This window comes from Camellia sinensis, chromosome 11 (assembly GCF_055761805.1).
Source record: "Camellia sinensis isolate YWXY chromosome 11, ASM5576180v1, whole genome shotgun sequence".
In the NCBI taxonomy this organism is placed as follows: domain Eukaryota; kingdom Viridiplantae; phylum Streptophyta; class Magnoliopsida; order Ericales; family Theaceae; genus Camellia; species Camellia sinensis.
The window spans coordinates 72,791,130-72,935,308 of NC_138971.1; the positions used below are offsets into that span (position 1 = coordinate 72,791,130).

Consider the following 144,179-nt stretch of genomic DNA (forward strand, 5'->3'; position numbering starts at 1 on the left):
TGTCTTTCACGTGTCCATGCTTCGTGAGTATCTTAGAGATCCATTTCATGTGATTGACCACCATCGTGTTGTGTTAGATGAGAATATGATTTATGAAGAATGGCCCGTGCAAATTATTGACTGACAAGTAAAGCAATTGAGAAACAAACTTATCCCTATGGTGAAGTTCGAGTGGAAATACCATTATGGAAAAGAGGCCACTTGGGAAAAAGAGGATGAGATGTGGCAACGATATTCGCATTTGTTTCTGTTTGAAGGTAACTTAAGTTTGGAGGATCAAACTTTCTAAAGGGGAGAGATTGTGATGACCTCGACCACCGTGCTGTCATATTATATCGATTCAATAAGTTTAATTACATGATTGTGTGATTACATGCTTAATTTTGTAGTTATCTGTTATTACTTGGAATATATGTTCACTTATCGACTTAGAATCAAAAATTGAAAGCCTGAACGGCTTCAGAAACTAAAATTGACTAGCCCAATAGACTAATTAGAATATTTAGAATTTTATGGAAACTTTTGTCAAAATTTGATTCGGACCAAAATAATTAAATAAACTGATTGAACTTAGTTAGAAATGAGCCTAATTAACTAACCTTAATGAACTTTGATTAGGCTAAGTTAATTACACCCTATAAGAGCTTAGCACATGTTTTGAACTCACTTATACAAACACATGGGCTGAGATTTTGAGAGAGGAGGAAGCTAAGCTCTACATTTAGAGAGAGAAAGGGGAATCTAAAGGAAATTGTGGAAGATTTGAAGAATTGAGCTAGACAACACTTGAATTCACATCCTAGCTATGGAATTCCTCCTTAAATCTTGAAAATAAAACATGTAGGCCATGAATTCAAGAAGTTATGAGTCTAGTTGCATGTAAGTAGAAAGGGTTGCCTTGATTATGGAAGAATTGAGTATAATTACATACGTGAATGCATAATCCTTCATCTTAGAGTTTAATTTTCTATGAATTCTTACATGCATGGGACTTCTACACATTTATTTGGAGAGTTCTTCATGTTTTTACACTTGTCATGCCATTTGATCAAGTCTTTAAAGGATTTGAAAAGAAATGGGGGCAATACATGATATGCATGGTTCCAACTTCATGATTTAAGTTTGATTTTGAGAATTGGGTCCGTGATTTTGAGCAATTGGTTTCAAATTGACTACATTTCCAAGTTCTAAAATGTTTTTCCATGTTTTTGTACCAAAAATACAAGTTTTGGACCTTTGTATATCAAATTTGAACTACAAACACAGTTCTGGAAATTCCAGAATTTGGCCTATTCGCTCGAGCGAAGAAAGTGTCACTTGAGTGTAAAAATTGAGCTCCTAGAAGTTTTACAAAATTTTGCAGATCACTCGAGCGAAGGCATTTTTTGCTTAGTCTTCCGCTTGAGCGACCATTAAGCATCCATCGAGCAAAAAATACATGCAACCAGTACTTTTATAGACCGCTCGAGCGACAGAAGTTGTGCTCGAGTGACCACCCTTATTTTTGAACCCCCGCTCAAGCAGAGGAAGCTACGCTCGAGCGGAGACCTTGTTTTTAGCAAAGTTTGACTGTAGCGACCCCAGTTTTGCCACTTCGGTGAATATGTCAAGGATCGAGCTGCCCAGTCAGCTCGCGGGGGTCTAGGGGGTAGCGCCCCTTGGTGGGTCCTAGGGCAGTGCCCTGGCGGGGTTGAAGGGCAACACCCCAAAGCAAAAATACAAAATGCATTAGAAGTTGCTTGTTCGCTCGAGCGGCCGTTTATGCGCTCGAGCGGAGAATGTTTGGTTCCAGAAGTTTGACCTGTCTGCAAAAGTACTGGGAAAGTGTATTTGACACTCAAGCAGGGCTTTCCACGCTCGAGCGGACCATGTTATATCAGTTCGTGAATCTGATATTTCAGATCACTTTTGAGAAACAAGTTTTCATGAAATGGTTTTGGGGTAAATTCGTTGGTAAGTCTTGATAGGTGGTGTAGATGATATTAAATAAGTTGGCCTGAGAGTCCGGGGTGAAAGACTGAAAACCCACGCGGAATAGGTGTTGAGCCTTTCGATTAATACCGGTAAAAATGATAAATTGGTAGTACTTGTATAGTCTACTTGCAGACAACGACCTAGGGATTACCAGAGTCGTATTTACCGCTCTTGAAATAAATTGTTAAGTTTTGAACAATTGAAATTGCATGATATCATCGAGCATGATGATTTTCAAAAGATGAAAATGTGATTTATCTTCAAAAAATGCATAGCATGTCATGCGCATTTCATCTCTTGAGACTTGTATAAAATGTATATACTTTATTAAGAATTACTTACTAGGCTTTATGCTCACCCTATGGGATTTTTGTGCAGGAAAAGATGTGGTGATCCCACCCAACTAGGGACATGGAAGTATGTGTGTTGGGAGTACAATGCTCTCATTTTGCTGTGACTCTGTGTGTAAGCCAAGGGCTGTGTTTGTGTGGGTTTGAATAACCATTTTGTGTAACCAGCCTTGGAAACTTGTAAACCTTTGGGGGTACTTATTTGTTTATTTACTTGTTGTTGGATTAATGTATTGTTGCATGAAGAACTATTGTATCATGTAATATAAGTTTGGAGATTTATATTCGGTTTTCCTTGAAAGAGCCATGAATGTTGTCTTATCATTTGGGCTAGAAATTTGGGGCGTTACATTGTCTAACTCTTTTAAGTGCATACTTGCATCCTCATGTTATTTCAAGTACTCTTAGGCACCAATTGAGCTCACATAAACATGGAATGAGTTATAAGCACATGAGAAAATTTTAATTAAAGCAGCATGGTTATCAAACGGTACTCCAATTGCATTTTTGTTATGTGTTTTGTATAGGTGGACATTCGAGGCCTAGTGATAATGTAACCCACTGTGAGTAATAACTCTATAAAGATATGTCCGAGTTATATTTATTTTTGAAAATGTTATTGTTATCAAAATTGATATATGAATGATTGAATGGCTTATTGAAATGAATGGTTTATTGAAATGTCATGATGATTGATCAAACCTATTATTGTTCATCGAATGGTTTCTTGAAACCTTAGTTTCTTATGAATGAATGAAGTTCCCTTTTGAAAACGTATTCGTGGCATTCTTTAGTGAGGTCCTCGCCTGGGGGATATAATACAATGGCCCATTGCTTAATAGGCCCTCGTCTGGGGGATATAATACCATGACCCATTGATAAAGAGGCCCTTGCATGGGGGAAATAAATACCATGGCTCATTGGCCCTTGCCCAGGGGAAACAATATCGTGGCCTATTGGATAATTGAAATACAGAGATCTCTACAGTTAGACCTTAATGGTCACATTGGATAAGATATATTGATCGACCCATTGCGGTCCCACTGATCGACCCTTGAGGTCCCATTGTTATTGATACATTGTTACTCTATTAGATGTTCCACGTAAATTGTCATTGAGTGTGTAATGCTACTTAGATAACATGAATTATTGACAATTGTATTGAAATCGAAATTTTATTGAAAATGCTATTGAACAATGGTTCTGTTATTGCAAAGGATTGATATGATGGCTAATCTAATTAATATTTGTACTGGTGTGGAACTTTATTCATATGACCTCTTTATTATGTTATTACTCATTGGGCACTAGCTCACTATTTATGTATATATATATATATACATATGTAGGTGAGCAAGTTGAGCATCAATAGAGATCACTTCGGAGTCACCCCATTGTAGACACCCCATTTTTGACCATCCTCAAGACTTGGACGTCACCGTTGGAACACTCGGTGATCATCTGTGCTTGTGTTCGTCTCGAGTTCCCGGAGGTCTTGGCTACGCGCCTCGCCTCAGGATCTCTCGACTCGACTTCTCGGTGTCTGGTTTTGCACCAAACACTTGTGTTTTTGACTTGAAAGGCAGGGAATGGCTTGTTGCCCATTCCCACACCCCACCGACTGTCCCCTCACATCACCGGCCGTTTATTGGTGCCACCGGCAGTGGATTCTTAAAACCAATGGCCGGTCGGCACTATATTTTGCCGACCGGCACTTTGTTCTGGCCGGTGACCTTTTTTTGCTGGCCGGTGTGAATCTATTGCACGCTTCAGACTTGGTGCATGCCAGCTGTGCCAGCTGGCATGCACCAACACTCCTCCCCGTGCATGTAGTGGCTGTTTTGCCCCTTTTGCCCCCTTTTGGTCAAAGCTTCTTGAGGAAGCTTGACCCTTTTGTCAAAGCTTCCTCAAGAAGCTTGGCCAGCTGTCTTAGCTTCCCCAAGAAGCCTTGACTCCTTTGCCCCCTTTGCCCCTTTCATTTAGCTTCTTTGAGAAGCTTAAATCATTTCCCTTTGCCTATTTAAGCACCTCTCTTCTTCCATTGTTGGGGTTAGAGTTTTGAACATAAAAAAAAACCAGAGCTTATATACATATACATCTCATACACACACTCTCTCTCTATATTTCCCTCTCTCTCCTCCCTTGTGTGTGTTTTCTTGGCCTAAAAGTGCATTTTGACCTTACTTTTGCACTAATACACACACCATTACACCTTGCTCCGAGATTGAGAGGCATTGAGGGTTGTTTTTTGAGATTTTGGACTGATTTTGCTCAGAAGAGTGTGGCTGGACCAACTGTTCTTGAAGTGTTCTTCAAGGGTAAGATTTTCACTTTAGTTTCCCCAATCTTGCATTGGCATTTGACTTGTCTTGCATATTGATTCAGATTTGAGTATAACATAAAAAAGTCTTATATTTTCCTGCTTAAGAACTTTCATTAAGGGTGTTTTGGCATTGGGGGTCGAACTCACCCTCTTAGGCCTTGTTTGGCCCTTTTGGTGCTTCCATTGTTAGGCTTTATTTGCTTGAGTGTTTGGTTCTTTTCACCACTGAAATCCAGTGGATTTTCAGTGGTAAAGAAGAGGGTTTGAAGTCTTGCATAGGGGAGGGACACCCCTCTCCCTTGGCCTCTCTCTTGTTTGCATATTTGGCTCAATGTGGTAGCATGCATGTCTAATCTTGTTTAGCTTCATTTCAGGGCTTATTTGGTGTTTATACAACATGTTTTACCTCTGTCTCATGTGGGTTTGTTGATCTCTTTCATGCATGTTATACTTGCTTTATATCTCCTCAAGGTTGCCTAGAGGTATGCCATACATTAAGGCCATGATTCTCGCATGATCTAGCCTAATATTATGAAGGTATTAGCATCACTTTGCCATGTTCAAGATCTGTTGGCCACTGTTTCAGTCATGCTTGCCATGTTTGGTGTCACCTCTTTGCATTTTGGCTTGAGAGCCTTAAGGGTATGGGTCATGAACACGCATTGGTTAGGCTATTTCGGTGATTTGGAATCACTTAGCATGTCATTTCAGTCCCTAAACCATGCTTGTATACTTGCATTCATCGCTCCTCTCATGCTTTGAGGTTGCACCCTCTTATGCCTTGAAACATGCATTGTGTATGCCTAGGTGTTTGTTTCATTTGGGATGCCATATGTGTGGGTTTTGGGGCTCTTTTTGCATGCCAAAATTCTGTTTTTGGTTGTATAGTTCATGCCATGTTTGTTTGGGTTAGTGGTGGTAGAATGCCCTTTGTTATGCCTTAGCTTTGGCCTCTCTTTTGGCTTGCATGTTTGTAGTGCATTTTGTCCATCACTTGAGGCACTTTTAGCCACTGTTTTGGGGGGGTGTTTGAGGCCTCCCATTTCAGTCTAAGTCCCTCCTTGGACATGGTTATATGTTTGACTTGTTGCCTCTAATTGCATGCGTGCATTGTACCATATTAGCATTGCCTGTTAGGAACATTGCATGCTTGCCATGATATGTTGCATTACATTTGGCATGCTTTGCATTTTAGTAATATGTTGCATTTTCGAGCCATGTTTGCATAACATGCATTGCATTGCTTGGTTTGGGGTGTCAAACCAAGTGCGAGGGGGGAGGATTGTTCATACTATAAGTGATGTAATGCGTCTCAACTCTCGGTCACCGAGGCCCTTGACTTTGGCATGATAGGGTCTTGGTCTTCATTTATATGTTGCATGCATTTTCATTGAATTGCAACCTTGGCTCCTTAGGCCATCACGCATCAAAATGCACGGTTGATGGCCCGAGGGTCGAGGGTCATGCTCCCTTGAGTCCCTTGCATGATAGGGAGTGTGCCCGCGCATACATTTGCTTGAAATCCCATGCCATACACTGTCTGTCCTTGTTGCTGTCAAAAACAGTTTCTGCAGGGAGTTTCTGCCGACCGGCACTGTAGAGTGCCGACCGACCATGGATTGGTGGCCGATAATGTGAAACCCCAGCCGATGGGTAAGTTCCATGGCCGGTGGGTATTCCCTTCAGCCGATGGTGTCCTATAGGGTTCAGGGAACCTGTCCCAGGATTTTGGCAGTTTTCAGAGAAGCAGGGCAGTGTAAACAGAGGCAGCAGTGGTATGGTACGGGCTTTCGGGGCAAGATAAATCCGAGCATGCATCATTCACGCATCCCGAGGTGGAGGGTTGCGGCCATCTTCTCTTTGCATTTAATTTGTTAATTAGATTAGAAATTTTGTAATATTTAATTTAGTATTATTCATTCGGACTGTAATATTTATTCGGACCCTCCGAGCGAGGGCAATTGTGTAATAAGTGTGCGTGAGTGTGTGTATGTCTTCCAATCCCATGTCTTTCTTCCCTTTTATTTACTAGCTTTCAATGGTTAGTTTAGGGCATGTTTCAATTAGCATACAGTATGATAGCATGTTTGCATCCATTCATTCGTTTTGCATGCACCATTCTCGGTACATCATGCTAACTGCACTCGTATTTCAATTCCAAATTGAGTATTTGTTAGTTGCAGCATTTCACATGCCATGTTTAGGATAGCCGAGCCTGTTTGGATTGCGTCTTTGCATGTGTTGCATTAGCCACTTCAAATATGAACTAGGATCATGCATGTGATTACTAGCTGGTTTCTGTTTTGGCTTTGAGTACTAGGTGAGCTTTTATGCTTTAGCATGCCGCATGCGTGTGAGTATTGCCATAATTGCATGACTACCATGAGGCTAGCTGCTTATGTGATATAACTGCTTGAATGCCTGTGGATGGAGGTCGAATTGCTTAAATTGGGATAACGCATTAAAATTGTGAATTTTAAGCCCACTTGAGGGTGGCAAAACCTGCATTTTAGCCTACTTGCGAGTAGCGAACCATTTTCAAAACAAACATGAAACGTTTTGTCCTAATTTAGGCGATTTGGTCTATACTTGTTTGCTGTGCGCATAACGTAGTAATTCTAGGCTAATAACTGGAATAAGAACACATAACGTTTTCAAAATTGGATATCATGGTTAGTAGAGGCCGATCTTCGGATCGGGCGAGAGTGGGTGCTCATAGCTGACCTTCCCCAATCGTACCCAAGTTCCCGAGCCGAGGTAACTTTGGTGATGACGGACACGTGGCCTTTGGCACCGAGTCAGGGTTTCCTAAATTTCCCTAAAATAAAATATTTAGGTGGCTACTCTGTATCTGGCAAAGCAGTCCATGTTTGGCACTTCTTTCAAAAAAATCTGTTTTCTCAAAACGATTTGCCAGATTTGGACTCTTTGGTTCAGATTAAGAACCGTGACATAAATCGAGTCCGAACTGTAGCGAGGCCCACGGGCGCGTCTACACCCGTGGTCAGCCTTTTGTGGAGCTCCCAAGATGGAGCCAACTTGGACTCGTGAGTAGCCAAGCAAAGTCTGAACCCCCTTTTTGTTATGAACTCTTAGTTGATTTTTGGTATAGGGGTTTTTGTGTATGTAAGACTTGACAAGTTTGAATTTGTGGGTTGAACGTTGTTTTTGAAAACTTTTGTGATGTATGCACTTACCTTTGGAATGGTTGTACAGTGTTAATGTGAACTCTTTTCATACATGCACAGCTCGATGGACTATTTCTATATTTTAATTTGCTTCCGCTAAGCCCCATAATTCATGTCAATTTGATTTTGTTAATAGAGGCAGATTACTGGCCGGTCATGACTCTAAACCTATAGAGGCGAGTTTGGGTCGTGACAAAAACAGAACAGCTTATGAACCAGACCATCCCAACATATTATGTAGCAAACCACTGAGAGCTGTTGCTGCTCTCCATGGACAAAGTTGCTCTTACTAACTCAAGCACTTTCTAACCTGTTGCAGATTATGTACCAGGTCATTAATAGAATAAGCCAGAGAAGAAACTGAGAACTTAACCCATAAGGCAATACTCACCTTAATGGTTTCATATAAAACCTCAAAATTAGGTTGCACTCCATTAAACACACAATCATTCCTCTGTTTCCAAATGAACCAGAAAATAGCAAATGTGATTACATCCATAACTTCCTTTCCATCTTCCTCTGTCTACTAGCCAGACCACAAATTTAGTAAACTCTGAACTGTTCCTGGTGAAACCTATTGCAGCCCCCACCACTTGACAAAGTAAGACCAGATCAGCCACACAAAAGGACAGAGTAGTAACACATGGCTTATAGTTTCCTCCACTTCTTTGCAGAAAGCACAACAAACATCAACATTAACATTAACATTTAGGATACCAATCATTCTTAAGAAACTAGCTGAATTTATTCTACCCCTCCAAACCAACCATCCAAAGAATTGTGTTCTAGGTGGTGTAACAGTCTTCTACAATGATCTAGAGACCATGCAAATAGGACAACAACCCAATTCAAACCAATGATAGGAAGATGAAACATTGAAAATACCAGATGGCCCTGCATTCCAACTCAAATAGTCAGCAACATTAGCTCTGAGCAATGGGGTGCTACTGAGATGCACCAGCAATATACTCAACTCCTCTTCCTCCCAAGCAAAAAGGGGTCTTCTAAAATTAAAGACCCAATTCCCATAAGCATCTCTTCTGGTGTGAAACATAAACACAGATCCTACTTTCTCATTAGATAAAGAGTAGAGTCTAAGAAACTTATCTCTAAGGTTAACACCATTTGACCAGCAGTCAGACCAAAATCTTGTTCTTTTACCATCCCCAATCTTGTCAATAGCATTACTCCTAAAAAATTGAAGAAGTTCTGCCCCAGTAGCCACAGTGTTAATTATATCACCCCAAATCTTGGACATCCTGCTAACGCTCTCAGTTGATGGGAACCATTCCCTACCTTGCTCTATATACTTTCTATATATTACATCCTTCCAGAGGGAAATATCTTATGCTCCAAACCTCCACCACCACTTCAGTAAAGGGCATACATTCATAAATCTAATTCTCCTAACACCCAGCCCTCCTACAGTAGAATATAATATTAACTAGCATATGACCCGTACCATGCATGGGATAAAATAATATATTATTTTTTTAATAAAATACATATTATTTACATTTAATCTTTTTTTTATTTTATTTTACTGTTCGTAAGTAAAAAATTAAATATAAATTTATGAGTTGTATATTAACTTCCTCTCCCCACCCAAACAAATTTAGTTGTTAATCAATGTGTTTTTAATTTAATTTTTTTTAAATATAATAATAAACAATTTAGTTTATTAGTTTTCTCTCCCCCAACCCATACATTCAATATTTTTTTCCTTTAAAATATATAAATAATATTTGCAATTTACTAAAATAAAATAAAAAAGTACAAATAATTTTATGAAATGCATTCATTCTATTTAAAAATAAAAAATATTAATATAAAAGATCACAATTAACTGAAATTTTAAGATTAATAGTTAAGAACTCTAACAAAATAATAGTATAAGACATTTCTTTTTAAATTTTATTGGTAAGGATTTCTATTATGAAAATTTTAAGTTACAAATCTTTGGCATTGAATGGCCTAAACAACAGATTTTTTTAGAAAAGTTTTGTAGTTTGAGACCTTAAAACTCTGAAAGCATCTTTGTTAAAAAAAAATAAATAAATAAAAATAAAAAATAAAAAATAAAAAATAAAAAAATCATTTACAATACTACATATTAAAGAGTTCGATTATCTCATTTTACTTTTTTGTTTAGCATATTGCATTTTTTTTAGTTTTGTAATGGTTAAATAAGTCATATTGTTTAGTAATTTTGTTAGTTTTCTTAACTTTATTTATTTATTTTTATAACTTTCATTTAGGAAGACTTTGTTTTTTAAAACTAATTTTCATTTTTAATGATTTTTTTTTCAAAAAAAGGGAAAGAAACTGAATGAAAATTTTAATTTTAATTTTGTGTAACTTAGACTATGTATTTAAAAAAATAAAAAATAAATAGATTTTGAAAAAAATTCAACATGATGAATTAAGTCTGGGAGTAAAAGGAATATGTTTTTCTTTTTGAGTGGAGACTAAACTGTGACAATTTTTAAAATTTTCACTGTTTAGCTTGTTTTATAAAATAAGGGTTTTTTTTATTTTTTTATTTATTTTTTTCTTCCTTAACTAAAACAGAACTAAAAAAATTACTTTAAAAACCTTAGGCATAGGAGGCCTTAATTACATACTTGGTGGGCTAATTTTCAATGTTCAAAAAAAGTACTCATAGTTTTATTCAAAATATATAGTATATGATTCAAATTGTAATGTGAATAACTTATTCTAGATCAAATTCTAAGTATTAATATGTATGTATCAATTCCAGCAAAATTCATTACTAAAGCTATTCCAATTTTTAAACCCTAAACTAAATTCTAAATTAATTTTACATACTTGTAATCCTCTTTGGTATGAATAGAGTTTTTCATTAAAAGTATATGAATAACATTTCTTTCTTTGAGTGCACCTTCAATGAACAAACAAAATAAAAATAAAAATGAAATGTAAAAATGTGAAAATAATACCACTGTAAAAATATTAAATTACTCTATACCTATAAACAAATCATACACTTTAACAAAGTTTTATTGAGCAAATCATATACTCCAATGGCGTTTGATTGGACATCACTATAAATACATTAAATTTAATTATTCTAAATTAATAAACATATCACACATTCTAATAGAGTTTAATTGAGCATCGCTGTAATATATTAACTATAATGAACGAAAGCATGTAATAGAGTTATAGATTAATTGTATACCTAATATAAGCTTTAAGTTTAGGTGAAGAAGAAAGTTTTGGTTGAGAGATATACCAAAATTTGAAGTTTTTACAATTTTTTTTTTCTCAAGTTGACATTTGCCGAAAGTTCGTGTGGAGAGGCATAAAGTAAGATGATACATTACACACACACACACACACACACACATATATATATATATATATATGTAAAGAAGCTAATACTTATCTCATATCACTACAAGAAAACACACCTTTGGCGACTAAATTTTAAATTGCCAAAAGTCCTTTTTTAGTCGCCAAAAGTGGAATTTTCACTTTCCCCGACTAAATATTTTAGTCGTCGGTTTGTCGCGAATACACGGTCGCGAATACCTTTGGCGACTAAAAAAGTGTTAGTCAGCAATATGCAGGTCTTCAGCGACCAAAGAATTTGTCGCCAATAGTCAATTCCATTTTTGGAAATTATACATTTAGCGACTAAACTTTTAGTCGCCAATAGTGAATTTTTTTTATTTATACATTTGCCGAATATTTTTTTTATCGCCAATAGTCAATCTTTTGGCGACCACAGAGTTTAGTCGCCAAAAGCATATTTGGAAAAAAAAAAAAATTACCCTCTGTTGTTCCCAGGTTTCGAACTTGAGACCTCCCACATTCGAAACATTTACCACACTACAAGAAAATGCATTTTTACCGACCATTTTTTGCTACCAAAAACAATTTAGTCGCCAAAAGTCACGGAATTAGCTACCAAAAATAATATTAGTCGGCAAAAGTCAACTTTTTAGCTAATAATTTTTTTTAGTAGGGGAATGTTGATTATTGGCGACTAAAAAAAATTTAGTAGCTAAAAATATTACAATTGGCGACTAAAAAAATTTTTAGTAGCTAAACATATCACAATTGGCGACTAAATGAAAATTTAGTAGCCGTAGAGGTACCTTTAGCTACTAAATTTTTTGGTAGCCGAATGAAAATAAAAAAATTAATTTTTAATCTTTGTCGACCAAAATTTTGGTCGCCAAATGTTAAGTTTCGGCGACAAAACTCTGTTTAGTCGCTGTAGACCTACTTTTGGCTACTAAATTTTTTGGTAGCCGAATGAAAATAAAAAAATTAATTTTTAATCTTTGCCGACCAAAATTTTGGTCGCCAAATGTTAAGTTTCGGCGACAAAACTCCTTTTAGTCGCTGTAGACCTACTTTTGGCTACTAAATTTTTTGGTAGCCGAATGAAAATAAAAAAATTAATTTTTAATCTTTGCCGACCAAAATTTTGGTCGCCAAATGTTAAGTTTCGGGGACAAAATTCCTTTTAGTCGCTGTAGACCTACTTTTGGCTACTAAATTTTTTGGTAGCCGAATGAAAATAAAAAAATAACAAAATAGTTATTTTATTTTATTAACAACAATACCATTAGTCTCCACTTGAAAATTTGACTAAACAAAATAGTTATTTTTTTTATTTTTATTTTTATTTTTATTTTTATTTTTATTTTTATTTTTATGAAGAGGTTGTACACCCACCATCCAAAAATATTAATATCTTATTTTATTTTTTATTATCTCAAAATATTAATTTTTAAAAAAAATTAATTATTAAAATAATATGAATTTCTTATTTTGTCCTTTTTTTAAATCTATTAATAATACAAAAAGTACAATTATGAGAATTGATATTTCTAAAAAAAATACTATCAAAAGGTAATTTTGAAAAATTAATATTTTTAAAATATAATAATTGTATTATAAAAAGAAATTAAATTCTAAAAATAGACTATTATTTTGAGATGGAAGAAGTAGTCGGCTTTCATTTGATGGGTTGAACACATCTTTTAATAATCACTACAAGAAAAGTGGGTTTATGAGACGGAACTATTTGTGACGGCACACTTGCCATCTCAAAAAGTCACTTTTTGTGACGGCAGAAAATGTCGTCTCAAAAAAGCAGAGTATTTGCGATGGCACCATTTGTCGTCTCAAAAAAGCAGAGCATTTGCGACGGCACTATTTGCCGTCTCAAAAAATGAGAGTATTTGCGACGGCATTTTCTGCCGTCGCAAAAAGTGACTTTCGTGTTTTTATTTTTATTTTTATTGAATATTTTTAAAATTTTAAATATTTTTTTAAGATGCACCTTACTTAGATGTATTTAAAAAATAAAAAAAAAATTATGAAAAAATATTTTTAAAAATTAATAAATACATAAAAATACAAAAAAAAATGTACTGAATTATTGTATTTTTTTTTGGTATTTAATAAATTTTTAAAAGATTTTTTTTTACAACTTTTTTAATTTTTAGGTGTATTTATGTTAGATGTATCTAAACATTAAAAAAAATACTTAAAATATTAAAAAAATTCAGTAAAAACAATATAACACGGAAAACAAGAAAGTATAATTTTCTCAAAAGAGTTTTTTGAAAACTCTAACCTAGCATAGTGATTGTGGTTTTGAGATAGCTTCATATATATACAGTCACAAAATGGTTTGAATAAATTCAATGGTATTTTTCTGTCGCAAAAAAAATAAAAAAAAAATAATATCGTCTTACTCTTTTAATATAGCATTTCTCTTTTCCTTCATTTTTTCATCTTTCTGTCTCTCTGTCTCTATCTCTCTCTCTTCTCTTTATCTTTTTCACTCATCACTTTTCTTTCTCTGTCTGTCTGTTTCTCTCTCTCATTTTCTCTCTGTGTCTCTCGCATATCTCTCTTCTCTCTATCACTCTTATCTGTTTTCTTTCTTTGTCTCTCTCGTTTATCTCTCTTCTCTCTATCTCTCTCATTTCTTTTCTCTCTCTCTCGCTCATCCCTTTTCGCTTTATTTCTCTCTTTTTTTGTCTATCTCTCGCTTATCTCTTGTTTCTCTCTTTTTTTTATCTCTCCCTCTACCTCTCTTTCTCTCTCTATCTCTTTTTTTGTCTCTCTCTCTCTCTCCCTGTCTCTCTCTCACTCATCACTCTTCTCTCTCTCTGTCTACTTGTCTATTTGTCTATTTATCCCTCACTATGTTCGCCTTTCTCACTCTCTTACTCCCATCTTCTCTATTTATCGAGCTCTTTCTCGATTTATCAATCCACTATAAGAAAATACACTTTTAGCAACCACTTGTCTCTTTCTCTCTCGCCCATCACTCTATCTATGTCTCTCTCTCTATCTCTCTTCTTTATCTGTCTCTCACAAAATTAAAATATTTTAAAAATATTTAAATATTTTAAATATTTAAAAATTTGATTTGAATTAAGCTTTGAAAAGAGTTTTAAATTATGTATTTGGTTATGAGTTTTGAAAAGTAATGATTATATTTTGAATTGAGTTTTGAAAAATGGATGTTGAATTATGATTTGAAAGCTCAAAACAAACACCATACTTAAATTAATGGGTGGAACTATGACCACTACCACTACCACTCTCTCTGTCTTTTTTTGTTTTTTTTGTCTCTCTCGTTAATCTCTTTTCACTTTCTTTCTCTATCTTTTAGTTTATCTCTTGCTCATCTCTTGTCTCACTCTCTTTTTGTCTATCTCTCTCTCTCTGTCTCCCTCTCTCTCTCACTCATCACGCTTCTCTCTTTCTGTCTGCCTGTCTATCTCTCTCTCTCTCTCCCTCCCACTGTGTTCGCCTTGCTCACTCTCTCCCTCATCTCTTATTTATTTATTGAGCTACCTTTCGATTTATCGATCCATTATAAGAAAATGCACTTTTAGCGACCACTTTGTCTCTTTCTCGCTCATCACTCTATCCCTCTATCTCTTTTCTCTATTCGTCTCTCACTCATCTCTCTCTCTCACCACCCATATTCTTTACCACATTTACCACTACTGCAAATGCCATTCAACTACCACCATTCTTCTATTTCTCTCTTTCACTCATCACTCTTCTTTCTTTGTTTGTTTGTCTATCTGTCTGTGTGTCTTTCGTTCATCTTTCTTCTCTCTATCCTTCCCATTTGTCTTCTCTCTCTCTCTGTCTCTCTCGCTCATCTCTCTTCTCTCTATCTCTCTCATCTCTTTTCTCTTTCTGTCTCTCTCGCTCATCTCTTTTTTTTCTGTCTCTCTCGCTTATCTCTCTTCTCTCTATCTTTCTATTTTTCTATTCTCTCTCTTGTTCATATTTTTTCGCTCTTTATCTCTCTTTTTGTATCGCTCATCTCTTGTTTCTTTCTCTTTTTCTGTCTCTCTCTCTATCTCTTTCTCTCTTTGTTGATTTGTTTCTCTCTCTTTCTCTCCGTCTCTCTCTCTCACTCATCACTCTTAATAGAAAGTATTTTTCATTAAAATATTATCCTTACTTCTACCAAATAAAAAATAATAATAATAATTTTTTATTCATTAAATATTCATTTACGATGAAAATAAAAATTATTATTATTATTTAAATATTCATTTATGATGAAAATTATTATTATTTAAATATATATTTTTTTCCCAATCCCGCCCGCTCGGTTCCCCTATTTTTTTTCCATTCCCGCGCCCCAAAAAATCCCCAATCTCTTAGAACCCTAATCGTCTCTTCACTCTCCAGTCTCATCTCAAGTTCAACTCATCACTGTCCCTCTCTCTCACTCTCTCGTTTCGTTGTTCTTCATATCTGCACCGATCACTCTCTGACTCTCTCGTTGTTCATCTCATCGCACCGATCATCGCACCGCCGATCTACTCACAGGTAAACTCTCTCTCAATCTCTGTCTCTCTCTCTCTCGCCCCGATCGTTGTTTTTTTTGTTTTATATATATATATATACATATGTATATATCAGATATCTCTCTGATCTAATCTGTCTCCCTCACTCTCTCATCTCATCAGTCTCACTCTGGTTTTGAATCTCTGCACCGATCGACTCACAGGTAAGCCCCTCTCTCTCTCTCTCCCTGATCTCTCATCTCTGCACCGATCGAACAGATCTGTTCTGTTTGTTTGTTTTGGACCAACAGATCTGTTCTGTTTGTTTTGGAATCTGTGTGTTTGTTTTGTTTTGGAATCTGATCTGTTCTGTTTATTTTATTCTGCACCGATCACTCTCTGTGTGTTTGTTCTTAAGGAATTTGTTGAATCTGTGTGTATGTATGTTAATCAGATTCATGTTGATTTTGTTGAATTTGTTCTTAAGAAATTTGTGTATGTATGTATGTATGTTAAGAAATTTGTTTGAATTTGTTCTTAAGAATTTTTGTTGAATCTGTGTATGTATCTACTTTCTTTTCTGGATTGGAATCCGACTAAATTGCCTATGGCCTGAGTTGAGGAGGTATGGGTCTCAAAAGTAGCTACTTTCTTTTCTCCAAGGTAACACTGTACTTCACTGAAATTTTTACATGTTGAAGTTGTTTATGTATTATTTGTTAAACATGGAGTGAAAGCATTTGTTGGGTAAATCTTACTGAGCAGTTAATTGATTTTACAACTGTTTTTACTGTGACAGAGAAATATGAACCTGTTCATGCAAAGTGAACAACAGGACGATGTGCTATATGTAGATGGGTTGAGGATTGGGACTATAACAATATTGTTATTTGCAACAGGTGTTACTATTCTTCATGAATCTTTATGCTTAATCATCACATTTTATGCATTTGAATTACAATTTATTTGCTGAGATAAGATAGCACCTGATTTAGGAACTCTAGTAGAATCATCTGAGTCAATTTTATTTTTCATATATATGATTTTCATTCAAAGATGATAAACATTAATTTTTTAGGTTTAAAGTAGGAGGGATTAATATGTATAAATTTATGTTGTATCCAAATTTATTTTTTCAAACTTATTATGTGTGTGTCCACCTAGGTGTCCAAAGTGTGCCTGGGTCAATTGGTGGGGGGCTACTTTCTAAATTCTGTTTCTACCTCACTTGAATTTGCTTAACTGTAATTTGTTGTGGAATGGACTTATGAATTGATATAATATTTCCTTTTTAGAGCCCTCATTTCCATGTGCTTCTTTTTTTGTATTAATAAATCTAAACTTTTGTTTGTTTTTCTCTTTGAAGTTACGATATCCTTTAAATCATTCAAGAGGATAAAGGTTCAGGTTGTTTTTCCTTTTTCCAAATGTTTAAGCTCCCTTATTTGTAGTAGTGTTTCTCTCTCTCTCTCTCTCTCTCTCTCTCTCTCCAATTTCTAGACGCTATCTATCTCCCTTATCTTCTATATGTTTTTGAATGGGTTTCTAAAATGGGTATATTAATAGTAGGAGTTTGATTTGTAGTTTTTTTTGGATAATTCCCAGATTCTGCTACCACAGCCGCCTCTCCATTGCCAGAAACTGCCGTACGTGCCTTGTCGAGGTCGAGAAGTCGCCCAAGCCCGTCGCTTCTTGCACCATGCCCACTCTTCCAGGTTTTCATTTATTTTTTTATGGATTAGTAATGCCATTTGCTTAATTCATCTGGGTTTTAGTATTTTGTTGGGTTCATTATCTACGGTCTATTATTATTTAGAAAATTTAGATCATAAACTCTGAATTTGGATCATTGGTTTAGGTGATTGTTTGTTTGATATGTGGATTGTTAAATTTTTTGCCCACCAAGTGTTTGATTCTATGCTCAAGTGACAAATTTATCAGAAACAATTGGAACATGGAGTGTTTGAATCTGTTTGAATCTGCTTTCACAATTGAACATGGTCACCAATATATGTACACCATTGTAACTCTGTTACAGAGTATTGTGATTTTATTGAGAGATAGACATTAATGAAGATCATTAGAGAGATAGACATTAATAGCAAATCAAACCACTGCATAATTAGCCAAGCCCCATGGAACATGGTCATCAAAAATTGGGATATAATCTCACCATTGTGTTTGTTTGTATGCATTTATTGATGAGATATGTTGTGGTTAAATTCTCATTCGTTCATGAATCCCCATATATTTTATTCATATTTAGTTGGAACTAGGTGGATTGAAGACAATTTTATGCTACTCACTCAGATTCTTGTACTTATTTGAATGTGTTGGTTAGTTTAATCATATGAAAAGAAGTCAATTTTGGGCATTCTGCATATTGAAGACCCATTTCTACTACTTGGTCTAAACTTGAGCACATCTAATTCAACAAGCTGCTGTGAGAGCTTGACTGAGTCCAAACATAAGATATAGTTAACACGTGATATATATTTTAAAATAAAATAAATTATAAACTATACTAAGGAGGACCTTTGCCCTCTGTATCCAAAGTTCTACAATAAAATACTTGACATTAGATGAGACTAATATTTTTGTTGTAACGTTCAATCCATTTGTCAATACTACTAAGTAGATTCTGACATGCTTAAATTTTCTCATTCTGTGTCTACACAAGCACACACACACACATATATACTAGTGGTGAATGCAAACACATATGCAATAGCACATTTACACTTTTGGGAGATTGATGAAGGAAGAAGTGGGATGATTTTGAAAACTGTTTTGACACTTTTTTTATTATTTTAACTGTTTAGTAAACTGTTTTGACACTTTTTTATTATTATAACTGTTTAGTAGTAATTTTGAAGGGTATTGTTGAATGGAAAAAAAATGAAATAACAATAGCACCAAATAAAATGAACACTTCATATAATAGAATAAAGGAAAAGATATATTATAATCTAGGCGTTTGTCTCTTATAAATCCTTCTTTTTGGCTCTCTTGATAGAGATTAGGACACAAAGTAAGATCCATAATGGCCAGTTGGTAAGGGAACATTGATAAAACTAATCCATAGGTTGGGTTTGGCGTGGATTTTTAATAACCTAACCCGCTCCCTATCATATTGGGAGTGGGACAAATCAAGGGGTGATGGGATGGGACTAGAGCGAGAGAGAGATTAAAATATATATCACGTGTTAGCCTCCTACTATATTTGATTTTTAGCCTCCTACTATATTTGAAGGTGCGATTATTACAATGTTTTATAAGACGTGGGCAATGGGTGTATTGGAAAATGTTCTTGCATCTTTCCATTCCATTTCTCGATTTTCTGATTGCATTACTACATTTGCATTATTTTGCAGTTGGTGTCTTCAGAAAGAAAGGTACCAAACTATATGAAGCAAGCTTGAAGGATGAGAAGCGTTTAGATCAATGGCTTCATTGTTAAATTAAGCAAGTGTTTTAGTAAATAAATTTAATTTTCCCATCATGTTTACACCTTCAAAATATTCTGTAAATGACATTTGATGTAGAATTTTTTGTACAGAGGACATCTTTTTTGTATGATTCTGTATTTGTATGGAATTATTATTTTGGGTTGGATAATTCAGATTTGTATAGAATTTGATGTTAAAAGATCAAATTTTTGTATTGTTGAAACGAAATAGAAATAGATATATGTATTATTTTGTTTAAATACAGGGTGCAGGTTGCACGAAATAAATACAGGTTATGAAGAAATTAATTATAATAAAAAAAAACACAAAATAAAGTTTTTTCCATTAAATGTTTAGTAGCGAAAAAAAAAGAAGTGAATTTGTTAGTGACTAACCAATTGGTAGCCAAAAAGGAAATCAATATTTTTAGTGACCAAATATTTGGTAGCCATAAAGAACCCAAAGATTTTTGGTGACTAAAAATTTAGTAGCTAAAATTATAATGAAGACTTTCGGCTACCAAATGGTTAGTAGCCAAAAGTTTAATAAAATGAAAAATAATTTTTTTGGCGACTGAATTCTTTAGTCCCTAAATGTAGTAATGTTGTGACTAAAACTTATCTACGACAAGAAGTTTTAGTCGCTGAAAATTTAATTAATTTTATTTGAACACTTTTGGCGACTAAATATTTAGTTGCCAAAATATCCCCTTTCCCGACTACTCAAGGTTTCGTAGCCAAATGCTTACTTTTGGCTACTAATATTTTAGTCGCCAAAGCATAACCTTTGCCGACTAACAAAAATTTAGTAGCCAAAACGTTAACTTTCAGCGACCAAAAATAGTTTAGTCGCCAATACTATCGCCGACAGGGTATAGGCGACGAGTTTGGCGACAAAATATTTTAGTCGCTAAATGGTTTCGGCGACTAAATATTGGACTTTTGGCGACCAATATTTTGGTAGCCAAAAGTGACATTTCTTGTAGTGCCAGCACACTCTCCCCACTATGCCACTACAACATCACATGAATATAAATGCAACATATATTATTTATATATTACTTTGATCGGTATTAATACAAAACTATATATATAAATATAATTATATATATTCAATATAATTTATGTAAAAAATAAATTATTTAGTAAAAAAAAATTTAGATCACTTTTGGCGACTAAATCCATTATTTAGTCGCCAATTCTATAATTTTGGGCTACTAATTAATTTTCAGTCGCTAAAAAAATATGTTCCGCCTAAAAACGTCCCCTTTTGGCGACTAAACCTGTTTTTAAAGTGAATTTTAGTCGCCAATTGATTGTTTTTAGTTACTAATTTTTTTTAGTAGCCAAAAAGCTTGACTTTCAGTGACCAAACTGTTTTTAGTCGCCAAAACATGTAGAATCGGTGACCAAACTGTTTTTTAGTCGCCAAAACCTATACTTTTGGCTACTAAATGTTTTTAGTCGCCAAAAACCTTAACCTTTGGCTACTAAGATTTTTTTAGTCGCTAAAACCCCTATATTCGGTGACTAAACTGACTTTTAGTCGCTAAAACCCTTATATTCAGCGACTAAACTCTTTTAGTCGGCAAAAGTGGCCAATTTTGGCGACTAATTCCATTTTAGTCGCCAATTCTACTACTTTCAGTGACGAAAAATCCAGTTTTAGTCGCCAAATCTGCTTTTTGTTATAGTATATATTAAAATGATAATTATCTAATTTTGTTTTATCTAGAATAAGATGATACATTACTCAATCCTTTAAGGATAATATTTGTTTGTTTGTTTTTATTTTAATATCAATTTTTTGGTTTTTAAAGGATATTTTTTTATTAAATAAAATGATATATGATCCAACAAAAACGTGAGTATGCCATTATTTTAATATTTTTTAAATTAAAAAATCAATATTACCTTATATACGTTAATACTTATCTGATCGTAATACTAAAATAGATTTGTTAAAAATATTCTTATTTATCTCTATAGCTTTATTTATTTAATTATTTTTTTATGTTCACATAAAAAATAAAATTTTTATTATCATTATTTTTTTTTTTATAAAGTGAGAAGAATATGGATAGATAGATTAGTTATGAGTAGAAATAGATTAATTAAATTCTTTTTTCTTATTTGTCTTCTTGTAGCTATTTTTTTATGTTCACATCTAGAACTTAATATTTTCCATCTCATTTTTTTTTTGTCATCTTTTTTAAAAACTAATAAATAATTAGAAATTAGGAAAAGGGCAAATGAGGCTAGAGGGCGTATCGTGTAGAAAAGAGAAAGCTAACTTTGAATGAGAAGGTATGATCAAGGCTTTTGAAATTTTTGAAAACCTACTACATTTACTTATATATACACTACAACAATTTACACTTTTGGTGACTGCAAGGATTTTAGTCGCCAAAAGTTAACCTTTTGGCAACTAAAAAATGTATTAGCCGGTGTTTGGTTAAGCTATAGTGACTAAATTTTTTTAGTTGACATATATTACTTATTGGCGACTAAAAAGAATTTAGAAGCCGAATATGCCACTTTCTGGCAACTAAAAATTTATTAGTCGGCATAAGTCTAGATTTTAGGCTACTAGATAGGCTTTTAGTCGCGGTATGCTAATTATTGCCGACAAAAAAAGGTTTAGTCACCAAATAACAACTATATTTTCATGTTACTCTTTGGCTATGAATAAATTAGTCTATAAATATTAACCTTTCGTGACAAAAACAAATTTAGTTGTCGTTTATTAAATTTTTTCCGACCAAAAAAAATTTAGTCGCTCAATTACAAGTTTTGGCGACAATATAAATGGTTTAGTCGCTAAATGATAAATTAATTTTAGAGTGAAATGAATATATTGGCGGGGCTTTTCCCAAACTAAGCCTCTTTTGCATTCTATTTCCCAAACTAGGCCTAGTTTGGATGGAATTCCCAAACTAAGCTAAAGCGCTATTACAAATCGCGCTTTCACTGTTTGGAGCCCAAAATTTGATGAATAGTGAAAGCGCTATTGTAAAATGCGTTTTTAATTAATAAATTGCTGTTTTAAATCGCGCTTTTAACATAAATTTTTTTTCTAAAGAAAACGCTATTTGAAATAGCGCTTTCTCTGTGCATATAATTTTTTTTTTTTTTTTAGAAAACGTTATTTGAAATAACGTTTCTACTGTTGAACACCAACCCACCCTCTGACATACGCACACACCCACACACACCCAACCCACACTGTGAATCATTGAAATAAGATAATTTTTATATATAATAATAATTTATAATAATAAATTATATAATTTTTATAATTTTCATAAATATAAATCATTTTTAGGTTATGGATGGTTTGATTTATAACATGTATGTAAGGGTAAAAATTTTTATAATCAAAAATAATTTTTGCAATTTTTATAATCAAAAATAATTTATAAATTACCAAAAATAATTTATAATACATATGTATTATAAAATTTTTTATAATAATTTATAATACGTATGTATTTACTTTAAATAAACTATATATAATACGTATGTATTATATATATAATTTTTATATATTTACTTTAAATAAATTATTTTTGATACGTATGTATTATATATATAATTTTTATATATTTATATATTTACTTTAAATAAATTATTAATAAATATATAATAATTATTTTATAAAATAAATTATTAATAAAAATTATTGATTGTAAAATAAATTGATTACTTTATAAAATAAATTGATTACAATTTTTATTAATAATTATTTATTATATATTTTTAAATAATTTATAAAGATTATAATCAATTTATAAATAATTTTTGCAATTTTTATAATCAATTTTTACATACGTATGGCAATAATTTTTATAAATTATTTAAACCATACGTATGTAAGGGTAAAAAATTTTAGGTTATGGATGGTTTGATTTATCATTTATCAAAATTTTTACCCTTAAACCATACGTATGTAAATGTGAAGATGGGTTTACTGTAAATGTAAATGTGAAGATACGTATTAAATTATTTACATACGTATTAATTATAAATTTTTATAAATTATTTTTGAATAATACATACGTATTATAAAATGTGAAGATGGGTTTACTGTAAAAAATTTTAAATAAAAAATGTAAAGATTTAAATAATACATACGTATTATCAATTATTATAAAAAATTTTATAATACATACGTGTTATAAAATTTTATTAATAATTTATTTTATAAAATAATTATTATATATTTATTAATAATTTATTTAAAGTATGTATATAATACATACGTATCAAAAATAATTTATTTAAAGTAAATATATAAAAATTATATATATAATACATACGTATTATATATAATTTATTTAAAGTAAATACATATATATTATAAATTATTATAAAAAATTTTATAATACATACGTATTATAAATTATTTTTGGTAATTTATAAATTATTTTTGATTATAAAAATTGCGAAAATTATTTTTGATTATAAAATTTTTTACCCTTACATACATGTTATAAATCAAATAATCCATAACTTAAAAATGATTTATATTTATGAAAATTATAAAAATTATATAATTTATTATTATAAATTATTATTATATATAAAAATTATCTTATTTCAATGATTCACACTGTGGGTTGGGTGTGTGTGGGTGGGTTGGTGTTCAACAGTAGAAACGTTATTTTAAATAACGTTTTCTAAAAAAAAAAAAAAGAAATTATATGCACAGTCAAAGCGCTATTTCAAATAACGTTTTTTTTAGAAAAAAAATTTTATGTTAAAAGCGCGATTTAAAATAACGATTTATTAATTAAAAGTGCATTTTACAATAGCGCTTTTACTATTCATCAAATTTTAGACTCCAAACAGTAAAAGTATAATTTGCAATAGCATTTTAACTTAGTTTGAGAATTCTGTCCAAACTAGGCGTACTTTAACGAATAGAATGCAAAACGGGCTCAGTTTGGGAAAAGCCCCTCTATTGGCGCCCTGTTATGGAATTAGATATATCGGGTTCTTCTCTCTCTCACATTCTATTTGACCACCAAACCTCACCCCACATCACCTCACCTCAGCGTAGACCACCGCTGCTTGCCATCGCCCCCGCCGCAGATTACCACCGTCACCGCCGCATCCTCACAGGTTCTCTCTCACTCTTGATCTGTCTCTCTCTCTCACTCGCATCTGTCTTTCTCTCTCTCTCTCTCTGTTTCTCGCTCTGTCGACCTTGTTCACTCTTTCTCCCTCTCCGTCCCCCTTTCTCTATTACCCCCTTTCTGAATCTTGCTCTAGGGTTGTTATGATTTCTTCAATTTAATTTGGTGTTGATTTCCGAAAATGGGTTTGGTTGAAGTGGTTTGATTTGTAAAGTTTTATGGGTTTGATGTCCTAAATGGGTTTGATTTTAGTGATTTCATACATTTCCCTTATTTTTCGTTTCTCTCTCATTAGTTTCAAAGCCCTAATCCATTGATTGTGTATGTAGTTTCAAAGCCCATGTATTTGCATGTATATTTGGTCCCTCATTGTGTATGTATGTATTCAAAGCCCTAATCCATTGTATTGGAAAACCTTCTTCTGGGGGGTTTTCACTCATTATTGGAATGTTTGTTTCCATTATTTTTTTTTACCCTTTATGTACTTATTGTACAATTCTTATTCTTTTATTTTTTTAAGATATTGTATGGTTCTGTGAAGTTCATGGGATGGATGTAGTGACTGAATCAGTTTCTTTTATAACACTGAACTGATGGAGGAAGTTGCAGTTGGAAGAATTTTAACTACAAAAGAAAATTAGCTAGAGACAGAAATCAAGAACAAAATGGATCAATGTGGCAGTGACATTGTTTTATTTTTGTGTATATATATTTGTTATCCATAGCTCTACCTTACATGCAAAATGCTCACTTGATTTAGTGGTATTTATTTGTTGAAGAATTGGCTAAACACTGACATTTTGTGCTAGTGGCAGATTTCAGACGTTCTTTGTAATGCTGGAAAACCTCGTGGCTTGCAGTCAGTTTGTTTATATGGAGGAACTTCTAAAGGACCCCAGGTATTTTCTTTGAAGTCTGGTGTTGTAAGACTACTTCAATTTGCTCTCTAATTTTATTTTCATTTTGAATTTTTGCCACACAAAAAAAGGAAAAGAAAAAGAAATTACATTCTCATTTTGACTAGATGTTTACGTAAATCACATTCTACTTGATATATATCCTTATTTGTTGCAACATACTATTGATTGATACCTGTTAAGAGTGAAATTGCTTCTGTGTTTGAGTACCCTTCATTTTCAAAATATATATGGCTGTTTAAGTTACTATAATATCTTCATCATTTGAACATGGTTGGATGTATAATTGTCCAAGAAAGATTGAGTTTAATATGTCGTAGGCGTAGAGAGAAGTTGGATATCAAAATATTTATGGTATCGTTGAGTTGCTTGTCTATTAGTTACGGCCACTAAAGCACCCTTTACATGGACGTTCCTTTATGCTAGAGTGCTAGACAATGCTAAACTGAGTGCTCTGGCAGACTATCACCAATCTTCTGGTCATAGATAACACCTTGCTGCTCTAGCACTCTTTAAGCCTGCTAGAGTAGCCTTCCAAAACTCTTTCTTGGCACTTCTATAGTCTATTTGGGTGGGAAGTAACCAAAGATAATGACAACACAGAGGTTGATGTCTAGAAGATTCTAGATAATGGTACCAATTTGGAAAGAGCATTTTATATTAGATTTTTGCTTTTATAAGCTTTGACTTGCACATAACCTCTTTTCAAATTGCGATTTCTCTAACATCAGTTTTTTAATGTCAATTTTTTTTGGTTTTGTTTTTAAATTGATGGAAAAATGTCATTTTTTTATTCTGTGATAGCAAATTTACTTCCGACGAGTCCCCTTTGAACTGAAATATCTTGTTATCATGTGCTCTGTAGATTTTTCAATGTTTTTTCGGGTACAAATCTGCAATTGAATATGTGGTGAGCAAGGAATAAAATGTTTGTTTCATTCCCATTGAAATAGCTGAAATGTTTTTGTTTTGATGGAAAGTGATACAAACATTAGTGGGAGATCAAAGTCAATCTATGCTTTTTCTTTTTCTTTTTCTTTTTCTTTTTTCTCTTACAATGGAAAGCCCTGGATCTTAATCCAACCCTTTAAACCAATTTTTTTTGTCTTCTAAGTTCCAATATTGTTGATCTTTGTTGATCATGTTTTTTAACCGTATTAAAAGGCCCTTTTAAATCTTGTTGCTAAAACGACATCCCTCACACATTAATGTGTACTAATTGGGTGTTGTGTATTGTTATTTTTATGTCCTATATATTTGTGAATCTTAATGATAGGAACCTTAGTTATGTTCAAAATCATAAACACTTGTGTTTGTTAGTTTGTTGGACTTTAATTGAACAACTTTTGGTTTGTATTGGCATTTAGTACCAAATTGTACACTTGTGCCCTTTATGTGAATGGATCAGTACCAACCAAATGGAAATTTTGACAAGAACAAGGAGGAATTCGTTTTCGATTATATTGGGCAGACTACTATAAAGATTTGGTTTTTTAGTGTTGAGGTGAAAAAAAGAATAGGTTGTTCAAATTCTTAGTTCTTATTTTGTTGGGACCAATTAGAATGTGTTATAACATTGGGAGTCTTTGCTTGAAGTTTCTTGTTTCTCTTTTAACTTTTGAGAGTTTCCATATTTGTACGAAACGATACGCCGAATCCCCTTTTAGTCTCTCACTTTTTTCTTTGGTCATATTGCCTCTCACAAGGGGTGTGAATATCATTCCCCTATTTGTAACTCCAATCGGGAGTCTTTTCATGGGTCATAAACTAGCTCACTAAATCTATTTAGATGCCTTATGTATTTAAGAACATTTTAGTCTTATCTGATTGTTGTATTGGTGAATTCAGTTTCTAGAAAAAGATGACAGCAGAAAGCCTGAAAGCCCTTTAATCTTTTATTCAAGTTGTAGCTATTAGTGATTTACCTTTGTCAGGCTTGGATATGGGAATTTTGATGAAATTGATTTTACTAGAGCATTCTAGCTCCCTACACTAGTGTCTCTAACTCCTTTCTTTTTGGCAGGTTCTAGATGAAGCTGATCGGATGCTTGACATGGGATTTGAGCCAGAAGCTCGTTCTATATTGAGCCAAACATGTTCTGGTATGTTGTATCACTTGATTTCCTTTTTCTATTGTTTGTTTGTTTGTTTGTTTGTTTTTTTTTTTTTTTTCTGGTATTTTGTATCACTTATTTTTCCTCTTTCTGTTTGTTTATTCTGTTGCTTTTTCTCTTTAATTGATTTCATACTGTAGTAAACACATGGCTTCCTAAGCAGCCTCATCCGTATCCTACATTTTAGTTTGAGTCCTTGTAAACCTTTGTGATAGTCATTATAGATAACTGTGTTTATTTTTTTTTCTAAAAATTGCTTTGATTAGTTTTTTGGGTTTCTTAAGGTGTTGGGATTCCAAAATCAGATTCCAAAATCAAAGAAGATTTGTAAACTTGTAGGCACATGCACAGGCTTTACATACAAACAAAATTGTTCGTGTGTCTTCTTCTACAACAAAATAAAAATGATTACAAAATGGATTAGGAAATTTTCCTTATGAATAATGTCTTCGACATGAGCACATGCATCATTTATCTTTGGAACATGTATCTAGTGTTGGCCTTACCTTTATTGTTGGAGTAAAATCCGGTTTCGCTTACTCTTTCTATTATTTTCATGAAACTGAATTCCCGGTAGTCCTTTATTGTGCTCTGATTACAATTTCCAATTATTGATAATTATAGTCCATATACAAGATGTTTAACATATATATTGTTATGGATAATGTGTGTCTTCTTCTACAGCCATATAAAAAGATTACAAATGGATTAGAAAATTTTTGTTATGAATCATGTCATTGGCATGAGCACACACATCATTCATCTTTCGGTTTTGTATGATGTATTGGCCTTGCCTTTATTGTTGGAGTAAAATCTGGCTTTGCTTTGGATTAATGCCAAAGGTTTTGAAATTTTCCACCTTGCATTTGTGCAACTGATATTCCTACATAATTTGATGCATGCAAATCTCCTTTGGTATATAACAGGGCTGATTGATAAATATTACCGAACTTGAATTGAGTGTTGACTAATTAGAAATTTTTTATACCAATATAAGTTTTATAGAAATTAAATGGAAGAACTCCTCAAAAGAAAACTATTGATTTTTAAATTTTTTTTTATTTTACTTCGACAAAGGAAAGAACCACCAAATAGTGAAATGTACAAATTTAAGCTATGTGTATGAAATAAATGGCGCTACCAGCTCACCGCTCACTAACCATGGAAACATAAGATACGTGGCCGTTTCTTCCCCACCCCCACATCCACAAATCCCATGCATAATGTTTCTATTTCCAAGAATAATTTAATGGGGTTGTTCTCTTGTTAATCATTTACTAATTAGCATTAGTATGAATCTATTATCTTTGTCACTCTCCTAGGTAATGTTGACAGGAGTAGTTGAAGAGGGATAGATCTCTTCAAGGTTGCTTTTACTGCTTGCCTTATTTTGGTGTGTATGTCTCTGTGTGGTTATCTGTTTTCCCATAGCTAATGCTTGTTATTTTGGTTGTAGTGGAAGAGAAAATCATGTTAAATTAGACCCAAACAACTTCACCAAGTTTTCTAGCAATTTTTTAGGTTAGAAATTTGATGCTACTGAATTACATGCTTCATGAATTCATTGTGCAGAATTGTGGTGTTAAGATATTGTAACATACTATCTCTGAGAGTAGCCTATATTTATTAAGCTATAGCTTGGAAAGAATTGAGTAGATTTTGACTTGGCATCCAAAGTTTGCATTACAAATTTTCATGGAATCACTGTACAGTTGCAAAGTGCAATCATTTTAGGTCCAAACATTTTTTCTTCCTTGCCTTGTTTTGAAATTTGATAAAAGAACAAAAAGTGTACATTTTTGTTTTGAAATTTGAGAAGAAAAAAAAAAGTGTACAATGTGTATTTGTTCTTTCTCACTACCCTCTGGCACAATTGTTGATGATGTTGTGTATGTTGAAGCAACTGACTCCACTACTGAGACTACTAATGATTAATACTCTTATCATCCCCTCTCAAGCTAATAGGTGAGGGTAACACCATTAGCTTGTCCTTTAGCTATAACTTTCTTCTTGACTTTTAAGAAAGGGGAAAGAAGGCACTAGGTTTTGGGAAAGATTTTACTGGATTGTATATAGTTAGGGATCTTATACCCTTATGTTAATTGATCATTTTAATACTAATTAGATATAGGACAAATGAAGGGTGTTCGCGCGGGCAGGGGGGAATTCAAAACAGTCTCTGAATCACACAATGGATGTCATGAGAAGCTTTCTCGTGACAAATATGACCTGTGAGGATAGACGACATGTAGTTAGCACACGTAGGTTGGGAGTTAGAGTCAAAAACGTCTTAAACTTAGTCGAAAAAGGGTGTTTAAAGGGTGAAAATGCAAAACAGCCCCCGAACCACTCTATGAACGTCACAAACAGCTTTCTCGTGACAAATAGGACCTGTGGAGACAGAGGGCATGTAGTTTGCACATGTAGGTTGGGAGTTATAGTCGAAAACACCTTAAACTTACTCGAAAAAGGGCTTTAGGGGGGCGAAAATGCAAAACAGCCCCCGCACCAATGTGTAGGTGTCAGGGGCAGCATCCTCGTGACAAATACAACCTGTGGCCACAGACAGCATGTCATTCGAACGTGTAGTTTGAGAGTTAGAGCAGAAAACGCTTTGAACTTAGGCGAAAAAGGTCCGAAAATGCAAAACAGCCCCCGAACCAATGTATGAATGTTACGGACTGCATCCTCCTGGCATATGGCTGCAGACGACATGTAATTTGCATGCGTAGTTTGAGAGTTAGAGCTGAAAATGTCTTAAAATTAGTCGAAAAAGGGCTTTTAGGGGGCAAAAATGCAAAACAGCCCCCGAACCAATGTATGGCTGTCACACACAGCATCCTTGTAACAAATAGGACCTGTAGCCATAGACGTCATGTAATTCACACGCGTAGTTTGAGAGTTAGAGCCAAAAACGCCTTCAACTTAGTCAAAAAAGGGCTTTCGGTGGGCAAAAATGCAAAATAGCCCCCGAACCAATGTATGGATGTTGAGGGCAGCATCCTCATGACAAATAGGATCTGTGACCACAGATGGCATGTAATTCGCACGCGTAGTTTGAGAGTTAGAACCAAAAACGCCTTAAACTTAGTTCAAAAAGGGCTTTCGGGCGGCGAAAATGCAAAATAGCCCCTGAACCAATGTATGGATGTTACAGATTTGTTATTTCTTTACTTATTTTATTATTTAAGCAAGTTATTTATTTATTTATTATTTTTAGATAAGCCCCCGAACCAATGCAAAGCTTTCGTCAATAGAGCACAAATGATGTGCACAAGAAGAGATAAGGAAGAACAAATAAACTTACAACATAAGAGAAAGGAGAAGAAGGCAAGGAATTGGTTGGACAATATTAACCATGCCATCTTCCCTTAAATTACATGAATAAGAGGTATGCTTGTTGAGAGAAGAGAAACAGCGGCAGAGTATATATACATTTCTCAAGAATGATGACTTTTCTAATACTCCCAATTCCTCAACTCTTCCAAACTACCAAAATCTTAAAGTCAGAATCATGTTGTTTGAAAACTTTAAGACACTACCAAAAGCTAAATAGGATCAATTTTCATGAAGACGTGTTTATGAAGTCCTGTATTTAGTTTTTACATAGCAAAAAAGCTCAACCTCTTATTGCTTATCAAAGACTTCTTGAATAGAACAAGAAATACTTGTCCACCACTTCATGTATTTAGTTTTTGCTATTAGTTTTGAAAAACATGAATAACTAGGTACATTGAAGCATGCATTTCTGAATACTAATGTGTGCAATTATATTTTATTTTATTTTTATTTATTTATTTTTTTGGCGTGGACTTGTGGATACTCCTTTTTTGTGTATGGAGGACAATTTCGGCCTTTGCATACTTTGATAATTTTGTCGTCCTCTGCTTTTGTGTGGATTACTATTACTCGAATAGATATTTTTTGCCCTCGACTGTATAATTATTGGCGTGGTATATAGAATTCCTTTTGTTATGGTACAGATTCCAATGTTAATTTGCACCACGACAAATGGGCATTTCGCATGGTAGTACATATATTTTTGGGGCATAGATAACTTAATTGTTATGGTTTGTATGGAATTATTAAAAAAGTTTGGACTAGATAGCACAAGTTGACTATGGTTTGTTTGGAATTTTAATATACAGTCATACATTTTTGGATGGTTGGAAGTGAAATGGTTGCAAATCTATTTTGGAATGATTGATAATAGATGTATTGTTTTGTTCATATACATAGTGCAGGTTGCACGAAATACATACAGGTTGTAAATAAATTAGAATTTGGAGAAAAAACATAAAATTATGTTTTTGGCGACTAAACAATTTGTAGGTCAAAAGGAAGAAAAAAAAAATTGGCGACTAAAAGTTAGCCAAAAAACAAATCACACTTTAGGCGACTAAAATGTTTAGTAGCTACAAAATTGCAAACAAACAGCAAACATATTTTGGTGACTAAAGGTTTAGTAGGCAAAAACAAGTTAGACTTTAGGCTACTAAAAGTTTAGTAGCCGAAAAAAATCAAACATTAGGTAACTAAATTATTTAGTAGCTAAACAAAAATAACCTGAACAACAAAACATTTTTGGCGACTAAAGATTTAGTAGGCAAAAGCAAATCAAACTTTCGGCGAATAAAAGTTTAGTAGCGAAAAAAAAAAAAAATCAAATTTAGGCGACTAACGTAACCGTAGAACCACCTAACGCCGGCGCAGCAACCACCACTGGCCCAGTTTCCGACCAGATAGGCAGCGTATAACGCTGTGAACCCCATCGGATTGAAATCTGCGACGGATACCCACTGGCCTGGCCACACATCTTCAACCGAACACACCCCAGCATCTCCACCGACTCATTGATCGCCACAAAACCACCACATCTGTTGCCAATATCGCGAAACAACTCAGGACTTCGAAGGTGGATTGGAAGGCCCAAAATCTGTACCCAGTTATTGGATACCGAAACTGGTGCCCCGCCATCCGCACGCAACGAATCCGGCGACCAGCAGCTAAGAACCATATCACGCCCAGCTATTGTCCACCGCCGACGTATCGCACTTTCAGCCTCGCGCCTTGATCTGAAGACAAAGAGGTAAAATTACCCTCCAATTCCATAAACCTCCACTTCCCCTGACGATTTCCACCATCGAAGCACCCAATTTGCGACCACCAACGTATCCAAACCTTTTTTCCCCAAAACCCCCACCCTCCCCACTACCGCTCTATCCAACTTCCGAAACCACCCCCCTTCAGAACCTACCTGAACCACCACATCCCCCACATCTGCATCTCGATGTATAGGCGCAATCACCTGCGGTGGCCTCCCTACTGCCTCCACCCTAGGTTGGTTGTTCTTCGTTCTGGCCCATCCATCCCCAAAGGCAAAACCCTCCATGACCAATGCAACTCCCTCCCAACCACCACCAAAATCAAATTTTGGCACGAAAATCTGTTCTCTTCTGCCAGCAGTCGTGGCCACCATCTGAAACGAGGATTTGCTCATCGTCGGGTTAATCAAGTTGGGAAGTTGTGGGTTAATGGGGTGTTGTTATCGTCAGAGGAGGAGGTGAGAGAGGGCATAGTGGGCTTTTACCAGCATTTGTTTCGGGGGGAGGATGGGACTTGGAGGCCAAGTTTGGATGGTGTTCAGTTTGATGCTCTTTCAGAGGCGGATAGGCAGATGCTGGAGCGGCCTTTTTCCGAGGAGGTTTTCGAGGCTCTTCAGAAAATGTCTGGGGATAAGGCGCCAGGCCCGGATGGTTTTACTATGCTTTTCTTCCAGCGGTGTTGGAAAGTGGTCAAGACAGATGTCGTAGCCTTGTTTGCTCAGTTTTATCAGTCCGGGCAGTTTGAAAGGAGTCTTAATGCAACTTTCGTAGCGTTAATTCCTAAAAAGGGTGGGGCGGCAGATATAAAAGATTTTCGACCCATTAGCCTGTTGGGGAGTGTGTACAAGCTTCTGGCGAAAGTTTTGGCTAACAGGTTGCGCGGTGTCTTGAAGGGCCTGGTGTCTGAGTCCCAGAATGCCTTTGTGGGGGGGCGTTAGATTTTGGATGCTATGTTGGTAGCAAATGAGTGTGTTGACTCGCGAATTCGGCAGGGGGGTGCTGGTCTTATTTGTAAGTTAGATATTGAGAAGGTATATGATAATGTGAATTGGCAGTTTTTGATGTATATGTTGGAGCGAATGGGGTTTGGGGAATGGTGGAGGCAGTGGATTCAGTTTTGTATATCGACGGTTAGGATGTCTGTCCTAGTGAATGGGACGCCAGCAGGATTTTTCCCGACTCATAGGGGTTTACGGCAGGGTGACCCTTTGTCTCCTTTATTGTTTATTTTAATTATGGAGGCTTTGGAGCACTTGTTACCTACTGCAGTTCGGAGGGGTCTGTTGACAGGTTTTGAGGTGGGTATGGACCGGACTACTATATTGGTGGTGTCTCACTTGTTTTGTGCGGATGATGCTCTTATTTTTTGTGGCGCGGAGGAGAGTCAGGTTGGTTATTTAAGGTGTGTTCTCTATTTTGAGGCGGTCTCTGTACTTCGGGTGAATTTGGGGAAGTTAGAGTTGATTCTGGTTGGGTCCGTGCCACGTATTTCTATATTGGCTGCAATTTTGGGTTGTAAGATAGTGGCCTAACCCACAAATTATTTGGGGTTACCTTTGGGAGCTTCTTTTAAGGCTCCAAGGGTGTGGGATGGGGTGGTGGACAGGGTGCAGTGTCGTTTGGCAGGGTGGAAGCGGCAATATCTTTCGAAAGGGGGCCGCGTTACACTGATCAAGAGTGTCCTCTCAAGTATCCCGACTTATTTGATGTCAGTACATGTTATTCCTGTGTCTGTTGCTCGGAGGTTGGAAAAGTTATAGAGGGATTTTTTATGGGGAGGAGGGTCAGAATCCTTCCATAATCATCTTGTAGCCTGGGAGCAGATCTGTTCTCCTAAGGCGATGGGGGGTTTGGGGATCTGGAGTTTGATTTCATTTAATTTGGCTCTTTTGGGGAAGTGGTTATGGCGGTTTGGGGTAGAGAGGGAGCGGTTGTGGAGGAAGGTGGTCAGGGCTAAATATGGTTTGGGTTGGGGGGATTGGAGTACGGAGGAGGTTACCCATTCGCATGGTCGCAGTTTATGGAAAGGAATTTGGTTGGGACGGAAGGAATTTTGGAAGAATGTGAGTTTTTTGGTTGAGGTGGGGACCCAGGTTCGGTTTTGAAGGGATAGGTGGTGTGCGGAGCTGCCATTGGCGGTGATGTTTCCGTTGCTTTTTCGGATTGCCACTGACCGGGAGGCGACGGTGGATTCTTATGCCCAGATGCAAGGCCAGGTGGTTGTGTGGAATGTTGTTCTACGTCGGCAAGTGCAGGATTGGGAGATGGGGCAAGTGCTGGGTCTGTTGGGTTTTTTGTATGGGCTTCGGTTTAGAGGGGCTGGAGAGAATTTTATGAGGCGGGATTGTCCGAAGTCTAAAGGGGTGTTTTTTGTATCCTCTTTTTACCATAGGATTACAGGGAGGGTTGGGGTGCCTTTCCCTTGGAAGAGTGTTTGGGTGGTGGGTTGTCCGTCTAAAGTTGCTTTCTTTGTGTGGACAGCTGCATTAGGCCGTATTTTGACGATGATAATTTGAGTCAGTGTGGGCATATTTTGGTCAATTGGTGTTGCATGTGTTGTGGAGCTGTGAAGTCAGTGGATCATTTGCTTATTTGTTGTCCGGTTGCTTCACGTCTTTGGATGTCTATAGTAGCTCTCTTCGGTTTGGATTGGGTTCAGCCAGGGACTGTAAGGGCTGTGTTACAAAGCTGGGTTGGGGGGAGGGTTGGGAAGAGAAGGCGGAGAGCTTGGAACTTGGCTGGCCATTGTCTTATGTGGCTACTGTGGTTGGAACGTAATCGGCGGGTATTTTTGGGAGAGATGCGTTCGGTGGTTTGGTTGGAGAGGCGTTTGCTCCTCGTGGTGCATAGTTGGTTAACGCTGACTGTGGACCCGGCAGTTGTCTTTTGTTGAATTTGTAGAAGACTGTCTTCATAGTTCTTTTGCTTGCTTTATTCATGTTTTGTGTAGTTCCTCGTGGTGCATAGGTGGTTTAGCTTTTGTATTCTTTGCATCGCCTTGATGCCTTTTAATAAAGTTGGTTTATTTATCAAAAAAAAAAAAAAAAAAATTAGTAGCTAAAAAACAATAACATGAAATAAAATAAAAAATATTTGGCGACGACAATTTTAGTCGTAAAATATAATTCTCAAGTTTTGGCGACAACAAATTTTAGTTGCTGAAAATGTTATAGATAATTTTACTTTAATGTTTTTCACGACTAAAAAAATGGTCAGCAATTTGTTACTTTTGTCGACTAAAATTTTTTTAGTCGCCAATAACCTTTATCGACAATTGCTCAGCGACAAACCTGGCGACCAAAACTCTTAGTCATTAAAAACCTTCCCTGACTAAAACATGACTTTTGGCGACCAAAAATTTTGTTGCCAAAAGTGTTATTTGTTGTAGTGATAGTATAGATTGGGTGTAATTTCTAATATTTGTTTCTCTACCCTTCTAGTTTTATTTATTTATTTATTTTTTTAAATCAACAAAAAAGAAGAGACCTTTATTGATGAGAAAGATTCAACACAAAGTAAGAATATTACATTGATAAAAAGGGAAAGGAGGGGGGGGGGGGGGAATAATGCACACATCATTTAAGCTAAACTTCCAAAACCAACTAGGATGGCTTCAAGAAGTAAGCACAAACAACAAACAGCACAAAACCCAAAGCTTGTGAGGAATCAACCAGAACATAAGCAAGAAAAACCAACTCCAAGCCAACCACCTCATAGACATCTCCTAACTTGATACAGATTGTTCACAGTGTCATGCACTGAATAGGGGATAGTAGACATAATTGATTTAGCCCACAGCCCAACCCTGACTTTCACTAATTCACCAAGCTCTTCCATATTTGGTTGATAACCATTGAAGACTACATCATTTCTCAACCTCCAAGTTGACCACAACATTGCTACTGGTTCAAGCCTCCAGATCTTTCTTACAGATTTTTTAAGTTTTGTTGCAATCCACCAAAACAGCACTCCTTCAATTGTATCAGGTATAACCTAGCAAAATTCCCACCATCGCAACAAAATTGCCCAAACCTTCCACACCTCTGAACAGTGCAGACAAATGTGAGTCACAGATTCTGCTTCAGTCCTGCAAAATGGGCACATCACCTCCACTTAAAACCCCTAACCTCTGTAGTAGACTACTTGTTTTAACCCTCCCTCGCCACGCCAACCAACTCAGAAACTGTGCTTTTGGTGGTGCCATATTATCCCATAACATACTAGAAACTTGCAGTCTAGGACCCTGATTAGTTCTCTACCCTTCTAGTTACTATAACACTTACTCATCATATTGTATATATTTCTTCTCCGCTCATATCTGCACGTCTACTCTTTAATATATCACATTATGCCTTTATTTAGTGGATAATTGAGCAAGTGAGAACAATTTCTAATCTTCTATGAGATCTTTTTAATTAGAAAAAGTAACAATTTATTGATAGCAATTAAACATTACGAGGAGAAAGGAAGAGAAAATCAAAACACAAATATAGAGGAACTGCACTCTAACAGTAAAGTTGTAAATGAGAATACATACATTAGTTACCTTACTAGTTGAAATTATTATGTGGCATTGTCTATGTGGTACTTCCGTCCTATGAAAACCCGTACCATACACAAGTAAAATTATTTTTGCCTTTCAACCTTTTAACAAAGGTGAGTCAATATGTCCATTCCATAAATTGTTTACTACATTTAGTTTGCTTAATTTTCTTAGGCTTCTTTTGTGTTCTTTAATTCATTTAGGATGCTCAATGTGTACTAAGAATGCTTAGAAATGAAAGAGAATGGAAATTGAAGCATAAAACAATGTTTCAAAAGTTCCTAAAACAGGGCTCTTCGCTCGAGCACAACTTTGGTCGCTCGAGCAGTCTGCAAAGCTCTGCAAAAGTACTGGTTGCTTGAATTTTAGGCTCGAGCGCAACTTTGGGTCGCTCGAGCCATGAGCAATTCAAAACAGGGTTCGCTCGAACGCAAGTTTTGCCGCTTGAGCCACCATGCAATTGTCTGCAAAAATACTCGATGCCTTCAATTTACGCTCGAGAGGTAACTTCACCGCTCGAGCGATGCGGTCGATTTTTGGGTTTTCCATAATGCTATTTGGGTTTCAAAATATGGTTTTCAATGGTACAACTTGCATATTATGTTCTATATTTGAGCCATACAACTACTAACATGATCATATGAGTCAATTCTACAAGATTGAAGTTCAATTAATTATGAATTCATCATGCAAGTCCCAAATCATTTCAAACTCTGCTTGATAACTTCAAAACTCATGCAATCAAGTTCCATAACTTCATGGATTATGCATGCTTGTAAAATATAGTCTCTAATTCCATCTCAAATGGTATGAATGATACTTATATTCTTGAGACTCAACAAAATTATGAATGCATGTGTGATTTAATGCCAAATTCTTCATATTAAATTCATATCTTGCATTAAGTCACCAATCACTACAGGAAAAAGGGCCTACGGCAACGCTTCTTTTGTGGCGTTTAGGAAAATGCCACGATAGATTAATTATACACAACCTTTTGAAAACGTTGTCTCTGGATCTCAGTTACACGGCACCGTTTTAGGTCAATTAGTTCACACCGTTCAAAACTCCATCCCTTTCAAATCGTCTCGCACTCTCACTCTCTCTCATCCAAAACTCAGAAACCCTCGATTTGAAGCTCGATTTCAAACAAACTCACTCTCTCGCTCAAAAACCCATTCAATTTGAAGCTCAGAAACCCTCACTCACACTGTTTTGAAGCTCTCACCCTCCCTCAATTTCAAACCAACTCACTCGATTTCAAACACTCCTCTCTCGATTTCAAACACTCAATCGATTTCAGATCTGTGGATTTCAGAACTTGTAGATTTTGGTCACCAGATTTGCGCTTATCTTCTGATTTTGGTGCTCCTCTCTTTCGATTTTGGTCCTTTGGTCAATCCAAATGTTGAAGCTCGTTTAGGGCCCCCCCCGTCCCCTCACCCCCCCCCCCCCCCTTTTTTTCTCTCTGAAGATCTGTAAGTTTGTTGCTGCTCTGTTTTGTTGCAGATCTCGCTCAATCGGTCGCTTCTTTTTGTTGCATAACTCAAATCTGTAAGTTTTTATTATATATGCATTTGTTTTGTATGACCTCAGATCTCTGATTTTTCAAATCTATTTGATATATATATATATATCTGTGTGTGTGTGTGTGCGTTGTCATTGTTTTGAGTTCATTGTTTTGGATTTGGTGGATGTATCTCACCTCTCTCTCACGCACACACATCAAGCTGCTAAATGTTTCTTTCTAATCTGTTCAATCCTCTTTAAATTTGTTTTTGTTTACATTTCTTCTGATAATTACCCCGATTATAAGTCTAGGTTGTGCTGCTGCTTTATTTTTATATGGATTCATAATTGCTATCTTCCATTAACGCTTGATCGTGCCCTAGAATTATATGAACGTTATTAGATTCGTTATTTATTTGTTATATGAATTTTGTGGCTTCTCTATATTCTTGTTGTTCAAGTTATTTATATTTATAGTTTTTATTTTTCTGTGATTTTGTTTTAATACTAATGATAAAGAAACATTTCAAGTGTAGAATTTGGCAATGTTGGATGGACAAAATGTTATTTTTTGATTGTTGTTAAACATTGGAATAGAAATTGACCTGTAAAATGGATTTTAGAAATGCATATCCACATAAATCAACCACCCAAAAAGAAAATTAAGTCCTGGTAGAAATTGAGGGTTGAGACCAAGATGGAACACAACTTGGTGGATATGGTTGTTAGGAATGGTTTTCTAGGTATTTTAAAGACTAGGCAAAAGGATTTTTAGGTTTATAATGCAAGAAACATAAAGTTTTGGTGATGTAAACAGTAACTATGACATTAAGGTGATGTAAAAATATGGTGGAACCCAGCAAGTTCACTATGACATTTAGGTTTCAAATATTTGTCAACCATTAATTAAACTACCACACACCCCCTAGAGAACACTTCTGTAGAACCCGTTTAAAAGTTTAGAATTTTGAGCTTTGTTGATCTATCTCCAAAATCACTATAGTGCAACGAAAATCATTCCTTTGCAACTATTTATAAAAAATGTAGAAAAAATATGTCATGGTAACTTATTGAATCCAGCTGATGAAATGTAGAAAAAATGTGCACATTAATCAAGTAGTTCACTGCTCAGATTGAGATGAAACAATTATTGAATCCAGCTGATGAAATGTCATGGTAACTTATTTTGATACCTTGAAAGTTGAAAAAGCTGTAGTCGGTTTTGTGACTAGTTTTGGACATAAGATGATTAATTGGTGATTGCGGGGACATGATTTGGATTTAGGTTTTTGAATGATTAGTTGATTAATTGGTGATTGCGGGGACATGATTTATATTTAGGTTTTTGTATTGATAGTGATATGCCTGTATAGTTCACTACTAGCCTTGTAAAAACAAATACTGTAGGAGTTTTGTATCAATTATGCATATTTCATCTCTAGCTTTGGCATTTTTCATATTGATTCTTTCATGATATATGTGATGGAGTTGATTTTTTTACTTATACTAAGGGACATAGATTGAATTTTTTAGTGCACACGTAGTCATATTTGATGAAGCTCTATATCATAATCTATCAAGAGAATTGTAGAAACTTTTAGTTTCTTCAGTAATATGCTTCATGCTAGAAATTCTTCTAGTATGCTTGATAATTTTGATTCAGATTGCACCACTGGGATGCAAAAATATGACTGTTGTTAATTTAGCAAGTAATTATCCATGCATGCATAAATAGCCATAGACCTGTCCAAGAATCTTCATTAGAGATGCCTAATCATCTTTGATGAAGCTCTTCTTGGATTGTCCAGTTTGGACAGTTCCGGAGCACAAGTCTATGTCTTAATTAGTAGTTCTACTGCTTAAATGTAGTCCATCTCGTATAGATTTCGTGTAGTAGGTCCTCATGTTCTCTGGGTGCATACTAGACAAGGTGTAACAGTACACCTAGTCTATGTCGTGTACTTGGAGAACCATGGGGAGATATTGCCGAAATTTCGTTAGAGATGGATATAGCGGTATGAGCTACTTTTTACGATATAGACTGTGCATTCCTAAATGGGAAAGTCGGATGAACCAACCTAACTAGTAATTGTGACCCATTGTGAATTTGTTATAACTTATTGTAATTATTATTTTTTGTTAGGATTCAAATTTTTTTAAACTATGTCTCAAATAAAATTTAATTATAACTTTTTGCGTCATGATTAAAAGTCATTTAATTATTCAGACCATAAATATAACACATACCAAAATATTGTAGAAAACTGGTTAAAGAAAACTCAATTGAGAAATATGGCAAAGATTGGGATAAACTTCTCCTTTTGTGTGTGGCATTATCATTCATCGGGTTCGGGTATGGCAATAAGAAAGCTCCAAATTGACAAAAATGGCTACTCTGGCAAGGCATTAATGCTCTGTTCTTGTGCACAGCAATATGTTATGTATATACATATCATGTGTACTCTCTCACTCTCATATTGATATCCAAAGTAAATGCTCTGTTCTTGTGCACAACAATATAATATGTATATACATATCATGTGTACTCTCTCTCTCTCTCTCTCATATTGATATCCAAAGTAAATGCCTTGATCTTCTATAAATAGAGGTGATCATCTTGTTAGTTTCATATAATTCTTGTATCTCTCTGTCTCTCTTTGCCTCGTTCTTCTTCCTCTCAACATGGCAGCCATTGCTAGCCTTTTGTTGCTCTGTGTTTGTTCCTGCTTCATCTCCGTCTACGACGCACAAGCAACTATCCCGCTCGTTCCGGCACTGTATATCATTGGAGATTCGACCATCGATGGTGGGAACAGGCTTACTAGCAGAACACCTTACGGAATTGACTTAAACACCATAACACTAATACGCTGGACCAATAGCGAGACCATTGCTGATTTTGTTGGTAAATTGGATCGACTTCATTTTTGTATTGCTTTTCGATATGAAAAGATCTCTAAAAGTATTATTTATTTATTTATTTAAATTTTTTTCCCCAGCAATCTTCCTCGGGTTGCCCCTTTTCCACCCTACATTGATTTATCCAAAGCTGGAATATCAAGAATGGGTGTGAACTACACATTTGCAGGCTGTGGTATACTGCCACAAATTGGTCAGGTGATATATACAAATGCTTGTCTACATGTTTTCTTAATTGATTTAATTTTCTTTATGTTGATCACGAATTTTACTCTGAAGTTTCATGTTCATTTGTTTGTTTGTTGTTTGTTTGTTTTTGTTTTTTGGCTTTAGAATGGTTGGAGTTTGGATGGTCAGATTGACAAGTTCAATTCAACTCTGAGAAATAATCTGACCAAAATGTTCAGTAACCCGGACCTCCTCTAGCATGTGAAAAACTCAGTTTTTTTGTTTTCTTTTGGCATCAATGATTATGTCCAACTCTATCTTCCCAAGAACAGTGGTACCCTAAGCAAATTGTCTCCTGATGCCTTTGCACAATTCCTCCCAAATGAATTGTCAGTGGGATTGACGGTAAGATGTTCACAAGCTTTATAATTACAGTAAAGTGTGTTTATCTGATTCTGAAACATGCAATAATAAGTATTACACTGAAACCGATACGCTATGTTTTACAGACATTATATGGATGGGGGGCATGAAAATTTCTGTTTAACAACATTTGGCCATTCGGGTGCACACCATTGTATGCCAATGTATCGGACCCTCTGGCTATTTGTTGCAATGAGACAATTAACCAGTTGGTCCGTCCGTACAACAACAAGCTTCCTGTGATGCTCAAGGAATTACAGTCAAATCTTTCTAGTGCCGTGTTCTCTCACTCCAATGACTTCGAGTTTGTGGAAGACTTGAAGGAGAATCCAATTATGGAAATATGAGAGTACTACAACTACTACTGGAGAGGAAGTTTTTGCTTTCGAAATTGCCACCATTCTCATTCCATGAATTCCAGTCTAACATATTGCTTTTTTCTTTTTTTTTTCGGGGTGCAGGGGTAACAAATACTACAGGAGAATGCCATTCCACGTTAACCGATTCCCTCTGCTCAAATAGAGATCAATATCTCTATTTTGATTATCTTCACACTACCCAAGCTGCAAACCATGTCTTCTCTTTGAATTGCTTCAATGGAATACTTTGCTCCCCATTCAATATCATACTACTCGAGGGGCCCTAAGTCTAGTGATCTTGTGTTACGTTGGTTATGCATGTGATGGGTTTGTGTTGGCGCATGTAATGGCGTTGTTAAGATAGTTAATGAAATAGTTATTTGTAGCTCTACTTCATTTATGTAATGGCTTTTAGTTATTGAAATGGTATTTGTGGCTCTACCTTATTATACGTGTAATGGCTTTTATTAATATATAGTTAATGAAATGATATTTGTGGCTCTACTTTATTAATATATAGTTAATAAAATGATATTTGTGGCTCTACTTTATATATAGTTAATAAAAGTCATTACACATAATAAAGTAGAGCCACAAATACCATTTCATTAACTATAATCCATTACATAAATGAAGTAGAGCCACAAGTTACTATTTCATTAACTATCTTAACAACGCCATTACATGCGCCAACACAAACCCATCACATGCATAACCAACGTAACACAAGATCACTAGACTTAGGGCCCCTCGAGTAGTATGATATTGAATGGGGAGCAAAGTATTCCATTGAAGCAATTCAAAGAGAAGACATGGTTTGCAGCTTGGGTAGTGTGAAGATAATCAAAATAGAGATATTGATCTCTATTTGAGCAGAGGGAATCGGTTAACGTGGAATGGCATTCTCCTGTAGTATTTGTTACCCCTGCACCCCGAAAAAAAAAAGAAAAAAGCAATATGTTAGACTGGAATTCATGGAATGAGAATGGTGGCAATTTCGAAAGCAAAAACTTCCTCTCCAGTAGTAGTTGTAGTACTCTCCTATTTCCATAATTGGATTCTCCTTCAAGTCTTCCACAAACTCGAAGTCATTGGAGTGAGAGAACACGGCACTAGAAAGATTTGACTGTAATTCCTTGAGCATCACAGGAAGCTTGTTGTTGTACGGACGGACCAACTGGTTAATTGTCTCATTGCAACAAATAGCCAGAGGGTCCGATACATTGGCATACAATGGTGTGCACCCTAATGGCCAAATGTTGTTAAACAGAAATTTTCATGCCCCCCATCCATATAATGTCTGTAAAACATAGCGTATCGGTTTCAGTGTAATACTTATTATTGCATGTTTCAGAATCAGATAAACACACTTTACTGTAATTATAAAGCTTGTGAACATCTTACCGTCAATCCCACTGACAATTCATTTGGGAGGAATTGTGCAAAGGCATCAGGAGACAATTTGCTTAGGGTACCACTGTTCTTGGGAAGATAGAGTTGGACATAATCATTGATGCCAAAAGAAAACAAAAAAACTGAGTTTTTCACATGCTGGAGGAGGTCCGGGTTACTGAACATTTTGGTCAGATTATTTCTCAGAGTTGAATTGAACTTGTCAATCTGACCATCCAAACTCCAACCATTCTAAAGCCAAAAAACAAAAACAAACAAACAACAAACAAACAAACAAATGAACATGAAACTTCAGAGTAAAATTCGTGATCAACATAAAGAAAATTAAATCAATTAAGAAAACATGTAGACAAGCATTTGTATATATCACCTGACCAATTTGTGGCAGTATACCACAGCCTGCAAATGTGTAGTTCACACCCATTCTTGATATTCCAGCTTTGGATAAATCAATGTAGGGTGGAAAAGGGGCAACCCGAGGAAGATTGCTGGGGAAAAAAATTTAAATAAATAAATAAATAATACTTTTAGAGATCTTTTCATATCGAAAAGCAATACAAAAATGAAGTCGATCCAATTTACCAACAAAATCAGCAATGGTCTCGCTATTGGTCCAGCGTATTAGTGTTGTGGTGTTTAAGTCAATTCCGTAAGGTGTTCTGCTAGTAAGCCTGTTCCCACCATCGATGGTCGAATCTCCAATGATATACAGTGCCGGAACGAGCGGGATAGTTGCTTGTGCGTCGTAGACGGAGATGAAGCAGGAACAAACACAGAGCAACAAAAGGCTAGCAATGGCTGCCATGTTGAGAGGAAGAAGAACGAGGCAAAGAGAGACAGAGAGATACAAGAATTATATGAAACTAACAAGATGATCACCTCTATTTATAGAAGATCAAGGCATTTACTTTGGATATCAATATGAGAGAGAGAGAGAGAGAGAGTACACATGATATGTATATACATATTATATTGTTGTGCACAAGAACAGAGCATTTACTTTGGATATCAATATGAGAGTGAGAGAGTACACATGATATGTATATACATAACATATTGCTGTGCACAAGAACAGAGCATTAATGCCTTGCCAGAGTAGCCATTTTTGTCAATTTGGAGCTTTCTTATTGCCATACCCGAACCCGATGAATGATAATGCCACACACAAAAGGAGAAGTTTATCCCAATCTTTGCCATATTTCTTAATTTTGAGTTTTCTTTAACCAGTTTTCTACAATATTTTGGTATGTGTTATATTTATGGTCTGAATAATTAAATGACTTTTAATCATGACGCAAGAAGTTATAATTAAATTTTATTTGAGGCATAGTTAAAAAAAATTTGAATCCTAACAAAAAATAATAATTACAATACGTTATAATCAAATTCACAATGGGTCACAATTACCAGTTATAACCCAACGTTGTTTGAGACATAATCAAAATCTCTTCGGTCATAACCAAAATAAAAAGAGCATTGCTATTTAAAGTCCAAATATTATAATCACTTTTCAAGCCCAATGATGTGGCAATCAATTAGAATATCTAATGCAATACTATTTCTCATATTTTTCCTAATCATCAATCAATCATATCATTTACATATCATTGGATCTAAAAAATTAGTTTACAAAGTCGACTTGTATATCATTTTTTAAGCAAAAACCGCAATAAATAATAACTAACTAACACCATAATGAGTCATAATCAAATTAGAATCACCACTACAATAAATTATAACCAAAAATTATAAAATCATAATTAATTATATGATACACAAACAAAAAGGCGTGTGCATTATAAAATTTCAAAAAATATGTGAGACCTCTAATAAATTATTCACAATTTCATCCATAATGATATGGAATGATGAGTGTCGATTTTGATTTGTCATACATTCAATCATGTGGGGCTCTACTTCTTTGTGACATCATTATAAACACATTTGGGGGTCTTATTCTAAAATTTCCAAATTTCAACTCACTATTATTTATAGATAAAATTTAAAAAATAAATAAGGTAAATTACACCAACACTCCTCAAGGTTTGACTCTATTACAAATTCTCCCTCACATTTTGGAAATTACAACACTTTCCTAAGGGTTAAAGTTTCATTACAAATTGCCCCCTCCGTTAGTTGACCGTTAAGTCAACTAACAGAGCTCCTGATGAAGATTGTTTAAATGGTGATGGTTGGGCAGGTTGATAATATAGTAAAATCAAATCTTCAATTGAGGGTATTATAGTTCTTACACATTTTTTTTTTTTTTTTTTTTTTTGTAACTTCTGTTAAGTGAAAAAAATTGACAGGAGGTTTAGTGTGATTTTTGAAATGCGAGGGAGGGATTTATATTAAAAGCAAACCTGAAGAGTGTAAATGCAATTTATCTAAATAAATAAATACATGTGCAGGCACTACGCATCAGTCTCCCTATCCATTTCTTTTCTAATCTCTTACTTTTCACTTTTTCTCTCCTCACTTGTTAATACAACCATCACATTCATCCATATTATCACTTGGGCCCATTTGTTTCCGGTTATAGCAGCTCGTGGTGAATTGTTAGTGGGGATTACAATAAAATAATATCATGTTTATTTTGCAAAGTGAGCTCTGGATTCATAGTCCCCTTCGGACTACGGAAGGCCTTGGGTGAACGGATTAGGAGTCTGAGCTGGGAGATGGTAATAGAAAATAGTCCATTTGGCTTAGGGTGTTACTGATCATCCAGTCGGATGTCTGGCCACTGAACCGGCCAAGTGCAAATTTTTTTATTATTATTATTTTTACTTGTTGGGCAGCACATTTTGAACATTAATGTTTAATGTTTTGTATTTTTTGTTGAGTAAAAACCATGGTTTTATTTATTTTATTATTTTACATTTATTTTATATAAAAACAATTTAACAATCCCCACACTAATAACTATCATCAAAACAAACAGAATTTTACTTAATTCCCTCACTATCAATTCTCTCACTAACAATTCTCTCACTATTAATCTTCTCACTATTAATTCCTCCAATATATCTTTGAAATCAAATGGGACCTAACAATAGTCTAACTCCACTTTGTCCCTCTATAGGTTCTATCAGTTACTTTTATTTTAGGAGAAATTTTAATTATGTGTAGATTTTTTTAAAAAGATTATAAATAAATGATAAATTTTATGCATATTAATGATTAAAATTATAAACTTTTTCAAGAATATGTAATAATTTTCTAATAGTACCACTGATAGGTAATTTTTTCTTTATTCTATTTGTCTTTTTGTAGTTATTCTATGAATCAATAAATTTTAGAATTATTACTTTTTTGGGAAATTCTACTATATACCTCCTTGAAAGGGATATATCATATGCATTCCTTGTTATATCATTTTTATTTTTAGTTATTACCAATTTCTTTTTTAATTAAGACAACATTTTAGTTATGACTTATGAGATTTTTGGTTATGCCTCATGTAGTGTTTGGTTATGACTTTTTTTCCCTTTTTTTTTTTACTCAAAAAGTATGAAATTATGTCAATTGTTTTTTTTAGTTATAAGCTGCATATGGTACACACCATTTGAGAGGGTGTGTACCATAATCTTTTCCTATTTTTTTATATCAAATTTAATATGTTATATGAGTAGTCATTATTATATTAAAAATATATATAAATTATGAAATCTATTAAATTAAGGTCACTGGGGTCATAAATCTATTTCTGAATCTTTTGGATCATTAGGCTCAGACTCTAATCTGTTGGGTTAAAAGGACACAATTTGTCTTATACCCCTTTGGGATGGGCTTTTCACCAATTTTTCCTTAAATTAATGAAGTAATGATAATTTAAATGCTAAATTAAATAATAATACTAGTTATATTTATCATATTTTTGTATGATATTATCCTTATCAACACAATATTAATGTAATAAATCTCACTACTCAAATATAACTCTAATATATGATTGACAACTAAACTAACATATTAGATAATAAAATAAGATGATAAAAATAAAAAATTATTACAACATTACATTCAGTATAATCTCAATTAGATTCATGACTAAGATTTGACGATGATAAACAAGTTTTTATAAGTCAAGCGACCGCCTTAGATCCATAATATTTTATTTTATAACGTCAAAGCGGTAATGAAGGTCCCATAGCTACCATTGCAATAACGAACGGATCGTGAGGGTGATTAGTAGTATTTGTTTGGTGGTAATTGTTGTGTTGATATTTTATTTATTTTATTTTTACTTTATCTTTTTGTGTTGCAATAATGTTCTTTGTAGAGAGATTTCCTTCTTTCATGGAGATTGATTTTTCTTTATATGTAGGCTCTTTTTAAAAGAGTTCTATTTTTATTTCTATATATTTTACTGCATAACTTATTATCGAGTATAGCTTATTATCGAATGTGCAATGTAATAAATCTCGTGTTTTTTCATCAATATATATATATACACACATAAAATGATGTATCAATCAACATTTGTATAGAGTCATGTGTTCTCTGATGATCAAATCTGCAGACGTAATTAATGTGATAAATATCATAAATACATTGTCTGTAATTCTTTTATGTCAATGATACACCATAGCACTAGGCTACTAGCTTTATATTAGTAAATGCAATCGGACTTGTAATCATGTTTCGGAAAAAAATAAAATTGTTCACACCTTTTTATTGTGTGGTTAATATAAATTGTAATTACAAATTTAGGAAAAATGAATTGTTGACACATGGTATAAATGGCACTTGTTTAAAATGTCACGGGTATAAATTTGTAATGGCAATTGTTGACACATGCTTTCAAACATGTCTCTCTCTCTCTCTCTCTAATCCAACACATTTGTAAGAAGAGGCAAGAACTTTCCCTCTTCTAGACAGCTCGCTTAAAAAATCAAATAAAATTAAAAAAAAAAAAAAATCAGAGTCTCCGTCGTAGTCATGGACCTCTCAGGTCTTCCTAAATCCAATTGTAATCCTAATTTGATGATATTCTTGTTTGTTTGTTAATTTTTGTGATTGAAATATTTTATTGAATTTAATTCCCAAGTCTTGACTAATGTGGTACATAATATCTATATATATATATATATATTGTAAATTTTGATTATTACATCTATTCTTCACTGTAAGACTAGTCCTTCTGGGTAAAGTTTTACATTTGCTTAAAAAGAAATTCAAGAGAGTGGTGTCCCTTGACACCACTATTGATACTGTAGCTCCACCCATGATTATTTTATTTTTTTGATAAATAGCTCCACCCATGATTATAATCAATCTAGATGAAATATAGATTAGATTTATTTATTTCATTGTGTAAGAACTAGATTATATGAATGTGAGTTTACACAATCAATGTCTAAATCTATCACCTCCTAAAGATTTTTCCCCTGGCAAATACATCCATGCTTATCCATGGTATTCATATTTGGTGTCGACATTATAAAATTATCTTGATCAATGATGTAATTTCTTTCCGGAGAGAACCATGAAAATATGAAAAGTTCTAACATATTTGTACTACCTTTTGAGACACCAAAGTAATCTGAGTTAAACTTATTTCCAACATATGAAAAGATGTATAGGTACTCAATGACACCTCCAACAAAACTGTAAAATGGGAAGGGGTAATAAAGAGAAGATCTGAGAAAGCAAACTATATAAAGTTCAATTGAAAGAAAAAGCATTCAAAGCATAACAAAATTTGTTTATTTCTCATTTGTTCCAAAAATGCCAAAACAGTTGTCCCAAGAGATTTGTCCTCCTTAAAATAATCACCATGGTGGCTATGAAAATTACGAATATACAGGATACCTTTGATAGGTTTTGAATCCAGCTTATCTAATTACATGTTTATACTCTCTCCAAATAATAATAAAAAATTAAAAAATTAATAAAAAAAACACTTTAGGAAGATATGCTGCATACTAACTACTGGATTTGGGGTATCATAATGTACTAACCATGGATATTCTGGGACTTAAAACACAGAACACTGAAAGAAATGAAGGTATTCAATGACTCTTCCAAAACCAGAAAAAATAGAAGAGAAAATGAAGCATTCAGTCCTGAGAAGGTTGATAGACCAGTCATCAAAGCAGAGCTAAATTAGTATTTTTCTTTTTCCTATGATAGGACAAAATCAAATTTGTCCAGAAATAGCTCCCACAAATAGTTGCCACACTGATTATGCAAACCAGAGCATACATGTCACAGTAGCCTTTGTTCACTAGGATATTGCAGCAGTTTGAATTCTAGTACCACTGGTTTAGTTTGGTGAAACAGAGTAACTAACAGTGGCAGTGGTAGAATCATCCTATGGTTACCAGGTCTAAAGCTCACTCTACTTCCTGTTTTCTTGCTTCCCATTCATACTTATGAACTCAGGAAGCATGGAAGCTGACAATAGAGATTTTGCTAGGGAGAGAATTTTTTGATGAAAACTGAAGTTGTTGGTACTGCAGAAGCTAGAAAGGGAAGAAAGCTTCATGGAAATAAGTTAGAAGTTGATAATAGTGGTAACCATAATTTAGATGACACTAAGGAAGCCTGTTGAGGGACAGAAGGACAAAATATTAGTTCTGTTAGAGAAAAGCTTGAATTTGAGGTTACAGATGGAAAAGTTGCATGGTCCTCTTCTCAAGTTTCAAGGAAGAAAAGTAAAAAGGTTCTTTTCAGAAGAGGTGTGTGAAAAATTTTGGTTAAGTTATTAAAATTTTGGTTCTTTTTGTTTTCTTTAATTTTATGGGCTTTTTAGTGGGATTTTTTTTTTTTTTTGTTACATTCTTATTTCTTGGACTGAGAACTGTATCAGCTCTTTTACCATTTTCTTCAGGCATCAGCACTTGCTTATCTCAGTTGCTTTATTAGTTGTTTCATGAACACAATAATTATACATATTTGTATTATTAGTTTGACGGAATATGATTGGGTCATTCATAGAAGCATTTGTTTTTCTCTAAAAATATGTTGCCTTTTTTATTCATTTTTCCCCCCCCCCCCCTCCATTTATGTTGAAATCAATTTGCTGTTTTTATTCAATCATTGATTAAACATATGAGGCTGAGCACATTTGCTTCGTCTTCTTGGAAATTTATCCCATCAAGATCAAATTGGTCAATTACTTCATCTTGTTTAGTATCGGAGTTGGTTTGGGATAATTTGCTACATATCCCAACAGGTATTTGAGGAAGCAAGTACGATTTCATGTAATGGAATTCTGAAATTCAGTGATCTTAGATGATTCTGAGAAGTTGCATTAATGCATTTTGTCTTTGGTTTCTATCATTGGTTTCTGGGTTAAGTTGGTTGAGAGAAATGTTTGTGGGTTTAGGGAGTGTTTTTACATGTTGCAGGATTGATAATAGGGAACAATTTCCCACTAAAGTACCATTCAGTCCTATTAACACCATGTTGACTGAAAGACTAAATGACGTGTTTATATGTCTTCTCATTATCTCATTCACAATTGATGATTTTCCTTCTGCTTTAGTTTCCATCTGTGGTGGAAATTTTTTTATGGCAGTAGTGATAATTTAATAACCACTCCAAAAGAGAACAAAAGGGGGAAAAATCTGAGTTGGTGTACAATTATGTGGTATGTTGTGGCTGTTGTTTGGATGCATTAAATCATGTGGCTTGCTTATCTACTAGAGAAATGCATATCACTTTCAGTTGTGATAATTTTTACTCTGGCATTTTATACTAATTTATTTTTTAAATATTATTTATTAATTGTAAATGTATAATTACTTGAGTAGTTAAATCTTGATTTACATGTTGAAGATATAGTTGTTCTAAAAAGTATCATTAGGCCAACAGAAACAGTTGCAATCGGAGTACTTAAAAGCATAGACCCATCTAAAGAAATAGAAGGGGAAAAACTAGGACCTGACTATTGGGAGGTACATGTTCAAGTGCCAGTCAAACCTAATGAGAGCTTGATCCGATCATATGGACTTGTCAAAACAATTGGACAAGCTATTGGAGCTCATGTTGCTTGGCCTGCTTTATTTGTGATATATTTCTTACGTAAATATTAATTTCATTAACAAATTTATATTAACTTAATATAGTTTCAATTACTTTTATATGTTCATCTTTTTGATGCAAATTTTGCAAGTTATGGGTGTTAGCCGAGAATATTTATACAAGTGAGGTTGAGAATTTGAGAAGTGAATTTGTTTTGATAATTTGTCTCTCTGGAAGATGGATATGACGATGGCTTTTCAGAACTTATGGTTGGAATAATTTTCTTTTAAATTTTTTTTGTCGTAACTTCGTTAGTATGGTAGAATATTTCATAATTTTGATTATGATTTGTATTGCAATATAAATAAATCTATATTTTTAGATAAAAAATTAATTGTGATTTGAATTTTTTTTGTTTTGTTTTTGATATGATGGTCCTATGGTGATAATATTTGTTTATTATTATGAAAATATTACAGGATGAATGAATGTCAAAATAATATAGGATGTGACAATTAATATTTAATTGTTTATAAAGTCGATTCAATTTTTACAGACGTTTACGCATGCTTCGTTGTGGCTTTTAAAAGTGTCAATGAAATGAACATATAAGTGGCATTTTGTAGTAGTAGTAATAGCTTTGTAAAGTGTCACTAGAATAAGTTCCAAGGGCACTCATATCCATTTAATGGCACAAATGAATTGGATTTAGTGACATTTATGAAGTTGTTAAAAATATTAATTGTGGCATAATAAGTGCCATTAAAAATTCATATAATGATATTTTTTAGATTATAAGTTTTTTTTAATGGCACTTGGTAGCATCACGAATAGTGTCTACCATGACATTAAAGTGTCACCGAAAGTTCTTAGCCTTGATGGTGTAATGACACTTACAAGTGTCATTGAAGTGCCACTCAGTCTTTTTTTAATGACACTTGATAATGTCACAAATAGTATCTATCATGACATCAAAATGTCATTGAAAATTTTTAGCCATAATGGCGTAATGACACTTGCAAGTGTTATTGAGGTGCCACTAGTATCTACCGTGGCAAGGGTATAAATGAAACTTGTTTAAAATGTCACAAGACTAAAAAATGTCATTAGAAGAATAGTTTTGTGACACTTTCAAATGTCATTAAATTAAAAAAAATGTTGTAGTGACATCTTTTTAGTGTGTGAATAATATACAAAATATAATTAATTTATGTGAATCCTATATCTAAGAAGTATAATGCGGCCCCTATACTATTCCACACCAATCAAAATGCATGTATTATTTACGCACTAAAAAACAGACTCTATTTCCAGGAGTTTTATCTAGAATATAAAATGATGGAAAAATTATAGAGGTTCAACTTGTGGGGTTTGAACCTGAGCAACCCAAGCTCAAGTTGAATTTTTTTAAGGCTTAGGCAAAATATTTTTGAATTCGGTGCTGGTTTGAATAAAATTTTCAATTAAATTTTGGCAAGTTTGGGCAAAAATACCAAACAACAAGAGTTACTTGAAATTCGAATTACAAAAATATTAAATAGATATATATGAATCATTAGTTATTGAATAATGTTAAAGTAATTTAGATCGTTAGATCATATTGAATATAATTACATACACAAGTAACACGACACAAAACTTTACGTTTTTTTTCGCCTAGAAATTATAAAAACCGCTGTAGTGACACATCGTTCTTCAATTCTTATATCTCTCACATTATATAAATCATTTAATTTGATATTATTAATAATTTTATGAAAAAGAAAAAAAATGTTAGTAGAGTCTAATTGAAAACAAAATAAAAAAAAATTAAAAAAAAATAAATTAGTTGCACAAAAATAAAAATTAAAGTTATATGTAATTTAGACAATTCAGGCCTAACTCAGGTCCAGTTTGGACAAATAATCTCAAGCTACAATTCGAGTTTGAATGGGTTTGAGCAACTCTCAGCAAAATGCAAATTAAACTTGGATAACTTTTCAACCCACTCAAGTTCACCTTAGAAAATTACATCCTACTAGTGTTTTGGGGCTTTTATTTACGGGTCAGTGAGAAATGCTTTCGAATTTCGGTAGAGATGGAAAACTACAAAATGAAGGAATCTTTCTTTCCTCTCACGTGCCTACTCTAACTGTCCCTCAATTTTCATGTTTTCTTTCTCCCTCTTCTTTCTTATCTCATTCACTCTCTCTCTCCTCTCCTAGATGGAAAAATAAAGGAGGCGGCAACACTTTTATATAGAGTACACTCCATGAATTGAGATGTGCATGTTGTAAAATTTATTATATAACTTTCATTATTTGTAGCATTGAGTATTTTCTAATGTTCTGCCGAGAAAAAATCATTGATCTTAGCATCGAGTGTCCTATCAGTCGACGATACAATCAAGTTAAGTAATACTATCCTCGATTTTACAAGAATAGATATTAGTTGATTCATCTCTCAAGTACTAACAATGTTCCTAGATAATGTGGTAATTTCCCCAGACTTGATTGTGTATCAAATTTTAACATTTGTTAGCCATAAGGATTCTTTTCAGTATTTTTGAATGACCATTTTTGTTTAGAGATTCATACAGATCAGCCATAGCTCAGTTCACTACAAAAAACGAGACTTTTAACGACGGATAAAAACCATCGTTAAAAGTAAATAAAATAAAATATCGTTGTAAAAAGTATTAGCAATGGATGAGCGATGGATGAGGCATGACAAAAGCGTCGCTATTTTCTGGCAACAGATTTTTAAATCTTTTGCGACGGTTAGTGTGACAACCCGACCCTCTCATATGCTTTAAGTTTTTAACTATATGTGTGATTATATGCTTGATGTGAAATTATATGTTTAATTGTGTGAATTACTTGATTATGGAACTATATTTGTCGACTGTAGAAAAATCTTTTGTAATTATACCCTTTAATCTGAAAATTAAAGACCTTAGAGACTTCAGAAATCAAAACCGACCACATAGTTATGATTAGTATTATTTTTAGAACATAATATGAAGTGTTGTAAAAATTTGATTTATAACGAATTAATTAGATTTAATTAGGCTAAACCCTTAGTTAAGCTTAAGTTAGGCTCAAATAAACTAATCCTTAGTTAGACAAGGGATATATATACATGAACCTTAGTGTTAAAACTTAGAATCTGACACAAAAATATCTCCTGGAGGAGAGCTAGAGGAAGAAAAGAGAGAGAAAAGAGGAATTTCAACCTAAAGCTTGGAGATTGAAGAAATTAAAAAGGGGAATTCAAAGAATTAGCTCAAGGTAAGTGTAAATCAACTAAAATACTTTAAATATTTCTTTAATTGGTTAAAATCAAGACTTAAGATGAAGCTTTGACAGTCATAAAAGTTAGGGTTTTTGGATTATGATCTTAACTAAACAAATCTCATGAAAATAAACATGGAATCCTTGGGCTTGTCTAATTAAAGGGTTGATTATTTTATTTTGGGTTTGTCTTGAGTTAGATTATGAGAAATTGCTTTCTAATCTTGAGTCTTTGCATGATTTGAACTCATGAAAGCATATGCAAGCATTTACAACATGAAAAGATAAAGAAAATGAAGGAACTATGGAAGTTAGGGTTTTCTATTTGGGATTAAAGTAAGTTATGATCTAATTGAGCTTGATTGTCATTCTTAGTATGTTCATATATCATGTTTTTGAAGTGAATTTTCTTGAAATTGAACCTTAGAAATGAGTTTGGGAACTTGAATATTGAATAATCTTCAGACTGCACAAACAGGGCAAGAACCGCACGTGCGGGGCTCACAGCCGCATGTGCGGAAAACAGGGCAATTCAAAGCATCAATTCTGAAATAAAGGCACGTGTGGGTTGCACATGCGGAAAACATGGGGAAAAAACTATTAAACTTCGCTCACCTTTTTGACCCTCTGAATCTGTTGAGGAGCGTGTTTAAACCCTTTGAACTGCTTAAAGAGAAATAGAAATTAAATGAAATAGAAAATTGAATAAATAAAGGAAAGGTTAAGAAAATAGGCTAAGAAAAGAATGAATTGCTTATCAAGTTTGTATGTGTGTAATGTATAGGTCAATCGTCAGAAGGGACCACTGCATGACCAAAGTCACTCTGAGTAATAGCAGTGTAACGATATGTTATGACTTATGTATTTTTTATCTTGAATGACATACTTTATACAAGTTGTGTTTTGTTTGAGCTGATTGAACATTTGACCACAATGGCATATGAAATGGACTCGAGGTCGTTCTGTTTCTGTTATATATGATGGGCTTGAGGCCGTTATGTTTGATATGGATCGCTTGTGAATTATGGGCCCAAGTTTGTTCCGCTCTATATGGGAGATGGAGACACGTCGATGTTCCATCTACTCTATGATAAGAAATGTTTGGACCTAAGGTCGTTCAGAATAGTTTTTACTACGTTGGGCCTAAGACCGTTCCGTATTATGCTGGGCCCAAGGTCTTTCTGTCTTATGTGGGCCCGAGGCCATTCAGGAATGTGATCATGAATAATAAATGTATAAGTTATATATCTATATTTCTCAAGACATATGCTCATTCATTTTAACCACCTTATATTATTATTACTCACTAAGCCTCACTCACTCCGTATATATATATATATATGCAGGTGATCAACCCAGAGGCCAGCCTTAGGTCAGCTTTAGGAGTCATTTTTAGTGGACCTGCTTTGATAAGCCTCCAAAATAAAGCCGTTTGTCTTTTTGGAGATCTTCTATGATGACAAATTTTGTTAAGTCTTTTGGTGACTTTTGTTTGGACACTTCGTGAGCATATAACTTTGAGTTGTTGACTCCTTGTATACATCTACATGAATCGTCCTTGTATGTATGAACTGTGTATGCAAACTTTCAGTATTTGGCATGATGTCTAAATTCAGGCATATAAGCTTTGCTCAATGGATGTTCTGTTAATTTATTTGCTTTTGCTTAAGCCCTATAGCGATTTCGGTTTTGACCCATTACTTGTTGTAATCCAGACTCGAGTTTGTATGGTTTTGAATGGTGATTCATATCTTGTTTCCCTTGTCTCCCCTCTATTTTGGTTATTGGATTGTACTTGTGCATTTGGAACAGCTTGGTTGCTTGTTTTTCCAAACCTTTGTTCCCTATATATTTGCTTCTCCACTTGAGCGGCCATTCGTGCAATTGAGCGGGCTTTGCAATCTTTGCTCCTCCGCTCGAGCGGCACTTTTCGCGCTCGAGCGGACTTTGCGAACTCTCAGTATTTTCCAGGTCTGCAAAATTACTGGCAGAATGTTTTCTACACTCGAGCGGCATTTCCTACGCCTAAGCAGGTGGGCGCTCGAGCGGCCTTTCCTGCGTTCGAGCGTTGGTTTGTTGTCTGTAAAACTTCTAGAAGTGTGTTTTCTACGCTCGAACGACGAATTCTTGCGCTTGAGCAGTGAGCGTTCGTTGTGTTTTGGTGCTCGAGCGGCCTTTATTGCGCTCGAGCAGAACCACTTATCGTGTCTAATGCTCGAGGGTCAACTCTTCCGCTCAAGCGGACTGTGCGTATATCAGATCACGAAAGTGACATTTTATGTCACTTTTTCATTCCTCTCTCTCTCTAAAACTTTCCAAAAATCTAGATCTTGACTCTCTCTCTCTCTAAAATACTCTCTCTCTCTCTCTCTCTCTCTCTCTCTCTCTACATTTTGACCTAGATCCTTTGGGTTCTCTACCCTAGTGTCTTTGAAGAAAAGGCAGAGCATTCCAAGAGCTTCATTTTGATCTGATTGGAACTTGGTCTCGGCGTTGTTGAGGGTTCTACTTTGCTTAGCTTGGTCTTCTCTTCTTGAGGTAGGGATTTTCTACACTTTAATAAGGTTTTTAAATTGGTCATTTGTCTTTCCGTAACAATGGTGGGATTTGGGGGTAATGTGAACAAAACTAGGGTATGGGTGTAAAATGGAAAGAGGGATTTTAGTGAGCGAGAGATAAATGATTGTGGGGTTTGAAAATGATGTTGTACGGTAACAAAACTCTTGATTTTCAAACTTGGTTGAGAGTTGAGATGATAGGAGGTTTGCCCTAAAATGATTGTGGTATTTATTTTGTACAAATAAATAAAATTGGTATTGTAAACATGAAATTTGATGAGTGTTGAAATACATGATGGGATTGAGTAGATGATACGTCTCATCTTTTGAAATTTTGAATAAATTATATGTCTTGAGATGAAATATTTGTTTAGAAATAACTGTATTGGGCTATCGGTGGAGGATAACTATGATTGTTGTAGAAATTGCATGAGGATTAGGTGAATTAAAACTAATCACGGTTGATTATCATTGAATATGATCATGTTTTAAATACACTGTATATGTATGATTGTTTGGGAGGAGAATGAGGATGTACTCCATGTGTGATTATGTTTTTAAATACGTTGTATATGTATGATTGTTTGGGAGGAGAAAGGGGATGGACTCCATTATAATTAAGTTGGCCGGAGTGTCTTGGGTGAGTCCCGAAACTTATACATGGGTGCCGATCTTGTGATAATCATGTCATATACTATGTTAATTAATCATGATTATGTTTGTAATTGGGTGCTTAATGTGAATTTGGGTGTTAATTGCATGATTATATGTAGTTTTGAATTTCTATCTGTTCACTGTAGGAAAATCTGTTTAATTTTCTGCTTTAGAAATTAAATTGAAAGGTCTTATCGGCCACAAAACCCGAAATTGATTACGCCATTGTGATTAGCGTAATTTTTAGAGCCTACGGTGAAATTTAATTGAAAATTGATTCGGATCAAAATAATTAGATTCAGAACGATTAATTAAGTGCCATTAATTGGCCATAATCAAATAGGACTAAGAGAGGCTATATAAGGGCCATTATACACTCTCATTTTGTTTCTTTTGAGCTCAACATCTGAAATTATACTCTAGAGAGAGAGAGAGGGACCGAATTTAGAGAGAGAGGGAGCTCAAGATAGAGATTTGGCTAAGGAGCTTGGTGATCTTGAAGCTACACTCAAGAATTAACCATAGTTTGGAAGATTTGAGCCTCTAGGTGAGTAAATTCATGGATTTTAGTTTGTTACTTTGTGAATTCAAAGTTGAATGATGATCAAGAACAAGAATTGTGTTATAAGTGATGAATTTGAGGCAAATGTGTACATGCATGCATAGAATTACCATGATTTGGCATAATCAAGCATGTAATAAGATGAATGTGGGAATATGAGCATTGAAACATACATACAAGTATAGTTTTGTTGATTTTCATGATTATGAGCATCATTGGCGCTATTTGAAAGGGAATTGAGGTTAAAAATTTACATGCATGTTTGGTTGTTGGGAATATGGAGCTTACGTGAGATTTGAAGGCATGAGTTTGAAATATACAAAAGAAGTGTTGAATAATTTGAGAATGTGACCATGATTTTGAGCAATTGACCTCATCTTGCTTGCATACTCATGATGTATAATGTATTTGCATGTTTGAGAACCAAAATTATGGGTTTTGGACATTTGGAGGTCGAATTTGAGCTCAAGAACAAGTCCTGAAAAACCCAGAATTCTTGAAGTCCGCTCGAGCGGTAAAACCGCCGCTCGAGCGTAAATTACGAGCTCCCAGTATATTTTGCAGATCTGGATGTCTGCTGGAGTGGGGAAGTACACGCTCGAGCTGGGTGCTATGTAGAGTGACCTTCAGCTCGAGTGTCCGAATTCACGCTCGAGCGTGAAAATGAGGCAACCAGCACTTTTGCAGACCTAATGGGTCCGCTCGAGCGGGAAAGTCCACGCTCGAGCGGGGACCCCCGTTTCTGAAATTTTGTAAATGTGTTTTGTGTTTCGTTTTCCGTTCTCTTTCATTTCTAAGCACTCTTAGGCATGCATTGAGCATTATGAATGAATTAAAAGGATAAGAAAGAGGCCTAAGAGGAATGCATGAATTAAGAACGGATTGAATTATTTGTGACCCATATGTGTTATGTAATGTGTAGGGTCGAGCTCGAGGGTGAATCCACCGGCAGAACACTGTGAGTAATATCTTAATAAAGATATCTGATGTATGTTATTTGTCCAATTGCTCACGTCTATGTAAGTATTACAAGTTCGTTAATTTGAATAGTGGACAAATGGTTGCTATGCTAAAAGAATGAATGGGCCAAAGGCCAGTCTGACATGAATGAAAGAATGAATGGGCCAAAGGCCAGTCTGACAGGAATGAGAGAATAAATGGGCCAAAGGCCAGTCTGACATGAATGAAAGAATGAATGGGCCAAAGGCCAATCTGACAGGAATGAGAGAATGAATGAGCCAAAGGGCAGTCTGACATGAATGAGAGAATAAATGGGCCAAAGGCCAGTCTGATAGGAATGAGAGAATGAATGGGCCAAAGGCCAGTCTGACATGAATGAGAGAATTAATGGGCCAAAGGCCAGTCTGATATGAATGAGAGAATTAATAGGCCAAAGGCCAGTTTGACATGAATGAAAGAATAAATGGGCCAAAGGCCAGTCTGACATGAACGAAAGAATGAATGGGCCAAAGGCCAGTCTAACATGAACGAAAGAATGAATGGGCCAAAGGCCAGTCTGACATGAATGATAGTCTGACTCAAATGATAGTCTGACATGAATGAATGGGCCAGAGGCCGTATGACATGAATAGATGGGCCAGAGGTCGTATGACATGAGTGGATGGGCCAAAGGCCGTATAACACAAATGATTGGGCCCAAGGCCGTTTGATGTGTTTGGAATTGCAGTCACTTGACCTATACATATTTATATATATATGCCTGATAGAAATATGAATTGGGCCGAAGGCCGTTTGGTGCATGTCGTTCTATATCCTGTTTATATATCTTCTTCATTTGATATTATTCACTAGGCTTTCACTCACGCTCATTCGTGTGTTTGTAGGTGAGTCAAGAGAGATCCAAACCCAGCCTCAGTGAAGTTTGTGAGAAACAGTCAAGGTTTTGAAGAGTCAGCCCATATGTCTCACGCACGAGACTTGTTTTCGCCATTTTGTTGCTTTGTTATATTTTGTTATGATGGCGAGAACTTCGAATTGCGATTGTATGTAGTTTTGATTGGCTGACTTAGACTTGAATGATCCTGTATGTACAAAACTTTATGTTATAGTATATTCTGAGATGTGAGTTATTAACATATGTGCATATGGATTGTTATGACGTGCCATGTAAGCACAGCTCTATGGACAAAAGTTTGAAATTGCTTCCGTTTGGCTCTTTTACTCTGATGAGTTACGTCTGGTTTGGTTTGAGGCCGTAGGTAATCCCTTGATATGGCCGGTTATGTCCTTAACCCATAGGGGCGGGTTCGGGTCATGACAGATACCGTGGACGAAATTTTCGTAAAATGGCAGATTGAAGTGTTTGTGTGTTAATGGTGTGATTGTAGAACCATTAAGTTGTAGTCTCATTTGAGTTATTGAAAAATAATGAAATTGGCTCATGTATTGAAATGAATTGAAGGAAAATGAAATGAAATATGGACTTGGTATTCTATAACTATATAAAAATGAGAATGTTTTATCCCTGGCATTGTATGTGCACATTGTACTTAAATCTTTGTTAAACCTCATATATTGTGTTAGATTATTTCTGCTGGGCTGTGGCTCACCCTATCGAGGGAAAAACATTTTCAGTTATTGATGGCATGCCTCCACCAAGACAATAGCATTGGAGGGGGCTTTCAAGAAGCAAGAGCTTCTTTGTTCTGTTTCATTTTTGTATAGCCTAGGGCTTTAATTGTATGAGTTTGTCTCACTTTTGTTGTAACCAAGCCAAAACTTGGAAAGGTGTAAGTCCATAGGGAATTTATTTTATGTTGAACTCTTTTGTACTATTAATCCTATGAAATGAAAGGACATTACATCCTGACTCATGTAGTTAATTATATTTATTTTGGTTGAATTTATGGTTATATTTTGGGGACCTGACAATTTGGTATTAGAGTGTATGGGGTTTGAATATTTTAGGTACGTGGGAAGTGGTTAGTACCACAATGGGTTTGTCTTGTTTTACAGAGATGTTTGTATGCTAGTAATGTTGTGTGATAACATGTTTATATGACTATATGGGTATGGGATTTAGTTCTTAAGATGTTGATTGGGTCTACGAGTTTCTGGAAGTCCTATTAGAAGAGCACTTGATCACTGCTGTTTCTAATTGGAACTCTAGCAATGTCGCAGGACGGTCATTAACTCGGAAGGAAATTCGTATGTGTTTATGTGATTACATGCTTATGTGGAGTGATTTATTGTTGTCCATAGCACTAGGACGCGAGTGAGTTAGCTTCGACACATTTGTGAATGTTCTAATCTTTTGTTACCTTTATTAGGATGTCAGGGCATGGTCGTGGTAGTAGGCTTGGCAGGCCTAGGAGGCACGAGATGCCAATACCAGATGAAATTTCGGCATAGGAAGAAGGGGTTGGTCAGGCCAACGTGGCCAAGCCAGTAGGTTAACAGACTGTGGGCGCCTTAGCTCGTGAAATAGCTGGAGCTTTGTGGGAATCTATGGACATTCTCAGAGCTGAGAATCAAGTCCAGGCCTAGGTTGCTAAGGCAGGGCCATCTTTTCTGAAGAGGGAGTTTTTCCGATTGAATCTGGATGAGTTTTTGGGCGATCCTAAGGAAGCACTGAAAGTGGATGAGTGGTTAGAGCAAATGGTGAAGTCTTTTGAGATGCTCCGCATTGAAGACAGGGGTTTGAAAGTGACATTGGCATCCTTCCAGTTGAAGGGAGACGTGGGTCAATGGTGGAAGTATGCACTAGGATGCATTGGAGGGACTTAGGAGGCTTTTGTCGACGCCTTCCAGGACAAGTTTTTGCCTCCCACTGTTAGAGAGAAGTTGAGGGACTAGTTTTCCAAGCTGGTGCAGTTGAATACACCAGTGGCTGAGTTTGAAGCCACATTCACTAGCCTAGCCTCTCTAGGTTTGCACCTGAGTTGGTGGCGACTGAGGAGCGTCGCTGTTTGGAGTTTGAGAAGAGGCTGAGGACCGAACTTATGTTTAGAGTCGCTGGATCCATGATTAGAGATTATGGATGCCTTGTGGAGACGACGACCCATCTTCAGACTATCATGCTGGCAAAGGAGGAGAGGACGAGGGGCTCCAAGAAGAGTCAGGACAGTTAGGGGGACGACAAGAGGCAGAGGGGTTCTAACCCTCAGTCGTCTGAGGAAGCTCAGTCGAGGTCCACCTTTTCGGTACCAGTTTCAGGTTCTGGGAGGAGTGGTCTGGGATATTTTACTTGTTACAAATGTGGTCAGTTGGGCCACAAGTCTCTAGCTTGCCTGCAGAGGGAATGAAGTCAACGGTCTGCATCTTCTTCGGTTCGTTCTCAGGGCCAGAGTCAAGGGAGAAGGCAGCCGCCCACTTGTTATTAGTGTGGGTAAGCGGGCATCTGAAGAGATTTTGCCCAGGCATATGCTTCGAGGGGTGAGCAGGTTGAGCAGAGACCTACAGGGCGTGTGTATGCTGTTACCGAGTCAGATTTTGTACCAGCACCTTCGGTAGTGAGAGGTATCTTCTTGTTTTGCAATTCAGTTGCTAATGTGTTGATTGATATGGGTGCATCCCATTCTTTTATCTCATCTGCATTTGTATCGGTTTTGGGGTTGGAGTTGGCACAATTAGCATCTCCTATTTGTATAGAGTCACCTATTGGTGGTGAGGTTATCTTGAAATAGGGGTGTCAGGGCGTGACATAGAGGTTGTCGGTCGCTGACTCCCATTTGCATTCGTATTGCTTGATATGACGAGTTTTGATGTTATTTTGGATATGGATTGGTGATCGTCATACCGAGCTCTTATAGATTATTACCGTCAAAGGGTTACTGTATGTACCTTGAGCAGTGATTGCTTTTATTTCTTGGGGGACCAGATGGTTAGAGTCTTATCACCGGTGTACGATCCGCGTGGACGGAGCGAACTTAGTTGTCTCCTTGCTAGTTTCTTGAATAGTGAGTGTGATGAAGTTTTGGTTGAGTTGCGAAGGGTGGTTTGTGAATACCCCAATGTCTTTCCCGAGGACCTTACTAGTTTGCCACCTCACCGAGAGATCGAGTTCTCTATTGATTTAGTGCCTGGCACGGCACCGATTTCTATGGCTCCATATAGATTTGCACCTGCTGAATTGAGTGAGTTGAAGATTCAACTCCAGGAATTGTTAGATAAGGGTTTTATCCGCCCTAGTACTTCACCTTGGGGTGCACCAGCTCTCTTTGCTAAAAAGAAAGATAGAGCATTGCGACTTTGTATAGATTACTAGAAGTTGAACCGGGTAACTGTCAAGAACAAGTACCCAGTGCCTCGTATAGATGGTATGTTTGATCAGTTGAAGGGGTCTTGTTGTTTCTCTAATATAGACCTGAGATCGGGTTATCATCAGTTGAGGGTAAGGGAGAAGGATATCCCGAAGACGACATTTTGTACGCGGTATGGCCATTATGAGTTTCTAGTGATGCCTTTTGGGCTAACTAATGCACCGACTTTGTTTATGGATTTGATGAATCAGATATTCCGTGAGTTCCTAGACCGTTTTGTGGTCGTCTTTGTGGATGACATCTTAATTTATTCACCCTCTGAGGAAGAACACGAGGAACACTTACGAGTAGTGCTTGAGTTGCCTAGAATCCATAAGCTGTATGCTAAGTTTGGGAAATGTGAATTCTGGCTGAGGGAAGTTATGTTCTTAGGCCATGTGGTATTCGGTGAAGGGGTGACTGTAAATTCATCCAAGATAGAGGTAGTACAGGAGTGGGCACAACCTAAGAATACTTTTGAGATCCGTAGTTTCCTGGGGTTGGCCGGGTATTATCGTAGATTTGTGAAGGATTTCTCTAGATTAGCGCTGTTAACTAGACTAACGAGAAATGGAGTTAAGTTTGTGTGGAATGAGACCTGTGAAAAGTCATTTCAAGAGCTCGAGGTTAGACTTACCACTGCTCCATTCTTGATTATTCCGAAGAGAGGTTTGGGCTATTCGGTATATTGTGATGTCTCACGAGAAGGTTTAGGCTGTGTATTGATGTAAGAGGGGAAAGTGGTAGCATATGGCTAATGGCAGTTGAAAACACATGAGAGGAATTACCCTACCCATGATCTATAGTTAGTAGCCGTGATATTTGCCTTGAAGATTTGGAGGCACTATCTATATGGTGAGAAATTCGATGTATTTTCTGATCATAAGAGTCTGAAGTATCTGTTTACTCAGAAGGACTTGAATTTGAGGCAGAGGAGGTGGATGGAGTTCATAGAAGACTATGACTTTGAGTTGCATTATCATCTTGGAAAGGCCAATGTAGTGGCCAATGCCTTGGGTAGGAAGTCTATTAGTAGTGTGGCATGTGTCGCCATTCGAGAATGGGAAATGTTGGGTACTCTTGGTGAGTTTGACTTGCATCTGGGCAAGTCTGTTGAGTCGGCAGCCTTATTTTCAGTGGTTGCACAACCTACACTTGTGAGCTGAGTGTTAGAAACACAGAAGGGTGACTTGGAGGTGGAATCCTTCCGAGAGAAGATTTCTAATGGAACGGTAAAAAGAGGCTTGACTGTATATCCCGATCAGAGTGTGAGATACTGTGACTGCTTGTTTGTGCCGGAGTCTTGCCGAGAGAAGGTACTCCGAGAGTTTCACCATTCACGCCTTGTGTTGCATCCGAGAGGCACAAAGATGTATCACGACCTTAGTCGTCAGTTTTGGTGGAGAGGTATGAAGAAGGATGTAGCTGTGTTTGTATCGAAATGTCTTACTTGTCAGCAAGTGAAGGCCGAGCATCAAAGGCTAGTGGGTTTGTTGCAACCCTTGCCTATAGCCGAATGGAAGTAGGAGCACGTCACAATGGATTTTGTTGTGGGCCTTCCAAGGACTCAACAGGGTATTGATGCCATTTGGGTGGTAGTTGATCGGCTGACCAAGTCGGCGCACTTTATAGCTATGCAAGTGAGCGATTTGTAGACTATCTTGCCAATCTTTACATTAGGGACATAGTAAGGTTGCACGGGATCCCTGTAACGATTGTTTCGGATGGAGACCCACATGTAGGCTCGACTTTCTTCGCGCCCCCCCCTTTCAGAGAGGCCCGCATTGGTCCTACAGTTCGGACTCCTGTCACAGTTCTAAATCTAATTTCACAAAGTACAATGTGAAACTGATAAACACCAAAGAGTCCAATTTGGCAAATCATTTTGGAAAATCAGATTTTAAATCAAATAATGCCAAATTGGACTGCTTTGCCAGATTACAGAGTCGCCACCTAAATATTTTGTTTTAGGAAACCCTGACTTGTGCCAAAGGCCACGTGTCCATCATCACCAAAGTTGCCTCGGCTCGGGAACTTGGATACGAGGGGAGAAGGTCATGAAATGAGCACCCCCGCTCACCTGATCAAAGGATTGACCTTTACTAAGCATGATATGTTGTTTTATAAACACATGTGTTTTTATTCCGGTTATCAGCTAACTTTACTATGTGACGCGCGCGCAAGCAAGTATAGACTAACATGGCAACACTCGCACTCATGCAAGTATGGTAAAGTGTAAAAACTTACAGTGTACTCAAAGCCAAAACAAAAGCTAGTTAGAAATATGCATGATTCTAACTATGTTAAAATGCCCAATGCAACACATGTAATAATGCAATTAAATAGGCCCAGCTACCTAATCATGGCATTTGCAACACTTTGGCAACATGCTTTTAAACACGTATTCAAGTAAGTGTATTGAAATTGTGATGTAGTTTGAATGATGCACCGAGCCAGGTGCATGTAAGACAAATGAATGATGAAAACATGCGAGCATAAGGTATGCTAATTGAAAATGATCCCTAAACTAACCATCGAAAGCGGATAAATAAAAGGAAGAAAGATGTGGGGTTGGAAGACATGCACATACGCACGCACACTTATTACAACATTGCGCCCTCTGGAAGGAGGGTCTGAATGAATAAGCTAAGCTAAACTAAGCTAAGCTAATTATTACAAACCATCTAATTAACTATTCTAGCTAATTAATTACAACAATTGAAATAAATTAGCTAACTATTCTAAGCTAGCTAAAATATTACAAACCAAATTAAACTTATTAATTACAGCACTTGAATTGAACAATTAGCTATGCTAACTAACTAGAGCAATTTAAATAAAGCAAGTAAATGGCCTCGAAGGCGAGGGAGACATGCATGCTCGGTTGGCTTCTTCCAAAAAATTCATCGCCTTGCCATCGGTTGCCTCTGTTTGTATTTGCTGTGATTTCTGAACATCATACCAACTTCCAGAATGCCTCTGCTCTAACACAGGAACATATTTGCACAAAAATTGACTAGTGGTCGGTCGACCACAAAAAGTGGCTGTCGGCCACCTTAACTGGCCGGTTGGCTACTTCAGGTGGCCGGTCGGCCACCCTTTTTTCCAGACTTCTGTTTTTGCTGCAACAGAGAGTAGTAAAGGCAAAGCAATGCATTTTTCAAGGGATGTGTATACTGCCACCCTCCTTATCATTTCTCAAGCTCAAATGAGTATAGCCCTTGGCTCTTAAGCCATCAACCAAGCATTTTCAATGCGTAATGGCTAGAAAACCAAGCTTGTACAAGCTTAATGAATGCACAAATAAGACTCGAAGGACCTCCACCCTATCATGCATGATCAAGGGTGATGGTGACCAAGAAAAGTGGCACGTTTCATCACTTTGAGTATGAAACGTCCCATTTTTCTTGTGTTTGGATTAACGTCCGATCCAAACACATGCAATGCAATGCAACATGCTTATCTTGCTCAAGTTTTACATGGTTTATTTTGTTTACACATTTTAGATTACCGATTAGTCCTTTAACCGATTAAGTCCCAAAGTGAGAGTCCTCTAATTGGAAAGAGGATTTAAGCCACAAGTACCTTGAGCATGAAAGAGGTCTCATGCTGTTGGTTAGCCGGAACCCTCAAGAGAGGGTTAAAACCGTTAAGCATGAGAGCCTCAATTCCACATTCAAGCCAACAAGGGGCTCAAGACCACTTTCAAAGCAAAGTAAAAAGTGAAGAATAGAGAGAGGTTGCAGACTTTTCAATGCTGATATGGTGTGCAAAAAGACACTAAATCATGCAAGCAACTCATGCAAATGATGCTTAAGAGCCTAAAGCATCAAACTAGTGAAGATCACAACACTATAAACATGTAACACAATGCTCAATTGACCAAACCAACTCTAGATAGAGTTAAAACATTCCAAAACAGTGGGCTTTGCAATCTTTGCTCCTTCGTTCGAGTGGCACTTTTTGCGCTTGAGCGGGCTTTACAAACTCTCAGTACTTTGCAGGTCTACAAAACTACTGGAAGAATGTTTTCTTCACTAGAGCGGCGTTTCTTATGCTCGAGCGGCCTTTCCTGTGCTCGAGCGTTGGTTTGTTGTTTGCAAAACTTCTGGATGTGTGTTTTCTATGCTTGAGTAGCGAATTCTTACGCTCGAGCGGTGAGCGTTCGTTGTGTCTTGGAGCTTGCGCGGCTTTTATTGCACTTGAGCGAAACCACTTATTGTGTTTGACACTCGAGCGTCAACTCTTCCGCTCGAGCGGATTGTATGCATATCAGATCGTGAAAGTGACATTTTATTTCACTTTTTCATTCCTTTCTCTCTCTAAAACTTTTCAAAAACCTAGATCCTGACTCTCTCTCTCTCTAAAATACTCTTTTTCTACATTTTGACCTAGATCCTTTGGGTTCTCTACCCTAGTGTCTTTGAAGAAAAGTTAGAGTATTCCAAGAGCTTCATTTTGATTCGATTGGAACATGGTCTCAGCATTGTTGAGGGTTCTACTTTGCTTTGCGTGGTCTTCTCTTCTTGAGCTAGGGATTTTCTACACTTTAATATGGTTTTTAACTTGGTTATTTGTCTTTGTGTAACAATGGTGGGATTTGGGGGCAATTGAACAAACCTAGGGTTTGGGTGTAAAATGGAAATAGGAGTTTCGGTGAGTATAGACACCCCATTTTTGACCGCCCTTAAGACTTGGGCGCTACTGATTGTTTACTTGGTGATGAAAGTTTTCGTAGTGCAAAGATTCGATTTCTTCGGCAAGAGGAGAGTCACAGCCCAACCTTACACCTCATTGTGGACCAAAATTATTTTGAATGGTTTTTAGACCTTAAAATCCTCTCTTTTAAAATATTTTTGAAACAAAATTCCTATGATGTTCCGAAGCTCGCATTTCGTTAAATGTTGCGCTTTTCGGTAAACCGAGCAAGGACAAAGTGGAAATGCATGAAAGAGAGGTGAACTCTTTGAAAAATCTTTCAAAACACCTTATTTAGGGGTTTGGAGTTGAAAAAGATGGGAGAGGAGAGAAGAAGTTCGACATGAATCTGGGTAGGATCGAAACTGAGCAGTCGTTACTCAAAGAGGCATCACTTTTTTCACAGTTGGAATTTTGATGTGAGGTTTTCACCATTGGAAAGAAGATGTCAAGGGCTTCAATTTAGGCTCAAGAATGACATGCAAAGGAGTCCAAATGAAGGATTTATGTCCGGTTGAAGTCGGGCCCAAAAAGCAGATTTTTCTAGCCAACCAGAGGTGGAGAATGCTGGCCATAAATGAGATTTTTTGGCCATGTGCCGGCCATGAATGACCTATGCAGACCCCCTACTGTCCAATGGTGACTCATGCCGGCCAACAATGATGAGAAAGCCGGCGATCAGTGATCCAATGCTGGCCATTGATGCAAAAAGACAGTTTTTTTGCAGATATTTTATCTCCAGCTATCTCCACATTGCTCCAGCTGTCCTGTATGCAGATATTTCAACCAAGGCTCTTCTTTTTGCTATATATGGAGGCTATATCTCATATATTGGGAGGTTGGCAAGTTTGAGAGCCTCTCCTAAATCTCTCTCTCTCTCTCTAATTTTGTGAGCAAAATTTCAGCCTCTCTCTCTAGAAGCCTCTCTCTCTTCCTATATTGTGCTTAGAAGTGAGAATTTCCTACACTCTTGCAAGGAGACCCTAGACCAAACACCTCTACCTTGTTGTTGAGGTTCTTGGAGGTCCTATTTGAGCTCTCAAAGCTGGTTTTGGCTCAAATTTGCACCTGTTTTGCTGCTATGCTTCAAGGGTAAGCACTTGTCCCTTTAAAGTTTTGTTTTGCATGCTTGTTTTGCCACCTTTGCAAACTATTTTTGGCTTGGTTTTGAACTGAAGAAAACTCTGTTTTTCAGTCCTAAAAATGGTGGTTTAAGCCTCTTTTGAGTTTGAGGGTGGTCCACCCTTCTTGTCTCTTCGCTTGTTAAGCTTTTGAGCCATCTCTCAAAGCTTTTGAAACAACCTTTTCTTGGCCTTTTGACCACTGAATTCTAGGGGAATTTTAGTGGTAGAAAGGTGGTTTTGAGGTCCAAAATGGGAGGGGGTGGTCCCCCTTCCTCTTGTCTTGTTTGCATGTGTTGATGGCCTAACAAGTGAGCATATATTTCTCCCTTTTTGAAGCTTAGTTCAAACATGTTTTAGGCCTTATTTTGACTTGCTTTAACTCTTGTTTTGGCTGGATTGGTCACTTGTTGCTTGATTTTGGTACTTGTAGTGTAATTTTGCTTACTAGCTTAACATGCCGAATGAGTTAGTCCATCATTCTAGCATGTGTTAGCTTTGCTCCAGCACTTTTTTTCTCATGCTTTAGCATGCTTTAACTCTGATTTGGATGGTCTTGGTCAAATATGCTTTGCTTTGTATAGCTATAGTGTAGTTGGCCTTTACTAGCTTTGTATTTTGAGCCTTCTAGCATGCTTTTCTCGAGTTATTTACATGATATAGCATCATCTAGCATGTAATTTCAGAGTATATAGTGTAGTCACACTCTCACATATTCCACTCTTTTATGGCTTTGAGAGTTGTGCCTTTATGCCTTGTTTATGAGCCAATACATGAGCATGCATTTTTTTGCTTTTCATGCTACCATCTCAGCACATTTTGGCCACTATTTTGGCATGCTGTAGCTCTGTTTTGAGCTGGTTTGGTCATTTGAGTATTGTATTGCATGCCTCTAGTGTTGTATCCTTCACTAGCCTTAATGTTTTTGGCTCTTAACATGTTGTACATGAGTTTGCATGTTCTAGTCTTATTTCTCATGCCATATCAGCACTGAATTTTTGCAATCTTCCCCCATGCTTCACCCTTTCATTTGCTTTGAAAGTAGTCTTAAGCCCTTTGTTAGCTTGAGCATGGAATTGAGGCTCTCATGCCTAATGATTTTAGCCTTCTCTTGAGGGTTTCTACTAACCAAAAGCATGCGGCTTCTTTCATGCTCAAGGTGCTTGTGGCTGAGGCCATCTTTCCCATTAGAGGACTTTCACATTTGGACAAATCAATGAAGGGATGGTTTGGTAACTTAAAATGAGTAAACAAGAATTGAATCAAGTAAAACATGCCAATATAAGCTTGTTACATGTGCATTGCATTGTGTTCAATCGGACGTTATATTGAACACAAGGAAGATTGGTTCATTTCATACTTGAAGTGATGAAAAGAGCCAATCTCCTTTGTCTCCATTGCCTTTGATCTTTCATGATGAGGTAATGGACTTGTGTCTTTGTTTTGTGCATTCATTGAATTTGTGCAAGTTGGATCCTTGGCCATCATGCAGTGAAATGCTTGATTGGTGGCTTTAGACCCAATGGTGCCACTCCTTTGATGTTTTGAGATGATAAGGAGTGGCATAGTACAAACATGTCCTTGGGAGAACCTCCATTTTTCTCTGTTTTGTGCTCTGTTGAAGTTTGGTGTCATAGCACACCAGTGGTCGGTACCCTTTCATTGTTGGCTGGCAACCTTACATCCTTGGCTAGCAGAGGCACACTTTTGGCCGACAGATGGCCAACAGCCACCATTCATGGCCGGCAGGCCACTGGTGCACTCCCCAGCATTGTTTTGGTAAGTTTCAGCAGAAAGTTCTCGGAGACACCCTGCAAACAGAGCCTCTAAAGAGCAAACCGGAGAGATTTTCGGGACGAAAATCGAGGCATGCATGTTCAACTTCTTCAAACAGAGCTGAGGCCGTATAAGTTTAAAGCTTACTTGTTAGATAGCTTGAATTTGTAATTTGATTAGCTAATTTGTTAATTAGTTAAAGTGTTGTAATAATTAGTTTAGTGTTTGCTAGTTATTCAATTTGGTTGTGTAATAACTAGTCTAATTAGTTTAATTAGATTAGTTAAGTAGCTTAGCTTAGATTAGCTTAGCTCTCGTTCGGACCCTCCGTCGAGAGGGCATAATGTTGTAATAAGGGTGCGTGTGTGTGTGCTTGTCTTCCAACCCCACTTCTTTCTCCTTTTTACTTAACCGCTTTCGATGGTTAGTTTTAGGGCATTTTTCGATTAGCATACCTTATGCTTTGCATGCGTGCATAATTCATTTGTCTTACATGCACCGGGCTCGGCGCATCATTCAAACTGCAGAGTATTTTAATACACTTACTTGAATACGTGTTTCAAAACATGTATCAAATTGTTACATTCATATGCCATCTTAGATAGCCGAGCCTATTAATTGCATATTGCATGCGTTGCATTAGGGATTGCTAACATAGTTAGGGATCATGCATTATTTCTAACAAACTTTTGTTTTCGCTCGGAGTAAACTGTAAGTCTTTACGCTTTAGCATACTTGCATGAGTGTGAGTGTTGTCATGATAGTATGCTTGCCATGAGGCTATTTGCTTAAGTGTTTAACTACTTGAATGCCTGTGGATGAAGGCTTGATTACCTGAATGGGAACAATTCATTGATTGTGAGTTTTAAACCCACTTGAGGGTGGCAAATCATCATGTTTTCTAAGCCCACTTGAGGGTGGCAAATCCGTGCTTCAGCTTACTTGCGAGTAACACTTTCAAACCATTTTCAAAAACAAACATGAGTTGTTTTGTTCAAATTTTCGATGATTGAGTCTATACTTGTATGCTGTGCACATCACATAGTAAAGTTAGCTAATAATCGGATAAGAACCCATGTGTTTATAAAACAACATATCTTGCTTAGTAGAGGCCAATCTTTTGATCGGGCGAGCAGGGGTGCTCATTTCAGGACCTTTCCCTCTCGTACCCAAGTTCCCGAGCCAAGGCAACTTTGGTGATGACGGACACGTGGCTTTGGCACAAGTCAGGGTTTCCTAAATTTTTCAAAAAAAAAATATTTAGGTGATGACTCTGTAATCTGGCAAAGCAGTCCAGTTTTGGCATTATTTGATTCAAAATCAATTTTTCAAAATGATTTGCCGGATTGGACTTCTTTGGTGTTTATCAGTCTTACATTGCACTGTGAGATTAGATTCAGAACCGTGACAGGAGTCCGAACTGTAGTAGCTTGGGCCTAATTCGCGCCCTCTCCAAAAGAGGGGCGCGCAGAGGAAGTTCGGGCGGTCTACAGTTTTTGGCGACTCTGTTGGGGATTTAGGGAACTTGACTCGAACTTATGATTTGTTGTTTTATTTACACTTATGTATTTCTTTGCATTGCATTTGCATTGGTGCGCTTAAGTCACAGTGTTTGCCATCTATTATTCCTGAACGGTTTACCGGAGGCTTGCTTGGAAAAGCGTGCCATGCGGCTGATCGGTTACGGGCTCTGCCACGAGGGAAACACAAACCTTGGTTTTGCCTAGGCACCCTGTTGCATATCGGAAGCCATAGAGACCATTCCAAACTAGGATTGGTTGCTCATCCGAATGTAGGTTGTTTAAAATCGCATGCGTGCGTAGTGAACCCCTAGTTCCTGACGAAATTAGGACAGGGAAACCTTACCCCACCATAGGGGTGTTTTGGCTCTCACTTGCTTGATATGTGCTGTTAGGGTGTGTCTCTACAGGAATGCATGTATCAATTGCAAGTCTGGGTATCAGTCTGAGGACATCAGTGTTTGAGGATATCAATTTTGAGGCGGAAAATTTTGGGCCAGAATTCAGTGTAGAGAGCACAGTCATTCAACTATACGCATATCTGTTCTGGTGAAATCAGGCTGAGGCGCTAACTGTTTTCTCTTTTGCTAGGTCTTGGAACCATAGCTTCAGAAGGCTCCAATCTCCCCCAGGTACATTAGACTTGTGTTGATAGATTTTGTCAGGTCAGAGATTCAGTTCAAGGGCAATCGATGTTTCCTTCGCCGAGGCAAGGCAAAAAGGTCAGTCAGGCACAGATCACCAGTTCAACAGTTTCCAGTTCAGCGGTCATTATCTACCTCACATGTGTGCAGTTGGGCTCATATTCCCGCTTCCAGCTCAAAAAGAGAGAATATACTAGAACCGATAGATCAGCACTCCTCAGTCAATATAAGTATGGAAGACGTGATGCGTCAGCTCCAACAGACTATGGAGGCCATGCAGCGAGATGCTGCCCGTCAAGCGGAGGTTACCGCACGCCAGACTGAGGTTGTGGCCCAGTAGGCTGAACTCATAGCCAATCTTCAACTGCAATAGCAACGACCACAACAGGCGACAACCTCTGCATCCCACCCACCTCTAGTAGAAATTCCTGCACCCCGGGCCCTTGCCCCTACAGCTAATGTCTAGGAGAATATGGACATTCCGGTGGATCCAATTCCACCTCAGACATCCAAAGCACAGGCCTACCCGATTGAGGCCCCTTTTGAGTCCGAAATGGATCCAACTACATTAAAAGTGAGCAAGCTTGAAAAGCTGTTCAAGAGAGCTCAAGGCGTTAACTCCATTCCAGACATAGAGGATGATTACATGGATTCGGCAGTGACATTGCCAGACCGGTTCAAGATGCCACATATAGACCATTTTGACGGTTCTGGAGATCCTATGGTACATCTGCAGTTGTTCTCGGATATCCTACGACTGATGGGCCTCTCCAGACTGGAAAAACTTTCCCTCTTCAGTCGGACCCTGTTGGGTGTTGCGGGCCATCTGGTATGCTAAATTAGAGAACTCTATGAAACAGAATTGAGAAGAGCTGGCTGGGGCCTTTATTTCTCAATATTCCTACAACACACAGATCGAGATCACAACTCGTGATCTTGAAGTCACCCGCCAAGAGCCAAAGGAGGGTTTCTCAGAGTTCGTGGCGAGATGGAGAGCAAAAGGCTCGATGGTGACTACAAGGCCTTCCGACAAAGATCAGATCAGGATGATTATTCGGAATCTGCATGGCAAGTTGCTGCAAAAGATGATTGTTCTACCTTTGTTTACCTTTTCAGACCTTCACGAAATGGGGGTTCAAATCGAGGATGCCCTCAAACAAGGGATCTTTATGGAAAAAGATGAGCCTTTGAAGAAGAATGTTGTTCGCAGTTCCAATGCTACTACTGATGGTAGCACAGCTGTGAAATTCTCAGAAGTAGACACTATCACCACTCCCCTCAATGGCCAAAAACCAACTGTAGACACTCCATTTTTGACCGCCCTTAAGACTTGGGCGCTATTGATGGTTTACTCGGTAATGAAAATGTGCAGTGAAAAGGGTCAATTTCTTCGGCAAGGAGAGAGTCAAACCCCAACTTCATATCCATTTTTGGACCAAAACTATCTTGACCAAAAGATTTTGAGACCTTGAAACCCTCTCTTTCAAAATATTTTTGAAAATTCTTCTGCGATGTTGTAACGCTCACATTTTGTTAAATGTTGCGCTTTTTAGTAAATCAAGCAGGGACAAAGTAGAAATAACTGAAAGAGAGGTGAAGGGTATGTTTGGTTTGAGTTTGGGAGATGAGTTTTAGAGATAAAAAGTACGAAAAGTTGTTTGGTTTGGTTTTTTTCAAAAGATGTTTTAGAAAATTATTTTGAGAGAGAGTTTTGAAAAAAGTGATTGATTTGATGTGTATGAGAGAGAGCTTTGTTTGGAAAACTTGTAAACCAAACAAGCTTTGGAAAATTTTTTTGGAAAAATTTGTTTGGTTTGATTACTTTTAAAAACTTATTTGTAGAGAATTTTTCCCAAAACTTTTTGGGAAACACAAACCAAACGAGGCCGAAATCTTTGAAAAATCTTTCAAAACACCTTGTTTAGGGATTTGGAGTTGAAGAAAATGAGAAAGGAAAGAAGAAAACTAGTTTGGGAGGAGTTCGGCATAAATCTGGGTAGGATCGAAACTGAGCGGCTTCACCAAAATAGGTATAACTTTTTTCACATTTCTTATTTTACTGCCACCATTGGAAAGCTTACTTCCGGGGCTTCAATTTGGACACAAGAATGACCTAAAAAGGAGTCCAGAAGAAGGAGTTATGGCCATTTGAAGTTGGACCTGAAAAGCAAATTTTGCCTGCCGACCAGAAAAACTGGCTGCCCGACCAGAAAAGTGGTCGGCCGACCAGAAAAGTGGCTGGCAGGTCCCAAACTCGGTTTTTTTGAAGATATTTTCTCTCCACCTGTCTTCCACAACCTCCAGCTGTAACGTCCTCAAAATAATACATATAAACCCACATTCCTGACATGCATAGACATAAGAGAATAAAGCATACTTCTACTTATCGGAGTATTCATTACAAAAGTATTACATGTTGACAATAAAAGTAAATGTCTTATGGGCTTGCAATTTTCCAAGCCGACACTTGGTTACAAAAAGAGAGTATTAACTCATACACATGAAGCTCTCAGCTTGAATTTACATGTAATACCAAAATAACAAAACGATCAAAAGAGTCTTCAACTCCCAACACCTTCCAAGCTCTGTCCTTGGAGGTAACATGTCACCTAAACCTGAAAATGATGTCCCATATAGGGTGAACCAATGTCCAGTAGAGATATACTAAACCAAGTATGTGAAATAACTAAAACAATAGCATTTGAAATATGGTTAAAACTTATAAATCAACTTACAACACTTTTCAATTCAATATCAAGTACATCCATATTTCATTTCAGTTTTCTTCTCTTATACAGTTTCGATTCATAATTATGGCCCAGAACCTGGCCAAACAATTCAATGAGACTAAAACACATATTAAAACACTTCCATACTTCACAATTCACATGAGAATATGACTCAGATTAAAACACTTCCAAACTTCAACACTTCCATATTTCTAGTGATACATAGATTTGCTGTATCAGTGGAGTCCATCCCCTATCTGCCCTCAAACCATGGAGTCCATCCCCTATCTCCTCTCAAACAATATACATATACAATGTATTTAAACATATAATCACACGTATGGAGTGCATCCCCTATCTCCTCCCACACAAATATACATATACAATGTATTAAAGCATATAAGCACATATGGAGTACATCCCCTATCTCCTCCCAAACAAAATACATATACAATGTATTTAAACATTTATCATATACAATGATCAATCAATACACAAATTTGATGTATTATTCCAACCGTCATATTCAATGAAGTAACTAGATGACTAGTTTCAGTTTTCCCTAATCAACATACACTGTCTACAACAATCAAGACTATCCTCCACTGATAGCCCAAAGCAGTTATCTCTAAACAGATAATCAATTTATCACACAGATAAAATAACAACATTTTCATAGGTGAGTGATTAATTTATCCAACTACACCAATCAACTTTATAATTCCTCAATTTCACAATTTCTAATTCAATTTCATATTTTTCAAATTAATGATCCAAATTAATTATTCAACATAACTAGGGCATTTTCCCCCCTTTTCAAATATCAACCCTAAGGCTCAATTTTATCAATTTAACAAGAATAATATCATTTTTCAGGGTCGTGCATACTTATGGAATTTAACATTTTGAAAACCCCTTTTTATAAATTACACAACAAACCCTAACTTTTTCCAAAATTACCCAACGACATTAACTAATCGAAATGACTAAAATTTATGTCAAAACTCATAGATTAGAGTAGGTTATCCTTACCTCGAAATTAGGAGCCCAAAGGAGTTGATGAAGAAAACTTGAAGTGCTCCAAACCAAGAGATTTTCAGATTAAAGTGAAGCCTACACCACCCTCTATCTTTCTTAGAAAGGGATTAGGTTAGAAACACTATAGAAGTAGATGAAATCCTAGAGAGAAGGTATGTAGAGGGAGAGGGAGAGTCGGATCTAGGGTTTGTGTAAAAGAGGAGATGAAAAAGTGAAGTGTAATCCCGCTGCTATCAACTGATATATTCGAAGCTTACTCGAGCGAAGGATTGGTTGCTCGAGCGACCAGACACAAAGAAAACTCGCTTGAGCGTAGAAATCCTCGCTCGAGCGACCAACACAAAGCTTCAGGTCTGCAACCCAGAAGCACACTCGAGCGCAAGAATGCTCGCTCGAGCGAAGAAACCCAAAACATACAGCTCGCTCACTCGCTCGAGCGAAGAATCACAACCTTCAGGTCCAAACTAGATGCAGATGCATGCTCAAGCGCAAGACTTCTCACTCGAGCCACCAGACACAAAACTCAACTCTCGCTCGAGCGAAGGAACTAAAACAAAGAGCTTGCTCGAGCGACAAAAGTCTCGCTCGAGCGAAGACACCAAAATCTGGGCAGCAACCATTTGTTCCCAAACATAACCAACCTGTTACAAATCTGCCCAACACATCCTAAAACTCAAATACGAGGAATTAAAGGACGGAAAAGAAGCATATACAATAACTGACATCCACGGAACCAAGTCCGGAATACAACAACCAAAGGAGAGAAAATCGGGATCGCTATAACCTCCCCCCTTAAAGAATTTCATCCCCGAAATTTAGAATACAACGAAAACACAAGGCCAACCGATCATATAAAACTCAACACCCGAGCACTTAGGAAAGAAACTATTCTCACAACAAACCTTTGGTTAACTCTCACAACAGAAGGGGCTTACCAAGGAGACACGTCCCAATGACAACACTCTGGCACCAAAAATCCTTAACAAAACCAAACCTTTCCCGAAACAAATCACCGAAACACTCGACTAGCGCTGCAAGTTAAGCCACTACTCAACATTCATAATTCCAAATAAGGCGATCATAGCAAGTCTTTTGTATAAATATAAAGAAAATCATTTTCTTGTTCATGAAACATTTCTCAAGATGTTCAAATTTTCAATGTTGACGTTCCAAAATAGATTTTGCATTTTCCATGTGAAACTCAAAAGTTTTGTAACCATTTTTCATAAACACGGTGTTACCCATAACACATAACCATCCACAGTTTATTTGCCAAAGACTATTCATTTGGAATTCCTCATAACATTCAAATTAAATTAAATCCTCAACATTTTCCTTTTTAACCATGCCCTTAGAAGGCCATAACGCTAGGAAGAATTTGTTTTCCAATTCCTTTCCAACATAACAATCGGTGAACTTCTACCGTCCCCCAACAACACCCATCACTTATACGGTGATGCCACAACCAACATGAAATATAACATTTCTATAATGATAGTTAATAGAAATAACAACTATGCTATCAACACATAAGGTATAAGAAATTCATGATTTTGCGATTTCATTCCATTATAATCTTCATTAGAAATTATCAGCTACACGAGCCAAATATATATACAAACGAGAAATCTATAACATGTTACCCCAACCCGGGTTTTTTTTTTTTTTTCATTGATTCAAAATAATTCTCACTCAAGCTTCCCAACTACGTACACGGGACTTAAGGTTTGTAAAAACATTTCAAGGCATCTATAATCTGATAGCCTATACCCACAAACTCAAGCTTTTCTCAAGGTGACCAATGCCAACTAAAACTTGATGACAAGAAGCTGACTAATCAACTCAATAAACCTCCACACTCGGTAAACCAACCACTGATGTACTACTCAATACCATTTACTCCAAACACGGAGGTCCCTGCACAAACCCCAAATTTTGGAGTCTCACCGGATTTCTTAAGATCGAACGACACCATCACTGTTTCTAGGGGAGTCATCACCTCCCATGCTTACATTGCAAACCTGCCCTTTCTCCTCAAACTCAAGACTGACATGGTCAACCTCAATCACACAACAATACCAGGGAGGAAATTGCACGCCCTCTAATCAAAATAACGTAAGCGTTTATAAGGTTGAAGTCCTCAACCAAAATTCAAAACCGACTACTATAACTTCAAATAACCTTCTATTTGCCCATGTGGAAGTTACACACCACATCAAGACACTTTGATTCTCCCATCCACCCCTCACACGTATGCCTACATGGCACGCACCCCCTCATTTCACATTAGAGTCCTAACTGAACCTTTCAAGTTCGGGGTAATATGCCATCCCCAGTCAATGCACATGCCCGTGCCTTACACCACACACACCAGAATTGAACAAGTCGCAACAACTTAGGCAGAGTGCCTCACTCCCTTACATAATTTTACCATCTCACCAGTGGTTTCACCATCCAAACTGGATGACAGACCCCTACACCAAAGTGACCCAGCACTATCAAACACCGAACTACTCGATTCCATGAGTAACCACATTTTCGCCTTACCAAGGCATTCTCCTAGGATTGCCCTATGACTGATTCCCTCCTATACACCGATCAACAAATGGCCCACACACCAAACTAGTAAAACCTCCTTGTTCTAAGATTGTACTCACACCTAAGTTGGCTAGCAAGGCTCACTATGCCACAACACCTACCATTACTACGCAACCGCTTGAACAGAACACATGCCATCATGGCATCCCCATCCTTCAATGACCTATAAGGTCAACTCTTTATTCCACATTCTTTTGTCACTCGTTCCAAGAGTACAATCAAAATATTAAGCCTCCGTGTCAAACCACTATCCATTACCACTACTGAACAACCATCTGGAACCAAGCCCCGGCACAATCATGTCGCCGACAAGGCCTTCCAAGACTTACCCTCCTCGCCATTATCCTAGACCTTCATCCGCAAACACCATACCTCTGTGACGCTACTCACGGGTCACACCCTGATCATGGGTTGTACATTCGACCAACCCTATCGACAGCATCTCCTGACTTACCAATACCGATAACCACGTTCTTAATAAGGGACTAACACTCCCTCAAATAAAACAATCAATCAGAACATATGAAGATTTGGCAACGTTACCTACCATGAAGGTACGAGTCTATTCCTAACGAAATTATGTGATATGCCGTTGTAAAAACATCAGGTTAAATATACAAAGCCTAGTGTTAATCGCACACTTCACATCCTCTCGTGGAGTTCTCATGACAGTAGACTAAAATCTCTACCACGCACATAAGATCAACTAGGGAACGCCCGTGAAATTCCGCACACCCGGCAAGTATAACTGTTCTCGCTCCAAAGTAGTCTTGACCAGGATACGCGCCCCTCAATAATTCTGCCTAATTTCAAAACATGGCTCCCTAGCCCTCATTCTCCTGAACCAAATCAGACGCATACTGATGCATTATTACAAAAATTTTACGGTTTCACAACAACCTGTTACATTAAATAAACTTTAGAGCCACAACATGCTCCAATCCGCCCAATCCATGGAAATTAACAAACAAAGGCATATATATATAAACAAGCAATTTTGATGTTTCAACATTCCCAAAACACATTGGTTACACAACAAAACCCAACGATTACAAAACGATAATTCACCGATAACAAAACAGATTAGCCAAAAAAAAACCATCCCATCGGTATTACCACCGTTACCGTTCCTCACTGGACTGCTAAAGTCGGTCATTCTCAAACCCAAGACATCCTACGAGCTCACAAGCCATGGACAAGAAGTACTGATGTGTCCCAACTGGCCACATTTGAAACAACTGCATGATTCCTCACTTGGGGCCTGAGAACTCATCTCCCTCGAGACCCTCAAAATCTGGACTACTTGTTTCTCATAACGATATCGTCCCTGCCCAAACGAATAAGGTCGAACCCTACTAGGTTGCAAAACTCCCAAAGAAGCCCCTGGCTGGGTATAGAAACGTTTGAGATGACCTTGCTAGTTTCACACCCAACAAGTAAGTGGTTCCCGAGTATGTGACTGGTTCACGGTCTAGACTGGTGGGGATCCCAAAGACTGCTTCCCTATCGAACACTCAATCAACCTAACTTCAGACTGACTAGATGATCCTGGTGGTATAACTACTGGTTGAATTGCCAACCCTGCCCTCTTCTTCTGTGGGCAAGCCGACGATTTGTGGCCCAGCTGACCACATTTGAAACAACTAGCAGACCCTCTTCTCTAAGACTGGCCTGAAAGCTGAACCTCTCTAGACCTCCCAACCAAAGAGTCCGGAACCCCTGACGAAGAAATGGATTTGGCCTGAGACTGAGCATGTGCTCGCCTCTACCTCTTACTAAGCCCAGAGTGCTTATGAACCGTAGGAGTTACCGAGATGGCCTCCTCTCTATTTTGTCCCATAGCTAGTACCGCTGCCTCCACATGAGCTGCCGCCTTAACAAGCACACTATAGCTCCTATGCCAAGACCCAGCGATCCTTTCTCGGATGTCGTCACACAGCCTACTCTCAAACTCTGAGCAACGCAGTTCCTCTGTCTCCACTAACTCTAGGAAAAATCTTGACAGGTTAGCAAACAACGCTTCAAACTGCGCCAAAGGTGTAGTACCTTGGTGTAACTCCACAAACTGTTTCCGCAATTCTTCCCGTGTGGAATAAGGGAAATCAAAACTTCCTCGCCTAGGCATCCTAGTGAAAGTAACAAAGATATTAGCACATTAACAAAAGTGCCAAAGTTATTTCACTCACGTCCTAACATGATGGACAACTGCAATTCATTCCACATTAGCACACAATCACATAAGCACTTACGAATCGCATTTCCGGATAGTGACTATCCCGTGGCGTTGCTAGAGTTCCAGTCAGAAACGGTAGTGATCAAGTGCCTTTCCAACAGGACTTCCAGAAACCCAAGGACCCAATAAATATCCTAGAAACTAAATACCATACCCATACAATCACATAAGCATGTTATCACATAAGCACATAACATGACACATAAGTCTCTAACAAGCGAGACAAACCCACTGTGGTACTAACCACTTCCCACGTACCCAAAGTATTCAAACCCGGTACGTTCTGATACCAAGTTGTAACGCCCTCAAAATAATACATATAAACCCACATTCCTGACATGCATAAACATAAGAGAATAAAGCATACTTCTACTTATTGGAGTATTCATTACAAAAGTATTACATGTTGACAACAAAAGTAAATGCCTTATGGGCTTACAACTTTTAAAGCCGACACTTGGTTACAAAAAGAGAGTACTAACTCATGCACATGAAGCCCTCGGCTTGAATTTACATGTAATACCAAAATAACAAAACGATCAAAAGAGTCTTCAACTCCCAACACCTTCCAAGCTATGTCCTTGGAGGTAGTATGTCACCTGAACCTGAAAATGATGTCCCAAATAGGGTGAGCCAATGCCCAGTAGAGATATACTAAACAAAGTATGTGAAACAACTAAAACAATAGCATTTGATATATGGGTAACACTTATAAACCAACTTACAACACTTTTCAATTCAACATCAAGTACATCTATATTTCATTTCAGTTTTCTTTTCTTATACAGTTTCGATTCATAATTATGGCCCAGAACCTGGCCAAACAATTCAATGAGACTAAAACACATTAAAACACTTCCATACTTCACAATTCACATGAGAATATGACTCATATTAAAACACTTCCAAACTTCAACACTTCCATAATTCTAGTGATACACAGATTTGTTGTATCAGTGGAGTCCATCCCCTATCCCCCCTCAAACCATGGAGTCCAACCCCCATCTCCTCCAAAACAATATACATATACAATGTATTTAAACATATAATCACACGTATGGAGTGCATACCCTATCTCCTCCCACACAAAGATACATATATAATGTATTAAAGCATATAAGCACATATGGAGTACATCCCTTATCTCTTTCCAAACAAAATACATATACAATGTATTTAAACATTTATCATATACAATGATAAATCAATACACAAATTCGATGTATTATTTCAACCGTCATATTCAATGACGTAACCAAATGACTAGTTTCAGTTTTCCCTAATCAACATACACTGTCTACAACAATCAAGACTATCCTCCACTGATAGCCCAAAGTAGTTATCTCTAAACAGATAATTAATTTATCACACAGATTAAATAACAACATTTTCATAGGTGAGTGATTAATTTATTCAACTACACCAATCAACTTCATAATTCTTCAATTTCACAATTTCTAACTCAATTTCATATTTCTCAAATTAATGATCCAAATTAATTAGTCAACATAACTAGGGCATTTTCCCACTTTTTCAAATATCAACCCTAAGGCTCAATTTTATCAATTTAACAAGAATAATACCATTTTTCAAGGTCGTGCATACATATGGAATTTAACATTTTGAAAATCCCTTTTTATAAATTACACAACAAACCCTAACTTTTCCCAAAATTACCCAACGACATCAACTAATCGAAATGACTAAAATTTATGTCAAAACCCATAGATTAGAGTAGGTTATCCCTACCTCGAAATTAGGAGCCCAAAGGTGTTGATGAAGAAAGCTCGAAGTGCTCCAAACCAAGAGATTTTCAGATTAAAGTGAAGCCCACGCCACCCTCTATCTTTCTTAGAAAGGGATTAGGTTAGAAACACTCTAGAAGTAGATGAAATCTTAGAGAGAAGGTATGTAGAGAGAGAGGGAGAGTCGGATCTAGGGTTTGTGTAAAAGAGGAGATGAAAAAGTGAAGTGTAATCCCGCTGCTGTCAACTGATATATTCAAAGCTCGCTCGAGCGAAGGATTGGTCGCTCGAGCGACCAGACACAAAGAAAACTCACTCGAGCATAGAAATCCTCGCTTGAACAAATAATACAAAGCTTCAGGTCTGCAACCCAGAAGCACGCTCAAGCGCAATAATGCTCGCTCGAGCGAAGAAACCCAAAACATATAGCTCGCTCGCTCGCTCGAGCGAAGGAAAGCTCGCTCGAGTGAAGAATCATAACCTTCAGGTCCAAACTAAACGCAGACGTACGCTTGAGTGCAAGACTTCTCACTTGAGCCACCAGACACAAAGCTTAACTCTCGCTTGAGCGAAGGAACCCTGGCTCGAGCGAAGGAACTAAAACAAAGAGCTTGCTTGAGCGACAAAAGTCTCGCTCGAGCGAAGACACCGAAATCTGGGCAGCAACCATTTGTTTCCAAACACAACCAATCTGTTACAAATCTGCCCAACACATCCTATAACTCAAATACGAGGAATTAAAGGACGAAAAAGAAGCATATAGAATAACTGACATCCACGGAATCAAGTCCGGAATACAACAACCAAAGGAGAGAAAACCGGGATCGCTGTACCAGCTGTTTCATGAACAGATATTTCGAACTAACTCTTGCTTTTTGCTATATATGAGCCATATCTCCCATTTTGCAAAGAAAAAAGATGAAAAGCATTTTTGGGAGCCTCTCTCTCTATAAAAGTTCTCTCTCTCTAGAAATTTCAGAGCTAAATCTCAGCTTTTCTCTCTAGTGGGCTCTCACTCTTGACCTTGTGTGCATACAAGAGATATACTTGGAGATATACCTCTCCCTTGCCTAGGCATCCTTGGTCAAACTTAACCACCATTAGGTTGTGGTTCTTTAAGGATCATTTGGAGCTCCTAAGGTGGTTTTAGCTCAGAGTTTGGACCTGTTTTGCAGCTGTGCTTCAAGGGTAAGCATCTCCCTCTTTTAAGCTCATTTTTGTACACTATCTTGGCCATCTTTGCGTGCTTGTTTTGCCACCCTTTCAAACTATTTTTGGCTTGGTTTGGAACTGAATAAAACTCTGTTTTTTAGTCCTAAAAATAATGGTTCAGGCCTTGTTTGGCTAGGGGGTGTTTCCTCCATTTTGCTCCTGGCTTGTAAGGCCTTTTGAGCTAACTTCCAAGCTTTTCAAACAACTTCTTTTTTGCCTTAAAACTACTAAATTCCAGAGAAATTTTAGTGGTAGAAAACTTGTTTTGAGGGCCAAAATAGGAGGGGGTTGTCCCCCCGCCTCTTCTCTTGTTTGCTTGTGTTGATGGCTCATCAAAGTGGCATGTTTGTTAAGCTTGTTTTGGCTCCATCTCAGCCTATTTTTGGCCTTATTTTAGTATCGCATACCTCTGTTTTGGCTTAGTTTAGGCCACCCTTGCATGCTTTATATGCTTGTAGTGCAAATCTTGCTCACTAGCCTTGTTAGCCTTACAAAGTAGCATGCTCTTGGGGTTTGAATTAGCTTAGTTCAAGCATGTTTTTGGTGTTATTTTGGCATGATATAACTCTGTTTTGGGCTAGTTTGGTCACCTCTTGCATGCTTCATGTACTTGTAGTGCAAATCTTGCTTACTAGCCTTGTATGCTTGATGTTTTGGCTTATTAATATAGCATATGTTGGCTTAGTCTCAGCCCATTTTTGGTGTTGTTTTGGCATGCTGTAACTTTATTTTGAGTGGTTTTCATCACTCAAGCTTTTCTTTGCATACTTGTAGTGCAATTGTGCTAAATTGCCTAACATGTGTTATTGTTTTGGCCTCTAAATCTAGCCATTCTTAGCTTATTTCAAGCATGTTTTAGAACTCCATTTGGGCTGCTTTAGGACTATTTTGGGCTGCCTTGGTCATATGGCCCATGTTTTATATAGCTATAGTGCAAATGCCTTGACTAGTCTTGAGTTTTGAGGTTCCTACCATGCTATACTTGTGATGTTTGCATGCCTTGGCATCATTTGGTAGGTAATTTCAGACCATAAACTTCTTCCATGCTCTCATGTTTATCACTCTTTCATTGTGTTTAAGAGTTATGCCCTTATGCCTTGTTTGTGGGCTAATTCGGGAGCCTATCTTTCTTGCCATCTTTGTTGCGAGTCTAGCATGTTTTTGCTACCATTTTGACCTGCCTTAGGTCTATTTTGAGTGCTTTAGGTCATTTGAGCATCGCTTGGTATGATTGTAGTGTAAAGCCCTTGACTAGCTTTGTATTTCAAGTCTCTTGGCATGCTTTATTCGAGCTATTTGCATGATATGGCTTCACTTTGCATGTAATTTCAGAGCATATTTCATTGCCATACACTCACATGTGTCGTTCTTTCAATGCTTTTGGAAGGTTGTGCTTTATGCCTTAAACATGAGCCAATATGTATGTCATCTTGCCTAAGCTTTTGGGCTATTATTTTAGTGTGTTTTTGGTGTTATTTTACCATGATACAACTCTGATTTTTGTTGGTGAAGTCATCTCATGCTTGGTTTTGATAGGTGTAGTGTAATCATGCTCATTGGCCTAGCTTACTTGATGTTTTAGCTTACCATGCTAGCTTGTTTTGGCTACACTCCGTGCATGTTTTAGCTTTGATTTGACATACTCTAAGACTGTTTTGGGTTGTCTCAGCCATATGGTTCATGTATTGCATAGCTATAGTGCAAGTGCCTATGCTTTTGAGCACCATAGCATGCTTTATTTGTGACATGTGCATGATTTGGCATCCTTTAACATGTTATTTCAGAGCATATAGTATTGCCATGTTCCCCCTTCTTTCATCCTTTGAGTGCCTCTAAGGGTCATGCATTATTTCCTTGTGTGTGGCCTAGCTTGTATGCATGCATGTCTAGACTTTTGAGCTCCCATCTCAGCATGTTTTGGTCTTTAATTTGACCTATTTGAGCTCTATCTATGGCTAGTTCATTCATTTGTGCCATGTTTTGCATGCTTCTTGTGTAGTCCTCCTTGGTGGCTTTGTGCCTTAGGCCTCCTAGCATGCTATGCTTATGTTGTTTGAATGATTTGGCATCATTTCATACCTAATTTCAGTGCTTATAGTGTGGCTACACTCTTACATTTGTCACTCCTTGAGCACTTTTGAGAGTTGTGCCCTTATGCCTAGTTGATGGGCTAATGCATGAGCATGCATTTTCTAGCCTTTCATGCCATCTTTTAAGAGTGTTTTGGCCATTGTCTTGGCATACTTGAAGTCTATTTGGGGTTGGTTTAGTCCATTGTGCCTTGCATTATATAGCCTTAGAGTTGTGTGCCTCAATGCTTAAGGACTTTGTTTTGACATACTTAAGTTGCATTGCATTGTGTTTGGATTGGGTGTTAATTCAAACACGAGAAATGAGGGATGTTTCATACTTGAAGTGATGAAACACGCCTCATTTCTCGGTCGCCGACCCTCTTGATCATGCATGATAGAGGTTAAGGCCCTTATGTTTTCTTTGTGCATTCACTCACATCGATTGTGCAATCTTGGCTTCTCGGCCATCATGCATTGCGATGCTCGGTTGGTGGCCCGAGAGTCGAGAACCGCACTCCCTTGAAGCTCATGAAATGATAGGGAGAGTGGTTGTGCACGCATATCTTGCAAATACATTGCTATGCCCCTTCTTGTTCTTTGTTGCAGCAAACTGGAAGTGCGCAGAATTTTCTAGTCGGCAGACCAGTAAAAGTGGTTGGCCGACCACTTTTTCTGGTCTGCAGCAAAGGTAAGTGGTCGGAAGGTGGTCTACACCACCAATAAGTGGTCGGCAATGCTCCTGGAGGTTCCCAAGGTGGTATAGAAGCTATCTGGAGGTTTGTGTAGTGTTCTGAGAATAAATGCAAACAGAGGCAAGTTGGGGCATCGCGACGGATTTCCGAATGAGGCGACCGAGCATGCATGCACTCTTCACCCCGAGGACATCTCTTTACTGCTTGACTTAGTGGCTTTGCTTAGCTAGCTAATGCTTTGGTTCTATAATTAAGTAGTTAATGCACTTCGCTATTCATTTGCATTTGTAATAACTAGTTAGTTAACTTGTTAGTTAATTAGCTTCGTTTTATACCTAATTAGTTAACTAGGATTAGTTAATTAGTTTCGTTTTGTAATAATTAGTTTAATTAGCTTAGATTAGCTAGTTAGCTTATTGTTCGGACCCTCCGTCGAGAGGGCACAACTGTTGTAATAAGTGTGCGTGTATGTGATGCATGTCTTCCAACCTCCATTTCTTTCTCCCTTTTATTTACCAGCTTTCGATGGTTAGTTTTAGGGCATGTTTCAATTAGCATCCTTATGCTTGCATGTTTGCATCACTCATCTGTCTTGCATGCACTGGGCTCGGAGCATCATACTAACTGCATTCTATTTCAATACCAATTTGAATACATGTTATCTAGTTGCATTCACATGACATCTTAGAATAGCCGAGCCTATCTTAGTTACATTTTGCATGTGTTTCATTAGGCATTCTTAACATAGCTAGGATCATGCATTGATTACTAACCAGCTTTTGTTTTGGCTCGGAGTACACTGTAAGTGTTTATGCTTTAGCATCCTTGCATGCGTGTAAGTGTTGCCATGTTTAGCATGCTTGCCATGAGGCTATGTGTTTAATTGCTATAACTGCTTGAATGCCTATGGGTGGAGACTTGATTGCTTGAATTGAAACAACTCGATGATTATGAGTTTTAAGCATACTTGAAGTGGCAAAATCATGTTTTCTAAGCCCACTTGAGGGTGGCAAATCCGCGTCTTAGCCTACTTGCGAATAGCAACTTCAAACCACTTTAAAAAATAAACATGAGTTGTTTTGTTCCAATCTGCGTGATTGAGTCTATACTTGTATGTTGTGCACATCACATAGTAAGGTAGCTAATAAACCGGAATAAGAACACATGTGTTTTCAAAAACAACATATCATGTTAGTAAAGGCCGATCTTTTGATCTGGCGAGCGGGGGTGCTCATTGCATGACCTTCCCCTCTTGTACCCAAGTTCCCAAGCCGAGGCAACTTTGGTGATGACAGACACGTGGCCTTAGGCACGAGTCAGGGTTTCCTAAATTTTCCAAAACAAAATATTTAGGTGGCGACTCTGAAATCTGGCAAAGCAGTCCATGTTTGGCACTTCTTGATTAAAATCGATTTTCCAAAACGATTTGCCGGATTTGGACTCTTTGTTGATTTATCAGTCTTACATTGCATTTTGTGAGATTAGATTCAGAACCGTGACAAGAGTCCGAACTATAGTAGCTAAGAACTACAATTCGCACCCTCGCATGCGGAGTGGAGTTCTCAGCGGTCTACACCAACCACTTCAAATCAGCCCCAAGCCCGAAAGTTCAATCCTCTTTACATGAGTCTCTCTCAAGTTTTGAAAAAGCTGTGAGAAGAAGGGTACCTAGAGTTCCTAGAACCTCAATCCCTTCCAAATCCTCTTCCACCAAGATATGACCCAGCTAAATACTATGCCTATCATTAACAACACGGTCATGATACAAACCGTTGCATCCGCCTCTGTCATAAGATTCAGGATCTTATTGACGAAAAAACCATAGCTCCACCAAAAGGATCTTAGGTTAGTACTGACCCGTCACATCCACACCTCAATCTAATCCATACACTGCCATCCACCTACAACCCCAGCATATACATCGCCCCGGCCCATCTACCCAAGCCTGAGGTGTTCATTCCAGAAAGCACGAAATTGTGCATGATGGATGCACCCGAACCCCAATCATCTCAAACCCGTGAACCCACTACTTCTAAGCTAATGAGAATGATTAAAGATCTTCAGAGAACTGTGGCAGATTTAGCCTTTGGGATATTGGCTCCATCATCGACCACATCACATACCAGGGGTTTCATGTCAAAAGGCTCCCCAATCTTGGGACAGGCTGCAGTGGAAGAAGGCCAATCCCTTGGCAAAGTGGAGGTAAGTGGTAAGAACAAGGTAGGGACAAGGGATGGTTTGGTAACTTAAAATGTGTAAATAAGAATTGAATCAAGTAAAACATGCCAATATAAGCACGTTATGTGTGCATTGCATTGTGTTCAATCGGACGTTATATTAAACACAAGGAAGATTGGTTTATTTCATACTTGAAGTGATGAAATGAGCCAATCTTCTTTGTCTCCATTGCCTTTGATCTTTCATGATGAGGTAATGGACTTGTGTCTTTGTTTTGTGCATTCATTGAATTTGTGCAAGTTGGATCCTTGACCATCATGCATTGAAATGCTTGATTGGTGGCTTTAGACCCAATGGTGCCACTCATTTGATGTTTTGAGATGATAAGGAGCGGCATAGTACAAACATGTCCTTGGGAGAACCTCCTTTTTTCTCTGTTTTGTGCTCTGTTGAAGTTTGGTGTCACAGCACACCAGTGGCCGGCACCCTTTCATTGTTGGCCGACAACCTTACATCCTTGGCCGACAGAGGCACACTTTTGGCCGGCAGAGGGTCGGCAACCACCATTCATGGCCGGCAGGCCACTGGTGCACTCCCCAGCATTGTTTTGGTAAGTTTTAGCAGAAAGTTCTCGAAGACACCCTGCAAATAGAGCCTCTAAAGAGCAAATCGGAGAGCTTTTCGGAACGAAAATCGAGGCATGCATGTTCAACTTCTTCAAACAGAGCTGAGGCAGTATAAGTTTAAATCTTACTTGTTAGTTAGCTTGAATTTGTAATTTGATTAGCTAATTTGTTAATTAGTTAAAGTGTTGTAATAATTAGCTTAGTGTTTGCTAGTTATTCAATTTGATTGTGTAATAATTAGTCTAATTAGTTTAATTAGATTAGTAAAGTAGTTTAGCTTAGATTAGCTTAGCTCTCATTCGGACCCTCCGTCGAGAGGGCATAATGTTGTAATAAGGGTGCGTGTGTGTGTGTGCATGTCTCCCAACCCTACTTCTTTCTCCCTTTTACTTAACCGTTTTCGATGGTTAGTTTTAGGGCATTTTTCGATTAGCATACCTTATGCTTTGCATGCGTGCATCATTCATTTGTCTTGCATGCACCGGGCTCGGCGCATCATTCAAATTGCATCGTATTTCAATACACTTACTTGAATACGTGTTTCAAAACATGTATCAAATTGTTGCATTCATATTCTATCTTAGATAGCCGAGCCTATTAATTGCATATTGCATGCGTTGCATTAGGCATTGCTAACATAGTTAGGGATCATGTATTATTTCTAACTAGCTTTTGTTTTGGCTTGGAGTACACTGTAAGTCTTTACACTTTAGCATACTTGCATGATTGTGAGTGTTGCCATGATAGTATGCTTGCCATGAGGCTATTTGTTTAAGTGTTTAACTACTTGAATGCCTGTGGATGAAGGCTTGATTACCTGAGTTGGAACAATTCATCGATTGTGAGTTTTAAGCCTACTTGAGGGTGGCAAATCATCATGTTTTCTAAGCCCACTTGAGGGTGACAAATCCGGGCTTTAGCTTACTTGCGAGTAGCACTTTCAAACCATTTTCAAAAACAAACATGAGTTGTTTTGTTCCAATTCTCGTGATTGAGTCTATACTTGTATTTTGTGCGCATCACATAGTAAAGTTAGCTAATAATTGGATAAGAACACATGTGTTTATAAAACAACATATCTTGCTTAGTAGAGGCCGATCCTTTGATCGGGAGAGTGGATGTGCTCATTTTTGGACCTTTCCCTCTCGTACCCAAGTTTCCGAGCCGAGGCAACTTTTGCGATGACGGACACGTGGCTTTTGGCATGAGTCAGGGTTTCCTAAATTTTTCAAAAATAAAATATTTAGGTGGCGACTTTGTAATATGGCAAAGCAGTCCAGTTTTGGCATTATTTGATTCAAAATCAATTTTCCAAAATGATTTGCCGAATTGGACTTCTTTGGTGTTTATCAGTCTTACATTGCACTTTGTGAGATTAGATTCAGAACCGTGACAGGAGTTTGAACTGTAGTAGCATGGACCTAATTTGCGCCCTCTCCAAAAAGGGGGCGTACAGAGGAAGTTCAGGCGGTCTACAGTGAGTGAGAGATAAAAGATTGTGGGGTTTGAAAATGATGTTGTACGGTGACAAAACTCTTGATTTTGGGACTTGGTTGAGAGTTGGGAAGAGAGGGGGTTTGCCCTAAAATGATTGTGGTATTTATTTTGTACAAATAAATGAAATTGGTGTTGTAAACATGAAATTGGACGAGTGTTGAAAAACATGATGGAATTCAGTAGATGATACGTCTCATCTTTAGAAATTTTCAATAAATTATCTATCTTGAGATTGAATATTTATTTAGAAATAACTGTATTGGGCTATCGGTGGAGAATAACTATGATTGTTGTTGAAATTGCATGAGGATTAGGTGAATTAAAACTAATCATGGTTGATTATCATTGAATATGATCATGTTTTATATACATTGTATATGTATGATTGTTTGGGAGAAGAAATGGGATGTACTCCACGTGTGATTATGTTTTTAAATACATTGTATATGTGTGATTGTTTGGGAGGAGAAAGGGGATAGACTCCATTATAATTAAGTTGGTCGGAGTGTCGTGGGTGAAAGTCCCAAAACTTATATATGGGTGTCGATCCCGTGGACGAAATTTTCGTAAAATGACAGATTGAAGTGTTTGTGTGTTAATGGTGTGATTGTAGAACCATTGAGTTGTAGTCTCATTTGGGTTATTGAAAAATAATGAAATTGACTCACGTATTGAAATGAATTGAAGGAAAATGAAATGAAATATGGACTTGGTATTCTATAACTATATAAAAATGTGAATGTTTTATCCTTGGCATTGTATATGCACATTGTACTTAAATCTTTGTTAAACCTCATATATTGTGTTAGATTATTTCTGCTGCGCTGTGGCTCACTCTATTGGAGGAAAAACATTTTTAGGCATTGATGGCATGCCCCCACCAAGAAAATAACATTGGAGGGGCTTTCAGGAAGCAAGAGTTTCTTTGTTTTGTTTCATTTTTGTATAGCCTAGGGCTTTAATTGTATGAGCTTGTCTTACTTTTGTTGTAACCAAGCCAAGACTTGGAACGGTGTAAGCCCATAGGGCATTTTTTTTTATGTTGAACTCTTTTGTACTATTAATCTTATGGGATGAAAGGACATTACATCCTGACTCATGCAGTTAAATATATTTATTTTGGTTAAATTTATGGTTATATTTTGGGGGTGTGATAGGCCCCATAATTATGAATTCTCGGTAATCTATTTGAGGTTGTAGGTAATCAAGAGGTTACTGGCCAGTCATGGTCTAAATTTTTAGGGACGGGTTTGGGTCGTGACAGTTTGGTATCAGTGCATGAGTTAATACCTCACACACTGGTCCCATTGAGCAATAAGGAGTCTAGAAAAGTTTTAAGTTGCAATCGTAATTCATGATGCCTGCATATGATATGGAAGTGACATGGAAAATGATATGAGGCATGTTGCCAATATATGTACTTGTGAATATTTTCCTTGTGTGTGTATAATTTTCTATTATATAGATCATGGTGAGGACGAGGGCGAATGAAGTGGAGAAGTCTACCTCCACACGACTTGATAGGTTGGAAAGAATGATAATGGACATGGTAGAAGCTATGAGACATCAACAACAACAACAACAGCAACCACCACCGCCACCAATGCCTATACCACCACTAGTGGTGCAAGACCACCAAGCTGAAGACCGAACAATTGCACTCACGAAAGAGTTTAAGAAGATGAAACCGCCATTGTTCAAAGGGAGAATTGACCTGATGAAAGCAGAGGGATGGGTGTTGGGTATAGAGAAATTGTTGAGGTCTTTCCATGTACTGAGGCATGAAGCACAGAGATGGTGGATGCTCACTAGAAATGAACAACAAGAATTGAATTGGACTCGATTTTTGGAGTTTTTCTATGAAAACTATTTCCCACAGTGTATACGAGACAGGAAAGTGACAGAGTCTAAGAATTTGAAGCAAGAAAACAAAACTGTAGCAGAGTATGAAGCACAATTCGTAGAACTTTCCCGTTTCGCACCACATGGTGGATACGAACTACAAAAAAGCAAGAAAATTTGACGGAGGACTCCGAAACACCATTCTCAATCGGATCACTGTATTAAAATTACCTAAATATGTCGATGTGTTGGAAAAGGGCGATAATGGCTGAAGGTAATATAGCTGCTCAAACTCAAATTTCTGAGTGGAAAGGAAAGAGGCAAAGTATGCAAGTACAAAGTGGAACGGTGTCATCATAGAATAAGAAACTGAATTTGGGGACCTCTAGTATTTCCACCTCTACTCGTGACTCGGCGCCAATTTGTCCAGAATGTGGGAAAAGATGCCGCGGGATTTGTTATCGGGTAACTGGGGCTTGCTTTAAGTGTGGAAAAATGGGCCACTTAGTGAGGGATTGTCCTCAGAGAGAATGACAAAATGTGAATAGAACCATTACAAGTTCAGCCAGCTTAACTCCAACACCAACAACAAAGATTGCTACAAAACCTACCAGTACCAGAAAGAATGTTAGACATGGAAGAGTTTTTGCCCTGATTCCTGGTGATGTGCAGAATACGGAGGCTGTGGTATCAGGTACATTCTCTATCAATGGTCACCCTGCTCGTGTGCTATTTGATTCGGGTTTTACCCAATCATTTGTTTCAAAAACATTTGCTAGTAATTTGAATAGACCTATGGAATCATTGCATTATGTGTTATGTATCTTCACCATATAGGGGCTCCAAGTTATGTGTTTCTATTTATCCTACATGTGAGATCTTGATTGGGATGTTCAATTATGCTAATTTGATGGCTCTTGATATGGATTATTTTGATATAATTTTGGGAATGGATTGGCTAAGTAAATACTATTCGACTATTGATTGTATGTCTAAGTAAGTTGTTTTTTGACCTCCGAAACAATCTGAATTTATTTTGACAGGACAGGAGGTAATTCCTCCACCTTACTTGATCTCAGCCATGGAAGCGTGTAACTTATTACAAAAGGGTTGTCAGGGGTATTTGTGTAGCATTCTTAATGGACAACCAATAGATGTATGTGTTCATAACATTCCAATTGTCCGTGAATTTTCGGATGTTTTCCCAGAGGAGTTGCCAGGAAAGTTGGTGGATCGTGAAATTGAATTTGTAATTGATATAGTGCCGGGAACTCAACCAATTTCAAAAACTCCTTATAGAATGTCACCGGTTGAAATGAAAGAATTAAAGGTACAGTTGCAAGAATTTGATAAAGGGTTCATTCGACCGAGTACCTCGCGTTGGAGTGCACCAGTTCTTTTTGTAAAAAAGAATGATGGGACACTATGATTATGTATTGACTATCGGGAGCTCAATAAAGTAACTGTAAAGAATAAGTATCCCTTGCCTAGGATTGACGATTTATTTGATCAACTGCAAGGTGCGCAAGTCTTTTCAAAGATAGATTTGAGATCTGGGTATCATCAATTAAAGGTAAGAGTCGAAGACATTGAGAAGACTGCTTTTGGGACCAGGTACGGGCATTATGAATTTTTGGTTATGCCATTCGGGGTTACTAATGCATCGGCGACCTTCATGGATTTAATGAACTGTGTTTTTACACCGTACTTGGATGAATTTGTAGTTGTATTTATTGATGATACACTCATTTATTTGAAAAACACTGAAGCTCATGAGAACCATTTGTGATTAATTCTTCAAACACTTAGATATAAGAAATTATATGCAAAATTGAAGAAATATGAATTTTGGTTGCAGAAAGTGGTGTTTTTGGGGCATGTACTTAATAAGGAGGGTGTTTCTGTTGACCCACACAAGATAGAAGCCATTGTGAATTGGTCAAACCCTATGAATGTGACAGAGGTGCGTAGCTTCTTGGGTTTAGCAAGATACTACCAGAGATTTGTTAAAGACTTTTCCAAGATTGCAGTGCCGCTTACCCAATTGACCTAAAAATGTGTTGTATTTGAGTGGACAGAACAAAGGAAATCTGCCTACCGTCTGGTATATAGGGGTTTGTTATTTACAATGATGCCTCTTACAAAGGATTATGATGTGTACTTATGCAGAATGGAAGGGTCATTGCATATGCTTCTCGTTAATTGAAGCCCATGAAAAGAATTATTCCACATATGACTTGGAGCTACCTGCAGTGGTATTTGCTTTGTGGCGACATTATTTGTATGGTACAACATGTGAGGTCTACACCGACCATAAAAGTCTAAAGTATGTCTTCACTCAAAAGGAGTTAAATATGTGACAAAGACGGTGGTTAGAACTCATTAAGGATTATGACCTGCAAATCCACTACCACCCCAGCAAAGCTAATACAGTTGCAGATGCTCTTAGCAGAAAGGTTATGGGGAATTTGAAAAAGTTTGCTCACAGGGCGAAAAGAGTTGTTACTTGAGTTGGAAAGAATGGAAATGGAAATTGTGCTACGTGAACAAGGCGGAGTGTTAGCGGCAATGTTAGCTCAACCAGCAATTATTGAAGAAATCAAGCAAAGGCAAATGAAAGATAAGTTTCTTAAGAAAATTTGGGATAACATAGAAACAAAGCCAAGGCCTGGGTGAACCCTTGAAAATTCAGTGTTGAAATTTAAACACGGGTTGTGTGTCCCAAATGTTCCAGAAATTAAAAGAAGAATTGTGGAGGAAGCGCATAAATCTAAATTTTCATTGCATCCCGCTAACACTAAAATGTACCAAGATCTCAAGCAAACTTTTTGGTGGCCAAATATGAAGGAAGAAATTGTAGAGTTTGTTTCAGAATGTTTACAATGTCAACAAGTAAAAGCGGAACACCAAAAACCAACGGGTTTTCTTCAACATCTCCCAATCCCGGAGTGGAAGTGGGAACACATGACTATGGATTTTATTGTTGTCTTTCCCCAAACACCCCAAGGTATGAACTCCAAATGGGTTATTATTGATAGAATAACTAAATCTGCTCACTTCCTATCCGTGAAAACTCAATATAATGCTGATAAACTTGCTACTGTGTATATAAATGAAATTGTTCGATTACATGGTGTTCTAGTTTCAATTGTATCCGATAAAGATTCGAAATTTGTGTCAAGATTTTGGCAAAGCTTAAAAGATGCAATGGGAACAGAGTTGAGGTTTAGTACGACATTCCACACACAAACTGATGGCTAATCAGAGAGAACAATACAAACAGTGGAGGATATGCTTCGGATGCGTGTCTTGGACTTCCAGGGGAGCTGGGAAACTTATCTACCATTTGTAGAGTTTGCATACAACAATAGTTTCCACTCAAGCATATGAATGGCACCATATAAGCTTTATACGGAAGAAGATGTCGCTTCCCAATGTGTTGGACCGAAGTTGGCGATAGATCATTGTTTGGGCTTGAAATTGTACAATTGACGACTTAGAAAATTAAGATCATTCAGCAAAAATTGAAAACTGCGCAAAGTTGGCACAAGAGTTATGCGGATCACAGAATAAGGGATTTAGAATTTGAGGTTGGTGTTAAAGTCACCCCCGATGAAAGGGCAAAAAAGATTTGGCAAGAAAGGGAAATTAGCACCCTGATATGTAGGTCCGTTTAAATTCTGGAAAGAGTAGGTCCAGTTGCTTATCGTATTGCTCTACCACCAAGTATGGAACAAATACATAACGTGTTTCATGTATCAATGTTATGAGGTTACCTCCAAGATTCATCCTATATTATAGACTGCCATCAGATTGCTTTGGATAACAACATGATCTATGAAGAGAAACCTATTCAAATTTTGGATCGACAAGTGAAACACCTATGGAACAAGACAATTTTGATGGTAAAAGTTGAATGGTAGGAACACTACGGGAAAGAATCTACTAGGAAATGAGAAAAAGAAATGAAACAACGGTATTCAGAGTTATTTTTGACTTGAGGTAAAACAAGTTTGAGGGACCAAACTTGCTAAAGGGGGAAGACTGTGACAACCCGACCCTCTCATATGCTTTAAGTCTTTAATTATATGTGTGATTATATGCTTGATGTGAAATTACATGTTTAATTACGTGAATTACATGATTATGGAACTATATCTGTCGATTGTAGAAAAATCTGTTGGAATTATAACCTTCGGACTAAAAATTGAAAACCTGAGAGACTTCAGAAACTAAAACTGACCACATAGTTGTGATTAGCATGGTTTTTAGAATATAATATGAAGTTTTGTAAAAATTTGATCATAAAGAATTAATTGGATTTAATTAGGCTAAACCCTTAATTAAGCTTATGTTAGGCTCAAATAAACTGATCCTTAGTTGGACAAGGGATATATATAAATGAGCTTTAGTGTTAAAACTTAGACTGCAACAAAAAAATATATATCCTGGAGGAGAGCTAGAGGAACACAAGAGAGAGAAAAGAGGAATTTCAACCTAAAGCTTGGAGACTGAAGAAATTGAAAAAGGGAATTCAAAGAATTAGCTCAAGGTAAGTGTAAATCAACTAAAATACTTTAAATATTTCTTCAATTGGTTAAAATCAAGACTTAAGATGAAGCTTTGACATAAAATTTAGGGTTTTTGGATTATGATCTTAATTGAACAAATCTCATGAAAATGAACACGGAATCCTTGGGTTTGTCAAATTAAAGGGTTGATTATTTTATTTTGTGTTTGTCTTGAGTTAGATTGTGAGAAATTGCTTTCTAATCTTGAGACTTTGTATGATTTGAACTCATGAAAGCATATGCAAGCATTTACAACATGAAAAGATAAAGAAAATGAAGCAACTATGGAAGTTAGGGTTTTCTATTTGGGATAAAAGTAAGTTATGATCTAATTGAGCTTGAATGTCATTCTTAGTATGTTCATATATCATGTTTTTCAAGTGAATTTTCTTGAGTTGAACCTTAGATATGAGTTTGGGTACTTGAATATTGAATAATCTTCAACCTGCACAAACAGGGCAAGAACCGCACGTGCGGGTCTCATAGATGCACGCCCAGAAAATAGGGCAATCCAGAGCATCGGTTCTAAAATAAAGGCACATGCGGCACCTTCCGCACGTGTGGTGGGGGTCTTCCACACGTGTGGAAAATAGGGGAAAAACTGTTAAACTTCATTCACCTTTTTTACCCTCTAAATCTGTTAAGGAGCGTGTTTAAACCCTCCGAACTGCTTGAAGATAAATAAAAACTGAATGAAATGGAAAAATGATTAAATCAAGGAAAGGTTAAGAAAAGAGGCTAAGAAAAGAATGAATTACTTATCAAGTTTGTATGTGTGTAATGCGCAGGTCACTCCCAGAAAGGACCACTGCATGACCAAAGTCACTATGAGTAATAGTAGTGTAACGATATGTTATGACTTATGTATTTTTGATGGTGAATGACATGCTTTATACAAGTTGTGTTTTGTTTGAGATGATTGATCATTTGACCACCATGGCATATGAAATGGACTCGAGGTCATTCTATTACTGTTATATATGATGGGTTCGAGGCCATTATGTTTAATATGGATTGCTTATGAATTGTGGGCCCAAAGTTGTTCCGTTCTATATGGGAGATGGAGACATGTCAATGATCCATCTACTCTATGATAAGAAATGTTTGGACCAGAGGTTGTTCAGAATAGTGGTTACTACGTTGGCCCTAAGGTCGTTCCATATTTTCCTGGGCCCAAGGCCATTTCATCTTATGTGGGCCCGAGGCTATTCTGGAATGTGATCATGAATAATAAATGTATAAGTTATACATCTATATTTCTCAAGAAATATGCTCATTCATTTTAACCTCCTTACATTATTATTACTCACTGAGTCTCGTTCACTCCGTATTTATATATATATAGGCCATCAATTTGGAGACCAGCCCTAGGTCAACTTTAGGAGTCATTTTTGGTGGACCTGCTTTGATAAGCCTCCAAAATGGAGCCATTTGTCTTTTTGGGGATCTTCTATGATGACTAATTTTGTTAAGTCTTTTGGTGATTTTTGTTTGGACACTTTGTGAGCATATAACTTTAAGTTGCTGATGCCTTATATATATCTACATGAATCGTCTTTGTATGTATGAACTATGTATGCAAACTTTCAGTATATGGCATGATGCCTAAATTCAAGCGTATAAGCACTGCTCAATGGACGTTCTGTTAACTTATTTGCTTCCGCTTATGCCCCCTTATCATAAATTCTCTGTAATCTGTCTGAGGCCATAGGTAATCCAATTTACCAACAAAATCAACAATGGTCTCGCCATTGGTCCAGCGTATTAGTGCTGTGGTGTTTAAGTCAATTCCATAAGGTGTTCTACTAGTATACATGTTCCCACCATCAACGATCGAATCTCCAAAGATATACAGTGCCAGAACGAGCAGGATAGTTGCTTGTGCGTCATAGACGAAGATAAAGTAGGAACAAACACAGAGCAACAAAAGGCTAACAGTGGATGCCATGTTGAGAGGAAGAAGAACAAGGCAAAGAATGACAGAGAAAAATACAAGAATTATATGAAACTAACAAGATGGTCACCTTTATTTATAGAAGATCAAGTTATTTACTTTGGATATCAATATGAGAGAAAGAGAGAGAGAGAGAGAAAGAGAGAGTACACATGATATGTATATCCATATTATATTGTTGTGTTGTGCACAAGAACAGAGCATTAATGCCTTGCCAGAGTAGCCATTTTTGTCAATTTGGAGCTTTCTTATTGCCATACCCGAACCTGAGAAGCGATAATGCCACACACAAAAGGAGAAGTTTATCCCAATCTTTGCCATGTTCCTTAATTTTTAGTTTTCTTTAACCAGCTGATCGTATTTTCTACAATGCTTTGGTGTGTTATATTTATGGTCTGAATAATTAAATGACTTTTAATCATGACGCAAGAAGTTATAATTAAATATTATTTAAGGCATAGTTAAAAAAAAAAATTGAATCCTAACAAAAATAATAATTACAATACGTTATAACCAAATTCACAATGGGTCACAATTACCCGTTATAACCAAACTCACAATGGGTCACAATTACCAATTATAACCAAACGCTATTTCAGACATAATCAAAATCTCTTTGGTCATAACGAAAATAAAAAGAGCATTGCCATTTTAAGTCCCAATATTATATTCACTTTTCAAGCCCAATGATGTGGCAATCAATTAGAATATCTAATGCAATACTATTTCTCGTATTCTTCCTAATCATCAATTAATCATATCATTTAGATATCATTGGATCTAAAAAATTAGTTTATAAAGTCGACTTGTATATCATTTTTTAAGCAAAAACCACAATAAATAATAACTAACACCATAACGAGTCATAATCAAATTAGAATCACCACTACAATAAATTATAACCAAAAATTATAAAAATCATAATTAATTATATGATACACAAACAAAAAGGTGTGTACATTATAAAATTTCAAATAATATGTGAGACCTCTAATAAATTATTCACAATTTCATCCATAATGATGTGGGATGATGAGTGTCGATTTTGATTTGTCATACATTCAATCATGTGGGGCTCTACTTCTTTGCGACATCATTATAAACACATTTGGGGGTCTTATTCTAAAATTTCCCAATTTCAACTCACTATTATTTATTGATAAAATTTTAAAAATAAATAAGGTAAATTACACCAACAGTCCTTAAGGTTTGACTCTAATACAAATTCTCCCTCATATTCTGGAAATTACATCACTTTCCTAAAGTTTAAAGTTTCATTACAAATTGCTCTCCGTTAGTTCACCTTTAAGTCAACTAACAAAGCTCTTGATGAAGATTGTAGAAAATGTGATGGTTGGGCATGTTGATAATATAGTAAAATCAAATCTTCAATTGAGGGTATTACAGTTCTTACACTTTTTTTTTTGTCAACTCTGTTAAGTGAAAAAAATTGACAGGAGGTTTAGTGTGATTTCTGAAATGCGAGGGAGGGATTTATATCAAAAGCAAACCTAGAGAGTGTGAATACAATTTATCTAAATAGATAAATACATGTGCAGGCACAATGTGTCAGTCTCCCTGTTCGTTTCTTTTCTAGTCTCTTGCTTTTCACTTTTTCTCTCCTCACTTGTTAATGCACCCGTCACATACATACATATTATCACTTGGTCCTGTTTCTTTCCGGTTATAGCAGTCCGGGGTGAACTGTTAGTGAGGAACAGTAAAATAATATCATGTTTATTTTGCAAATTGAGCTCAGGATTCATAGTCCCCTTCGAACTACGAAAGGTCGTGGGTGAATAGATTAGGAGTCTGAGCTGGGAGATGGTAATAGAAAATGGTCCGTTCGGCTTAGGGTGTTACCGATCATTCGGTCAAACGTCTGCCCAATCAACCGGCCAAGTGCAATTTTTTATTATTATTATTATTATTATTATTATTATTATTATTATTATTATTATTATTATTATTATTACATGTTGGGCGTTTTGAACATTAATGTTTTTATATTTTTTTGTTGTGTAAAAACCATGGTATTATTTATTTTATTATTTTACTTTTATTTTACATAAAAATAATTTAACAACCCCCACACTAACAACTATTATCAAAACAAATAGAATTTTACTTAATCCCCTCACTATCTATTCTCTCACTAACAATCCCCTCACTATTAATCTTCTCACTATTAATTCCCTCAAATCTACCTCTGAAAACAAACGGAACCTAACAATAGTCTAACTCCACTTTGTCCCTATAGCGATCCAGGTTTTTTCCCGTCATTTATTGTATTCTGGACTCAGGTTCTGTGGTTGCATGTTGTTATCTATACCTTATTTCCATCATTTACTCTTTGAATTTGAGTTTTGGAATGTCTTGGGTGTGTTTAGAACAGGTTGGTTGCTAATTAGTCTAGGACCTTGTTGCCCAAAATTTTGGTCTTCTACTCAAGCGGGTCCTTTTGCGCTCGAGCGGGGTTTGCAATCTTTCAGCACTTTGTGCATCTGCAAAAAAAAAAAAAAAAATACTGCAAAAGTGTTTTTTATGCTCGAGCGGAGTTTCTTACGCTCGAACGGCCCCTCTGGTGCTCAAGTGACTGCCCGAAGTCTGTAAAATACTGGACGAGTGTATTCTACGCTCGAGCGGGTAGTGCCTTGCTGTTGTGTCTTAGCGCTCGAGCGGCTTTCATTGCGCTCGAGCGGGTCTAATTTTTGTGTCTGACGCTCGAGCATCAAACTCTTCGCTCGAGCGGACAGTACGTATATCAGATCGCGAAAGTGACTTTTTAAATCATTTTTCTGTCCTTTCTCTCTCTAAAACTTTCCAAAACCCTAAGTTGAGAGCTTCTCTCTCTAAAATACCCTCTCTCTCTACATTTTGACCTAGATCTAGTGATTTCCTCACCCTCCTTCCTTTGAGAAAAAGTTTGAGCTCCTCAAGATCTCCATTTTCATGCTAGTAGAAGTTGGTTTCAACACTTTCAAAGTTCATCTCGTGCTTGGATCTTCTCTTTTGGGCTTCTACACCTGAGGTAGGGATAGACTACTCTTTATTATGAGCTTTGATATAAATGTTGGTCATTTGTATAAATAGGAAGTTTAGGTGAAGTTAGGGCTTAAATTTGGAAATGGTAAAAAAGGGGTTTTCATTTTTTTGGGCTCCATTGTGTATGTGAGGTCTTGAGATTGGGTTCATTTGTATATAATTGATGAAATTGAGTTTTGGGAGTTGACGTTTGAAAAGGGGAAGATTTTCCTTAATTGGAATTAAATAAATTATTTAGTATACATTTGAAATTGGTTTGAGAATTATGAGATTGGGGGAAATTGTGATTAAATGGTGTAGTTGGAATAATGAATCACTCACATATGGAAAATGTGATAAATTATCTGTGAAGAAATTTATTTATCTGTTTAGATATAACTGTTTCGGGCTATCGGTGGAGGAAAGCATGATTGTTGTAGAAAATGCATGATGATTAGGTAAACCGAAACTAATTAATTGGACTAAGTCATTGAATATGACGGTTGGATTAACACATTGAATATGTGATTTGTTTGGTCATTGTATATGTCAACGTGCTTAAATACATTGTATATGTATCTTGTTTGGGAGGAGATAGGGGATGTACTCCAATGTTTGGGAGGAGATAGGGGATGGACTCCATTGATAATTAAGTTGGCCGGAGTGTCCAGGATAAAAGTCTCGAAATCTTATTTATATTTGGGTGCCGGTTCCCTTGGACGTAGTTCCGTAAAATGGAAAATGAATTGAAGTGTATAAATGCTTTATACGATAGAAGTGTTATTATATGAGTTGTAGTCTCATTTGAATTGTTTGGATAAACGAACCATGCCAATGAATTGAATTAGAAGTAGAAATGAAAGCGGGTTGAAATATGAAAGTCAATGTTGACTAGTTATGGAAATGGTGTAAGTTGGTTTGCATGTGTTAAACATTTATCAGATGCTAATGTTTTAGTTTATTCTCATATTTTGTTTAGCGTATCTCTACTGGGTTTTGGCTCACCCTATTTGGGACACCATTTTCAAGTACATGAGACATGTCGCCTCCAAGGTCTTAGCTTGGGAGGTCTAGGAGTTGAAGACTCCATTTCATTGTTTTCTTTTTGTGTAAAATGTATATTCAAGCCAAGGGCTTTCTATGTATAGAGTTAGAGCTCTTTTTTTTGCTGTAACCAAGTGATAACTTGGAAAACTGTAAGCTCGTAGAGCATTTATTTTGTTTCTAATCTATAATATCTTTTGTAAGGAAGACTCTGATGAATGAAAATATAAGATATCTTTTTATGTTTATGGGTTATATGAATGGTTGTCTTATATTGTATTTTGAGGGCGTTACAGACCCTCTATAGGTTCTATCATTTACTTTTATTTTAGGAGAAATTTTAATTCCGTGTAGATTTTTTAAAAAAAGATTATAAATAAATGATAAATTTTATACATATTAATGATTAAAATTATAATTTTTTTCAAGAATATGTAATAATTTTCTAATAGTACCATTCATAGGTAATTTTTTCTTTATTCTATTTGTCTTTTTGTAGTTATTCTATGAATCAATAAACTTTAGAATAATTATATTTTTGGGAAATTCTACTATACAACCCCTTGAAAGGGATATATCATATGCATTCATAGTTATATAATTTTTATTTTTAGTTATTGCCAATTTTCTTTTTTTAATTAAGACAACATTTTAGTTATGACTCATGAGATTTTTGGCAATACCTCATGTAGTGTTTGGTTATGATTTTTTTTTTTTTACTCAGAAAGTATGAAATTATGTCATTTTTTTAGTTACAAGATGCATATGGTACACACCATTTGAGAGGGCGTGTACCATAATCTTTTCCTATATTTTTATATCAAATTTAATTTGTTATGCGAGCTGTCATTATTATATTAAAAAAATATATAAATTATGAAATCTATTAAATTAAGGGCACTGGGATCCTAAATCTATTTATGAATCTTTTGGATCATTACGCTCAAACTCTTATTTGTTGGGGTTAAAAGGACACAATTTGTCTTATACCCCCTTTGGGATGGGCTTTTCACCAATTTTCCTTAAATTAGTGTAGTGATGATAATTTAAATGATAAATTAAATAATTATACCAGTTATATCTATCATATTATTGTATGATATTATCCTTATCAACACAATATTAATGTATTCAATCTCCCTACTCAAATATAACTCTAATATATGATTGACAACTAAACTAACATATTAGATAATAAAATAAGATGATAAAAATAAATAATTATTACAACATTACATTCAGTATAATCTCAATTTGATTCTTGACTAAGATCTGATGTTGATAAACATGTTTTTATAAGTTAAGCGACTGTCTTAGATCCATAATGTTTTATTTTATAACGTCGAAGCGGTAATGAAGGTCCCATAGCTACTGTTGCAATGATGAACGGATTGTGAGGGTGATTAGTAGTATTTGTTCGGTAGTAATTGTTGTGTTGATATTTTAATTTTTTTGTTTTTACTTTATTTTTTTGTGTTGCAATAATGTCTCTCTGGAAAGAGATTTCATTTTTTCATGGAGATCGATTTTTCTTTATATGTAGGCTCTTTTTAAAAGAGTTCTATTTTGTATTTTTTATATATTTTACTGCTTAACTTATTATCGAATGTGCAATGTAATAAGTCTCGTGTTTTTTGATCATTATATATACACATATAATGATGTATCAATCAACATTTGTACAGACTCACGTGTTCTCTAATGATAAAATCTGCATACGTAATTAATGTGATAAATATCATAAATACATTGTCTGTAATTCTTTATGTCAATGATACACCATAGCACTAGGCTACTAGCTCTATATTAGTAAATGCAATCGGACCTGTAATCATGTTTTGGCAAAAAATAAAATTGTTCACACCTTTTTATTGTGTGATTAATATAAATTGTAATTACAAATTTAGGAAAAATGAATTGTTGACACACCTTTTTTCTGTGAATAATACACAAAACATAATTAGTTTATGTGAATCCCATATCTAAGAAGTAATGTGGCCCCTATACTATTCTGCACCACCAAAATGCATGTATTATTTACACACTCAAAAACAGACTCTATTTTCAGGAGTTTCATCTAGACTATAAAATAATGGAAAATTATAGAGGTCAAGCTTGCGGGGTTTCAACCTAAGCAACCCAAGCTTAACTTGAATTTTTTTAAGGCTCAAGCAAAATACTTTTGAATTTGGTGCTGGTTTGAATAATAATTTCAATTAAATTTGGCAAGTTTGGGCAAAAATACCAAACAACAAGAGCAACTTGAAATCCAAATTATAAAAATATTAAATAGATATATATGAATCATTAGTTATTGGATAATGTTAAAGTAATTTAGATCGTTACATCATATTGAATATCATTACATACACAAGTAACACAACACAAAACTTTACATTTTTTTTCTCACCAAGAAATTATAAAAAACCGCCATAGTGACACATCGTTCTTCAATTCTTATCTCTCTCACATTATATAAATTATTTAGTTTAATATTATTAATACTTTTATGAAAAAGAAAAAAATGTTAATAGAGTCTAATTGAAAACAAAATAAAATAAAAAAAAAACTTAGTTGCACAAAAATAAAAATTAAATTTATATGAAATTCAGACATTCATGCCTAACTTGGGTTAGTTTGGACAGATAATCTCAAGTTATAATTCAAGTTTGGACGAATCTGAACAATTCTCAGCACAACTCGAATTAAACTTGAATTACCTTTGAACCCGCTCGAGTTCACCTTAGAAAATTACATCCCACTAGTATTTTGGGGCTTTTATTTACGGGTCAGTGAGAAATGCTTTCGAATTTCAGTAGAGATGGAAAACTACAAAATGAAGGAATCTTTCTTTCCTCTCACGTGCCTACTCTCACTGTCCCTCGATTTTCATGTTTTCTTTTTCTCTCTTCTTTCTTCTCTCTTTCACTCTCACTGTCCCTCAATTGAGATGTGCATGTTTTAATAATTTATTATATGACTTTCAGTATTTGTAGCATTGAGTACTTTCTAATGTCCTGCAGAGAAAAAATTATTGACTGTAGCATTGAGTGTTCTCTCAGTCGACAATACAATCAAGTACTAACATCGTGGTTTTTACAAGAATATACATTAGCTGATTCATCTCTCAAGTACTAACAATGTTCCTAGATAATGAGGTAATTTCCCCAGACCTGATTGTGCATCAAATTTTAATATTTGTTAGCCATAAGGATTCTTTTCAGTATTTTTGAATGACTATTTTTGTTTAGAGATACATACAGACCAGCTATAGCTCAGTTCACTACAAAAAATGGGACTTTTCGCGACAGAAAAAAAACCATCGTTAAAACTAAAAAAAAAAAATCGTTGTAAAAAGTATTAGCAATGGATAGGCGATGGATGAGGCATGACAAAAGCGTTGCTATTTTTTGGCAACGGATTTTTAACTCTGTTGCAACGGTTAGTAAGGGTCTCAAAAAGTAAAATATATATATTTTTTGGCACTGCACATTATCCATCGCTAATAAGTCTAGTCTTTAATGACGAAAATTTTAGCGATAGTAATACTAACCGTCGCAAAAACAATTATTATGACTTTTTTTATTGTAACGCCCTCAAAATAATAACGTTAAACCCATTAAATAAGACATGCATTGATATATAAAAGTTCCACATTCATTCATTCATGAGAGTTTCATTACATAAGTATTACATGTTAACAACAAAAGCAAAATGCCCTACGGGCTTACAGCTTTCCAAGTTAACACTTGGTTACAACAAAAGAGTACTAACTCATACACCTTAAGCCCTTGGCTTGAATTTACATGTAATACATCAAAAAGTAAAACGACAAAAGTTGTCCGCCTCTAGCCTCCCAAGCTATGTCCTTGGAGGTGGCATGCTTCCTGTTCCTGAAAATGATATTCCCATATAGGGTGAGCCACAGCCCAGTAGAAATATACTAAACCAACCATGAACAATGACTAAAAGATTAGCAATTGATAGATGGCCAACACTGATACAATCACATAAATCACATATTTATGCCATACGACTTATGAGTCCAAATTACTTTTCATTTTCCATTTTTCAACAGATAGACATATAAGCACTACCCACATTCTCTACAGATATGTATAACAACAATATCCACATTCTCAGATAAGCATATAAGCTATATCCACATTCTCAACAGATATGTATAACCACAATACCCACAGATAAGCATATAAGCTATATCCACACTTCACAAAGATAAGCATATAAGCTCTATCTTCACTTCTCTAGACAAGCATATGAGCTGTATCTACGGAGTTCATCCCCTATCTTCTCCCAACACTATCCGGTTTAGAGGTACATCCCCCATCTTCCCCTAAACCGCGGAGTACATCCCCCATCTCCTCCTCTACACATAACGTATACAAACACATTGGTTCTATATACAATCACACAATACATACAATTAATGTATTCTATCAACCGTCAAATTCTATGACACATTCCATTGATTAGTTTCCATTTGCCTAATCATCATGCATTGTCTACAACAATCACGACTATCCTCCACCGATAGCCCAAAGCAGTTATTTCTAAACAGAAAATAAATGCACAATGGATATTCAATCAACATTTCATTTCCTCATTTCTCACAATTAATTATCCCAATTAATTAAACAATGTAATTAGGTCAATTCCCATAATTAACATTTCAACCCTTAGGTCCCATTTTCATCAATGACTTAACATTTATTCCCTTTCTCTATGCCAAACATGCATTCAGGTTTATTATGAATAAAACCCCAACTTTTGTAAAATTACACAAAAGCCCCCAAACTTTCACAAAATTACCAAACCAACCCCAACATCTCAAAATGCCAAAATTTAAAGAAAAAATCCATAGAGAGGAGTAGGATATCCCTACCTCGAAGTTTGAGCCAAAAAGGAGATGAAGACTCGAAGATCAACGTGCTCCAAATCCCAACTTTTTCAGATTAAAACAAAGCCCTCAACGCCCTCTATCTTTTTAACAAAGGCCCTAGGCTAGATTCACACTCTAGGGAGATCAATTCTTAGAGAGAATATAAGTGTAGAGAGAGAGGGTCTCGGATCTAGGGTTTGATCAAAAGAAGAAAGTGAAAAAGTGATGTTTAAAACACTACTGTCCGCTGATATAAAACACGCTCGCTCGAGCGAAGCCTTGGTCGCTCGAGCGACCAGACACAGAAAACTCTCGCTCGAGCCTAAAACTCAAAAGTGCGCTCGAGCGAAAGAATGCTCGCTCGAGCCAACAACTCAAACCTTCAGGCCTGCAACCCGAAGCACGCTCGAGCGACCAACTTCTCGCTCGAGCGAAGAACAAACCAGACCGCTCGAGCCAAGAAAAGCTCGCTCGAGCCAAGAAATGCAACTCTCAGGTCCAGAACCAGGTGCAAGCGCTCGCTCGAGCGAAGCCACTCTGGCTCGACCCACCAGACACGAACTCAACTCTCGCTCGAGCGACCAACTCCTCGCTCGAGCGAAGGTCCAGAAATCTGGGCAGCAACACTAGGCTCCCAAACACAACCAACCTGAAACAAACCTGCCCAACACATCCTATAACTCAATATACAAAGTAAAGAGGATGCAAACAAGATAATAAACAACTACTAACATCCACGGACACATGTCCGGATCACTGTACAACAAGGGTAAACCCGGGATCGCTATATTTATTATTAATTTTAGTGAATTTTCTTTTTACGACAGCTAAGTCATTATATAAAATTTATTCAAATTGTTAATATTTCCTAGGATAAAATATGTTAATATTTAAAAAATCTTGTTTCAATTATTGATATTTGCTAAACATATATTAATTGCTAAAACAAATATTAGTTCACAAAATCAAACAAAAGAATAATAATTTGAAACATCATTAAATTTAACCAAAATATTCAATCCAATCAAAATTTAACAAATATTTCGATTTAGGTGTGACAGTAAGGGTCACAAAAAAGTAAATATATATATATATATATATATATTTATATATTTTGCCACTGCAACATTATCTGTCCCTAATAAGTCTGGTCTTTAATGACAAGAATTTTAGTGACAGTTACATTAGCTGTCACAAAACAATTAATATGATTTTTTTATTAATTTTATTGAAATTTCTTTTTATGACGGCTAAATCATTATATAGATTTTATTCAAATTATTACCTATATAAATTATTAATATTTCTCGTGATAAAATGCATTAATATTTACAAAATCTTCTTTCAATTTTTAATATTTTCTAAAACAAATATTAATTGCTAAATCAAATATTAATTCAAAATATCAAAAAAGAAAATAATAATCCGAAACAACATTACTAAATTTAACGAAAATATTCAATTCAGCCAAAATTTAACAAATATTTCAATTTAACACAACTTGAATTAGTATCCATATCGATTATTGGCCAAGTAAAAAATAAATCGATATGGAAACAAATATCATCGGTAGTAAGTTCCAATTTCGACATGAGAACATATCACCATCGCCTCCTCAATAAGGCTACATCTGTAAACAAACAAATATTCAAATTATTTACAGTATAATTAAAATCAAGCTACAAAAATAATAAAAAAGATTATATTTTTAATATTATTAAAAGAACTAAAAATAAAAAACTATATTCAAGTTCCCCTTGATGGGGAATTGAGCTCCATCTCACAAACCTGGGACCATTTTCGAGTCTTCTTCCACAGTCATGTATGCCTAAAAGAGGTTGTGTGTGCCAAGTTTCATTGAAATCCAATGCTGTTTGATGGTTTTTGTCACGACCTGAACCCGCTCGTAGAGGTTTAGGTCATGACGGCCAGTAATCCCATATTTCCCGTCCTCAAAGACAAAATCGATAATTAATAATAGTAAACGGGGCACTACGGAAGCAATATTAAAACATAACTATGTCCATCGAGTGGTGCATATATATGCAAATTTCACAAATATTTAAAACTTCAACCTATTTGCAAAGATATAAGTACATAGAGATGTCACAACATCGTTAAACACTTATACATACATCTATACGTAACAAGTTCCCAAATAACAAAAGAAAACAAAAGAAAATTAAACAAAAGGGTTGACACAACTCGGCTTCTCTTGAGTCCAAGCACGCCCCGTCACGGAGGCACTTCAAAGCAGCTTCACAAAAGGGTGGACTTCCGAAGCTTTACTAAACTTGATGCTCCAAATGTTCACCTACATATATATAGGGGAAATGGGTGAGCTAAAGCCTAGTGAATAATACCATTATTGTGACAACCACACCTTTCCATGCATCATGCATATTAAATTGCTCATGCCCTCTTGTTATATGTCATATGTTTATGTCATTTGAGAGTTGTAGTATTAGGAGGGAAGAAGAAGGATTATGGAGGACCTTGTTCGTTTTGTGTTAGAATTAATTTTTATGTGTTTTGAGTTAGGGAGTAGTTTAGAACTTGAGTTGAAAACATAGGCTGTGCGAAAACCTTAAGTGAGGAGCTTAAAGACCTTAGTCTAATAAATCCAACCTTTTCATGTTATGTGTTGTATTGCTAAGTAGGATTGGTATTAATTAAATATAATTAGTGAATCTTAATAAGTAAGCAATATGATCGGTTTAAGGATGTTACAACCTTTGCCCTAGCTATACACAATAAAACCTCTAACTCTAATCAAGAAAATAAGCTATTTGTTGGAGAGGTGCTGGAGAGGTGAGAACAACCGGGAAGAAGAAGAAAAGGGAAAGAGAAAAAAAGAAAAAGGATAAAAAGAAAAGAACTCCAAGGAATGCAACCAAAAATCGATCTAAGAGCATTCCAAGGTAAGAATTCAATCCTAAATCTTGTAGTAAACTCTTTAAACATCTAAAAATAGGAAGAAGTTGGAATAAAAAAGAGTGAGAAATGGAGAATTTAGAAGAGGTGAAAGAAAAGTTGAGCTAGGAAAGAAAAGAGTTGGAAAACTTAGAAAAATTCACTCTTTGATTGAAGACTTGGTGTTCTTGATATATATGAACCTTTATTTTCATATATTCTCAAGATTTTCAATAGCTTTCATGATTTAATCCATGTTTTGAAGCAAAAGAAAAGAGAAGTTTTGAAAACGTTGGAAAAAGAACTAAGACAAGGATTTTGATCTTTCTAGCTTGGAGTTTCATCATATTTTTGATGTTTTGATATATGAAACAATCATAAACTCATGTTTTCCATTACTATTACATGTGTTTGAGTGATTTGGATTGAACCCTAGGCATGGAAATGGAAGAACTTAGCTTAGAACAAACATATATTTTGCAGCAGCAACAATTTACCCAGTTCCGCACGTGTGGCCAACAGAACTAGCAACATCTTGTACTCTGAAATAATTGTACATGCTCCCACGCGTGCGGCCCTATCCCACTGCACGTGCGATTTGTAGGGCACAACATCATTTTGTTTTCTTGTCGTTTCCTTTGACCCTCGCATACCCTTTTTAAACCATAATGAAGATCAAAAGTACTTTGAAGACAACTTAAAATGAGTTAGGTTAATAAGGGAAAGATAAGTAGAAAATGATTAAACTTGCTGTGTTTAGAAGGTTCAATGTCTCGTTCTTGTTTTGTAGGTCAAGCTTTGAAGAATTCAGCCTCGCGCAAGGAGCCAAATTATGAGTAGTAGTGTAGTAAAGTTATGTACTTAAAGTTATCTTTTGAAATGCAAATATGTGATATGTTTAGAAAGTCATATTATTATTTTGTTATGAATGAACATCATATGCTTTTGTATCATCTAATACGATCACATCTTGGACTTGTTTGTTATTTGGAATCATGCCAATAACCTCTTGCTAACTGAGCTTTGCCATCTGTTGTGGCATCTTGTCTTGTGAATCGAAATGCCTTGATAATAGTCATCGTTATGTATATGTAACAATTTTTTTTTTCTTGAAAAACTATATTATGTTCAAATGCTTGCATGGTTGAGTTTGCTGAAATTTACAGGTGTTCATTCATTAACCACTTTACTATATTACTATTCACTGAGTTTTGGCTCACTCATTTCCCCTATATATATGTAGGGCTTAACGCCCTGAAATAAAACAATATGCCAATCAAGATAATAAGTAAATGACAAGAAGAATCAGAGTGTAAAGTCCTTCACCATATAAGATCCAGTTGTATAAGAGAGTGACATATGCAATTATACATTCATGAGTCTATCCTTGAATCTACAACATATATCACAACATGAGATAGAAACTGGAAGTAAAACAAATATTAAATGCCCTAAAGGCTTACAACTTTCCAAGGTAGGTTCTTGGTTACAACAAAAATGAACTTTAAGTCCAATACATTCAAAGCCCTTGGTTATACAAAATAATTACAACAAAATAAAAGCTATTGCTCCTAATCCTTCCAAGTCACTGCCTTGGCGGAAGCATATCACCAGCACCTGAATATTTTTCCTACATAGGGTGAGTCAAAGCCTAGTAAAAACAATCTAACACAATCTATAAATCTTAAGAAAGATATAAGTATGATGTGCATATACAATGCCTGTGATAAAATCATTTCTAATTTACAAGATCATAAAATGCCAAGTTTCATATCTCATCTCATTATCCATATCCATTTCATACAATCAATCAGTATTGAGGATACAACTCATTGGGTCTCAAAATAATATAGTTATCATACAAACACATTCATTTTCCATTTTATGGAAATTTCGTCCGCGGGATCGGCACCAATGTATACAAGTTGTTTTTAAGACTTTCACCCTGGATACACAGGCCAACTTAATTCACTAGAGCTCATCCCCTTTCTCCTCCCAAACATCATACATATACAATGTATTAAAACACAGTCATGTTCAATGACAAGCAATACGAGATTAGTTTCAATTCACCTAATCCTCATGCAACTTCTACAACAATCATAGCTATCCTCCACCGATAGCCCAAAAACAAAAATTTCTAAACAGATATACAATCTCCAAGATAGATAAATTATCCAAATTTCCATAGGTGATAGGTAATCCATATCCAATTCCATCATTTATGTAAACATATATTCAATTTCACCTTCCCAATACCAATTTCATTATTTATACAAAATAATTATTTGAACATTTTAGGGAAAAACCCCATTTCCTTCCAAAATCCAATCCACGTGTCAAAATCAACCAATGTAACACAACACAACCTCATATCCACACCCGTTATCATGTTCAATACTTTCATTTGAAAACCCCTCTTTTGATTTTAAACCAAAACCCTAGGTTTGTCTAAAACCTTCCAAATCCCAACATTATTTACACAACAACAAATAGCCAAGTTAAAAATCATAAAAGAGTGTTGAAAGTCCCTACCTCAAGCTTAGAAGACCAAGGAAGAAGTGGAGGAACTTTAAAGACGCCAAAATCAAGATCTATTCGAATCAAAATGGAGCTCTGGAGATGCTCTATCCTTTTCCAAAAGACACTAGGGTAGAAAACCAACGGATCTAGGTGAAAAAATATAGAGAGACAGAGTGAGTTTTAGATAGAGAGAAGAGAGAGAGAGAGAGAGAGAGAGAGAGAGAGAGAGAGAGATAGTCTCAATTTAGGGTTTTGAATGAAAAGATATGAAAAAGTGATGATCAAGGTATTTATATAGGTAGATTAAGTTAAGCTAATCAAACTAGATTAGAGCTAATTAATTAAACTTGGTTCTAATAAAGTCTAATTAATTTATTTTAATTATTTTGATCCGAGTCAAAATTTAATTAAATTTACCATATGGTTCTAAATATTTCAATTAGCCTATTGAACTAGTCAATTTCGATATCTGAGTTTGTCTAGGCTTTCAATTTCGAATTCTAAATAGGTATTCTAATAGATATTTCATAAGCAAACAGATAAGCACAAATTAAACATATAATCATGCAAAAATGCTCACTGAAATAATATATAAAATTAATATGCAAGTCGGGGTTGTCACTATCTCTCTCTTAGGAAGTTTGGTCCTTCAAACTTGAGTTACCTCCATTGGGAAACAAATACGGGTATCGTTGTCGCATTTCATCTTCTTTTTCCCGTGTAGCCTCTTTTTTGTAAATATAGTTATTTTGTATAGATATTTTTGTGCATTCTTTGGAAGAAGAAGGAATGAAAGGTACTGATTAGGTGGCTTGAATATCTATCTGGTCAATAGTTGGTGTGGAATAGTGTAATAGGTATGGTGGATGTATAAAAAACAAGTATATGGCATGGGTTATATTCAATGAGTGTTTTTGCTTGTAATGGTGGAGCTTGTGAGTGAAATGTGGGATAGGTAGGCATACTTGGCCACCACTGTTTGTGAATATCATCTTTTTTTTTTTTCTTTTTTCTTTTTTTGTAGTTTGAAGAATTAAATGGGTACATAGTGTTGAGGGTGCAATTCATGAGTATGAAATTCTACACATAGCTATAAACTTTAAAATTCAAGAAAATATAGTAAGAAAATAAATTTTGAACTGACATTTTTATAGTAGATTAATTACATATTGAATTGCACATCAGAATTTTCTCATAATTTTTGCTATTTAAAATCTGTCCAGAAAACTGGTGTAAAACAGTAACTTCGAAAGTGTCGTTCTCTTTGGGTATAAATCCAAAAATTGTTAAATCAACGTCATTAGAACCGGTTACGAGTCTACTTTCTTAAATATTTGGCCTTGCATTGATTGCTCGTGTATAGTAAGAGAACCATTAATTTATTTAAAGTGCTATAGAAAATAATCTGTTTGGCCATAATTAATTGTAAATAATTATTTTGATTAGTAAATCAAGTAAAACCAATTGGGTTTGAAACTTAGGATAGAGTAGTTGATATTTGAAGGGTTTTGGAATTTTTTGAACAGCGTGGAGTGAGTTTTTAATTTTCAAAGTTAGCGAATAGATTGACCAAACATGTTTACAATTCTGTTTTATCTTAGAGTTACTTTTAATTAAGTTTTGATCTGAACCCATGTCATGAGTAATTTGAGACCTTGAAGAACATGAACTTAGGTATTATTTAAGAGTAATGGTGAGTTGGGTTGAGTCGTGTTAGTGCGCTTTAGTTTGGGGTTATTTAATTTATTATTCCTTTTAGTATGTTTGAATTAGTAGTGATGTGTAGTTTTAATACTTTTTTCAAGGCACTAGTTAGACTTTCATACTTTATTCGAGGATTATATTATTTCGTTTTCAGGTGAGTAGTTTCATGCTACATATTTTTATAAATGTTCCCCTACCCTGAACTGTTGGAAAATTAAATTGTTGTTGTAGGACTAAACTGTTTTGATAAATTATTATATTATCAGTAGAATTAAATTATTTCTGAAACATGTGTAAACTTGGCATACCGTAAACTATTTGTTATGGTCTCATGTTTATAATGGTGAACTACCATGTTTTAGGAAACTGAATTTTATTGATTATTGGGACCATTTGTATATTTTAGTCCAGGGAAATTATTCTACTTTGTGTGGTGACTCTGGCCACTAGAGAACAGATCCAGGTTGGGCCGTGATGACTGAATTTCAGTGGGTTTTTGGTCATATTTTGGCATGGCATACTTCTATTTTTGGTTGGTTTGGTGACCGCTCATGTGCTTCATATGGTTGTAGTGCAAATCATGGTTCACTAGCTTGTTTTGCATGATGTTTTGGCCGCCTTTCCTAGCATATTTTGGCCATGCCTTAAGCTGATTTTGTGCATGTTTTGGATTGCCTTAGCTTTGTTTTTGGGTCTCATGGTCGAATGATGTTTGTTTTGCATGCCTGTAGTTCAATATCCATGCTTAACTTTGAGTTTTGAGGTCCATCGCATGCATATACTGAGGTGTTTTCATGATTCAGGACCATTTTGTATCATATTTCAGAGCTGGATCATGTGCCATTCTATGCCATATTTTATCCTTTGCCATGCTTTGTTAGAGTTGCATGTTGTGCCTTAGGATCGGTCCTTTGCATCCATGCATGTTTGCATGTATTTCGGTTGTCTCATTTTCATCATATGGCCACTGATTTGAGTGTGGCTGAGGTCCACTCATATTGGTTTAAGTCCACCTTACATTGTGTATGCCATTTGGTTCATGTTGTTGCATGTTTGACCATCGCATTGTGTATGCTTTGATTATGTCTTTATGTATGTCCATCTTCGTATATGTGCATTGTGTATGCCATATAGCTCATGTGCATTGTGTATGCCATATAGCTCATGTGCATTGTGTATGCCATTTTAGTCCATAGCATTGCGTATGCTAGGTTGCATGTGTGCATATCATCCCTCGCATGCCAGCATGATTAGGTGGCATTGTATTTAGGGTTGCATGTTAGTCGCATTGTGTATGCCATCTCATTGCATTGTGTTTGGAGTAGGGTTAGTCCAAACACGGGAAACGAGGAACGTTTCGTACTCAAAGTGATGAAACGTGTCTCAATTTCTGGTCGCGGACACTCTTGACTATCCATGATAGAGTTGTTGGCTTTAGATGCTTATATATGCATTCATGTCCCATTGAGTCGTGCAATTCGACTCCTCAGCCATTATGTATCGAGATGCGTGATTGATGGCACGAGGATCGAGAACTACACTCCCTAGAGCTTGTGCAATGATAGGGAGAGTGGTCATGCACACATTTGTTAAAAATACATTGCCTTTCCTCTCTCTTGCCTTTGTTGCAGAAAAACCAGAAACCAGAGGTGGAAACTGGTCGGCCGACCAGATTTTCTGGCAGGCCGACCACCCTCTTTGGTCTCCAATAAAAAGGGCAGTCGGTAGGTGGTCTCCCATGCTAATAACTGGTCGGTGGCCATCCTAAGGTGGAGTTTCAGCCTTCTGGAGCTTTGTGCAAGTTTCTGAGATCAATTGCAAACAAGGGTGAGGCGAGGCATCGCGACAAGGCGACTCGAGCATGCATGCATCTTTCATTATTCCGAACAGAGCTGAGGCAGTCCATTTAGCTTGCATGCTAATTTATTTGCTTTTCTAGTTAATTTGTTGATTAATTAGGATTTTGTAATATTTAATTAGCTAGAGTAATTAATTGTTTATTCGAACTGTATTATTTATTCGGACCCTCCGAGCGGTAGCACAATTGTAATAAGTGTGCGTGTGTGTGATGTATGTCTTCCAACCCCACGTCTTTCTCCATTTTATTTACCAGCTTATGATGGTTAGATTAGGGCATGTTTCAATTAGCATACTCATGCTTGCATGTTTGCATCATTTATCTGTATGGCATGCACCGGGCTCGGCGGATCATATTAACTGCATTGTATCCCAATTCCAAGTTGAATACGTGTTAGTTGTAGCATCTCATATGCCATTCTTAGGATAGCCGAGCCTATTTCTAGTTGCATTTTGCATGTGTTGTATTAGCCATCTTAACATGAACTAGGATCATGCATTGATTACTAACTAGTTTCTGTTTTGGCTTAGAGTACTTGGCAAGTGTTTATGCTTTAGCATCCTTGCATGTATGTGAGTGACTGCCATGATAGCATGCTTACCATGAGGCTATGTGCTTATGTGATATACCTGCCTAAATGCCTGTGGGTGAAGGTTAAGTTGCTTGAGTTGGAATAATTCGTCGAAACTCGTGTTTTAGCCTACTTGCGGGTAGCACCTTCAAACCGTCTTTCAAAACGAACATGAGATGTTTTGTTCCAATTCAGGCGACCTAGTCTATACTTGTATGCTGTGCGCATCACATAGTAATTCTAGGCTAATAACCGGAATAAGAGCACATAATGTTTTCAAAACTCGATATCATGGTTAGTAGAGGCCGATCTTTGATCGGGCGAGTGGGGGTGCTCATACCTGACCTTCTCCAATCGTACCCAAGTTCCCGAGCCGAGGTAACTTTGGTGATGACGGACACATGGCCTTAGGCAACGAGTCAGGGATTCCTAAATTCCCCCAAAATAAATATTTAGGTGGCGACTCTGTATCTGGCAAAGCAGTCCATGTTTGGCGCTTCTTTCTAAAAATCAATTTTTCAAAAACGATTTGCCGGATTTGGACTCTTTGATGATTCATTGGTCTTGCATTGCACTCTGCGAGATTAGATACAGGACCATGACATTGAGTCCTAAACTGTAGTGAGCCCAAATAAACAAAACGAGATTTTTCCGAGGACGTTTGGGGACGTCTACACGTAGCACTTTGCGGGGTTAGATTCAAAACCGTGACACTTGAGTTCGAACTGTGGCAGCATAAAGCCCAAGGGCGCGTCCACACATGTGGTTCATAGCATTGAGATTGCCATGTTGTTGCATGATTGATTATTGCATTTGTGCATGCCATGTCCGTTGCCTAGCTTATGCTAGTTACCATGTTCATTGTATATACTAGTTGTCATGAGCATTGTGTATGCCATGTAGCTTATAGCATTGCGTATGCTAGTATGTTAGTTGCATATTTTTCATGCTTGTCCCTTGCATCGTGTTCATTGCATTGAATGCTTGCATGCTTGAGCGGCATTGTGTATGCCATGGCATGTTATTTGTTGCATTGTGTTTGGAATAGGAGTTAGTCCAAACACGGGAAACAAGGGGTGTTTCATACTCGAAGTGATGAAACATGACTCAATTCTCGATCGCCGACACTCTTGACTATACATGGTGGAGTTTTAGGCTTTATGTGTTCGTGTGTGCATTCATTTCATATTGAGTTGTGCAACTTGACCTCCTCGGCCATCATGCATCGAGATACGTGATTGGTGGCCCGAGGGTCGAGAACCATACTCCCTTGAGCTTACGTAATGATAGGGAGGGTGATTGTGCATACATGTGTTCCAAATACATTGTCATGCCCTTTCTTGCTCTCTGTTGCAGCAAACTGAAATCTGGCAGCAAAAACTGGTCGGTCGACCAGATAAAGTGGCTGGCCGACCCCTTTTCTGGTTTTTCAGCACAAAAAGTGGTCGGCAGGTGGTCTTCAATGCCAACAATTGGTCGGCAGCCCTCCCACAGGTTCCTAGGGTGGAGTTTAAGCCTTCTGGAGCTTGGTGCAAGCTTCTGAGAACAATTGCAAACAGAGGCAAGTTGGGGCATCGCAATGGATTTCTGAGTGAAGCGGTTCGAGCACGCACGCATCCTTCATCATCCAAGGCAAAGTTGAGGCAGCTTATTTTATATAGTTTACATGCTTATTCAATAGCTAACTTAGTTAATTTGTTAATTTGTTAGAGCTGTGTAATAATTAGCTGTAGCTCGTTATTCATTCTGTTGTGTAATAACTAGTTTAATTAGATTAGCTTAGATTAGCTAGTTGGTTCTGTATTATTCATTCGGACCCTCCGTCGAGAGGGCACAACTATTGTAAATAAGTGTGCATGTGTGTGATGCATGTCTTCCAACCCCCATTTCTTTCTCCCTTTTATTTACCAGCTTACGATGGTTAGTTTTAGGGCATGTTTCAATTAGCATCCTTATGCTTCGCATGTTTGCATTCATTCATCTGTCTTGCATGCACCGGGCTCGGCGCATCATGCTAGATGCATTGTATTTCAATTTCCGTTTGAATACATGTATGAAATTGCATTTCACATGACATTTTAGAATAGCCGAGCCTATCTTAGTTGCATTTTGTATGTGTTGCATTAGGTATTCTTGACATAGCTAGGATCATGCATTTATTTCTAACATAGCTTTTGTTTTGGCTCAGAGTACTCGGTAAGTGTTTATGCTTTAGCATTCTTGCATGTGTGTGAGTGACTGCCATGATAGCATGCTTGCCATGAGGCTAACCGCTTATGTGATATAACTGTCTGAATGCCTGTGGATGAAGGTTGGATTACATGAATTGGAACAATTCATCAAAATGCGAGCTTTAAGTCCACTTTGTGGAGTGGCAAAATCATGTTTTCTAAGCCCATCTAAGGGTGGCAAATCCGCGTTTTAGCCTACTTGCGAGTAGCACCTCTAAACCATTTTCAAACGAACATGAGATGTTTTGTTCCAACTTAGGAAATCTAGTCTATACTTGTGTGTTGTGCGCATCACGTAGTAATTCTAAGCTAATAACCAAAATAAGAACGCATGTGTTTTCAAAAACAAGATATCATGTTAGTAAAGGCCGATCTTTGATCAGGCGAGCGGGGGTGCTCATTGCATAACCTTCTCCTCTCGTACCTAAGTTCCCGATCCGAGGCAACTTTGGTGATGACGAACACGTGGCTTTAGGCATGAGTTAGGGTTTCCTAAATTCCCCCAAAACAAAATATTTAGGTGGCGACTCTGTATCTGGCAAAGCAGTCCATGTTTGACACTTCTTTCTAAAAATCACTTTTTCAAAACGATTTGTCGGATTTGGACTCTTTTGTGATTTATCGGTCTTGCATTGCACTTTGCGAGATTAGATTCAGAACCGTGACATTTGAGTCCGAACTGTAGTGAGCCTAATGAACAAAACGGGATTTTCCCGGGACGTTCGGGCGCGTCTACACGGGCTTCTTGCTTTGAGAACTTTGTGGCATGTTACTTGTTATTCTTGGTACCCAAAAAATATTTGGTGTTCATGTTGTAATATGTTTTAAGTGGAAAATGTCATTTATCATGTTCTTGAGAGACATGAGTATTTTAATTGTTGAATTGTGGAACCTTCTTTTTGAAATAGATTATCTTTATCAAAACTGTCTGCCAATCTAGTTTCTGTGATATATATCTTATTTTGGAATCGAACCCTATTTTCAAAACTGTATTTACTATCCATGTTGCTACTCATTGAGGTATCAGCTGACTTAGTCGTTTATCATTTCTAGGTGTTAGAAGGACTTAGAGTGGACTCATGGCGTAGCAAGAACTCAATTGCATGGACCTCTAGGACATTTATTATTATTATTATTTAGATTGTTATGTCAAGTTTGGGCATATTTCTTTTTATTTTTATTGAGGTGCATTTAGGATTATTTTGATATGTGGGCTGTTTATGTCCCATAAGTTTGGATGGTATTGATTAAGATTGGTTTTCCCGTTTATACTTGTGGCATGTCATTGGATTGAATTTTGGTTATTTATTACTCGAATATTGTATACTGGTTCAATGTGATTATGGATTCATGTTTAGGGTTACGTGTACATTTGGCTAAGGCCCTGTGGGCCACGGCCAGTCATACCCAGGTTTGGGGTGTGACAATTGTAGTATCAGAGCTATAGTTTATCGTGTTATATATCTTGCATTTCATCATTTAGATGAGGTCCGAGTCCCTAGGGTCCTTAGTAGTGTCTGGTTAAGTTAGTTTTGTTTAAGCTTGTGTTGAGCCTTTCTTGATTTCATTTTGAAGGTTAAGAGATGGCACTTAGGAGAAGAGGTGTGAAAGCACTTGGAACTGATCAGTCAGCCACTAATAGTACAGTTTCCCTTGTTTCTATTCCTCCTTCAGTAGCGCTAACTACTGCTCTAGCTGTGGGCACTATTTCCCCTACTATACCATCTCTTCCTCCAATGGTCTCTAAAACACCATGAGTTGTTCCTGTTGCACCAACCACATGGGTTTTACAGTCAATGTTGGGATTACTGAACAATCATGTTGCCCCCACAACCAGCAGTTCCATCAACTTTAAGTTTGGATAGAGGTTTCTTATTTGAGATGTTTATGAAGGAAAAACCTCCGGAATTTCACGGAGTAGTGGACCTTACGGAGGCAGAGGCATGGGTACTAGAGATGGAGAAAATATTTGATGTTCTAGGTTATTTAGGTATGCCCCATATCATGTGGCTATAGAGGAAGATAGAGTGATGCTATTTGAGAATGGCTTGTGGTCAGAGATCTATGCAAAGATAACTATTTTGGAGATGAAGACATATTCCGCATTGGTAGGCAAGGCATTACTAGTTGAAAATGAAGCGGAAGAGGAAAAGAAAGCTGAGGAACAAAAGGCTAAAGAACCACAAAACAAGAGGCTTAGAGAGGAGAGACAAGTAGAGTAGTGTGGTAGTGGTAGCAATCCTAGCAAAAAGCCTTACACCCAAGGTCAGGCTAGCAAAGGCATGAGGCAGCAGTATCGGAGGATTTGTGATAGATGTGGTAGGTCACATTCTGTTGGGTATAATTGTGATGGCACAACTCGAATGTGCTTCAACTTTGGCAAACTTGGGCATCTCTTTGCACAATGTAGGTCCAAGGGACTGGGAGGTCGGTCAGTCAGCAGCACAGTTATTTTAGGAACAAGGGCAGAGACGACTTTTTAATAGCGGTGGGATTAACCAGAAGCAAAAAAATGGCAAAAGTAGGACTACTCAAGGTTAGACATCCAGGAATAGGACTTAGGAGAAGAATTCAGCAGCTACCCAAAGGCGTGTTTATGCTCTCACTACAGAGGAGGTTGAGGTTGCTCCCTCTGTGGTGCAAGGTACACTCCTTATATCATCTATACCTGCAGAGTTTTATTTGATTTAGGATCTACACATTCTTTTGTTGCACCTAAGTTTCTACGTTGTTTGTCTATTCCTTGTGAGCCTTAGGATGCATGTATTGATGTGTCTACTCCATTAAGAGAAACAGTAGTGTTAGGGGATGCATGTAGATCTTGTGAGATAGAGATAGAAGGTAGAATTTTTCCAATGGATTTGATTTCTTTAGAGATGAAGGATTTTAACGTGATTTGGGGGATGGATTGGTTGACAAAGCGTCATACTTTTGTTGATTGTTTTAGAAAGATGGTAGTTTTTGCTATGCTGGGGCAACATAAGTTTTTCTTTCAGGGAGATGGAAAAGGGTCTTTTATTTGTTTTATTTCTTCCCTTCAGGCCAATCGAATGTTGACAAAAGGGTGTCATGGTTATTTAACTTGTGTGGTGAGAACTGAACAACCAGAGCAGAAGTTAGAGGAGTTGCCTATAGTGAGGGAATTTGTTGATGTTTTTCCAGAGGATCTACTTGGTTTTCCTCTAAACCGCGAGGTAGAATTTTCTATTGGCTTGGTCCCCAATACAACACCTATCTCTAAAGCGCCCTGTAGAATGGCAACCTTGGAGTTGAGGGAGTTACAAACTCAGTTACAAGAGTTGCTAGACAAAGGTTTTATTAGGCCTAGCATCTCACCTTGGGGAGCACCTATTTTGTTTGTGAAGAATAATGATGGGTCTATGAGATTGTGTATTGATTATAGGGAACTAAACAAGGCCATAGTGAATAATAGATGTCCTTTGCCACGCATTAATGACCTATTTGACCGGTTGCAAGGAGCTCAAGTATTCTCTAAGATTGACTTGAGGTCAGGCTATCACCAGTTGAAGGCAAGGGATGATGATATTCCTAAGACCGCTTTTAGGACCCGTTATGGGCATTATGAGTTCTTGGTGATGCCTTTTGGTCTCACAAATGCACTAGCCACATTCATGGATTTGATGAATAGAGTATTTAAACCCCAGCTAGATAAATTTGTGGTAGTGTTTATTGATGACATCCTAATTTATTCGAGGAGTAAGGAGGAGCATGAATAACATTTGAGGGTAGTACTGCAGATCCTTAGGGAGAAGAGACTGTATGCAAAATTTAAGAAGTGTGAATTCTAGTTGAGTAGTGTATCCTTTTTGGGTCATGTGGTGAGTAAAGATGTCGTATCTGTGGATAGCATGAAGGTGGCAACAATCATTGATTGGCCATGACCTACTTCTGTGACAGAGGTACGCAGCTTTCTAGGGCTTGTTGGATATTACAGATTGTTTGTGGAAGGATTCTCCTATATTGCTTTTCCACTTACCAATCTCACCAGGAAATGAGTAAAGTTTGAGTGGAATGATGATTATGAGCATAGCTTCCAAGAGTTTAAACATAGATTGACATCAACTCAAATCCTTGCCGGCAGATGGGGGTCATTTTTTGATTGATAGTAATGCTTCACGACAGGGTTTAGGATGTGTGCTCATGCAGCATAGGAAGGTGATTGTTTATGCGTCACAATAGTTGAAAGTACATGAGGGAAATTATCCTACGCACGACTTGGAATTAGCAGTAGTGATTTTCGCTCTTAAGATCTAACAACATTATTTGTATGGAGAGTCATGTGAGATTTACATTGATTATAAGAGTTTGAAGTATATTTTCACACAGAAGGAACTAAATTTGAGGCAAAGCAGATGGCCTGAGTTGCTAAGAGATTATGATGTGAATATTTGGTGTTATCCGGGAAAGGCAAATGTGGTGGCAGATGCCTTGAGTAGGAAGGTCGCAATTGGAGATGTAACTGCTTTGTCTATTAAGAGTTGTTTAGTGGAAGACATGAGACGTTTGAGGCTTGAGGTTGTTACGCCTGGTGATAGGGCTTGTTATAGTCAATTGACAGTTTAGCCGACCTTGAGAGAACAGATTCATTTAGCTTAGGAGATTGACCCCCCAGTGTGAGCGTATTAAAGGAGAGATGGCAGAGGGTAAGCATGTAGACTTCATGGTTAGTGATGATGGGTTGCTGAAATTTCGTAGCCGAATTTGTGTTCTTGCTTGTGGTGATTTGAGGAAGGAGATTATGACGGAGGCACATAGTTCTAGTTATAGAATTCATCCTGGAAGCACTAAAACGTATTGGGATCTTCATAAACTTTTTTTGTGGAATGGTACCAAGGGAGATATTGCAGAATTTGTGGCATAGTGCTTGGCGGGTAAACAGGTTAAAGTAGAACATCAGAAACCCGCAGGGAAACTACAACCCTTACCTATACCAGAGTGGAAGTGGGATCATGTTACCATGGACTTCGTGTGCGGATTACCTCGTACTAGTAGTAATCACAATGCAGTTTGGGTAGTTGTTAATAGATTAACCAAGTCAGCACATTTTATTACAGTTTGGATGAATTATTCTCTAGCTCGATTTGCAGAGTTGTATGTGAAGAAGATTGTTAGATTGCATGGTGCACCTGTGTCAATAGTGTCAGATCGTGACCCTTATTTTGTGTCTAAGTTTTGGAGTGCGTTACAGTTAGCTATGGGTACTCGGTTAAATTTTAGTTAATCTTATCACCCTCAGACAGATGGGCAATCGGAGAGGACTATTCAAACCCTTGAGGATATGTTGAGGGCTTGTGCTTTAGAGTGAAGAGGTAATTGGGAAGATTATTTGTCGCTCATGGAGTTTGTGTATAATAATAGTTATCATTTTAGTTTGGGAGTAGCTCCTTATGAGGCTTTATATGGAAGGAAGTGTAGGTCTCATTTGTGTTGGTATGAGGTTGTTGAGAGGCAAATGTTGGGACTTGATTTGGTGGAGGATGCTACATAGAAAATTATCACCATCAGAGAGAGATTATTGGCTGCTCATAGTAGACAAAAGAGTTATGCAGATCATCGTAGGTGAGATTTAAAGTTTCATGTGGGGGATATGGTATTCTTGAAAGTATCACCATGAAAAGAAGTCATCAGGTTTGCAAAGAAAAGAAAGTTGAGTCCTAGATATATTGGTCCATATGAGGCATTGGAGAAGGTTGGTGAAGTTGCGTACCTTGTTGCTCTCCCCCGTAGATTGGCAAGAGTGCATAATGTGTTTCACGTGTCTATGCTGAGAAAATATGTGCACAGTCCTTCCGTAGCGATCCCGATTTTGCCCCGACCTTCATTGTGTTCCGGACTCGAGTTTCGTGGTTTAATATTGTATCTATATCTTGTTTTTCTCCTTTAACTCCTTGTATGTGAGTTTTAGAACTTGTTTGGTGAGTTCGGAACAGGTTGGTTGTTAGTTGGGTTAGATTGTTGTTGCCCAGATTTTGGCTTCTTCGCTCGAGCGAGCTTTTTGTAATTTGCTTCTTCGCTCGTGCGAGGTTTCTTGCGCTCGAGCGAGAATTAGGAGTTCTCAGGTTTCCTTCCAAACGCAGCTTTTCTGGGTTTGGTGAAGTTCTTTGCTCGAGTGAGACTTCTTGCACTCGAGCGAGCCTTGTGCTATTTGTTCCTTCACTCGAGCGAGGGTGTGCGTCTGTGAAATACCTGAAGGTTTGTATTCTACGATCGAGCGAGTGTATGCATCTATGGCAGACCTGAAGCTTTTCATTTTGCGCTCGAGTGACGCTTCTTGTGCTCGAGCGAGGTCACTTGTTGTCTCTGGTCGTTCGAGCGAGGACTGCGTATATCAGTTCGCAGCAGAGGAGTTTTGCAACATTTTTTGAATCTCCTTTTGCTAAAAACCCTAGATCGGTTGTCTCTCTCTGAAATACTCTCTCTCTCTCTCACTCTACAAATACTCCATGATCTGAGGAGTTAGAGTATCTCATGGGCTTCCTCTTAATCCGAGCAAAAATCGAGTTTGGGCATCTTTGAGTTTCTTCTTCATCTCCTTTGCTCTCCTAAATTTGAGGTAAGGATATTCTACTCTTTGATATGAGTTTTAACCTAGGTATTTGTCATTTTGTATAAATGATAGGATTTGGAAGCATTTGGGTGAAACTAGGGCTTGAACTTAAGATTTGAAAGAGGGGTTTACTATTTCAGGTTATGAAAATACACGTAGGGTATTGAAGATGGGATTATGTAGGTTGAAATGATGAAATTTAGACTTGTAGTTGATATTTGGAAAAGGGAAAAAAATGCCCTAATTTATGTTAAATAATTATTTTGTGCAAATAATGAAATTGGTATGGAAAATATGAAATTGGGAGGATGCGTAAATGAATGGTGTAGTTGGATTTGACAAATCACTCACCTATGGAAAATTTGGCAAATTATCTGTTTGATAGATTTATTTATCTGTTTAGAAATATCTGTTTTGGGCTATCGGTGGAGGATAGCTATGATTGTTGAAGATGTGAATTTTGGTAATCATCGTATATGGCACGCTTTTAAATACATTGTATATGTGTCATTGTTTGGGAGGAGATAGGGGATGTACTTCATTGTTTGGGAGGAGATAGGGGATGGACTCCATTGAAAACTAAGTTGGCCGGAGTGTCCAGCGTAAAAGTCCCAAAATCTTATATGTATATGGGTGCCGATTCCCTTGGATGTGAATTCCGTAAAATGGCAAGAAAATTGAAGTGTTTGAATAATGATTGCTATTGAAGTGTTAACAAATGAGTTGTAGTCTCGTTTGGAATTGTTTAGATATCAACGAATTATATCTATGAGTCGATTATAATAAATGAATGGCAATGGAATGAGATATTGATGTCATTATTGTTCGGACATGAAAAGATGTCAGTTGGTTTTAAGTATTGAACATTTTATCTAATGCTTATATCTTAGTTAAATCTCATATATTGTTTTAGCACATCTCTACTGGACTTTGGCTCACCCTACTTGGGAAACCATTTTTAGGTACAGGTGACATGTCGCCTCCAAGGACTTAGTTTGGGAGGTTTAGGAGTTGAAGGCTCCATTTTGTTATTTTGTTTATGATGTTAAATGTTTATTCAAGCCGAGAGGGCTTTAATTGTAAAGAGCTTATGACTCACTTTTGTTGTAACCAAGCGATGTCTTGGAAAGATGTAAGCCGTAGGGAATTTATTTTGTTGTTATCAATTAGAGTTATATGCTATAATTTCAAGATGAACATTTATGAAAGTGTAATTCACGTAATATCTTTTGTAATGTAGACTCTAATAAATGAAGTATACCATTTTATTATGTTTATAGATCGTATGAATGGAATATTTATGTTGTATTTTGAGGGCGTTACACCTTCGCATGTTATAGATTATGAGCCACTTCAAATTAGAGAGGATTTTTCGTATGAGGAGATGCCCATTCAGATTTTGGATTTGAAAGAGAAAATATTGCGTACTAAGGCCATTAAATTGGTTAAGGTACTGTGGTGTAATCAACTGGTTGAAGAGGCGACTTGGGAATGTGAGAAGTACCCACATCTATTCTTATGATTTACTCAGGTTAGTTTCGAGGACGAAACTTTTCTTTTTTTGGGGGGGGGGGGAGGGTGAGAATGTGAGTACCCGAATATACAAATCAAATAAACAATTAAGTAATAATAATTTTACAATCTCAAATATTTTCATAGGGAATCCTAAAGTACAAATTAAATATTGTTGGAGGGTCTTTTAATTAATTTTAAACCCAAAATAAATTTATGGTGGAAATCTCTAATTTTGAGCCAAGATTTACTATAAAATAAATAAATAAATAAATAAATAATAATAATAATAAAGAAAAAAAAAGAGGTTACGGGAGTTAGATTATTTGAAGTGTGTGGGTAATCCTAAACTCTAACAATATTGAATTAGCAGCCATGAAGTCTATAGAGAAGAGGAGATAGGCGTAGCTATTGGTGAAAATTGAAGAACTAGTTTGGTGCTTGAATAACTCTATCCCCAAGGTAGAAATCAACATTTTGTAAATATAGTTATTTTGTATAGATGTTTCTATGCATTCTTTGGAACAAGAAGGAATGAAGGGTGTGTTTGTTTTAAAGGATTAGGGTGTGAGATTGGACTATTAGTCTCACCGGACTAATAGTCCATTGTTTGTTTCAATTTTTTTGCTTCAAACTAATAGTTATTAGTCTCATATTTTTAGGACTATCCTATCCCATGGGGGGTGTGAGATTATTTCCATGGCATTGGTATCACTACCAGAAAAAGCACCTTCGCCGACTAAATTTTTAACCGCCAAAAGTCCATTTTTAGTCGCCAAAAGTCGACTTTTTAGTTTCCCCGTCTAAATTTTTTAGTCGTCATTTTTGTTGTGAAAACACGGCCGGGGAAGGTATTGGCGACTAAAAAAGTTTTAGTTCGGCAAAAAACAGGTCTTTAGCGACCAAAATTTTGGTCGCCAATAGTCAATTACACTTTTTAAAATTATACATTTACCAACTAATCTTTTAGTCGCCAATAGTCAAGCAATAGCCGACCAAACCTTTCAGTCGCCAAAACCAACACTTTTGGCGACCAATAATTTTAGTTGCCAAAAGTCGTTCCGTGAAAAAAAAAATACTAACTTTTCTTCTGCTGAGATTCGAACCACCAACCTCCCACATTCTAAACCTTAAGCAACACACTATCTCCACTATGCCTCTACAACACCACATGATTATATATGCAACATATATTATTTATATAGTATATTGACCCGTATTAATATAAAATTATATAAATAAACATAATTATTTTCATTCAATATAATATATGTAAAAAATAAATTATTTACTAAAGAAAGTAGGAGACCACTTTTGGCGACTAAATCTGTTTTTTAGTCGCCAATTCTATACTTTTGGCTACTAATTATTGTTTAGTCGCTAAAAGAAGTAATTTCCGCCTAAAACTTCCACTTTTGACGACTAAACTGAATTTTAGTCGCCAAAAACCTCCACTTTTGGCAACTAAACTGAATTTTAGTCGCCAATTGTAGACTTTTAGCTACTAAATTTTTTTTAGTAGCCAAAAAGCTTCACTTTTGGCTACAAAATTTAATTTTGTCAGTAAAACACGTATAATCGGCGACCAAACTATATTTTAGTCGCCAAAACCTATACTTTTGGCTACCAAATTTTTTAGTCGCCAAAAACCTTCACTTTTGGCTACTAAAATTTTTTTAGTCGCTAACACCCATATAATCGGCGACTAAACTGATTTTTAGTCTCCAATAACTATACATTTGGCTACTAAACTGTTTTAGTTGCCCTAATTCCATTTTAGTCGCCAATTCTGCTACTTTCGGCGACGAAAATTCTATTTTTAGTTGCCAGTTCTGCTTTTTCTTGTAGTATATCCAATGGGATTATGCTCTGAAATGTCCATTTTACTCCTATGCTATTACTTAGCAAATAATTAGAAAATAGTAAAATAGTCTTGTGAACATTTATAAATTGTTTTTTTAGTGTTGTTAGTTTAAAATTATATATTATATAAAAAATTTAAATTGTAAATTATAAATTATAAATTAAATTTAATTAAAAATAATAAATTAAAAGTTCTGGCCTTATAAATTAATTTTTTTTAGTGTTGTTAAAAAATTAAATTTGCATATTAAATAAAATTATTTTTTTAGTGTTGTTGATTTAAAATTATATATTAAAAAAATATAAATTATAAATTAAATTTATTTAAAAATAATAAATTATAAATTATGGCCTTATAAATTAAATTTTTTTAGGGTTGTTGAAAATTTAATTTATATATTAAATAAAATTCTTTTTTATTTTCGTTAATTTAAAATTATATATTAAATAAAAAATATATATTATAAATTATAGATAACTAATTTAAAATTATATATTAAATAAAAATTATAAATTACAAGGATAAAATAGTCTTTTAAACATTTTTCTTTATCCAGTCTGTCTAACCAAATATTGAATTCATTAAAAATAGTCCAATCCAGACATCTAATCCCATGACTAAACAAACATAGGATACAAATCTAATCCAACCAAATAGTCTGGGGACAATGTATCCTGGGACTAACAGTCTAATAGATTACAATCTCTCTTTATCCAATCTGTCCAAATAAACACACCCGGAAGGTACTAATTAGGTGACTTGAATATCAATCAGGTTTATAATTATTGCGGGACAGTGTAATGGGTATGATGGATGTATAAAAATCAAGTATATGGCATTGATTATATTCAATGAGTATTTTTATTTGTAATGATAGAATTTGTGAGTGAAATGTGGGATAAGCAGGCGTACTTAATCATCACTATTTGTGAATATTATGTGATTTTTTTTTTTTTTTAAGAAATTAAATGATTACATAATGTCGGGGGTGCAATTTATAAGTGGTTTGGCGGCTGTTACTGGCTGTGCAATTTCAAATGCTAAGGTGAAATATCTTGGGAGCATGGGGCCCACGTGTAGTTTTATTTTTTCTCACGTGGGATGTTTTTTTATATGGCTGATTGGGTGTATATATATATATATATATATATTAGGCTTGTGGTTGGTTTTGGGGCTCACATGTTTGCTTTTGTTCAAGAAGCTGCTGATTATATTAGTGGCATTGTGAAGAGTGGATTGTGGGCCTATTTGATTTTTTTTTGAGGGGCTCAGGTGGTGTACTTCGGCTATTTGCATAGCTTGAAGTGAAGAGCAGTGAAATTTTTGGAATGCGACGTGAGTCAGTTCATGCCCATGCTGAATTGAGTGTATACACGTGCGTGGTTTGGCCCACGGTTTTGTTACAAATGGTTGGGTGTGTTTCGAGAAGGTGCCAGCCAGTTCTCACATGGTGGCCAATCGTTTTGGTGTTCAGCCGTGGTTATGGGCTGAATTGGTTAATAAATAGTTAATTATTTTGTTTATTTACCTATATATCATTCCTAAGTTTCCATCTATTTTTTTATTTTTTTTTTTTATGGTAGAGATTATTTGGAATTAAAAAATGATATATGGACAAATTTAAATTTAAATTTATTTTTAGCAATCCTGTTGGGTAATGTTATAGTGTTGTTTTCATTTGTTATTTTTATTTTTTTAGTCCCCCACCTTTGGGAGGCGTGAGATTTTATTGTATTACCTGGGATATGTCCCTTGTAAATGTGTAAGTTTTTTTGTTTTTAATTTATGACTTACCCACTAAAAAAATAAAAATAAAATTATGAGTATGAAATTCAACACATAGCTATAAACTTTAAAAATTAAGAAAATATAGTAAGAGAATGAATTTTGAATTGAAATTTTACAGTAGATTAATTACATATTAAATTGCATATCAAAATTTTCTCACAATTTTTGGGAGTTAAATCTATATTAAATGGTGCGTTCAAATCTGTCCAGAAAACTACTGTAAAACAGTAAATTCGAAAGTGTCGTTCTCTTTGAGTATAAATTCAAAAATTATCAAATCAGCGTCATTAGAAGCGGTTACGAGTCTAGTTTCTTACATTTTTGTCCTTGCATTGATTGCTCGTATATACTAAAAGAACCATTAATTTCTTTAAAGTGCTGCTAAAAAACTACAGCATGTGATGTATAAATGTGTTTGAGTGGTTCAGCTGAGAATATAGCGTGTGTACACGTGTTTAGATTCAAACAGATATCGGGTGCGGGTGTGCTCGCAGTGAACTACAGCATGTAATGTATCAGTGTGTTTGAGTAGTTTAGTTGAGAATACATCGTGTGTACACGTGTTCAAATTCAAATAGATATCGGGTGCGGGTGTGCTCGTAGTGAACTACAGCATGCGATGTATCAGTGTGTTTGAGTGGTTCAGTTGAGAATACAGCGTGTGTACACGTGTTTAGATTCAAACAGATATCGGGTGCGGTGTGCTCGCAGTGAACTACAGCATGTGATGTATCAGTGTGTTTGAGTGGTTCAGTTGAGAATACAACGTGTGTACACGTGTTCAGATTCAAATAGGTATCGGGTGCAGGTGTGCTCGCAGTGAACTACATCATGCGATGTATTAGTGTGTCTGAGTTAAGCAGTTAAAAAAACAAAATCGACTATTGCAGTTATGTGTTCTACATTGCAGAAAATGAAACAGAGAAGAGTGTACCTCAGAAGCGCCGAATGACAGATGTGACTCTGGCTTGCGCAATAGAAGCTCTAGTGACGCGCCTCGTGCATAGCTTCGGAAGTGGCAGATGCCGTAGGGAGGCAACACATGTATCGCCAGCCTGTAAGTCGCCGGATCGAATGACCGGATGTAAGAGGTAGGAGCTCGACCTCAGGATCCACGTCTATCTCCGGAGGAGCCCCACCCTGTGGTATGTCGTCTGCCATCTCAGAAAGAGTGCAAAAATGGCCAAGAATGTGGAGAATAGGCGAGAATGCCAAAAGTCAATCCCGAGAGGGTGAAAAATGAGAGGAAAGGTCGGCGTGTGGAAAAGGCACGAAGATCAAGGTATGACTCCGGGAAAACAAACCCCAAATGGTGGAAACTAAAAAAAATGCACTGAAACTAAGATTTGTTCGGTTCAAAATGTGCGAAACGGTGAAGATTTCGCGAATCGAACGATGAAAAAGTGTCGAAAACACTAGAAAAACGAGAATCGAAGGTTGGAAAATCACCTAGAGAGAGGGGAGAGAGTTTTTGGAGCTTGGAGGAAGTGAAAATATAGGGTTTGAGGCCCTATATTTAAAGACCCGTGGCTAAATGTCGAAACTGCCCCGACTCTACCATTTTTGGCCGGTCGGCCAAATTGTTAACCGATCGGCTACGTAGTTGGCCGATGAACTCATTTTGTGGCCGATGGATGGCCGGTGGCCTCTCCTTGTAGTCGGTGAACCTCCCACACCCTTGGTTGGGTCATTTATGTGGTTTGGAAGCTCCATTACTCAAAACAGTGCAAGGAAATGGACTTTTGAAGTTTAACCGGCTTCGTGTTGACCTCGAAGCATGCTTCCCGTATGCAATGCTTAGTACACGCAAGGTGTATCCTTTTCGTATCCTTTGGTATCTTGCGAGATTCAATAACCACTTTTTTTCTTTAAAAAAAAAATGCGTTGCATTACAATGTTTTGCCTTGTTTATGATAAAGATACATAGGTTGCATCGTTATGCACGTCTACACGCGTTGTAACACGCACAACTTGCATTGTTATGTACTGTTCATTTGCATTGTCATGCATTTCAAAAAAGACGTGCGTTGTCATGCATTTGAGGTCATTTGCATTGTCATGCATTTCAAAAAAAGACGTGCGTTGTCACGCTGTAGACGTCCCCGAACGTCCCGGGAGGGAAATCCCGTTTTGTTTATTTGAGGCTCACTACAGTTCACGACTCAAAGTCACGGTCTTGTATCTAATCTCACAAAGTACAATGCAAGACCGATGAATCGTCAAAGAGTCCAAATCCGGCAAATCGTTTTTGAAGACAGATTTTTTTTGAAAGAAATGCCAAACATGAACTGCTTTGCCAGATACAGAGTCGCCACCTAAATATTTTATTTTGGGGGAAATTTAGGAAACCCTGACTCATGCCTAAGGCCACGTGTCCGTCATAACCAAAGTTGCCTCGGCTCGGGAACTTGGGTACGATTGGGGAAGGTCACTTCATGAGCAACCCCGCTCGCCCGATCAAAGATCGGCCTCTACTAACCATGATATCGAGTTTTGAAAACATTATGCGTTCTTATTCCGGTTATTAGCCTAGATTTACTATGTGATCCGCACAACATACAAGTATAGGCTGGATCGCCTGAATTGGAACAAAACATCTCATGTTTATTTATTTGAAAATGGTTTGATGGTACTACTCGTAAGTAGGCTAAGACGCGGATTTGGTACCCTCAGGTGGGCTTAGAAAACAAGATGATTTGCCACTCTCAAGTGGGCTTAAAACTCACAGTCAATGCATTATTCCAACTCAGATAATCCAACCTTCACCCACGGGCATTCAAGCAGGTATATCACATAAGCAGTTAGCCTCATGGTAAACATGCTATCATGGCAGTTACTCACACGCATGCAAGGATGCTAAAGCATAAACACTTGCCGAGTACTCCGAGCTAAAACAGAAACTAGTTAGTAATCATATGCATGATCCTAGTTCATGTTAAGATGACTAATGCAACACATGCAAAATGCAACAAGAAATGGGCTCGGCTATCCTAAGAATGGCATATGAGATGCTATAACTAACACGTATTCAACTTTGGAATTGAAATACAATGCAGTTAGTATGATGCGCCGAGCCCGGTGCATGCAAAACAGATGAATGGATGCAAACATGCGAGCATAAGGATGCTAATTGAAACATGCCCTAATCTAACCATCGTAAGCTGGTAAATAGAAGGGAGAAAGACGTGGGTTGGAAGACATACATCACACACACACACGCTTATTACAATTGTGCCCTCGCTCGGAGGGTCCGAATAAGTAATACAGGCAGCCTAATTAACTAACTAACAAGCTAATTAATCACAAAACCAAATGAATAACTAGCTACAACTAATTATTTACACAACTACTAACTAACAAGTAAGCAGTAAATGAATGCTCCAGCTCTGTCTGAAGAAGAGGAGTGTATGCATGCTCGCTTCGGTTCCTCGCCTCGAAACGCCTTTCGGTTGCTCTTTAGAGGCTCTGTTTGCAGGGTGTCTTCCAGTGTTTGTTGTTGGAACTTACCAAAACACTGCTGGAGAGTTCACCAATGGCCTGCCGGCCATGAAAGGAGCACTGTCGGCCAATAACAGGGAGCTGCCAGCCAAGGATGAGAGTTTGCCGGCCATAAGTGGTGCACTGCCGGCCACTGGTGTGCTGTGACACCAAGCTACAACAAAGCACAAAATAGAGAAAATGGAGGGTCTCCCAAGGGTGTATACACACTATGCCACCCCAAATCACCTCAAAACATCAAGGGAGAGGCCTAGTCGAATCCACGACCATCAATCACGCATCCCGATGCATGATGGCCAAAGATCCAACTTGTGCAAATCAATATGAAAATGAATGCACAAATAAAGCAAGTAAAGCCTAGAACTCTATCATGAATCATCAAGAGCTTCGGCGATCGAGAATTGAGACACGTTCCATCACTCGGAGTATGAAACGCCCCTCGTTCCTCGTGCTCGGATTAACACTTAATCCAAACAATGCAACACGTAAGCATGGCAAACATGCAATATGAACAACCTGACAAGGCTAATGACATGCAACAAGCACATATGCATGATGTGAGGTAACAACCTTGGACAACATGACAAAATGCAACATGAACATGCAACAACATGTAATGAGGCTAGCATGCGACAACATGCAAAGATGGAGCAAGCATACAACAATATGCAAGATAGGCATGCGACAACATGCAAAGGGATGGGCTTAAATTAATGTGGGCAGCTCTCAACTAAGCCCAAATCAGTGGCCAAAAGTGATGAATTGATGGCATGAAAAGCATGAAATGGTAAGGCAAACACGTATGTCAAGTGGCTCAAGTATTAAGGCACAAAGAGGACAACTCTTAAGCACACTTACGGAGCAACAAACACGGATGTATGACAATGAGGTAAGCTTTGAAATCTCATGTAAAGTGATGCCAAATCAAATCAACCATGCAAGCATAGCATGTCATGATGCTCAAAGCTCAAGGTAAGCAAAGGGACTTAAGCCACGACCATACAAGGCAAGCCCCAAGGGGCTGAGGGGACCTAAAACAGTCCTAGGGCAGGTCCAAAAAAGACCAAAACTAAGCTCAAAGCTAGCCAACACAAGCTAGGACACAAGGCTAAAACATAGGACATGCAAGGCTACAAAAGAGGCAATGCACTACACCTATTAGAACCAATCATGGCATGACTTGGACAACATAAAACAGAGTTATATTATGGTATAACATGACCAAAAATGCACTGAAGTGATAAGCGAAAGGCTTAGGCTTAATGGCATGCACAAAGGTCCATTCTTTAGGCATAAAGCACAAGCTCTATAAAGCATTCAAAGCATGTCAAATGCAAGTGTACGACAACATTTCATGGATTGAAATAGCATGTGAAATGAGGGCAAGGCATGCAAACATCACACGTATGGCTTGGCAGGGGCCCCAAAGCCCAAGACTAACCTAAGCATTTACACTATAGCTATACAAAGCATGAGTGATATGGCCATGACAGCCCAAAACAGTCCTAGAGCAGCCCAAAATAAGCATAAAATCATGTTAGAGCAAAGCCAAAATATGCTAGGATGATGAGTCAAAGCATCATGCACAAGAGGCTAGTAAATAAGATTTGTTCTACACCTATATGGAGCATGCAAAGGATGATTAAACCAACTATGGATAGAGTCATGACATGCCAAATGATGACCAAATACATGCTGAAATGTAAACCAAACAAGCTAACATGACATGGCAAAGCATGAAGCATATGAAGCTAGTTTAGGAGATTTACACTACAAGTGCATCATGCAAGCATGGAGTGACAAAACCAACCCAAAATAGATTCATGGCATGGTAAAACATCACCAAAAACCTACTAAAATGGACTCAACACAAGCTAAGCACACATGCTACTTTGATGAGCTATGAATGGAGTTACACTACACATACTAGATGCATGCAAAAAGTGACCAAACCAGCCATGGATAGACTTATGGCAGGTCCTAAAAGTCACAAAAAGGGCCTGAACCAAGCCTCAAAGATACATAGGCCAAAATATACAAGTAAACAAGACAAGAGGAGGGGGGACCACCCCCTCCTATTTTGACCCTCAAAACAGGGTTTTTACCACTGAAAATCCTTTGGATTTCAGTGGTCAAAAGGCCATGAAAAGTTGTTTTGAAAGGCCTTGAAAGATGGCTCAAAAGCTAAACAAGCTAAGGAACAAAAGGGAGAGACAACCCCCTAGCCAAACAAGGCTTAAACCAAGACTTTTAGAACTGAAAATCAGACCTTTCTTTAGTTCAAAACCAAGCTAAAAATAGTTTGAAATGGTAGTAAAACAAGCATGCAAAACAAAGCTTCAAAAGAGCAAGTGCTTACCCTTGAAGAACCTTGAAGGACAGCAGCAAAACAACCCCAAATCTGTGCCAAACAACCTTCAATCAGCCCAAAAGTAAGTTCCAAGGGACCTCAAGCCAATGGTGATCAACTCTTCTCAAGGGTTGATAGGTTGAAGATGGTTGTATGCAAGCCTTCTAGCACAAATGCTCAAGAGTTCTTGAGAGAGAGGAATGTGGAGAGAGAGGTGTAGAGAGAGAGGCTCTCAAAACTTTCTCAAGAAGTTCTAAGTGTTCTAACCCTCTTGAATATATGATATATGGCCTCATATATAGCAAAAAGCAAAGGTTTGGTCGAAAATATCTCAGCCAAGACAACTGTGCCAACTGGAGATAAAATATCTGTTGAAATCTGCTTTCTGGCATCAATGGTCGGCACCTTATCATTGTTGGCCGGCACCCTACCATTTTTGGCCGGCATGGGGCAGGCATTGGCCATTAATGGCCGGCACACTTCCATAGAGGCTAGCATAAAAAATCAGCCATAGTCCCCGACTTGAATAAAGCGTAACTCCTTCATCTGGATGCCTTTTTAGGTCATTCTTGTATGAAAATTGAAGCCCCGGAAATAAGATTTCCAATGGTGGTAGCCTTGTATCAAAACTCTAACTGTGCTAAGAGATATCCCTCTTTTGGTAAAGCCGCGCAGTTTTGGTCCTACCTGGAGTCATGCCGAACTTCTCCCAAACTAGTTCTCTTCTCTCCTTTCCCATTTTCTTCAACTCCAAACCCATAAACAAGGTATTTTGAAAGATTTTTCAAAGATTTCATCTCTCCTTCATTCATTTCCACTTTGTCCTTGCTCAGTTTACCAAAAGGCGTGACATTTAACAAAATACGAGCATCGGGACATCGTAAGAACCTATTTTCAAAAAGGTTTTGAAAGAGAGGATTCTAAGGTCTAAAAACCATTCAAAATAGCTTTGGTCCAAAATGGGGTGTGAGGTTAGGATTTGACTCTCCTCTTGCCGAAGAAATCAAACTTTTGCCCTGCACACCTTTCACGACCAAGTAAACCATTAGTAATGCCCAAGCCTTAAGGGCGGTCAAAAATGGGGTGTCTACACACGCATTTGAGTTCATTTGCATTGTCATGCATGTCAAAAGAGAAAACGCGCATTGTCACGCATTTGAGTTCATTTGCATTATCATGCATTTCAAAAAACAAACGTGCGTTGTCACGCATTTGAGTTCATTTGCATTGTCATGCATTTCAAGAAATGAGCGTTGTCGTACATTCGAGTTCATTTGCATTGTCGTGCATCCCAATAGTACGCATTGTCATGCATTTCAATAAATCATGCATTGTCATGCATTTCAATTACACGCATTGTCATGCATCTTTCATCTACATTTCAGTTCATGCATTGTCATGCGTGTCTCGTTTGCATTGTCATGCATCCCAATAGTATGCATTGTCATGCATTTCAATAAATCATGCATTGTCATGCATTCTAATTACACGCATTGTCATGCATCTTTCATTTACATTTCAGTTCATGCATTGTCATGCATTTTAGTTCATGCATTGTTATACGTGTCCCATTTGCATTGTCATGCATTCCAATAGTTTGCATTATCATGCATTTCAGTTCATGCATTATCATGCGTGTCTCATTCGCATTGTTATGCGTTTCAATAATTCGCATTGTCATGCATCTCAACAACGTGCATTGTCATGCATCTCTTGTTTGCATTATCATGCATTTCGAACAACTCGCATTGTCATGCATCTTCCGTTTGCATTATCATGCACGTCAATCTCTCGCATTGTTGTATATTTCATGTGCATTGTCTTGCACCATTCTAACTTTTCTCCACTCACGTGCCGCGTGTGGACATATCTAACTTTTCTCCACTCGCGTGCCGCATGTGGACGTATCTAACTTTTCTCCACTCGCGTGCCACGTGTGGACGTATCTAACTTTTCTCTACTCGCGTGCCGCATTTGGACGTAACTAACTTTTCTCCACTCGCGTGCCGTGTGTGGACGTATCTAACTTTTCTCCACTCGCGTGCCGCGTGTGGACGTATCTAACTTTTCTCCACTCGCGTGCTGCATGTGGACGTAACTAACCCTCACTAACCCTTACTAAGCCCCTTCTCCCCTCTCGCATTGTTGCACACATTGTATGCGTTTTTGCGTATGCTTTACTTACATGTGTTTATGCACCGTTCTCCCCTTTCGCATTGTTACACACATTGCATGTATTTTCACGTATGCTTTACTTACATGTGTTTATGTACCCCTCTCGCATTGTTACACACATTGCATGCGTTTTCACATATGCTTTACTTACATGTGTTTATGCACCCTTCTCGCATTGTTACACACATTGCATGTGTTTTCGTGTATGCTTTACTTACATGTGTTTATGCACCCTTCTCGCATTGTTACACACATTGCATACGTTTTCACGTATGCTTTACTTATATGTGTTTATGCACCCTTCTCCCCTCTCACATTGTTACATACATTGCATGCGTTTTCGCGTATACTTTACTTACATGTGTTTATGCACCCTTCTCGCATTGTTACACACATTGCATACGTTTTCGCGTATGCTTTACTTACATGTGTTTTTGCCTCTCTTATTACACACATTGTATGCGTTGTCGCGCATGCTTTACTTACATGTGTTTATACACTACTCGGTTTGCATTATTAAACACCACTCGGCTGGCGTTGTCATGCGTGCCCTCCTTACATTGTTATGCTTGTTTCAAATCGCATTGTTATGCACACAATCGGGTTGCGTTGTTATGCACCCCTTCCACCCTCATTGTCATGCACCCCCTCACTCGCGTTGTCACGCACTTTTTGCTTGCGTTGCTATGCATGTTTCTAACAATGTTGTACCTGTTAAGTTTATTTCTTTTGCAGGCACGATATTGTATGTACGGTTCATTTGAAGCTGACGCGACTAGACAAACCGCACAGGTATTGTATTCTCCGCGTGAGATGTAGCGAGAATTACATAATTCTCTTACATCCTTTTCTGCATTGTAATGTAGTTTGGTTTTTGGCTTGCTTAAAACTGTTGCATGTTATGCTTCGTTACAGCTTTCTTTGCATGATCATAAGTTATGCTCAGCTTCGTGCATTGTTCTTGCATCTTGCCCTGCCTTCGGGCACATATCTTGCTATCTTGCATGCTTGTCGTCTTCAGCCTTGTCAAAAATGGGTCGTCTCTGGGCTTTGACATTCACTCCCGTCATTGTTATGACTTTCGAGTTCTGTCAAAGAGGGGCAACTGTAGACACCCCATTTTTGACCATCCTCAAGACTTAGACGTCATCGTTTGAACACTCGATGACCATCCATGCTCGTGTTCATTTTGAGTTCTCGGAGGTCTTGGCTACTCAGCTTGCCTCAAGATCTCTTAACTTATCTGTTTTGTGCTTGGTCATGGACCAAACACTTGTGGTTTTGCTTCTAAGGGAAGATGGTGACTTGTTTGCCATCCCCTCAACCCACCGGCCATGGCATGAGGCCATCGGCCCCTTTTTTTTTGCCACCGGCCAAGAGTGTTGGCCGGTCGGCACTATATTTGGTCAACCGGCCATTGTGTTGGTCGATTGGCCATTTTTGCTGGCCGAAACCTGTTCATCTGCTTTATGCAGATATTTTGTGCCAGCTGGCATAGCTGGCACCCATTATTCCCCCTCCATACACGTGTATGGAGGGATTTTCTCCTTGCTTGGCTTCTCTTGGAAGCCTTAGAATTTGAACCTCTATAAAGAGGGATCCCCTCCTCCCTCCTACAAGGTTCAGAAAATTGGTTCTTGAGAGGATAGATATAGTGTTGTATCTATTTTACTTAGCTTGGTCTTGTTTTGTGACCTAAAGTGAGTTTTGTCTTACTTTTGCACTAGAACACCTAGCATTACACCATCCTTGGGTTGTTGAAGCCTTAGAAGGTTGTTGTTAGGGTTCTTGGACTAGTTTTGACCAAAGAAAGGTGCTGGAGCTTTGTTCCTAAAGAAGGTCTATAAGGGTGAGCATCCCTACTTTAGTTACCCCTTTCTTGCTTAGGCTTTTAGCCATTCTTGCTTATTGTTTTATGCTTCGATTATAACTGATAAAAGTTCTGATTTTGTGTGCTTTAGAATTTTGTTTAGGTCACTTTGAGGTTTGGGGTTGTCTTCCCCCTCCAAGGCCTTGTTAGGCCTTTTTTTAGGCCATACCTTTTGGCCATTGTTTTGGTCTTTGCATGACCTCTCTACCACTGAAATCTAGAGGATTTTTAGTGGTGGAGAGGTGGTTTTGAGGTCCTAAAAAGGAGAGGGTCATCCCCTCTCCTTGTTGTCTTTAATGCTTGCATTAATGGCCTATGTGGTAGCATGTGTGTTTAGTTTGTTTTAGCTCCATTTTAGTATGTATTAGGCTCTGTTTTGCCATCATACACCTTTGTTTTGAGTTGGTTTAGACATGCCATGTATGCTTCATACACTTATCTTGTAATCCCATGATTTAGCCTTAACATGCATCACGTTGTAGCATGTGTTTTAGCATGATTTTGGCTCAACTCCATGAAGCTTTTAGCCTTGTTGTAGCATGCTTAAGCTCTGTTTTTCATTGTTTTGGTTATGCTTACATTGTTTTGTATAGCCACCATGCAATCTAGCTTGTTAGCTTTGAGTGTCCAAGTTGCTAGCATGCTCTATTTGGATCATTTCAGTGGTTTGGCATCACTTAGAATGTTATTGCAATCCATATTTCATTCTTGAATACTTGCACTTATCACTCCTTTAATGTCTTAAAGAGTTTGTGTTTTACGCCTCATGAATGTGTTATTGCGTATGCTCCCATGCTTAGGCCATTTGGATGCCATCTAAGTGTGTTTTTCGCCTTGTCTTGACCTGCATTAGAACTATTTTGAGTCCCTTTGACCCTTTGGGGCTTGGTTGGTATGGCCATGGTTTGAGCCCTTTGGTTAGCCTTAGGCCGTGGACCTTCTTGCATGCCTTACTTGCTTTATTCGGTTGATTTGGCATCATTCCTCACATATTTTCTGAGCTTAATGCATTGTCATATTCTCATATTTATCACATCTTGCTCATGCTTGAGGATTGTGCATG

At 36.9% G+C, this 144,179-nt stretch overlaps 1 protein-coding gene and 1 long non-coding RNA gene across 18 annotated transcripts; one reads left to right on the forward strand and one right to left on the reverse strand.

Moving 5' to 3' along the window:
* The first annotated feature begins 24,029 nt into the window (after positions 1–24,029).
* Positions 24,030–113,619, forward strand: LOC114281263 (uncharacterized). Of its 17 annotated transcripts, none has more exons than XR_014344072.1 (5): positions 24,030–24,215; positions 25,045–25,128; positions 27,170–27,248; positions 107,815–107,949; positions 113,395–113,619. It is a non-coding gene; the product is annotated as an uncharacterized LOC114281263 (long non-coding RNA). The 17 variants fall into 17 exon arrangements; XR_014344062.1 differs by lacking the exons at positions 107,815–107,949; positions 113,395–113,619 and adding exons at positions 38,418–41,909; positions 42,014–42,790; XR_014344065.1 differs by lacking the exons at positions 107,815–107,949; positions 113,395–113,619 and adding exons at positions 38,418–38,462; positions 60,561–60,882 and having other exon boundaries at positions 24,031–24,215.
* On the reverse strand, positions 42,816–45,007 carry LOC145802006 (GDSL esterase/lipase At2g03980-like). Its single transcript, XM_082894084.1, has 3 exons — positions 44,070–45,007; positions 43,691–43,930; positions 42,816–43,586 (listed from the first exon to the last, which is right to left on the reverse strand). Exons 1-3 carry the CDS (start codon positions 44,121–44,123, stop codon positions 43,563–43,565), a joined length of 318 nt encoding a protein of 105 aa, XP_082750210.1. The 5' UTR covers positions 44,124–45,007; the 3' UTR covers positions 42,816–43,562.
* Positions 113,620–144,179: the final 30,560 nt, after the last annotated feature.

What these genes read in the sequence shown, in the direction of transcription:
- LOC145802006 (XM_082894084.1), bottom strand. Translation starts at nt 44,123, where the DNA reads ATGGGTGTGAACTACACATTTGCAGGCTGTGGTATACTGCCACAAATT. An exon ending in TACTGCCACAAATTGGTCAG is followed by an intron (nt 43,931 to 44,069) that starts GTGATATATACA and finishes TTTTGGCTTTAG; the next exon opens with AATGGTTGGAGTTTGGATGG. An exon ending in AATTGTCAGTGGGATTGACG is followed by an intron (nt 43,587 to 43,690) that starts GTAAGATGTTCA and finishes TATGTTTTACAG; the next exon opens with ACATTATATGGATGGGGGGC.